The following is a 115,505-nucleotide window of genomic DNA, read 5'->3' as shown; positions in this document are numbered from 1 at the left end:
CAATCATCTCATTATGAACAATAAGCACCTGTTCCTAGAGATGTATAAGACCGAGCACTAGGGGACCACAGAGGACTAGGCTCATGAGTCAGACCCGTCATGGTTTCCAAACAGAACAAGCAAACTAAAAACATAGGCACCATATTATTTTTTTCAGGTCAAAGATCAAGAGCAGGAGAGGGTGGGGTCTGGTTTGAGGACCTGTTGTATGTTTCACGTGGCTCAAGGTTTGCCACTTGTTCACATCTCAAAAGATGTTTTTTTTTTTTTTTCTTCAGGACTAAGTGCCCTGCACTAACCCCAGTGTGAGATGAGGGAACAGGCTCTATCTCGAATTACTGGGTTTAGATGACACCACAACATTCTATGGACCAATGTTTTTTTTAATGCTGGTGGACGGGTGTTTATATTGTTAAAATACAGTTTTTGCTGTAGGCAAATAGCCTTCATTGGGTTCTTGGGTTCTGTACATTATTTATTGAGACACTTTATAATACTGATTTATTTTTATGTACACAGTTTATAATTGTTGAACCTGATTGGGTTCAACATTTATGCTTTTACCTTTGGGACATTTCATCTAGAATTATGTCACCAGCTCATATCTACAATATGAAAACCATCAATAAACCTCCATACAGGTCCCTAATGTCCCCAGAGCCAATTAAAACCCAGAACAATTATTCTCTACCCAGGGGTTTGGACACAAATTTGGGTCCCTAAAAATTTCCAGGGAGTCGCCAGGGTTTTGTTTTAGAAAAGAGGTCCAGACTACATTGCGTTGATTTTAATGAAGGTTCAGCATCTTAATTGCTTAAATTTTATAATCATTACTGTTCCAAAACATCTTTATTAACCAGAATTTTTATTTTATTTTATTTATTTATGTATATTTTTTTTAATAAGACAGTAGCTGGGATGAAGACAGGGATGTTGGGGTCGCCAGCGTATCCAGTAAGGGTAAAAATATGGGTCACTGGGGGAAAAAAATGTTGTTAGCCACTGATCCAGAAAAAGTAGCCTACAGTAGGCTCTCCCTTCTCATATTGTTCCATAACAGGCTTTTCTCATGACGTTTAATATTAAGCCAGTCTGGGTAATTTTATTTTGGTGAATGGTAACAGTTGTCTAAAAATTAAGTTAGTGGTTAATGTTTCATCAGGTAATCTATTCCATGCCATGTTAAGTTCTATGTATTTGAATTTATAAAAACAAACCTTTGCTTTGGTGTTTTCTGTGACTTTAGGATAAATAAATATAGTTGGAACCAGAAGTTTACATACACTAAATAAAAGGACATATGTTTTTTGTTGTGTTTTTTTTTTTTTTTTTTTTTTTTTTTTTTTTTTTTATTGTTTGACATGAAATCAGACTAAACTGTTTCTGTTTTATGTCAATTAGGATTACCAGATTTTTTTTTTTTTTTTGCTAAATTCCAGAAGAATTAGAGAAGATTAAAACAAAAAAAAATTTCATGACTTTCTTCAAAGTTAGAAGTTTACTTGGTACCATTGCCTTCAAACAGTGTGACTTGGGTCAAAAGTTTTGGATATCCTTCACAAACTTCTCGCAATTGGGATTATGGCCCATTCCTCCAGACAGAACTAGTGTTACTGAGCCAAGTTTGTAGGCTGCCTTGCTCGCACATGCTTTTTCAGGTCTGCCCATAAATTTTCAATAGGATCGAGATCAGGGTTTTGTGATGGCCACTCCAAAACACTGACTTTATTATTCTTAAGCCACAGTATGCTTCAGGCCATTGTCCATTTGGAACAATGGACTTAAGCATACTGCATTTACATTTACACCTTTAATGCATTGATGTCTTGAGGCTTCAGTATTTCCTCATGATGCCATCTATTTTCCTCCTGCAACAAAACAACAACCCCACAACATGATGCTGTCACCGTGTATTTCACAGTTGAGATGGTGTTCTTAGGCTTGCGAGCTTCCCCCTTTTTCCTTCAAACGTAGCAAAGCTCATCATGGCCAAACTGACCAATTTTAGTTTTGTCAGACCACAGGACATGTCTCCAAAAATGAAGGTTTTTGTCCCTGTGTGCCTTTAAAAAAAAGTAATCTGGCTTTTTTATGTTTCTTTTGGAGTAATGTCTTCTTCCTGCAGACTGGCCTTTCAGCCCATGTCAGTACATTACTCGTTTCACTGTGGATAAGGACACACTCTTACCAGCTTCAGCAGCATCTTCACAAGGTCTTTTGCTTTTGTTCTTGGGTTGATCTGCACATTTTAGACCAGAGATCATTCATCTCTGGGTCACAGAACTCGGTATGATGGCTGGATATTCCCATGGTGTTTATACTTGTGTATAATTGTTTGAACAGATGAACCTTCAGCCATCTGGAATTTGCATCCAAGGATGACCAGACTTGTGCATGTCCACAATTCTTTACCTGAGATCTTGGCTCATTTCTTTTAACTTTCCCATGACGTTACGCAAAGAAGCAGTGTGTTTCAGTTGTGCCTTTAAATACATCCACAAGCGTGTCTCTAATTAAATCAAATGCTGTCAATAAATGTATCAGAAACTTTCAAAGACATGACATCATCATCATCATCATCTGGGTTCCCCCAAATTGTTTAAATGCATAGTAATCTTACTGTATGTAAACATCTGACTTAGAAGAAAGTAATGAAAACATTCCTTCTCTCATTATTCTGGCATTTAGCAAATAGAAATAATTTTGGTAATCCTAATTAAAGTTTAGTCTGATTTCATGTTAGACTGTGAAGGGGAAAAAAAGTGTATGGATCTTACTATGTAGTGTATGTAAACTTCTAGTTTCAGGTGTAGGCCTACACAAAGTTAAAGTAAGGTTAAGGATAGCCTACTAATTGTTGCATGGGATCCTGAGAGATATTCAGGACTTGTTAGGCACGATTAGTTGAACCTTACCCTTGAACGGCCAGCAGTCCTCAAAATGGCAGCATATAGAAGGAAGTTGAAAGCCATGAATATCTATATGATGTGTGTTAAGTGCACAGTTATAGACATGACCAGATGGTGTGTAAAAGTAGCTCCTATGATATATTGGCCTAATGGAGAGAAATGAAAGCCTGGATAAACAGCCTAACAAACTGATAATTTTAATTAAACATAAAAGAGATGTGTTAGAAGGATGACCTAAACTATATTCACTTTGAGGGCTCGTGGCTCTAAAAGGCAGATGTACCAGTGAGCTTTTATTTTGAAGTACAGTGTACAGCTCGTGCAGTGGTCGTTCCCGGCGACAGCGAGGATTAACAACGGGCTCCATGGGGCGGACTTTTGTATTTAAGAAAGATGAAGCCAGCCCTGCTCCTGACTGAGCCAACAGCAGAGACAGCAGAGACACAAGAGACAGAAGAGACAGCAGCTGGTATCGAAGCAAAGCCCATCCTCAGGTGTGTGTGTCCCTCATGCGCTTCTCTTCAGTCTCTGTGCCATTGTGCGTCTCACTGAAAACAAGCCAGGAAGTGTAAAGGGACAGTGATATCATTCATTTGAGTTCATCTGTCTTTTATTCGACTGTCTTCATAGATAGACTTCATTTTTGCCATGGATGCTGAATTGGGCTCCAGTGAAAAGGATTATGTCCCGGTGCCCACGGATGGCAAAGCTGCGGACGAGCTCCGGATCGATGTGAAGGAGCCGAGAGCCACATGGGGCCGGCGCCTGGAGTTCATCCTGGCCACGGTCGGGTACGCGGTGGGACTCGGAAATGTCTGGAGGTTTCCTTATTTGTGCTACAGCAGTGGAGGAGGTAAGATGTGAGAGGAGCCTTTTACAGGTCACATAGTGTTCATCCTAAAAGAAAACAGCCTCTGTTACATCATATCACATCATATCTTATCTTTTCTTATCATGTTCTATTATATTGTTATTCTAGTCTATAGTCTATAGGCTCATAATCCTATTATAGGCACAAATACTATGGTTTATAGATGATTACATCACATTAAGTCACAGCAACCCCAAATTTCCATTTGCCATTTGCCACTTGTTTGTCCAAAGTTATGACATCAATTGTAAAGTTGACTATTTGCTGTTTAAATAGTAGGACTAAACTGTGGCCAATAGAAAAATGATGACCAACACAAATATGGACAAAAGAAAAACATGAGTACACTCTCTAAAGTAAATAAGCCTATATTCAGAGGGCAGAGGCAGCTGGTATTACACCAGGGGGTTTTAAAGATTCTGCTTCACATTATTAAGCTTTTATAGGTTTATAATAAAATCCCAACCTGAAACGTATGGTAGTCAAGAAAACCCAGCAATGACTCAGCAAATTTACAGCAGCAACATAAAATGTGCTAAGGCTAAGCAAATAAGTGAACCTTTCTACCAACTATTATAATCATCATAATCACAGATTTATTGTTATAATTGTATAAATTTTATGTACATATATACATGTATTTGTGAAGTATAAAGTTCTGTAAACCTAATATTTGCGTGACTGTCTTTGTATGAAAAGTACAGTAGCACAGTAGAAAAAGCGTGTGGCAATGTTAAACTCCCATGAGGGGCTGTACTATTCTTTTTATTTTATTTATTTGTTTCGAATTGCTGCAGGTGCCTTCATGATTCCTTATATAACAATGGTATTCCTGTGTGGCATTCCTCTGCTCTTTATGGAATTCACAATCGGACAATACACCCGCTTAGGACCTGTGCATGCGTTTGCCAAAATATGTCCTCTATTAAAAGGTAAGTGCTATATATGTATGTAATGCTTTTATGTGACACATGGATTATGAATAATATTTGACTATTAAGTTACTCCCGTCCTCTTCCACTTTTTAATAAAAAGCCTTAGCTAAAAGAAGTTGCATTTGAATGAGGAAACAACTTTGACCATATGTCTTGTACAAAGATATACAGTGCTTTATATGTATATTTTCAAACTCCTATTCTATGTCCATCAGCAGCATTAGTATGTAGATAGCTTAGTACGTATTACCAATGTATAATCCCACTCTTTTCCCAATCACATAATGTATATAATTTATTTTCTAAATAAAGTTTACTGAAACAGCAAGGTCATTGTATTCCAAAAAAAAATCAGCCTAGGGAGGTTTTATTTGTATATAATTTAACAATTGAAAATTTGGAAATCAAATTTGGATTTGCTGCGTTGCAAAGCTGTTCCCCCTGTGCTGTGATATGCATTTGAGGAACTCAAACCTATATAAAGCAGACAAAATTTCTTTGTATAGATTACAATGGAAAAGGCCACCTGCCGGACCAGACTAGCCACTTAAAGTTCCACTACACTGTGATTATGTTTTCCTTTGATTGTTTTTTCCCTTAACATGACTTACACAAATAAATAGTAGTACTGATAAACATATTAAGCTATTTCAAAATAACCTCCTCCCCATGCTGATGGTCGGGGACTTGTAAATTACACATTCATATATTTAATTTTGGTTGAGTAACAGTAAGCTTCCTCATAAGAAATATCACACAAGACAATTATCTGCTGATTTTTAAAATTTTGTTGCAGTGTAAACATTTGCTGTCTCAATATACTCATTCACAAATTTTCAAGACCCCAGCCATCAATTGAAAACTATTAATTTTTGGGATGTGCAAATGCTTTCTTTCTTTCCTAATGTAATTATTCTCTCCAAAGTTCTTCTCATCTCTTTAAAGACAGAGACTATCTACCCGGTCAAAACAACCTCCCATTGATTTATCGCTCATTTCTTCCTGGTTTATGCTCTGTGCTAAACAAGGGCCAAAAGCAGGTAGTTTTCCTCTGTTTTTTGACTGATTTTTTGCATAAAGAGCAGCAGCCATATAAATCACCATTAATGTGTCATTAATTAACAGCATGTTGTCATGTTTCAATCAAATGTTATTCTGACACCTTGGAACAAGCACACTGAGTTCCAGTTCTTATCTATTTAAAAGAAATTTAAAAATGTGTTTGTCCTAGAGGTGTTTTTTAATCTTTAAATTTGTTGACCCTCACTCCACTGGACCATGGCATTACAGACCCAGGGCTGGTCCAGACTAAACTAAACTGATGGTGCATATGAGTTTCAAAGGGCTGCAAAAGACAAGACCCAGGCCTGATTACAACTACCAAAAAAATACAAAAAACACTACATTGACAAAGGAGCATTCATAATGGATGTAGTAGATGCTAGCTTGTCTAATCTACATTCTGAACTGAACTAGGATACTTATGCAATATTATTATTTATACTTTGTTACAACGTATGTAGTTCTGAGACCCATTCTCCTACAACAAACAGCTACCAACGCAGACTTATGCACAACTGAAGGCCAGGATGGGTGAAAGAAAAGACATAAGAGAACAAGTCACTAGAGCTGCATTAATGCAAATCATTAACGCCCCACTGTGTAAGACTTAAGCCAACAAATAATCAAAAACATTTATTGTTATGCACGTTTTATTGCACTAATGCCTTAGAGATCCTGTATGGCTTGTTGTTGCTTGTCTCCGTGGTGAGTCAGCCTTTCCACAAACAGGTAACAAACTTTTCCTTCTGGTGCTGTGCTTACCATCAAGAACCTTACGCAGTGCTGCTTTAATGAATGATTAATAATTTAAGAAGCCGTCAAACGTGCTGCTGCACTGGTCTGAAGAATGACACCTGTAAAAGTGGTCACACCTGTGGCTGAAACCTGACTCTTGACTGTGCACAGCTGCCACGCCGTGAAATCATTTATGAAGTTTGTGTGCTCACCTGTGCAGTCCGCGCCTGTCTATCAAGTGACAGGAGGAGGTGGATTAGTCTGTATTCTTGTGTTGTGGCATGAGATCGATAGCTCTCTACAGAAAGGATTTTGTTGTTCACTGTGTGTAAAAATTAATAACTTCCAAACCTGCATGACAGACCCTGATGTATTCCTCTTCAACATTCCAGTATACTCCTTGTCCTATTTTGTGTCTCACATTTTGTGTTTTTGGCAGGTGTTGGTCTGGCCACTGTTGTTATCTCCTTTGTATTTTCTACCTACTACAATGTGCTTATGAGTTGGGCAATATATTACCTATTCAATTCATTTGGATCGACTTTACCATGGCAGTCATGCAATGAAACTTGGAATGTAATCCAAAATTGCTCCAGTGGTTTCACTGGCAATGCAACCTACCTGCAATCTGCAAGTCAGCAGTTTTTTGAGTAAGTTTCTTGTTTTCATTATACTGATCAACCATAACATTATGACCACAGGCAGATGAAGCATGTGATTTTTGATAATAAAACTGCATATGTTTTCATCTATGTTTTTCATCTTAGTAATAAACTTCTTGAAAAAACAGAGACCATAGAAGATTCTGGTGGTCTTCGATGGGAGCTATTTGGCTGTCTATTTGCTGCCTGGGCCATTGTATATTTGTGCATTTTCAAAGGAGTTAAATCCTCTGGGAAGGTCAGATAATATACCATTGTACATAAATGATTATTATAGATTAAAACTACACACACCATTGACTTAATATTTCCTTAAATTTAAATGATGATTTTTTTTTAGGTAGCATTTCTGCATTAAGTCAGTAAATATACTTTTGTAATAGTCTTTGTAATAGTTTGTTTTTATATATTTTTGTCTCTCAGGTTGTGTATTTCACCGCTGTTTTTCCATACTTCATCCTGTTCGCCTTGCTCATCAATAATGTGCAGCTTCCAGGAGCAGTGAATGGCATTATTTTCTTTGTGACCCCAGTGTGGAATAAACTCTTCCAAATTAAGGTGAAGTTAATTAGTGACATGGTGGCTGAGTGGTTAGCTCTTTCTATGGTTCAGGGTTCAATTTCCTGACCAGAGAAGGCATTTCAGTGTGAAGTTTGCATGCTCTCCCTGTGTCTGCATTGGTTTTCCTCCAGGTACTTTTGTACTTTGTCTTACAAAAAGTATTGGTGTGGTTAGCCCATAGGTGCAGTGTGCACAGTCATAGCAGCTCTGAACTAGCCCTTTAGTTGATCCATGAAATTTAACTTGTATGAGAAATAAAGCACTTTACATTTAGGAACAATCTCTAACTACAGAGAACTACTTGTAAAATTAAACAATGAAATTGAATTGTTGCAAGTATCCCATAGCTCATGTCATTTAAACAGCCTCTGTGCTGCAGATTCACATCAAATTACAAGAGCAAACCTTCCTTGTGCACTGGACTCATGCATCTGTTTTTTGGAGAAAAAAACTTAGTGGAGTGGCCATTGGGACACACGGGAGATTTCCCGGTTGGCTGGTAGCCTCTGTGGGCTGGTGTCAGGCTTGTTTGATGCCAGACAAGAGCGATGCGAGAGAGAAGTCGCTCCTTCAGCTGTGCGCCCTTTCGCATCTCTCCCATCTGGCATAGATCGACTCTGCTGCTCTTTGAGGAGCTGTCAGTGACAACCCTTCCCGTGCAGTGCGTTGCAGATTTTTAGATTTTTACTTAACATTACATGTAAAATAATAGAACAGCCCTATTGTTTGATGCATAGTTTTAAGCATAGATAAACTAAAATGCAGTAGAATGTGTGTGTGTGTGTGTGTGTTCATGTGAATTTTAAAATTTTATTTTAGAAAATTTCCTTGGGGGTGCAACCCTCCAAACCCCTCTACGCATTTGGGTGATTTGTGTAAGCTATTTATCTTTTAACATTGTGATTTTTTTCCTCTTTCATAGGTTTGGGTAAATGCTGCTGCCCAAGTGTTTAACTCTATTGGAATTGCATTCGGCTCAATGGTTTCAATGTCCAGTTACAACAAGTTTAACAACAACATTCTCAGGTAACACTAATAATGCCTTTGAACAAATACATGTGTTCTTGTGATATGACTGGAGTTCTACTGTAAAAAAAAAAAAAAAAAAACACACACACACACACACACACACACACACACACACACACACATAGAAAACACAGCAGTTCTTTGTGTGCAGAAGTGGTCCCTTTTGCAATGTTGTTTCTTAACATCTCCATTACCGAATATGTACTTAACCTATGTTTGACTTATTGCTTGTCACTAGTTCTGATATATGCCTTGAAGCGCACTTGTTTTACTAGAGAATGATATGGGAATAGGAGTTAGAAAATACATATTTAGTTTTGGATTGCCACAGTGGTTTACTAAAGGTGCAGGTCAGATTTCAGAGAAATCCTAGTGTCAAGTTTGTCTCTCTCCATACTTATGTCAGTGATCTACAACTGTCAAATGAAAGGACAAACAATGCAACATAAGTGAAAGTGATTAAAAATGTGTTTCCTCAGGGATGCTTTGATTGTGTCAGTGACAAACTCCTTTACAAGTATCCTGGCAGGTTTTGTGATCTTTTCTGCTATTGGTTACATGGCACACATCCACAACCTCCCAGTGGACAACATTGCCACAGACGGTGAGTTCAGGTGTGAAAAATGCTGAGGGTAGTATTAACAGTATTAACATACACTTAACATTACCAATAAAATATTAGCTCGTGGTTCCCTTTTTATTGTCAATAACCTTAATAGATATGACTAATGCTCAAAACCCTTTTTCACTGAATCACATTGTAAGCAAGTTAGGTCATAGCACAACGTAAACTGCCAGTAAATAGGTAAATAAACCTTTACCCAGATCCATGAGGCTTTGCCAGCCTTTGTCTCCCTTTGCCATACATGAAGTAGGATCTCACTGACTCACGTGACCATTGTCATGGGAATGATATGATCATTTGTGTAACATTAATATTTTTTTTTTAATATTTAGGTCCTGGATTAGTTTTTGTGGTATATCCTGAAGTCATCTCCACCATGCCAGTGTTTCAGCTCTGGGCCCCGCTCTTCTTCTTTATGCTTCTGTGTCTGGGTCTTGACAGCCAGGTATATTTCCTGCCTTAACAACATTAGTAAATTAAAGTTAATTTGTTCCATAATCTAATGTTTATACTGTTTATGAGCATGGCTTCATATCCTCTAATAGATTTTTTATCTTGACTTTTTCCTGTATTTATTACTAGTTTGCCACCATTGAAGTTGCCATAACCTTCTTGAAGGATGAATTTGGCACCAAAATCCTCCAGTTTGTGAAGCGAGAAGAGCTGTTGGCTTTAGCTGTGTGTCTGCTCTGCTTTTTGATGGGGCTTCCTCATATTACCAAGGTTGGGTGTATTAGTACAAAGCCATCTTTAATCCTGTCCTTAATAACTGCCTTAAATGTGTATACATAGTAAGTCCTTATGTGCTCCTTAAACACAGCCCCACGTTGGAACAGCACGCTCACACATTGACACTCTAACATATGCAAAACCAGGTCCAGACCAGCCACTTTTTCCTCCACATATGTGTAATACCGTTATTTTTATCCCACTAATGCTGTCACTTCATAAACAGATGGGCTCTTCTTCAGCTGCTGTCACTCCACTACTTCTCCATTTCACACAAACTAGCCCTGAAACTACCTCACTGTTTTGATTAAATGACTAAATTACTAACTAATACAACTATACTTTTGAGATGCGATGATTTTAGATTATATTGGACAAGCACTGCTTGCCTTGATTGCCCTGACTGCACGCCCTGGTATATGAAAAGGCCATGCTTCGTGTGAAACCCTCTGAACCTCTAGAATTTAGGTTAAACTAGCACTGATGAATGATTGGCTGCTGGACTTTAGGTAGTGAGCATTCAGCTTAAGGAGAGGCATTTTAGGTTTAAACCAACTAAATATCAGCATTGAAGCTGGCAACCTAAATGGGAGACTGATGTGAGGGTCTTGCTTTCTCTAAGATAAGATTTTAGTGATTCTCAGATTAAACCATAGGATACCCCTGGAGTATTATTACGTAATAAATATTTGTTGATTTCATTTTAAATACATTTGACAAACCCCATCAGAAAGCAATAAAGTATTAAATCTCCATGGTTGGTATCTAAGTTTGCATATTTAGGCTCATTAACAATGGTGTATAATCTGAAATAACTATTGCTTTCACACTTATTAACTAAAGGAAGTAACTTGCTGTCAAGAAAAAAATAATCAATCCGTGAGAATGTTTTAAGCATTGGCGAATAGAAGGAGTCTTCTGGAATCTCTAGACATCACTCATCCCATTGGTGTTAAGAAGCTGGTTAACCACTTGTGTTGACTGAGTTGGCTGGATAGTCTTAGGTGAACTTCGATCCAATGAAGGAGATAACACACAGAACGAGATGATGCCTGTCTATGTTTTGTATTCGAGAGAAAATTCCAGCAAAGAAGGCACCATCATCCCAGTCAGGAGCGTATTTGTTTGCCAGGACAACAGTATTATTTATTCTATACTACTATTATATATCGCCCGGCTGAATCAGCTTCTATTTTGTCATGGTAAAGGAAATTGACTTTTTGATGAGAATGATTGTACCTCTAGATTTAGAATGAAAATTTGAATGAAATAATTGTCCCACCCATCCCCCTCTAAGTTTTTCGGTGGTTAAATGTGTTTAAATGGGATTCTTGGAGAAAGACAATGTCCACATCCAATTGCTTCAGATGTGTAAACACCTTTCTACGTTTTACTGGGTGATTTAGGGACTTAAGATTCCAGCTAACAAGATTGACTTGACAAACATCAATTTGGGTATTCAATAAGGGACTAGCCATATGCTTTGAGATAAAACATTATTAGAGCATTCATTCTGATAATATAATACAATTTACAAAAAGAAAATCCCATCACTATCACAAAAATATGCAAAACGAATAATAGCAATTTCACATTAGGTGTAACAGGTGCCCCACCCAGCTGTCACCAACAGGAACATGATGAGAATAAACTAATCCTTTACAACAAAATCCACACATTACATGTGTGGACATGTACTCACAGTTTGCTCTGCAGGAAGTGTAAATAATATCTGAGACAAAAATGTATATGAAAAAAGTCATTTCAGAAATACTAGTTGAATATTTCACTGGTGTTTAGTTAAGATTTGCCTTTATGTATAATATGCATATTACCTAAAAGTGTAGATACGAGAAAGTATAACCAGAAGGGATATATTGACAGAAGTCCCAGTCCCAGTCGGGCCTTTCTTCATGTTTTCTGCTATAATCACAGAAAAAAATGAACAGAGGCTATAGTCGCTCTGGGCTTACCATTTACTCAATTTGACTGTGTGGTGGAATCTGTCAATCAGAACATCTTTAATCATTTTCAGTATTAGTATCTTGCGCAGATTATTCACCATTTACACCCGTGGATGAAAGCTCAAATTATGTATCAAAATTTTTTATAGTACACATGTGTTAAAGTTACAGTGAAACACCAAATAAAGCATATTTTTTTGCTAATTTGTGCAGAGCACACTAATCTTCCAACCTATGGAATTACCTGCTCGCTAGCTGTCAAGAGTCTTGCTTTCTGATTGGATGAGCATCTTGAGAAACAAAACACCAAATTCTAACATAAATAAATGGGAGGTCAGGTCTAATGTTTTTGTAATTAAAGGCGCTTTATGTAACTTTTTTTTAGTTGCAGTGGTCTTCACTTACCTTATGCATTTCAAACATCCTAATTACTCACCACAATGAGTTTACAAGCACTTTTCACAACTCTCAGAGACCAGTGTGGAGTTCTTCTGTGACAGCTAACAACTAGCATGCTTACCATGGGTATATATGTTATATACTCTTCATAATTAGATACAGACAACATGCAGCGGACTTCTTTTGACCTCAAGAGCCGCTTATAGCTGTTCTGGGGCAAGACATATTTTGCTTAAATGCATGATTTATTCTTTTAAGAATAAATCAGCTTTACATTTGTTATCAGCAAAAGTTATATATATATATATATATATATATATATATATATATATATATATATATATATATATATATATATATATATATATATATATATATATATATATATAAAATATGTTTATCTTGTATCTGTTATGAAATATAAAAATCTAAATATTACATACAGCTCCTTTATTTATTCTTGTCATATCCTCTTTTGCAGGGAGGTATCTACGTATTTCAGCTAATGGACCATTACACTGCTGTGGTTTCGCTCATGTTTCTGGCATTTTTTGAAGTTGTGGCTGTCTGCTGGATTTTTGGTAAAAAAAACATTTTATTATATAACAGATGTTTGTTTAGTTCCAATATACAATATATATTTTTATCTGACACTTTACGTAATATTAGGAGCCCCGCGTCTCTCTGTTATGGTCAAGAGAATGTTGGGGAGGACTCCAAACATTTACTTCCGCCTATGTTGGCTTGTTCTTTGTCCAGTTTTGGTCCTGGTAAGATAACAGACAGATACTACCAATGTTCATGTGTTTTATTATTGTGTGTATAACACCACATGTCTGTACTTCCTCAGTGTATTTTGGTGTCCAGTATTGTCCAATACACTCCAGTGCGTTATGGAAAATACAAATATCCACACTGGGCTGACAGTGTGGGCTGGGCAGTCTCTCTGGTATCTATCATCTGGATACCTCTGGGGGCTATTCATGAGATTTACATCAACAAGGGATCCCTGTATGATGTAAGCATCAGAATACAGCATTCAAATGGTTCACTGTTTTTGGGTTGTTTTCCTGTTAGAGGTTGTTTTCCTGTTAGAGGAAAGGATTTTTCACCATTCAAAAGAAAAATGAAAAAATATTGATAAATGTAACAAACAGACAGACAGGATGCCCTACCAGATTTGAGACTGATATTAACACCATATTAATAGCTTGTAGGCAAAATATAAAAATGTTTAGGATACACACAGTGTGACATAAGAAAACTGGTCAGGTTTAACAAGCAGAAAATATATTTCTGACAAGTGTCTGAATCTTTATAATAAATGTTGGTTCTGATATAATGTGATGTTGTGCAAAGACCCATATTATACCAACGATATGGGCAGGTCATCATTTTATATTTATGTAGAAGTGGCCGTATATTCTTACCTATTTTTATTTATTTTTTTCCCAATAGCGGTTCAAAGCAGCTATAAAACCTACAGTTGATCTGGATGTAGACAACTCTCCAGGTAAACAAAATCAACAGATGGCTATGCTAACAGAACCTCGACAAAGCTTCTGCCACTGAAGAAATGCTGTTTAGTTTGACTGTGTATGATACATGTAAGCCTTTAGTCATGATTTTTACATTATTGCTATGTATGTTACTAATGATTATAACGTTTGAAAAAATTCACATACTGCCTTTGATAGCAACCTTTTTATGGTAATTGTAAAGATGCACTAGGTAACTTTTCTGGTGGATGCTCTGCCACCTGCTTGTATCCATGGAGATGTTTTTTTTTTTTACCATGCAGGCAGTGACATTTTAGGGGCAACTGTAGTGAACCACCCACCAGAAAAGTTCCAATGTACCTTTAAATATTTTAACTATAATTAAATTTTTGTCCTTCTATGGCAAATCATTTATGACGACATTGTTTCTTTTTTGTCAACGCTGAAGCAAAAAACAAACAAAAAACAACTACATTTAGACTGGTGCTGAAATTGTCTTTTACATTTAAAAATATCAAATGACTCATGAAGTTAGTTTTTAGGATTAACATTTAAAATATATATACATATTTATTTTTATATTTTATATATTTGAATGTTTTTGTGTAAATTGATCTAACAGATCTCGAGTGTCTGATGCACATTTTAAATCTTGTTAGTGTGATATAGCCACAGTGTTTAGTCTGGCCCTCAGGCTAAACACTTTGTTCGCTATTTTGGAAGATTTTTTTTTTATGTCTAATGGGGAGTTATGGTGCCTTTGATACTGCCATCAAAACCAAAATGAAATTGACGTCACTTTAGTCCTGTTCAAATTGTTTAAAGTTTAAATAGTAAGTACAGTTAAGTGGAGCAAGCAAACCTAGTCGAGCAAAACTAGGCGGAATATTGATTGTAGTGCTGTGCAAATTATTCACTTTTGTCCCATTTTGTTCCTACACTCCAAAAGGTGTACTGTTTTAGGCATTATATTCAGTAGCCAGGTTGCAAATATTTAAACGTTACTCTACTCTTGTTTAAAGAAAAAGAAAAAAACGGGATCAGCAAGGCCCATTTAAGTTTCTGCAGTGCGACCATAGACTGTATATATAAATGGACATAGCTAAATTGCTTGTCACTATGGTCTAAATAGGAAGTGGTCATGGGGGCACTTCTGGCACCATCGACTTTGGCTCCAATTCACTTTACATTAGAAAACTCTGGCCCCTCTCTCTGTAACTGTCATTTTGGTCTTAAACTGTTCATATTAACCTGCCCTACACGATCATGGTGTTTTTTTAATTTCGCTATTGTGTCTGTAACTCAAGATATGAACATTAATAAGAGACAAATCAGCTGCCTTCTTTCCCCGAGGTTGTTCCCGCTAGCGTTAGCAACAGGTTTGATTGACAACGTTGCTAAGCGCTCGTCCCAGCCGAACGCTATGGGTGACGTCACACTGCCTTAGTCCACTTCTTTATGCAGTCTATGGGTGGCACTCAAACATTAATAAAACGTAAGTTGTCTGAGCAATAATATGAAATGAAGCAAAGATAAATTTAAAATGTAACTGAAGGCACATTGCACTATCTTTAGCCCTTGGTGTCCCTTATTTTCTTGTGTTATAAATACAACACTAGACTCACAGGTACCATTCAAATGTGGAGAATGAGCCATGAACACTTTCTTGCTTGTTTATTTTGTTATTGGGTTCACATGTGTTCTCCATCCACTGTGAGTTTCACCAGAAAATATTTTTGGGTCAACTACATAACAAAATGTAGTGTGTTTACCCTGGTGTATAATTAATATGCAATAATTGTGGGCTTAGAGTATAGCCTCATTCTTAGACTACAAAAAATGTTGTTTTTTTTAATGTATAAAACGAAGGTAATGTGTTTGTAGACACTGTGATTACATAACTAAAAAAGTTCTGGAAAAGCACTGGAACATCATCTCAAGCAAAAGTGTGGGAACCCTGTTGTTAGGACCAAACTACTTCTGATATTTCTTTCTAAATAATTTGTTTTTTACCTTCTGTTTGGACACAACACAGCCTCGATTTGACTCAATGCAGCTGATCTCCTAACATGAAAATGTCTTTTATATCAAGAAAGGCATACTGTATTTAAAACTGCCATTAAACTGATTGTTCATGCTTATGTGTTTTCTTTGATGACCTACTGTTAAATAGAACACTGTTGCTATTCTTCTTAATCTCTACAGATCTGTAAACTCGTGAGTTGCATCTGATTTGCATTGAGCTCATGTGGGCTTTTGTTTGCATAGGCAAATGGACATAGCCTATGAGGAGGACCTTCCATTTAACTTTTCTGTCAACATAATCATCATGAATTTGAGTTTACTAGTTTACTAGAGATAAGAACCGTAAATAATTTAGCTTAGCTTTATGTAGTCCAGATAAATCGCTCAGAAACTGACACTGCTGCTACACTACATTTGAGTATGTACACTGTATGTTGCTCAGCAGTGAGAGTGAGAAAGCCAGATATGACAATAGTTAGCAGATATGACAGTCACCTAAAAACAGGCACATTTTGTGATGCTGAAATATAATACCAGTTTCAACTTATGATAAATGCAATATAGGTCTACTTGAGTTTGTTCTATATTGAGCACATGTGTTGAATACTTATTGGCATCACCTCGTCATGAAAACAATAGGCCTTTCTATTTTCCAGTATCTAATAACTACATTTCTGTAGGCCTGTGGGAAGCCAATAATCTCTGTCAAAGTCTAAACCCTGTGAGTCTAAGGTTAAATGACATATTCATTATTAATGCATATTATTAAAAAGAGCAGTTGCTTGAGGATTAGAATAAGTGGCGGGGAATTGACATTTACACACCACCAATCACCACCAAAGAAACACATAAGCATTCACAATCAGTTTAATGAGTATCAGTATCAGCATAGTCCTTTCTTGATATAAAAGTTGTATGAGTCAACTCAGGGCAGAGCTGCGTCTAAACTCCAGCTTCACCTTCAAATGTTCCTCCTTTTGACTAAAAACGTATATTTGTATCAAAACACTTTTTACATGCATTTCGCCTGGACCTTTTTTACTTTTATAACATTAACAATGGGCTTTTTACCACTCAACAGATGCTCAGTTTGTGGTCTGTCAGTCGACATCTTTAGCTGTAGCTTTACTCCTTATTTTTTACCATTTGTTTGGACTCTAAAAAACTGCGCTTTTAATTGCAGTCATTTTGGTCTGGCTTTTAGAGAAAATCAGCCTTGTAAGAGGTTTTTAAGCAATGTTCACGGTCTTGTTGCATCTCATATGTCCACTGGGTGGCAGCAGTGCTACACAGTTTCATTCAGTTTTTTAAGCGTCTGTCATGGTTTGTAACTACTTTATTTTCTGGGACTGTGTGTATGTATTTTACATAATATACTCATATGAAATACTCTAATGAAATATTTCTGTTTAAATGAATGAATGAATAAATGAATAAATAAATAGTAGAATAGAAGTATTCCTCATTACAGTGATGCTGCAGTCACAACACTATGATACACATTAAAAAAAACAACAACAACATTTAAGCATCTTGAGGCAACATCAAGGAAATCTAATGTAAGGCTCCCATTTTAATTTGAGGGATTGCTGTCTGTGTGAGAATCAATAGCCTCTTTCTGCTTTCCTCATGTCCCACACATTGCTGGCACAAAATTAACATGAGCCAAGTGATTTGATCGACAGTAATAGACAGGGCAGCTTCAGAAACCGTAACACAAGATAACTCTTCTTTCTGCTCCTTTAGTTTCATTTCTTGCATATTTAAACCTTATGATATATACTATATACTGCTGATATATATACTATATACTGTTGATGTTTTTGCATATTTTATTAAATAAATAGATTTATAAAAAAAGAAAAAAAAGACACTAAATTAAAGGTTGTACACAAAGCAATTCAAAGTGCTTTACAGAATAAGAAATACATTAAAATCACAATACAACACATTAAATCATAAATAATCATCATAAAATTAACATTAAAGGAGAAAAGTGCAAAATTAAACCCTTTCAGTCATATGCAGCTAAACAGAACCATTTTGAGCCTGGATTTAATCACTGTCAAAGTAGAGGCCTGTCTCACATCTTCAGAAAGACTGTTCCAGGTTTTAGCTGCATAAAACTGAAACACTGATTCTCCATGTTTAGTCCTGACTCTGGGCACCATCAGGAGGCCGGTCCCTGAAGTCCTCAGAGTGTGAGATGGTTCATATGGCTCTAACATGTCAGAGATGTACTTTGGTGTTAGGCCATGGAAAGACTTGTACACAAGCAGAATATGCTTTGTGTCAAAATGCCAGCTCACAGGCCTATGTCTTTACTCTGTTAATCTGTCTTTAATTAGGCCTACAACAAGTCAAACTCAGACAGCCTAATTATATTTTGCATTTTAAAATACCTTTCCTTGATATTGTTTTTCTTCTTCTTAAATTGGGTGTTGCAGTAACAAGGAAACATCTGTTGTAGTTTGACTTGACATGTTTATGTGCAGAGGCGCTTAAGTAAGGAAAAACAGATTAGATATGATTGCATGACTGCTGTCATTGGGAGAATGGGAGAGCAATGTCAGGGTCACCCTTAAAACAAATCTATACTGACTGAAAGTACTGAAAACCATGTGGATGAAATCTATGGACACGTTTGCTACATGGTGTGGTTTTTTTAAATTCTTCTTGACTTCAGTGCACAAATTTGGTACTGTTCCAATTTCATTTAGCTGTTTGCTATATTATCTTTTGTATCTTGCATAAACAAGAGAAGACAAAGTCTGCATATTTACCTTTAATTTGTTACTTTTTGAACATTACCTCTTTGTAAGGTTTCTTTACCTCACCAAAATATACATGTTTGGTGCCATTTCTATTAATATAAGTGGGTGGCAGCTCATTGGTATTGTGCATATGGTACACTCCATTTTAGAAGTAATTTCATTGAAAGTTTCATGTGAAGTTTTCATGTTATTTTGTTGCACACATTATCTTGCTAAATAGATTTAACACACTGATAGTGTCCATAAGACACTATCAGTGTACATAAGAGAGCATGAGAGCTTTAGCAGAATATGCCTGTCTATTGTGGAACTGATTTTGTTTAATATGACATTTTTGGCTCGTGTTTAAACTGCAAAATGTACATAATAATAATATGTACATAAGTGTGTCTCTACTGAGCTGTAATGCAGTGCAGTGGAATATAAGCTCATAGTAAATGCACATCTTTTGTACCTGCAGTATTCATGCTGTGTTCTGAGGTTTGTCATTTAGAAAAAGAAAATGTATATAAAAATATACTTAATCCTCTTATTGGGCCCTCAAAGGAAGAAACACACAAACATACATTCAGAACATATATATGCAGTATGCAGAGTACATAAACTGTATGTGGAGGCACAGAGGGTGATTCTGTCATGAAGTTACAGTGGCAGTTTGCTTTACCACTTGAAATGGACAACCAACTTTCAGGTTAGGGAGAAATGTAAGTGCATATTATAAGTTAGTCTTTTCTTTGCCAGTAACCAAGTGACTTTTATTTATTTTTTGGATTGGCAAATATAATATTACTACTTTTACTACTACTACTACTACTACTACTACTACTACTACTACTACTACTACTACTACTACTACTACTACTACTACTACTACTACTACTACTACTACTAATAATAATAATAATAATAATAATAATAATAATAATAATAAGCAGTATGCTTGCCCTTTATCCACAGTTTTTGTATGTGCTAGTCATTCATTTCTAAGACTGGTTTGTTCTGGTCCTGACTTTCTCCCTGTTGTGCGCTCCTCAAAGAAAACAATCACACAAAGACAGCTGCTATGATGATGTGAATTTTAAACAGCAAGACGACCTTTGAACCTTGCACTGAAAAGTTTAACAGCATGTTGTTCCCTGGATGTCAGCATCCAGTATGGCTGTTTCACATCTCTAAAAATAAAAGCTCATACTGCACAGCATCGCTCTGTATGAACAGCTCAGGAAAATAACAGCCGTTCTGTATGAGATCATGTGAAATTATATGAGTAGTGAATGACATTGAAGACAGAAGTGGGACACCTCTCCAAGGCACTCTGGAAATGGAGAACATATCCTCAGTTTGAGTCATAGAATATAAAACTCTCTTCTTTAAAGATAGTTATACCATCCACAAGATGAAACATTATAACCATGTGCATTTTACTGGTGGCCATATTTGTCACACCAACACAACTGTCATGTCCTCATTGTTGAAAGATGCAACCTACTCATTTAACTGTATAAATATTTACAACCATCAAGTCCATGTGCTTTCCTATTTGAATAGTATGACATTTATTAATTTCATTATTTATTCTTTTTTGGGCTAACAAATCATCTACAATTGAGGCACTATGGCACTGATTGAGAAGGACTGCAGGTCAGAATTTGCTTTGTCAAATTCTCAATATTGATGTTTTTACAGCCACATGAAAAATAATCACAAAGTTGAACATCTTAGTCACAAATGAACAAATGAAAGTGAAATCATTTCTCATATTATTCCTTCAAAAAGTGATATTATTCAGTCACAACAGTCTGATTGTTGTCAATTAAAATTACTCAAGACTATAAGACTAAGATGAATTAATGGACTAAATCCCTTTCAAGAAGTTGAAAATGTATCAATTCAGTTCAAAGATTTCTTTTAAATATGACTATCACTAGATGACTGCCCTACTCAGATTATGATATTATCACATTATGGAACCAAACACAACCTCAACCACCACACTGTGTTTTTCACTGCCTGCCCCTTGTTCACATTGGTAATATCTGACCAATAAACCACATGGTAAAAATAATAGTTTTACTAGCCCAAGTGAATGACTGTGATTATGGACCTGAGATCATTGTAGGTGTGTGCAATATAATCATGGTGACTGTGGCTGTGGCACCTTTGCAGTTTGACACTATTCCTCCAACAAGCATCAATTATCAAATTTTATGCATTTGAGCACAGGAAAAACTCTTTTCACAATAGCCATGAATTGAGAATCACCAGATAAAGGTCTGATTTCTGTGAATGGGAACTCAATGTGATTACAATGTGAATAGCAGATGTCTAAACCTTGACATGGGATGTTTTTTATTTTAGTTTATTGTCCCCCAAAGGCAACAAGCAAAAGCATTTAGACCAACTATAAGCAAAAATCTCAACTTGTTTCAGAAATACATATTTATCCACATTTAGCAATTAAGTTATATATATTTTTTTAAACACAGGTATAACATAAAACAGGATTTTGTATGGTTTAAAAGATGTAATGTTTTCATCTCTTGATCTTGCACTCATAACAAACCAATATGCATGCCATATAATGTCAAAGGTTACTCTAATCCTACTGATAGCATCTGTCCCTACATTATCCCCAAATGTGTCATTTCATGTCTTGATACTTGTTGCTTTTAGTTTTATAAAATGCCACATAGCAAATCACATTAGGTCATAAAGTGACTGTGACATCTATACGGGAAGCTCATTGACAATAACATAGTGACTGATGAAAAGAAAGATAAATGCTCTCCTTTACCCTCACACAACATAATTAATGCATACATTTTATTAATTTAGTGTGGCCTGTAAGATTATGCAATGTACTGTTTTTCAGCCATGTATAATGAATAATTAATGTGACTGCATGTGGCACCATAGTAAATCATTGCTTCAGGCCTTGGATTCTTTCTTATGTTTCTTGGGTTCCTCACATATCTTAAGACCTTTCAGCACCATATGCCATACAAGCTCGTCTCTGTCTAAAAGATATCCACAGAACATGAAGTGACTGATAGCGGTGTCCTTCATATGCAAAACAGGCAGAGAAAGACAATATATTTTTAATATCTGAAACTTCAGCATTGCTTTCAAACAGGAAGTCAGTAGGGTGCAGCCACATAGCCTCAGAGCCAGTTTTGAAATGAGTTACATAAGATATCGCTTGGCAACTAAAGTATTTTGTCATGAAAGGAAAAGCAATTGTAGAAATTCTAGCTTTCAAGAATTTCAATTAGAGTACAATAAGCAAAGCCTTTGCTACCAGTTCTAATTTTGGACCACAAATAATAAAAAATCCTTCACGCTCTTACAGTTGTAATCACAGGCAAAGTTCATGCCCAAGGACAAGGAAGCAATAGTTTATTTTCAAAGGTCAGTACTTTATTGATTGTGTTATTTCATTGTGTAAAATCAATATGCACTTTTCCACATGCTGTTAGTGTAACTGTACTAACTGTACTGAACACATCGTACAAGTGATGTTGATACGTGACCAAATGAAAGAGCACCACCACTCAAAGAATCAGGGCGCTCTGATTGGTCCCCTGGGTCTTTGGCTGGAGGGCGCATAATAAAACACTGAGGATCAATAAACATGACACGTGATTATCAGCTGATTTATGTCAGAAAGTGGCACAACTTCACTGCCATAGAAATGAACATCAGAGTTTTTTGTTGTAGCTTATTATTGTTTATTTCAGTCTTCACTCAAATGGTAACACTTCTGAACATGCTTAAAATGTGAACTTTGAACAGAACTCTACTGTTAAAAGATAAATCAAAATCTAATCACAATTGGAATGTTTATTGTTCAGCCCTACAGGCAATATAAGCTTATTGACTAATGTGCATTGTATAAAAACATGTTCTCTCTTCACAAATATTGCTCTGGATGAGGAAAAAAGTGGTACCTGCATAGTAGCTGCATATGTTTACAGTAACATTAGAAGTGTTCTTGTGTTGTTTCTGATTAGACAAGCTTCATTCTACTCTTCTCTGTTACAACTGGGATGAAGTTCTATCCACCACCGGATGTGAACAGCAGGACGCATGTAAGCCTGGTCTTAGAATGAGGAGCTATAGAGTTACAGTAATACTTGGTTTACAGCTCACACGAGGCTGTGTTACACTACCTGTCAAAAGAAAAAACTAAATATCAAAAAGCAGAAACAATCACCTCAGATCTATTAACATATAACACCTACGAACATTCTTCTTTTCACAACCTGATGGAACAAAAACATCAGGTGAGTTGCATAGTGGCAAAGTGCTTATCTCTCTTGTTTCTAAGCAAATGTGATTGTAAGTAGTTGTCTTTGCTTCGGCTCTACAGTCTTTGTACAGAATACCCAGAGGTCTGATATATAGTAAAAGCCAAAAGTAAAATCTGTCAACTGGATAAAAAGTTGCAGGAGTGAAGACGTTTCGCTGCTTTTTGTCCATTTGACAGATTTTACTTTTGCTTTTTACTATGAATCAGACCAGGACAACTGAGGGATTACACAGACATAAATCTGATAAACAAATTGTATGTATGTAACCTGCTGCTGCCCCAAACTCAAGTAAAAACAGTGGTGATTATTTCAAAGAGCTTATCATTTGAATGTGTTGTGTGTAAGTAACCCACACACCAACAAGCAATGCACTCTTACAATACCATTACAAATAAATGACTCAAAAAAATTGAAAGTGTCTCTCTCACCCTGCAGAACAGTGAACACATTTGTTTAGCTCCGGGTCCTGATGATAACAGCAGTAATCTGTGCACTGCTCCTCAAGCCTGGAGTGCACAGCTGAGTCATCAGAGGGGAGTAATTTGGGGTGACAGTGTTCTTGGTGATGGTGCAGACAATCAACTGATTCACGAATTTATAATGCTCAAACCTGCAGTGTCATTCCTGTGTAAGCACATGATCTCTTGATGATAGAGTAGAGGAATAAGGACTTGAGCTTGTAATGAGGACTGGTTTAATCAAACTGCAAGTTATGGAGCAGAAGTGTAGTGGAAATAATCAGGTTTGAGTCTATCATTTGACCTTCCATGCCTCAGGTAGTAAGCCTATGTTTGCTGAAGTCAACATTTATGGGGAGGATTGTGGTTCATATGCTATAATGGACAAACAGGGAACCCAAGGGGAGCCAAAATATGTATCAAAATATAATAAATATTTTGATTCATATTTTGACATAAACACTTCTGCTTTGCCTCTCAAGGCCTGATGGGAAACTGAACATTGAATGAACTTCTTTGTTTTGTGTTGTGTCTGTGGGATTTAAAAAATGTGCAGCTGCAAAACTGAATGACCTTCTGTCTTATTCTGTCCTAATATTCTACTTATTATTACCATTGAAGCTACTTAGGCTATTGTATGTGAGTTGAGAAAAAACATGTTGACTTCCCGAGTTGCCCTTAACTCATTTTTGTGTCACGTGTCTCCTGGAGACAGTGGTTGCGCCTCAGCTGGGTTCGTGCGTGTCTCTTTAAGTACAGCAGGCAGCGCTGTTGGTCCTCTCGTGTCAGAGCCTCTCTGCAGACAGCCTCTCCTCTCACTCCGAGCGGACAGGCGACAGCGAGGACAAGTCAATCCGCCGCATCATGCCGCGGTGACCGTTCACTTCTCCAGAGGACCTGGGCTGTGCCAAGAGCGCGCTGCTATATCACACTGCGCGGTACACCACGCTGTCGGAGAGCTCAGTGAATTGTTGCTAGCCTGCGGAAGACGCATAACTAAATAATACTCGACATGTTGAGAGTTATGTGAGAGTGAATCATCGCGGATGTGAATATCACGCCAGCTCCAAGCCTCAGATATGACCATCTCCAGAGGCGTCCCGGGAACGGCACCAGCGTCCATCGTGACTTAGGTAAGATGACTACATCAGCTCTACATGCACCAGTCCAGGGCTCGATGCGCTACACTGATATGAGCTTTATGCTTGCAAAGATTCACAGAGCCTTCTGCAGCTGCAGTCTGAATAAAGTGCTTACCTCATGGAGGTAGGTAGGCACACTCTCAGAGGAGGGTAGTTTAATGATTATCTATGTAATAATATGATATATTACCCTATAAAAATGATAGGCTGTCACATATGGACCAGTGAGTAGGCTGTAATCTCTGTGTGAACCGTGGGCTGTTGCATTATTACATATATGGTCTGTCCTCTCATTAAAACCCCCTTTTTCTTCCACTGGCTGGAGGCCACTTTCCTCCAAAGTGTAATGTTGTTTGACTTTCATTAAAGCCTTCTTGCTAATTTTTAACCTGAGCTGCTAATTCACAGAGTCTGAACAGTTTCTCCCTCTGTTCTAACTTCACCCCCACAGCACAGGATCATTACAGCCCCTGGGTACAATGCACACTCAGCATGATTTGATGCGTCTTTTTGATTTCCCCAGTATTGACTTAAATGTTGAGTTTATTGTGGTGAATTACAACATTCAGATTTATGATGAGTTTCTAATTAAGACAGTCAAATTGAAATAATTGCTGTTGGGATCTGCATTGATGTGATGGGAGGGTCTTTTGTTATTGTTGTTGTTGAACATTGGTTACATAGTTATCAATGTTGCAGCCCTTCTGTTCAGTTTTGTTTTTACAAAGTGTTTTTTTTCTGCCCCATTGGTCACTAAAGTTGATCACATTGGACATCTAAAGAAAAGCCACATATTCACATAGATTTGAATGTGGCTTTACTCAACCTCCCTAAGGCACAAAGGAGAGGCGCCAGAGAAATATGCCAAGTGCTTCTAATCATATTTGTACACTGGGCAAACTGCAGCGCTTCCCGTACTGTTGGATATTTACACCTACAGCTACTGTGCAACTGTTCCTCAACCTTAATCTATAAATCAATACATCTAAATAAAATAAATTTAATCCAAAATCTTGATATTTCAGCAGCTTTTGCATATAATTTACACCAAGCTCCATTATCATCCTATCAATTATCCAAAAAAAAAGTTAGTGTTTTGTCCATTTGTTCTGTTAGTTTAGCAAAGTTTCACATTAGGGATGCAGAACGCTTTAGACTTTGTGACATGTGAGGGGGGGGGGCTGAGCTGGGGTGGTCATCCGCGGAGCTTCGAGGCTTTGAATTCTTCCAGAGCTTATCTCTTCATCCTCTTGGTGACCTCTCACAGACTGGCCTTGGATAAGATGTGAGGACGCTCTTGAAAAGCAAGAATTAAAGACACCTGCTTTTTTTACCCTTAGTCTGGTATGCAGAGATGTAGTCACAGGTGGGTTAAATGTGTACTTCTATGAATACCTTTACCATAACACGCTTCTAATTCTACTTCGTATTACTCTAAAGAATATTGTTCTTACCATGCACTAGACTATTTAATGCCTGAAGCCTATTCGTATGATATTGTCAGGAGTGAAAAGAAGTTTGTATTTCAATCATAAAATCTGATTTAAAATGTTTTATATTTTGTGGATTACTTTTTGCTTCCAGTAAGTAATTTTATTTAGAACATTTCACCATGTCTTTTTGCAACCTTACTTTATAGCAATGAGGTGTGTGCTTATCTTGGTAAACTAGCATCAATCAAAGGTGCAAAAAATGGCTTGACATCAAATAGTGCCAAAGAAGTGTATTTGCCATAAGTTTCTAGTTTGTTGGATGAAGCCACCTACTTTATTTTCTTTCATAAGAAATATTGGGATTATATGTCACCACTATGTCCAAGAGACACAGATTTGCATGGACAGATTTTTATTATGCAAAATCAAGTTTTCAAACCTTTCAATTATGCTCTAGTTGTCTCCCCTTCCCATTTACCCTCTTCAGGTTGTATTTGAAGTGATGTGTGCATGTTTGAGTAATCTTAAATCGCTTATTCACAATCAATCCCCGTTGACAGCGGCACCGGTATATGTCCACTGCACTGTGCACTGGGCCGGCATCTACACTACTCCTTGTTGTGATGGCGTTTACAGTGACATCAGCTCCCACTGCAGTTTTTTAATGTAAAATTCAGAGGAGTTGTTTTTTTTTTATTATTTTAGATTAATATTGGGATTTAAAATCTGGAAATAGTAAAGTATAATGATCTATATATTTCATAGGTTACAGCTATAGAGCAGACACAATATGACACACCCAATATGTCTTCTTTAACAAGGCCAGACATTTTCCACCAAGACAGATCTAGTAAATCATGACATAGACCGCTGTTGTTGGTGCAATAGTTTTCTTGAGACAAACTTTAAAAAGCAAAAGTTGTGTCACTGTATAATTTAGCTACAGTTTAGTGAATAGTGAATGGTAAGCTGTGTTAGAAATGTGTTTTTGGGCTGTTTGAATATGTTGAAGCTTGGTCTGGCCCAGGATCCAGACAGTCACACAAACACCCCACTGAGGGATTGGATTATTGCTGAGCTAATTTGAGCCGTTGTGGGGGTTACATGTCTTGTTATACTTGACCATCTGTGTATTTGTACGCGTCAAAAAGGCGACCTTCACCTAATTTTTACACTATTCTGCTACTACACCCTATGGCCTATACATACAATCAAATACAATCTGACTGAGATCCAGATTCAGTCGTGTCTGATCATCATTGTCATCTTGGGTCTTTTTAATTAAAAGGTCTACAGCCAATTAGTAAAAGCATGTGATTTGGAGTAGAGTTCAGACTTTGGAGGAAGAAATTAGACCATTGTTTCTGTTAAACCACTGCACTGATTGTACTGATTAAAAGTTTGTATTGCTTATGTTCATGAAATCAATACCAAAAGCCAATTATGTTTTTAAAAAGAAATTCTTATTCTTAACACTAAACCCCACTGTGTAGGTCACCCTTGTTGTTATAGGAGTGCTGTCTACATTGTCCTGGTGACCTATAGACCCATCTCACTGTAATTGCTCACCTTGTGCAGTAAACCCTGGTGTTCCGTCTCCAACCTAATTTGCGCTGCACAAAAAGTCCTTTGTCCAAGTTGAACTGCGGCTTCCTTGTACCTGCTGTACCACACCGCCCCAGACTGGCACTGCACCATGATATAAGCACACAGTTTAGTACATCAAGTGCACTTAAACCTTAAGCTACTGTGTAAATATATAGCAAAATCCACTTCTGCTAAAGAGCCGTAATGTGCATGGATATTTTAATACAGACAAGACTATTTTGTGTAAATATTTTCAGAGATATGATAAGGATTACAACTGAATCAAATTGCAAAGGGTGCAATTATTTAGATAGATAGAATATCCTCATTAAAGAATATCAAATTATATGTATTTTTAATAGGCCTAGCAAAGATGTTACTGCACCTGTTGTTGTAGCATTGGTCCATTCATGGATTACAGCTTCCTGTTTATAGACAACAAAGTGTAGTGATCAAACACTTTTATGAATCACTGTTATTAGTTTTAGGACTATCTGTAGCTGTAGTGCAATAACAACTTTTTTTCTTTTGAACAGGGAAAGATTTTATCACCATGTCTTGGAGCTGAGAAGCCACTTATGTCTTTGGTCTCAATTAAGTTGTCACACTTGCTTGACAAATTTTACATGTTGTTTGAAAAATCCCTTGTCAGATTTTTTTTATGATTATTGTATGTTAATTAAGTCTTTCAAAGAGTGTTCAACATACAAGCAACACTGACATTCTTACAGTGCTAGCAAAATACTATGCTTCTGTTTATGTCCTTTGGGATATTTGTTATTAAAGGCTAAATGTAGCTCATTCTCATACATATGCTGTGCTTGGTAATTGCATCTTCTGGGATTCCCTCTGACAGATGTGTTAAATTACCCAGGTCTAATATGTATATTCTCGAAGTGAGCTGTATTATTCCTATTAATTTACTGCAAAATTTATAGCAATCAAATCTATAAAGGTTTCAGTTTTTTGAAGTACCATTATTTCCTGCATAAACAAAAAGCCCGCCGCACACTGCAGAATTTTTCACCTTTCACATTTGGTCACCACAGACATGAGGAGAATTGTATGAGATTTTAAATCTCAGAGCACAAAGACTGCAGAGACGTGACCACACACTACAGGCTAAAAAACGAGCCAACAAAGGTAGCGCACACGCATCAGCCGCTTCCTGTCGAGAGTAAAACGACTCATTTTGAGACTCTCATCTATTCAAAAGAGTACAGCATTGCACTTCTAGTTTAGATGAAGTGTGTTGTCATTATTATTTGTGAAATGTGGTGCAATAGTTCAGATAAATGCTTTTAATGCACAAAAGGCTGGCGATAAACTACACAGAAAATAGAGTCATGTTTACTGTAACAGCACCTTCACCCCGGTCTGCGCTGTGTCTCACCATTTTACTTTTTAAAGAATGCTTCAAACTGGATGATTTTGAGTAATAAAGTCATCTAATTATTTTTGCTGTTTCCTGCGTTTGTATATTGCACTTCTGTGTCCGTCACTTCATCTGCCCTGTGGTTTAATTGTCTGATGCAGTGGTGATGTTTTGTGGTTATGAGTCGCACTGGCGCAACACACATGAGGAGCGCAGAGGATTAAAAATCACATGGATCCAAAGTTGGGTCACGCCTCCCAGAAGTCGGGGAGAAGCAAATTGGGTCCTAAATCGGGTCCTAAATCTGGCAAATTATCCTGCAGTGTGTGGCCAACTTTATTCTCCTTAAAAAAAAACACTGCTAACCCTGTAGTTTAGATCTGTTCAAACATCTTCAGAAATGTAATTACTTTGTATTACTTTGCAAATCAAGTCACAATCATAATGCTTGTCACCACAATGAGATATTTTTCAAAATTGTTCAGCCCTAATTTACAGAGATAGCAGCAACAAGGAGCCATAGCAGTGTCAGCCTCCATTCGAGTCTCTTATTGGCAGTGAACAGGGGTTTTGCACTTGAGCTCCTCAGCACTGTTAATATGCTCCATCTGTCTGCAGAGTGGTAGGTCCAGGTTGGCTGTGAGAGTGGGAGTTATCAGGGTTAAGGGAAGCATGGTTGGCTGGTCTATGAAGCCTCTCTCCTTTAGGTCGAGAGCTGGGTGACTCAGCAAAGCCATTCACGTCTAACACCATCTATGTCAAAACAAAAGTGCTGTTTTATTGGATTTATGAAGGTTTTTCACTGTATGTGCTTTACAGAGGGTGAGGGTTGTTTTGGAAATAGTAAAGGTTTATCTTTAAGAGCACACGTGGTGATTTGATTACATTTTGATTTGGACGCAACAATCTGGATGTGCCATTTTACAGTCTTTAATTATGGATTTTACACTAGTGTTAGTCTCTTCAATCTATAAGTTCTATAAATATGTCCTAACCTTGTTGTAACCCAAGTGATTTTTATCATTTCTCCACCCCTCTCTAACTTATATATATATATATATAATTTGTTTACATACACTATATAAAAGACATACTTTTTTGTTGCTGTTTGACATGACTAAACTTTTTCTGTTTTAGGTCAATTAGGATTACTAAAATTAATTATTTATTTGCAAAATGCCAGAATAATTAGAAAAGGATTAGAAAATGGATTTTTTAGACAATTTTAAAAGACAAAGTCAGAAGTTTACATACATTTCATTAGTATTTGGTACAACATAATGCTGTCACCCAAATATTTCACAGGGATGGTGTTCTCAGGCTTTCGAGCTTCCCCATCTTTCTTCCAAACATTAACATTGCTCATTATGGCCAAACAGTTGAATTTTGGTCAGACCACAGCACATGTCTCCAGAAATTAAGGTCTTTGTCCCTTTGTCCACTTGCAAACTGTAATCTGTCTTTTTTATGTTTCTTTTGGAGTAATGCCTTCTTCCTGGCAGAATAGCCTTTCAGCCCATGTCGGTACAGTACTTGTTTCACTGTGGATAATGACACACTCTTACCAACGTCAGCAGCATTTTCACAAGGTTTTTGCTTTTGTTCTTGGGTTGATATACACATTTCAGATTGAAGCATGTTCATCTCTGGGATACAGAACCCTGCTCCTTCCTGAGTGGTATGATGGCTGGACATTCCCATGGTGTTTATAGTTGCATATAATTGTTTAAACAGATGAATGTGGCACCTTCAGGTATTTGGAAATTGCACCCAAGGATGAACCAGACTTGTGCAAGTCCACAATTCTCTTGCTGATATCTTAGCTGATTTCTTTTGACTTTCCCATGATGTTACATAAAGAAGCAGCGTGTTTCAGGTGTGCCTTTTAAATACATTCACAGGTGTGTCTCTTAACTCAAATGTTGTTAATAAACCTATTAGAAGCTTCCAAAGATATGACATCACCATCTGGGTTTCCCCAAATTGTTGAAATACATAGCAATCTTACTGTATGTAAACTTTTGATTTTGAAGAAATAAATGAAACAAAATTCTGAAAAAGCCTCATGATTCTGGCATTTAGCCAATAGAAATTAATTTTGGTAATCCTAATTTCTTGTCAGAGAGGAAAAAAGCATATGCATTTTTATATAATGCATGTAAACTAAACCTCTGGATTCAACTGTATAAAAAACGCTCAGGTCCTCTGCCAGATGCCTGGGAGCTTGAGGGTTCTGCGCAGTATCTTTGCTGTTCCTAGTACTGCACTTTTCTGGACTGAGATGTCTGATAACCATGGGCACCACTGATGCCTTCACCTTCCAGGCCTTCTCCAACTCTCCTTACAGCTCACGTACAGTCTCAGGGTGTTGGATTTGGGATGGAACCTGCCTTGCATGGCCAGGAGCTTTCGGGTCTTAACATCTGTAGTCTGTATCTCCTCCTTTGGCCAGCTCATGATTCCTGCTGGGTATCGGATTACTGGCAGGGAATAGCTGTTTATTGCCTGGGTCTTGTTCTTGCCATTGAGCCGAATTCTTAGGACTTGCCTTACTCGTCTGAGGTATTTGGCCATGGCTGCTTTCCTTGTTTCCTCTTCAAGGTTGCGATTTGCTTGTGGGATACCGAGGTACTTGTAACTGTCCTCAATGTCTGCTATTTTTCCTTCTGGGAGTGAGACCCCTTCTGTGTGGACTACCTTCCCTCTCTTTGTCACCATCCAACTACATTTCTCACTGTGCTCATGTATTGATCCATATGTCTTGATTTTAGCCTCTTACCGTTATTTCCATGGTGGGTATTGTTTCTCATGGCTCCCATGTTTGCTCTTATAGCCAAGCATCTCTAGGATCACTGCTGCTAAAGTGTATATCAGCTCATTGCTTTCTGTGATGGTTGAGGTAGGGATCGCTCTCAATGCTGCATTCACATCTTCTAGGGGACTTTCAGATGGTACTTCACTTAGTCTCTGTAACTGGCATTGGGGTTTCCTTGTTTTCATTCGAGCCATGATCTTATTTTTCAGGTCAGTCATTGCCTCGCTCAGTGTGATACTTATTGGGGCTTCATATCCAATCTCCGGTTGAGGAGTTGATGTTAACTCCCCTCTGACCTGGCATCCTAGCATCTGTGTTGTACCTCGTCAATCTCAAGTTGTGATAGCAGTTGTTGTTTGCGGATGTTGGAACACTGAGCTACTGGTTGCTTAGCCGTAAGCTTGGACTGCGGGTAACCATTTTTTCCACATCCTGTTCACTGGAGTAGTAGCATTCCAACAGAGCCTTGTTCTTGGATCTCTCCCATTTCTGCTGTCTTGTTCCAGTAGCCCATTTCACATCAAGGTGCTCTGGTTCCCCAACACCTGACACAGACCTTGTTTGGACGGGCGGCATCTGAGCCGGCATCTGTTAAGTTTCATTCGCACTCATCATTGTATGATTTGGCTGACTTTGTCTGTCAGCCCTTCAAGACACGTCACATCCTGCACCATATTACTGTCTCCTGTTGTGTTTTAAACGTTGTGCCACTTCCCTCCTCAAGTTGAACCAATAGGTTTTCTGATACTTGCCAATACCCCATTTCTATTGTAGTGTGCCTACCACTCATAAATGCTTCATTGTGTCTTTATTGAACTTGACAGTTGGCCTATCACTATGCTGAGGCACTCAAAGTACCTTGTATGTGTACTGCAGTCTAACTCTTAGGCATCCTACAGCACCACATTCAAGTTTTACAAGTGGCAGAAATAGCAGAATTTAAATATGAACAAGACAGGGAACATAGGGGAATCCTTTGTTGAAGGATAGAGTTGGAGTCACTGTGGATACATTGATACAATATTCGAGACAGACTACACTGACAAGTTTATGTGTGTTTTACTAGTGCAGGCCAATGGATATGTTCTTTCAAAGCTTCCTTGTATTTACATATTTTACACTGATTGATTGTTCAAAAGTAAATAACTATATGATGGGGCGACTGTACTATAGTGCCAGGTTTGCCAACACATGGGAAATGAAAAGTTGTCTTGTTTGTTATTATTCTGTGCTGTTTGTAGCTGTGAAAGGAGATCTCTGCTATGTATCTCTGTTCATGGATGTACACAGCGATAAACACAAGCCCCTGCCTCCAGCCTTTTCACATCCTTTTGCTCCAGAGATGTTGTTCTGTGTTGCATCAGTGGGGGGCACTCGATTGTATGTAATCGCGATGGCCATATTTTATACATCTTGGAGCTAGAGCTGGGGTTTTGCTACTCAAGTCCAGAGCAGGCTGCTGTCAGTAAACCTACAACACTTCCCCTGTTTCTTCACATTCCATCTAATTGTATACAGGCTCTCCTGTCTGTAACGTAGCCAGTGCAATTGCAGTGAACTCAATTGACCAATCTATTGATGTAGTGGATATTGCCACTTGGTGACACTACAATATATATACATTTAGTATTGTTGTGATCAAAGGCACTATATTTAAATTTTATTTAAATCTAATTGAAATTGATGTACACTATGCTTTCAGTATCAACAAATTTGGAGGAAATCTTACCGAGAGTAATTGTTTAGGCACAAGTGATCTCAGTAACACGACATTTAGTTCCTCTTTTTTCATTTTTGGCTGTTCACAATTCATCAGTGCTACACAGACATTTCCATGTTGATTTGACTATGGACAAGTTTTTACACAAAGTATACACTAGTATGGTGCTTTGAAGAATATTTTAATTTATAAAACTATACAGTACACATACAAAAATACAAAAAGACAACGCAAAAGAATTGCGTGGTATTTTTTCTCTTTTTGAACTGACCCAGAATTGACCTGCAAAAATCATTTGACTTCTTCACTTTATTGGTTTACTGATCCCCTGGAGAGTTGAGTATACAGTATCAAACCATATGAATATTCGTATCCTTATACTAACTCACAATAACGTCAGTAAGAGCAGTCAGTATCAGTGCTCTATAAATATCGTATCAACTCCATGATGAGGGGATAGGGATGGGTTGACTGACAGGAAGCCTTCTAGTGCTTCTCGACCTTTAAGCACTGGTATGTGTGGCCATGATAAGGCTTGCAGTTCACTAAACATTTTCCTGGTCATGCTTGCATGCACCAAGCTTATCCTTGCAGCGAGCTCTATAAGCGCTATGTTTAGGCGTCATATACAGGGATGTGGCTGTCATTGTTGTGAATGAGAAAAAAAAGCTAAATGCACTGAGATCTGGGTTTACTGTGTGTAGGTGGACAGAGCGAGATGGATGGATAGCTCTGTTAAAGTGTATTGTGGCTGCATAATAAAATGTATACATAATTAATCAGTTATTTTATTCCATGCACCATACATTCAATTTCACACTATTTTTATACAGTTAAGCATAAAAAAACAACAAAGCCTGTCTCAAGGTGTTTTGATCAGAATTAATTTGCATAGCCTGCCATCAATACCTGACAACAAATACATGAGGAGGGGCTGTTTACCAGTCAGATGTAAGGAATATTCAGGTATGGTTAAACTGACATAATTTTGCCTGAAAGCTTAAATTTCACAAAATATTATTTTAGTATATTTTATGTTATAGGATTTATCTGTATGTTCTGAAATATTTTCCCACAACAACTATGACCTATTGACAACTTGGCTAAAGTACATATTTTTTATTTTATTTTTTATTTTTTACTTTATTTCTAAATACAAACACAACTCTTTGATTGTGCTAACACTTAAACTTTGAATAGTTTCTACCAGAAAGACCTGAGGTACCATTTAATCAATAACTTTAAACCACCCCTAAGGGAAATCATTAAATTTGTCAGTCAGTGTTTGATGCTGTAATCTTGCATGTCTGAGTGAGTACTGCCATGAATACCACCAGAATAAGCAACATGCTGCAACAGAAGTGAACAATTATCTTCCTCTTTCAGAATGACTTTTTATCTGTTTGTCAACATGTGCAGTTCCTAAATGGTTTTATGTAGAGACCAATGTTGTTTGAATTTGTAAGGTCAACATACCACTAAAAGATCATATTACTCAAGTGACAATGAATATATAAAATTAACATATTCAAGTAATCTACACCTACCTTCTTTCCGTCTGTGTCAATGGAAAAAAAACAAAAACATTGTCTTGTTAATGTCTCACTAGTCATGCGGACTGTATGCTCCAACAGTTTGTCCTATTGCCTGGAGTTATGCACAGCAACATTTCCTTCTTCCTCTGCCACCTCACTGGTCACTGACATGAGCTCCAAATGCAGCCCCTCTGCTACCCCTTTAGTCTTCCTGAGGATCCATATATTAAAATGTTGAAACAGTTTTGCTTTCTCAACAAAACAAGTCCACAATGGCTTGTATTGAATTAACGTGGCAGAAGCCATATCGATGTGTGTAGCACTTTTAAGTCTATACAAAATCAATCCATGGCAGCTCCCATTGAAAACAATCAGGAAAAGACATTATGTATGAACAGATGAATACTTCATACTGCTAGGGCTGTGCTCATCCTGCCCTGTGATTGGTCAATTGCTTCGACCTACAAGTCTCTTGAGTCCAAACAGAGATGATGAGAACAAGTTGAAGTGAGTTTGTGAACTATAGCAAGGTAAATGTTGAGTAGACTACCTTTTGACGGTAAGGATTTCATTCCTTGTTTACGATATAGAAGGTTGGTTCAAGCTTTGGTCTGGGATCATAGAGCTTGAATGTGCATCAGAATGGTTAACGGTTTTCTTTCAACTCTGTTCATCAAAAGAAACAATTGATGATCCTATTTGTTACACAGAGATGATAGGGGCCATATATGACTCTTTCCAGTTACTCATCACCACTTTGCTCAAAAATAAATAATACAAAAAATAACTCAGTTACAGTATTGTAGCTTATTGCGATTGCCCCCGCAAAGAAGATTACATTATTTTTAGGCCCGTTTTAATTTACCCCTTCCTGTTCAGAATAAAGGTCAGTATTGAGTTTTAATGGGATGGTGAGTATTATCAGGATTACAAAGGGCTTTTTCCCGTTCATCCTGAACTCTGTTTTTAAGCTTCGGTGCCTTAAACTCTTCCTGTGATTGGTTGATCGCGTTGCCTTATACAAAATGAAGCAGTGTAATTACCACAGTCATAGAGATGTCCAGGATGACATAAGAACAGCAATTGTTTCATGACACTACCCATGATCTCTTTAACATTAATCTGCACAGACCCTGTGTACACTAAGTAGGGCTTACTGATCTCAGGTCTGCTCGTTCAGGAAAAAGGGTTGTGTGTTTAGAGCGGCAGTGAAACACAACCTGCTCATGAATATTACACAGGGCATAATTCAGACTTTTCATACAAAGGACAACGATAACAGTATCAAAGTCTATCATAGAAGCATTGTACTATCGTTTAGGTAGTTTTTCAAATACAGTGACAGATTTACTGTCTTTATTATCTTAAATATGTACTATGCAACTTTAATGGTTGTCCGCTTGTCTCCATTGAGAGAGGTCTTGAATGATTGACAGCATTACATTAAACATATGTATCTTTAATTTGTTCAATTTAAATTTTTATTACTAAACAATACATGCATTCTTACCGAGTGGGTCACCTCTCCACAATCTGACCTGTAACTTAACCTGGTAGCATCATCTCCTTTTTTCATGGAGATAAGTTTAATGCCATACTGTGCAACATTTCAGGCAAACATACCTATAATATCTCTATGGAGACAAGCAGGTGGTAGACCCTTCACAAGCAAAGTTGCATAGTGCATCTTTATCAGATGTTTTGATGTTAAGTATTGACATACGTTAAAACATTGCTTAGTGGGTGGATCGTGAGCAAGCTTGATATATTAACCCACATCCCTTTTTTTCATATAAACAAAATAAAATTAACAATAACCTAACTATGTAGCAGAACAAAAAATAATGAATAATGAAATTTAGATACAATCAGAATCTTTTTGGTTTTACAAAATCCAGCCAGTCTTTCCATATATTCTCAAATTTCTCTGTTTGTGATCTTAAAGTAAAAGTCAATTTCTTGATAACATAAATATCGTGTATCACATCAACCCATTTTCCATTTTTGGTGCCTCTGCCCTTGACCATTTCTTAGTAATAAAGCTTGTGAGTCTTGATAGCTCAACAGATACAGATGTAGATTATATGGAGCTGCAACTTATTATTGCATTGTGTTGTTAGTCCCATGGGGCATTTATAAGGGCAGGAACATGTGATAGTTTGTCTGTAGCAAAGGGTGAAGCCATGGAGCTGTGAGGAATACCCATGGTGCAACACTGCTTCTGGCCTACTTTCAGTGCACGTTTCATTCTCCCAAGACAGCATTTTTCATAACACCACTAATTCTTTACAGAACTTTGAATCAAACTATATTTTTCTTCTTTTATCCCAAACATCCTGTGAGCGTCCCATGGCTGCTGTTTTTGGGCACAACTCCAGTGACTCATACAGAGACAGATAGACCCCACTGTGGTTGAACTGACAAGACTGATGTAACAGAAACTTCAGGCATGACTCCAGCACATACGTTAGAGTTTGTTTTATTTTGAAGACAGAAGGATGAAGAAAACTGCTCTGGCACAATGAGACACTGTTTTTATTGCCCATTCACCAGCCCACAAAGACCACACACTTGTACGGCTGCTCATGTGTGTCAAGTGAGAGGGGTTTGGCATTCAGTGGCTTTATTTGAGCTGCCTCTTTTGTACAAGCAAACTGCAGTTAACAAAAAACACTTCCCATGCTTACATTATGACAAATCACATCACACATTTATTTAGACAATGTCTTCTCTGGTGGAGATTTTGTATTGATTCTGTTGCTCTAGTGTTGAGAATATGTGGGAAAATGAACTGCTAAAGTGGTGGTTCTCAAGCATTTCACAGTCTTTGAAATATCTGGCCCCAAGTTGCATCTCCAATGGACTAAAACAAACCTAAATCGGTGCTGTAAGTTGCATAACATATCTTAGTTTGATTTAATGAAACTGATATGACAGCTATGCACCGAGGTAATTTCTGAAAGGCTATAAAGACCTGTTGTTAAGCACTGTATGTTCTGTATTTCTTTTACACGCCTTTTTGTTGTCTCTTTGTCTAATAGTAACTACTGAGAAAAAACAAACAAATGTCATGTGAAACAGTGGAGGGCATCAGAGTGATTTACTTGAGCTGCAGGGATTTGGGCTGGAGATTTTGAGGTTTGGTTGATATAAATGCCCTCACCCTTGTTCAAAGCAAAAACAACTCACTTTGGCTCCAAATGTTTAGGGGAATGAAAATAGACAACATATGCCCTTTTCATATTGTATTTCAAACTCTTGTACTGTTGGTAGTGGGGTCATGACTTTGAAGGACTGACCACAGCTGTGTCCTGGTATTCACTAAGTAACTATTGTTTATTCTGTAGAAAAAAAGGATAGAAATAACATCAAACTTTTTAAAAGTAAATGTGTACTGAACGTACAATGCATTTAAAACCAAATCTATAATGCTAAATGTAAGTAACACATGTCTAAAAACATAAATTACATGTGATGCAGAGACACATGAAAGGCCTGCCAAAATCCAGTCATTTCACAATCCTCCTCATCTCCTGTGCTGTCTCACTTGGGTGGTTCAACCAAACATGTGGCATTACATGCACTTGCAAGCAAAATTTTATGTTGCTCAACAACACACTCTTTCTGAGATGTAGTTTGTAAATATAAATTATATTATTATAATAAGCTGCAGCTAGTAAGCTAAATCCTCTATAGAACTTGGAGTAATGCCTGGAGAGAGATTCTCAGGCATTGCTCTGTGGTCACACATTTCCCCTTTGCAGTGAAAGATGGGACAAATTTCCCTATGGGGCCTTTGGAATGTTTTTTACAGTTACAAATGTTTTCAATTATAAATCGGTGTACGTGTCTGAGGGAGAGAGTCATATATTATCCTGACCCCAGAAAATGTTTTGGAATGTGCTGATTTGTGTCTGTGTTGCAGCAATAAGAGGCAGTTGCATTCCTCCTCTTTCTCAACATTTATTGGTGGATTACTTGATACTTGATACTTGATGCCCTTCATTTTGAAAGAGCTTCTACTTTACCACTGTTATAAAACATGTGGTGCAGTGATTTGACTTAACTTGCAGTACCTGAGTCCAACCTGCAGTGTCATTAATTTCAAAAGTGCTTTTGTGGATCAGTTGTGGACTGAGTTGCAGAGGGTGTATTTAGAAAGTGAGACCTGATGAAGAGTGTCTTTGTGTGTGGATGTGGAGGTAGGAGTGTTCAGGACTCTTCCCAGTCTATGGGAGGGACACATGGGCTCAGGTGACGCTCGTATAGTCCTCCTGATCTGTCCCGGACCAAATACGAGCGAGTGCCCCATCAAACACTCTAGAAGTTTCCCTGACCCCCAAGAGTGTAGCGTTACACCTTTTGATTGGGGCACACATTCAAACAGAGCACCCATTGAGACAGGGATTCTGTCTGTCCTGAAATTCACACAATTGTCCACACATAGTAGTTACTTAAGAGAAATATTAGAGGCAAAAGATAGCAATTAACTTTAGCAGTGCTTTTGAATTTGAAGAAGAAATGCTTAATTAATGCACCTTCTTGCAGTGCCTGTGGTTTTACAGTACTGTGGAAATGTCATGCACAAGTTACAGTGATGTGAATGGGCACAATTAACCCCAAAAAGAGCCCTGAGAGATCTAGATAGGCTAAAATCAATACAATTGTTTTATTACTCACTTAACAGCCACAGGTATTATTCTTATTAATCAACTAATTAAAGTCACCATTAACCATTCTGATGTCCTTTCATTCACAGTAGTAGGTTTGCATGCATCTAAATCATTATACTGTATAGCACTTGTATTGTGCAATGTATTGTTTTACCAAACCTGCTTTGTCTATGCCTCCTGCTGGCGAGCTCCTTTGTTCCCCCTGAACCCCAGCTTACTCAGGTGTGCACTCAGTATTGTCTGTTCTCCACAGATGGTGAATCCTGCCCCCCTCTGTCCCGGGCTGTGCTGTGGGATAGGTACAACGGCCAGAGTGCATCGTGTGGAGACAGACACGCACTTGAGGCTGGGCGGCAAAAGTGCTGCCGTATCACTGCTGTGTCCTGAAGACCGAAGTGAAAGCTGCAGTGATCTTGTTTCACCCAAAGCTGCTCCACTTACATGCCACAGACCCATAGGTACTTCTCAGGGCTACATTGGGACACTATCTACAATGGATAAGAACACAGGAGGTCCAGTCATGTAATGGGTCTACCTCATGAGAACGGGGCAGAGCCATGCTTGGATGACCCTCGCTCTCCCCCTCTTGCAGATCGTGATTGTGTTCACCATTGGGATAGTGTGGTCCAGTGGCTGCAGGGGAGCCACAATGGTCAAACCTCTTCTCAGAATACACCGTTACTTTTGTCGAAAACCTGTGCGCTTCTTCTCACTCATCCTGCTGTATCTGACGGCAGGGAGCCTGGTCTTCCTCCACTCAGGCATTATGTGGGACAGTCCTAGCTCCAGCAGAGGAGAAGCCCGGGGGGACTCTGTGGTTGCTGCAGAGATGGCAAGCAGGACCGCGGTTTTGCACGTCCGTGGGCTGGGGCTGATGAGCAGGGTGTTTAATAAAGACAACCGGAAGGTGGGGGGCCGCCGCTTTGGTCCTCCCTGGAAGAAGAACAGACAAACCGAGGTGGAAGGCAAGGACTATACCAGCAACTGGAACAGGGCCCTCAAAGGACGCAACTCCAAAGACATGGAGGATGGAAGAGGTAAGTTTGACAATGTTGCATTTTCTTAAAGTGCTATAATTTTTGCATGTATTACTTTACTTGATAGAGTAACATATACTGTATATAATTATTATTATATAACTATTACTAGGTTATTGCCTCATTGTTATAGTCATAGAGTAAAAATGTAATTCTATTTCAGAGATGCAAAGTCAAGCTACAGATAATCTATGTAAAATTTAGAGGCATAGCTCCATTGTATACTTGCGTGAATACTAGAACTAACTACTAATCAGTCTTATTAATTATATTGTATTTCCCTGTATATTCTGCAGAAACTATTGTCTGCAAATATATTACTGGTATATTCATACATAAATGCATGCCCCACATCATGCTTGTGTTTTGAGGCTTGATCTCCTGTTAATATTAAATGCACATTCATTATAAATAGGCTTTCACTGGTCTATCTAGCAGATTATAATATGGGGCTATTAGTGTAATTGCTATCAAACACACAAACACTTAATTATGTATATTAATAACTGCACAGGATTATTTTCTGGATGGGATAAACATGCATAATTTGTGACATTTAACATCTCTTAAGTGTAAATGAGTTGATTGAGTGTGATTTAAGTCCTCGCATTTGCTTCATGTTCTCTAACACTACGCGTCATTCGTGCCACATGTTCACCCACATCACAGCTTGTCCATAACAGGATTTAGGCGGCCGGGTGTAATCCCTTCACAAATGTTTACATGTAAACTTCTCGTGACATGTGACTGACAACATTTTCAAAACATTGACAGAGAGATCGGATACAGCAACGAATGTGCTGACTTATGCCCCTCCACGAGAAACCTGAGTGAGGCTGTCGTATCATTTACTCGTGTGGGCTCCGGAGCGCTTCCATGTCCCCGGCCTACACTGATCAAGTATAAATAATTGAGATTAAGAGCAACTTTTCTAGATTACTCTCTGGCCCACTGGATTAGTAGACTGATCCCAGGAAAGTCTTGGTTTACACGTGAAAATAAAGCTAGATTTTCACAATACAACTAGACAATTAGAACATGGCATAGAGATTTTTTTTTTTTTTTTTGATAAATTAGATCATATAGGACACAGTTAAATGGAATAAAAACCAAGAATAACATTTGGGACATAGACTGAAGTATATTATCACTTGTTTGTCACGTGGTACGATATAGAGTGAAAAGTAGCACTGTTGAGAAATCAGTTTGAAGATGTATGTTGTAACTACCCCTTGAATTAGATGCTTACATTTTTTATACAACTTTACACTAAATTTCTACAAATCAAGAATAATCTTATAAGTGCTTTTACCTCACAACCATAAGGTCATGAATATTAAGAGCACAAACTAGCCTACATATGTAAGAAAAGTGTCACTAACAATGAGTATTATTTACTAAAAACTGCGCTAGTTTAATGTCATCCGCAATTAGACCTGTCACGAAAACACATTTTGAAGCACGATATATCACTACAGAGATGTATAATGCTAAAAGATAATTCTCATACAATTTTTTGCCACTTACACAAAAACAATAATGCAAGATAATTCCAGTAAACAGTTTTTAATAGACAATGTCATTAGGCTTGAGCTGCAACACATAAATAACAGAATGAAACAGTAAATAGCCATAGTCACTTATTCTACCCTGTATAGCTCCCATCTTTTTGTATTACAACTAAAATAACAAACGTTTCACCGCTTTTGCAAAGAAATTGTACACACGATTGAGTGCCAAAAAATACTGTTTCAGCTTTAATATACGAAACGATAAGTCGATATAGTAATTATCGTAACAGGCCTAACCATAATGGTCAGTATATACTTGAACAGACATCTGAGTTTAGTACAGATTTGGTTACATCAATATTACGACTCTATGCTTAAACAGCTCAAAATAAAGTCATATCCTATTCATAAAGTGCAGTTATTAGAGTAACAAAATGCCTCCCTGCACTGATTTTGAGACCCTGAGCTATTATCCCAGTTCACGGTCAGTGAAACGGTCATGTGTACATAGCAGAATGAAACTCAGGATTATCTGATGTAGCCAAGGTCTCAGGGTACATCTCCTCTCATCGCTCTTTTTCCTAACTCTTTAACCTCTCCAGACTGCGGTGGGACGTGGTCATAGAGTAATTAATAGCTTCAAAGAGCTCATTTGCCTCAGTACACTGCAGACCATCTTATGACTGGGCTGTAAGAGATGCTATCCCCCTTTTGGTTTCCATTTTTTCACAAGCAGTCTTAAATCTCATTAGATGGCAACAATCCAGAAAAGATAAGAGTTAAACTGTGGGAAGAAAGCAACATGAAATGCTCAGGATCAGGTTTGCACACATCACAGTGGCACAATATTAGATATTCTGTAATGGGTACGTTAATATAGCATTACTTTTAACAATAGCATTATTTTTCTTTATATGAGAAAAATGTGAAAATGCAAATCTTGGAACTAGTGACATATTAAATATATTAAAGGTGCTCTATAAAACTATGTAATGCTGCATTGCTTTGCTCATGAATATTCCCCAGTATTAAATTATCCATCTTATCTCCATGGAAATAAGAAATTGACCCCCACCAGGCCCATTATCAGGTCAGATCTGTGAAGAGGCAAGCCATTTAATATTAAGAATGCAGGATTTTGTATTTTAAACACAGGAATGAACTAATACAAGAAGTACTCAGGAGTTTAAAGCCATACTGTGGAATATGTCAGGCAAATCGGTAAAATCTCCATGGATGCAAGAGGGCAGCTTACCCACCCACCAGAAAAATTACTTATTTACCTTTGTACACACAATTTAGCTCCAATTCCATTCTGAATACTGGTGATTTTGTATTTCTGGTTTAGACCTGGTTTAAGCCATATTTCTGCTTATATCATGTAGCCTTCTTATACACATCAAATATTAAAAACCAGTATTTCCCTGCATCATAAAGCAGATTATTTTCCAGTGCAGCAGTAGTTAGGAGGATTAGCGCAGCTCCAAATGCGCCTTTAGACAATGACAATTAAAGTGATGCGGGGCAGTGGAACTCAATGCACATGAAGCTCTTAACAGCAGCTTTCGGGGATAATGGCTGTGTGCAGATGGCCAGAGGTTTGTCTGGCAAAGGCTGAAAGATAGACAGTGTTTTTAATGAGAGATTGGAGAGCTGCTACTGAATGTATTTGTATGTATTATAGTCACCGTCCAATCCCCCCTCCCTCTTCTGAAAAATGCAGAAAGACGCCTGCCACTACAGAGATACACCACTAGAAGGGGATGTGTGTCCTTATAAATAAATAAGAGCCTCGTGCCCCAGTTTGGACTTGGGCTTGCTGCAATACATTCACTTTATATTATGCATACAGGAAAAGCTTTCTATTATAGATTTTGTAACAGCCAAGTCTGTGAGTGATATTATGAACAAAAATGATATGTGTAGTTATTCTATCAACCTTTTAGGATATCACAGTAATGAAATGAAGATAAAATATGTATAATAATGTGGATCCAGATCTCAGTTTTGACTCTGAAATATTAGGGCATTTGCTCCATGTTGGAAAAAGAAATTATTGTTCTGGAGATTCTGTATCATTGACATATACAGGGGATTTCTGAATGGTTGTGTAAATATAACAATTATTATCTCATTATTGTTGTTTGGTTTTTTTTGTAACATTTGACTAAAACGTATAGACTGTATGAATGTATGACAGTTTTTCTTCCTTCTGTTATGAATACATCAATTTTTATTCCCAATTTTGTTTTGACAGCACAAAGTATTGACATATACATCAACCTTGTTTTGTTTTCAGCAAAGTACATCGGCTGCTATGTGGACGACACTCAGAGGCGAGCGCTACGAGGAGTTTCCTTTTTCGACTACAAAAAAATGACTTTGTTCCGTTGCCAGGACAACTGTGCAGAAAGGTAAAATTGAAAATATTGTTTTGCTCCCATGCCTCCTCTGTCTTCTCCTGTCATAAATCTTTTAAGCACTTTAAGATGGGTTTTACAATCCAAATTATAGCTCATACATCTGCTGGTAATTAAAGTTAAACATGTGAACTCAAGGGGTCTTTGTAGAGGTTGAGATAACAATTACAATTATATTCACAAATCAACATCATTGCAGCTGTGATGTTCTTTATTGTCGGCACAAGATAAGAAAATGACCCAATATACTTGTTCCTGAAGTATTAGGCTTTATCTCTGTGAATATGTCATATACGGAGAAGCATAATGGTGCTTCTGATAACGTTATTGTCATTTAGAGACATAAATCTGTATTTTTTTATAAGGTTGGAGTGTGAAGAACAGTCTCTGCTCTCACTGATGGCAGTTTATTTTCTTTAGGTGCGAAATTCATGTGAGCACTATTTAAGTCATTCAGTCCAGCCTCTGGTGTACTCAAAGGAAATAATGGAGAAATATTTCTTCAGTTTAATTTAATGTGTGCAACAAGAATCTAGTCCAGCAATTTACACAAAGCACCTTATCACATTCATTCATCATTTAAATAAATGTAATATGTTCCATTTAATGTCAAATGCTTAGAATTATACTATATAATAATATATAATACTTAGAAGAATTATGCAGGAGAAGATTACATAATATATGTAATTATAGTCAACGTTTATATTTGTCTTTGAGTGCTGATACCAACTCATTTAATGATGATTGCTGAGCCACAAAAGATTACTGGATGAATGGAGATGCTTGCTAATTAAATTAATGATGTATCATCCTCGTGTATTTAAAGGATCGGTTTTGTTTTGGTGAGAACAGACAGAATTCAGTATCGTCCATGTTTTCATATTGATATTCTGGTATATAGTTCTTGCCAAACTCAAATAAACAACATGTAATTCATAAGCATTTCTTGTGCTTGTGGCCTTTTTAATCATTTTGTTCACGTCTCTCATCCATGCCTCCCACTCTCTGCTCACCTTTACTCCCTGTAGAATAACGCTCTATACTCCCTTTTAAATTACACACATCAGTGATTTGCCAGACCAGAGAAGGAGCTATGAGATCTTGCATTTTTCTCATTTGCGGCTTCTATAGCGTGTTTCGTCTCTCCTGTCACCTATACCCCACCTTCAATGGCAGGTTAATAAAAGCTGACAAACAAAATAGGAAGCAGTGACACGTTGCACCAAACAGAGCGTTGAGTTTGATTGACAACCTGATGGAGTTGCTCTGTGTAAAAGTAGTTTTACCTTTGCAATGGTGTGCGAAAAGTTACCACCAGGGCATGTGATAGGCTAATAATATGACCAGTGTTAGTCAGATTACTTTGTGATTGCTGACTACTAATTACTCCTACTAAAAGTAATCTAATAACTACTGTAACTACTAATAACTTTATTCCAAAAGTAATTTGATTACTGATTACTATAAGTTACTCTGAAAATAGGAAACATACAGCTCAGGAACCAAAACATGAATTCTTCACACCAATGACACTTTCTGTTTTGGTTCACAGCTGAACCACACCGGACACCGGATGATAACTTCCCGTGCTACCTTTTTATCTGCTTACTGTTTTTTTAATGCTGCTGTTAGGTTAGTTAATACGCAGCAATAATGTCCTACCACAACTATGCAGACGACACTCACATCTATGTCTCACTGGAAGCAGGTGAATATGGAATGGACCAGTGGATTCACTCTGCCGCTGCATCCAACAGATCAGTATGTGGATGCAAAACAACTTTTTCCAGTTAAACTCAGACAAGACTGAAGTCATATAGTCTTTGGCCCGCAGAAACCAAACCATCTGCAGCTGTTTACCCTCTAAAAACATTGTAAAATCAAAGGAATACTGTCAAAGCCAGACTTGGAGAGACTTATCCATGCATTTGTCTCCAGTAGGTTAGACTACTGTAATATCCTGCTCACTGGCCTCTCCAAACGAGCGTTAAGACACTGCAGTACATCCAGAACACTGCTGCTCGGGTCCTGACTAGAACCACAAAGTGCTTCACACATAAGTCCTGTGCTCAGGTCTCTGGCTCCTGTGGCTCTGAGAATAGACTTTAAAGCAGCTCTGCTTGTGAACAAGTCTCTCCATGGACCAGCACCAAAGAACATCTCTGACATATTAGTGCCACATGAACCATCTTGCACTGTAAGGGCTTCAGTGACCGGCCTTCTGCTGGTGCCCAGAGTCAGGACTGAACATGGGGAGTTAGCATTTCAGTTTTATGCAACTAAAAACCTGAAGATGTGAGTCAGGCCTCTACTTTGACAATGTTTAAATCCAGACTCAAAATGCTTCTGTTAGTTTTTTTTTTAAAATTCTGCACTCTTCTATTTTGAATGTTCATTTTATGATGATTATTTATGTTTTGATTTATATTATTTAGGTTTTTAATTTGTTTGTATTGTTATTTTAATGTATTTTTTATTCTGTAAAGCACTTTGAATTATTGTATGAATTTTGTCATACAAATAAACCAGCCTTGCCTTGTCTTTCAGTCAGAATAGAATTGTAACTTCTGTAATTACTACACAGGAGTTACACCAGTTAGATCCCAATTTTAGTTGATTTTAATGGACTACTGAGCGAGCCCAGAGAAGCTTTCAATAATACCATAATAACAGAGTTAGATAAATTTTTAACTAAAAGACACTTTTGTCTTGCCTAATATATCCTTCCTTTTTATATCTGTCTTATCTGTAATGTTATGACCAATTAGTTTGCAATTATTCACATAATTATGATTCTTGTCCTTTGCATTGAGATCCTTTTTGACAAAATTGCATCATTATCTGTTTTGCAGAGGCTACATGTTTGCAGGCCTGGAGTTTGGTGCAGAGTGTTACTGTGGCCACAAGATACAAGCAGCCAATACCTCTGAGTCTGAGTGCAACATGCAGTGCAAGGGCGAGAAGAACAACCTGTGTGGAGGGGCCAACCGCCTGTCCATCTACCGACTAGAGCTGAGCCAGGAGTCAGCGCGGCGATGTGAGTTTCACTCCCACACATGCCCAGACACAGCAGGCTAAGAGCAGCACTAAAATATGTAACTGCATAATACAAAGTCACATTTATTTAACAGTTACCTTTAAACACATTATACATGCACAAATATCATAAATTTACTGACAAAATACTTGACTGAGGATGAACTTTGATACAAACCATTCCTCCAAACAGAACTGGTGTTACTGAGCCAAGTTTGTAGGCCGCCTTGCTCGCACATGCCTTTTCAGATCTGCCCATAAGTTTTCAATAAGATTGAGATCAGGGCTTTGTGATGGCCACTCCAAAACAATGACTTTGTTATCCTTAAGCAGTATTATTTGGCAGTATGCTTCAGGTCATTGTCCATTTCAAAGACCCATTTGCTCCCAAGCTTTAACTTCCTGGCTGATATCTTGAGATGTTGCTTCAGTTGTTTAAACATAATTTTCTTTCCTCGTGATGCCATCTATTTTGTGAAGTGCACCAGTCCCTCCTGCAGCAAAACAAACCCACAACATGATGCTGCTACCCCTGTTTTTCACAGTTGGGATGGTGTTTTCAGACTTGCAAGCTTTCCCCTTTTTCCTCCAAACATAATGATGCTAATTATGACCAAACTGTTAAATTTTTGTTTTGTTATACCTCAGGACCAGGATATTTCTCCAAGACATTAAGGTCTTTGTCCCTGTGTGCATTTGCAAACTGTAATCTGGCTTTTATGTTTCTTTTGGAGTAATATCTTCTTCCTGGCAGAGTGATCTTTCAGCCCATGTAGGTACAGTACTCATCTCACTGTGGATAGTGACAGACTCGGAGTTTTCCCAAGTTATTTGAATGCATAATAATCTTACTGTATGTAAACTTCTGACTTTGAAGAAAGTAATGAAAGACTGTCTACTTGTCTTAGTTTGGCATTTAGCAAATAGAAATAATTTTGGTAATCCTAATTGACCTAAAACAGGAAAAGTTTAGACTGAAAAAAAGTGTATGTAAACTTAAGATTTCTACTGTACATTAATTTCCTGGAGACTGATGCCATGACTTAAACATAATTACTTCTGTAACATTAACCTAATCCTTAACTCAATTTATCCCATATCTTAATTTTAAACTATGTTGCTCTAATGCCGACCTACCTTTTGATCCCTATAAGAGAGGCATGTCAGTAAATTTACTGTCTAGTGCTTGAATTGGAAGTAATTCGTTATTATTTTAAATTCTGCTTTTTGTTTTGTTTTTTTCCATTATCAGCTGACTTTACCCTTGACATTTTTCTTCAGCACGTGGAGACTTGAATCACCAAAGAGGAACCGAGTATTGTGTTGAGTAGACAAATGTGGTTCTGCTGTTTATTGTTTAGTTCAGAGATTAACCTTCATGAGTGAATAGAGTAGTGTTAAGGAATCTCATGGGAGCAGGGAAATATCAAAGATGCAGGTTTAATCCAAGCATAAGGTCACAGATAAATAAAAGATAAGTTAGCTGCAATGCACACACTTTTCACTTGGGCATTAAAGGATTGCTGAAAACACAGAAAGGGCCCCATATAGACCATTTGCATTTATTATTTAGTTAAAGCTGACACCCTCAAAAGCATTAAGTGATTTTTCATTCAACATTAAAAAGTATGGGCTCACCAATAGCTCTTTCACCACGTAAATTTGAATGAATGTTTCAAATATTTTCCACATTTAGTATCTTATGATTCTAAAGCCTATGTAAAAAGTATCACAAATATGCACACAATTAATTGTATTGTCCAACGTAATTTAAATGTGCACTTTGATAATGAGAAAACATGCACATCTCAACTAACTATAATCAATCATGTGATGCTAACCTCTTGTTCAGTAATATACCCACTGTTTTGATTTATGCTCCATTCATCAAAGGGTCAAAGTTCATCATAACAGAGAGTCCAGTAGAAGGTCAGGCCTATAGAATGGGACCTCTTTACTCGGGGTCAATGGAAACGGGCCAAAGCCGCCAAACTCAGTAACCACACAAACAGAATGTATGATGTTTTCCTTTCTGAGTAGCTCCTGTGTCCTCTGTGTGTTTTTTCAGACGGTAGTGCCATTTTCAAGGGCTGTTTCCATAGGCCAGACAATGTCTCCATGGCCCTTCCTTTCAGCGCTGTCATCCAAAACATGTCCGTAGACAAGTGTGTGGACATGTGCACAGAGAGAGTAAGCACTGTGATTTTATTATTTTACAGCTGTTCATATTTTTGAATTTCTCCTTTTATTGCTTTACAGTATAGTATTAAACTTCCATCTTGCTGTGTGTTTTTAGTGTAAAGAAATATATAAAAAAAATCTTACTGTGAGTAAGGTCAGCCCTCCACAGATCTGACATATAACTTTGCCTGATGCAGAGAAGTTAAGTTAAGCTAAGTTAATGCCATACTGTGGAACAAAGGCAAAGCAATACTATACTACCCTTTTTATTGTTATCATCACTATATTAATCAAATACTGTTTTTTAGGAGAAGACCCTGGCCGTGTTGGCTGGAGATCGCTGTCTCTGCGGGTTCCCCACTCCGCTCTTCCCCCTTCATGACATGGAGGAGGAGGACCTGTGCCTTTACCGCTGCCAGGGCGAGGAGTTTGAGAGCTGTGGGAATGACGAGTACTTTGTGGTGTATCAGACACAGGTGCAAGGTAAAGTAAAAATAAATAAATCCAAAAAGTGTATTTATGTGTGTGTTTACAGTTTAACTTCTTACAGTGACTTAAAGATTAACTTTTTATATACTGTATTTTCCAGACTATAAGTCGCTCCGGAGTATAAGTCGCACCAGCAGAAAAATGTATAATGATGAAGAAAAAAAAAAAAGATGGCCTTTAAGTTGCATTTTTTGGGGGAAATTTATTTTAAAAATTTGAGACCAAGAACAGGCATGTTAAAATAATAAAAATAAAATAGAGAACAACAGGCTGAATAGCAGTACAATATGCTTATATTTTATATTTATTCAGCCACATGGAGCATAGACAACGAACTATTTCAATTCAATTTCAATTTAATATTTTATTTCATTCATTAAAACAAAACAATCCGCATAACTGCATACAGTATTACGGCTTTTGTACAATTTTGTTAAGTGAATGAAAGGGCACAGAAGGAAGCAAAAGCTTATAATATCTGCCCCTCATCAACTCTGACTCTTATTCACTACATTATACAAAGTCAAACATAAATGCACAGCTACTTTACGAAAAAAAAACAACAACAAAAGACAAACAAAAAAAACACAAAATCATCCTGTCACATATCAGTTATATATTTTCTTAATAATGATAATTTCAAACTTTTCTTAAACATATAAATGGATTTGGATTCTTTAATATTACTTTCTAGGCTGTTCCAAAGACTGACTCCCTTGATTGAAATACATCTTTCCTTTGGTTTTGTTCTGAACACTGGTTTAGAAAATACATCAGTTCCTCTTAATTGATATCTATTTTCTCTCTTTCGAAATCTATTTTGCAACTTCTCTGGTAACACTTTTTGATGAGCTTTGTACATGGTTTTAAGAATGCCATATTCCACGAATTCGTTAAATTTCAACGTTTCTAACTGAATAAAAAAAAACTAAAACTAAAACTAAATACATGTCTGGTGTGTTAACATAAGATATTAACAGTTAATCAGACAACTAAAGCATAAAAAACAAGCTAACAAGTTTACTCTTTCACCCCAAATCACTAAATCCATTGAATTCTTCATCCTCGGCTTCGCTTCTGAACAACTCCCCAGCTCTGGAAGTAGATGAAGCGCCGCTTCTGCTTCCACGTGTCTGTCACACTCACAACCGCGCGAGTGTACCAGGGACCAGGGAAAATTATATATTTTAATAATTTCACATATAAGTCGCACTGTCAGCCAAACTATGAAAAAAGTACAACTTATAGTCTGGAAAATACGGTAACTGTTGTTCTTTTTCCAACCATTGCACTTTTTCGTTGTGATTTAGCCCTTTGACACAGCCGTTACTTGATTACATACTTTGAATAAATGATTTCAGCTTCTGTAGCCACATAGACTTTTAGCTGTCGAGGTTTGCTGAGCTGTGAAATTAGTGCAAACAACACAACTTGTCACTTCCTTTTGCCATAGATTAGAGTGTGACTGCATTTGTAAGCAACAAAATATACTGGAAAATGTTTATGTCTTTGAAAGAATTACACTTAAGATGAGAAAATCTATACAGGATCATTTTATCTACAGTATGAGTTTTTGATGTTGTTTTTTGTTTTATATCTATAGTTTGCAAATGATTGATAAATGGATGTATTTTCAGATAATCGCTGCATGGACCGCCACTTTCTGCCCACTCGCTCCAAGCAGCTGTTTGCTTTGAGCAGTTTTCCTGGAGCAGGAAACACTTGGGCACGTCATCTGATTGAGCTCGCTACCGGCTTCTACACCGGCAGCTACTACTTTGATGGATCTCTCTATAACAAAGGTAGTGCTGCATTCAAGGTGTATTTTAACTTGACTGCTCAGTATTAATATTGAAAAGTTAACCTAAAGTCGGAATTAAAAAGGAAACTTACCCATTCACACTGAATAATATTTCCAATTGTATGTTTTTTTATAACCGGAGCCGTTGGTGTGAGATGATAATATGCTGGTTGTAAACGATTTAGACATGTAGTATTTTAACGTAATTTTAAAGACAATATTTTGGTTTACAATTGCTTAGTAAAAAGTTAAATAGTAAAATATTTCCATATTAAAACCAGCTCAGAATATTAACTTAATATAACATCCAGTCAGTTCTTAGTTTACAATGTGCAGCTAATCGTGGGCTGTTTGCAGGGTTCAAAGGTGAACGCGACCATTGGAGAAGCGGACGGACAATCTGCATCAAGACTCATGAGAGTGGCAGGAAGGAGATCGAAGCCTTTGACGCTGGCATCCTTATGATCCGCAACCCCTACAAGGCCCTCATGGCAGAGTTCAACCGCAAGTACGGAGGCCATATTGGGTTTGCCTCTCAGGCCCACTGGAAAGGGAAAGGTGAGAGTCAAAGGACATTGTAGCACACTCAGTCAATGCCACTTTAAAATCTGATCATCTGATTTGGTGTTTTAAGGTTATTTAAATGTCCTATAAATGGTTAAATCTGGTGTGAGTGTGTCTGCGATTTTTACTGCCCATGTAAATGTAAAGGTGAAGGATGAGAAACGGGAACAGTTGAAATATGAGTAATCTAAAATGAAGACCAACAATTTTGTGCCATTTGATGATTTTATAATTATTCATCAATTCTTTTGATATGGAAAACCTATGAATGGCCACCCGAGGTGATGTAGCACATTTGTGGTTAAGCACTTCTGTTGTTGTGGCTCAAATACATTTTTGAATGAAAATCAAGGAGAAATGAAACCCAGACTCAACCGCACACTGCGTCACTATGGTTGGTCTGATCATGAGTCATGTTGATCCACAAAGCTGAAATTTGTTCCTCAGATTTCATGGTTTATGAAATAAATAGCAATGCAGTTATAAATGGGTGATAGTGAGTCATTTGCCATTTCATGAGAATTTAACTAAAACACTTTTTTTAAAAGATTTTAAATCAAAGGCTTATACAATATCCTCTGTCAGTCTTTTCTTCATTTCTTCTGGACACATTTTAAATCTAAACCTTGAACAGAATCATATTATTAAATAAATAGCAAGTTAATATTTCCTTTCCTTTTTTATTCCTTTAATGTATTTCATTCATAATTAAACTCACAGCATGGTTTGCCCTATATTCATAATTTTGTTGTCAATCTCAAATATATATTCTTGGCTTAAAGCAGTTGTTCATAATCATTCAAAACAAATTAATCTGGCCTTCAGCACAATAATTTATTTTATTAATTCACTTGGATGAGTTGTCTCTCGGTTGTCGTGGTAACAGCTGTGATTTGTTTTTTGTGAAGTGTCTTAATCGATTTTGTGGAGCTGCAGAGTTGCCAAGCCAGCAGTCTCCTCTTTGTGAAAACATTAGCACATTTTGACCTGACGTTCCCAGTGAACATTGATGTTTTGGACGTGCTTTGACAACTGAAGCCTGTTCGACTGGAACCACATGAACATATATACGAGTAGTCATTATACTGTGGAGCACACTCTTATCTTAACGCACAGATGATTTATTCTGTTTACTTACATATCATATTATATTACTTAAAATCAGAAAATATGTGTGAAAACATTAATAACCGCAAACATAATATTAATATTATAAATGTACATATTCATAACAATCAGTACAATATTATCTATCGATTAATTATACACGATTCACATGCTATAATGTTTATTTTTACATTGCCTGGGTTGGTTTTGATTTTGTTTTGTCATTTTTTTTTTTCTTCCTCGGTTTTCTCTTGTGTTTTTTCTTGTTACGTAATTGTGCAAACTTAGCATGTTTCTCTAAACCTTAAAGAGCCTCTGTGAATAGTGCAGGTGGTGTTAAGAAAGCAGCTGGTTTCTCAGACTCAATCAATAACGCACACAAAAGGCCAAAATAACTCTTTTAACAAGTAATTAAAGTACCTTTAATGGCAAGAATAGAGATGACAGCTTGTTCATGTTTGGCTAGCTACACTAACTCACTATGAAGGATATGCACACATTTCATATTAGTTTCATTTTTGGGCAAATGAACATGGTTTCCTCCATCTTCCACATAGTCGCCAGTTCAAATTTTGTCACCCTGTTCTTGTGTCTGTGCAAAGGCACTTCTCCCACTTTGCTTTTGTATGAGTGTGTCAGTGTGTTTGTGTGACTGTGGTAGTTGGAGGAGCGAAACCGTGTTGCCATCAGTCCCACCAAGGACATGTATGACTGTAGTAGTAACTTAAAATCTCTGTGACACTTTTTTTTTTACCCTACACCAACAAAGATAACAACAATTGACAAATATTTCTGTTATGCACCACAACTATTTCCTACCATTTAAAGATACAATTGTTGAGTATTGGTTAATAATCCTGCACCTATTTTTTTTCCCCCAGAGTGGCCAGAGTTTGTAAAAAACTACGCCCCTTGGTGGGCATCGCACACATTGGACTGGCTGCAGTATGGACGGCGTGTTCATGTTGTTCATTTTGAGGAGCTGAAGAGGGACCTGTTTGATCAGCTCAAAGGCATGGTACAGTTTTTGGGCCTGGAGGTGTCTGAGGAGCGGCTTCTATGTGTGGAGGGACAGAAGGACGGAAACTTTAAGCGCTCTGGTCTTCGCAAACTGGAGTACGACCCCTACACAGTGGAGATGAGAGCGCACATCGATGAACTCATAAGAACTGTTGACGCAGCGTTAAAGAAAAAGCACATGTCGGGGGTTCCAGAGGAGTACAGGCCCAGATGATACATGTAGTAAATGTGTTTGATGCTTTAAATATAGATATGCTTTGTAGACAATATGTTTTATAGCAAGACACTATCCATAAATTGGCTGTATTTAATATTTGAAAATAATACAAAAAAGTATTTAAAAAAATCTAAAATGTGAAATTATTATCTAGTTTAGTTAAAGATCTGAAAAAGTCACGTAAAAGAACAAATTACTGTATAGATGCCAAAGATTGATGGAACAAATAGATTGGGCAGTTTATTACATTTAGTAAGAAATAGGGTAATGGTCCCAAAATATTGAAAAGGGAAAAATTAGGCCACCTTGTATGTGTAATGTCTTGCCTTATTTTGTCATATTCCTAATCTCTTTTTATTCTGATTTTGTAGGAGTTTCTTTTCATTTTTTTCATGAAAAGCACTTCTATGCACATGTGCAATGTGGCCATGTGCCTTAACTTGAAGCTACAGCTGTGAATACAGACTCATCAGTACAGTTAACTAGTCTGCAAATTGTACCAAACCGTTCAGTATGGCATTATATTAGAATGGCACATTCACATTTAAAATAAAGGCTTGACATATTTTCACACTCAAATTCAAATTTATATAAATATATAAAATAATGCAACTTCCACAATTTTCTAGATAAATGGCATGAGCCTGTATGTCTAGATGCCTGACAGTGCTCACATATGACATGTAGAATTTCAACCAACTTTTAGCTGCTAGTGATGTTATAAAAGCCCTTTGAGTTTGTTTTCTGTTTGTTTTTGTTTTTTTAACAAATATCAGCAATATGGGCTGCAACACCTGTGAGTATATTACTATATTATTTATATGAACTCTCAAATCAAAGATGTACTTTTCTTCTCAAAACTACTGATTCAAGAACCTTTGTCTCAATGTTATAATACTCAATATCTTGAGCATTATTTTCACAAATTGAACTGATGTAGGAACCCTAAAAATTTGAGTAAGTCAAGACAATGGCTGTTTTATGTAATGGGTTTAATTTATAATAGCAAACTTAATGAAAGCTTTTATGTTTTTGCCATAAGTCATCAAATTGCTTACATTTGTGAATATTATGAAACACTGACTTCCATTTTCAGTAAAAAGCTATACTTAATATAATTCTATTTTTATAGAATTGAAAATTCTTTATATTGCAAAATGCAGACAGAGTATATTTTTCGGATATGCTTTAAGGCTTTTGGCTCTTAGCTAAATACTATAACAACACACTGGCATGTTTTAACACCAAGTGCCACTGAATGTATTTTATATGGAATGAAGAATGTACTGTGAAGACCTAATAAAAGATCAAATATATAGTGTTTTTTTCTGTTGCAAGTTTGATGCCATGACCGTGTTAAACCCATTTGGCCTTTGTAGTTATGGCCATCCCCTGATGTAATCCTGTATTTCAAAACAACAAAAGCACCAGGCTTTTGTTCCTTGTTGTTTTGTTCCTCTTTTAATTTCATAGTGACACAATCAACCAAAACCTGGGACCTTTAAACCTGCCTTAGGGGTCAGTTTTATTACACCAAAATTACAATATATGCTGTCACAAAACAATATCACAGATATAACAAAGGACAGAAAAATAATATAATATTGCACAAAAATTATAAGAACATTTTAATGTATTTAGTTGATTGATCTTGATGACCATGTAAGTAATAGATGGTTACATAATGCATAAAATGCACATATTGCACACATTGCTACACTAACGCATTATCAACATACTTGCTTTCTTTATTGTAAAGGTTTTTTTTAGGACATAATGTTTAAACTTGTTTACAAGTAGGGCTGCAACACAATCATAACTAGTCGATCTAATGATCGACTAGTTAATAATAATAATCATTAAATTTGATGATCGTTAGTTTAGATTAAATAAAAAATGCTATGAAAAGAATAAACAATTTGTGATTTTAATCAACATTACACTTTGGTTTCCAATATTCTATATTCTCTATTTAGAAGCCTCTACTTGGCAAGGGCCCATATATTTTTTTAAATCAGTTTCTGGTTATACACATGAAGAAAAAAAAAATTTTGGGGACTAGTCAACTGCTAAAATACTTGTAAGTTGCAGCCCTAATTAAAAAAACAATGTACATGTAGCCTACTGTCCAGTGTTCCTCTGCCTAGATGTGCGTGGAGGCCCGGGTGTCTATGGAGCTGGAGCGGGAGAGATATCGGCTGGTAGTGCGTCCCTCTTCGCCCATCGCATTTTCCATCTTTCTCAGCATTGAGCTCTTGAACGTCTGCCTGAAGTCGTTCCCCATGAACACGTACAGCACTGGGTTAAGAAAACTGTTTGCTGTTGCTACTGACGTGCCAACTTGGAGCCCAGTTACTACCACATCGTGGATATATGTATGATGGTTCAACTCCAAGAGGATAAAGACATGATAGGGCAACCAGCAGATGAAGAATGCAAGAACTAAAGCTGTCATGACTTTAAATGGTTTGGACGATTTGGTCATCCTGTTATGCCTCAGTTTGAGGATAATGACAGAATAACAGCCTAAGATGATGACCAAAGGCCCTACAAAACCAACAAAGAAGCGTGTGAGGGCCACTATCCGATGGCCATGAGGGGGGTACGAGCTAAAGCAAACGGTCTGACCAAAATGAGTTAACACTTGGCGGTACATAGCTGAAGGGACGCTGAGAGCTATAGCCAAAACCCAAGCCACCCCAACAACAATAGAGGCCATTTTCACTGAGCGGTGATTCTGTGCCCAAACAGGGAACATTACAGACACACAACGATCTGCACTGATGATGACCAGTAAGAAAATGCTGCCAAACATATTAACAAACATTATAAAAGATGTCATTTTGCACATAAATAGTCCAAAAATCCATTTATCCATGACCATGCTGGCAATGGTTATGGGCAGGCAAGCGCAGAAGATGAAGTCAGAGATGGCCAGGCTGAGGTACCATGTGGTGTTCACTGTCTTTTTCATCCTAAAGCCAGCAATCCAAATCACCAGGGCATTCCCAAAGAGGCCCAGAAAAAAGATGAGCAGGTTTACTATCACCAAAGACACACACATGACTTCGCTGAAACAGGTTGACTGGTGCTTGAAGACCGCTTCTTCATCAGTAAAATTGTAATCATCTGTGTATGTGTAGTTGTAGATGTAGTCCTCCATGTCCATGCTCTATAGAAGAACATATACAGAGGTGAGTAGAATTGTCAAAATATTCAACATTGGTTCTTATTAGTGCAGTAAAAATATTTGGTGGAAATAAAGAGCAGCGGTGAAGGAAATCTGAGTTATCACCATATGTTCTCCAGACCAGTCACTTTGGCCAATAATACAGGTGGATGCCCACACAAAGACAGTATGACTCCTTCAAAAATATCACTAGAAAAAAATTGAGAAGTAGATTTTTATGTAACTATGTCAATAATTTTGTCTTTTTCACAGAATAAAGCGTTTTACAACATCTTTTGTGTCATTATAAGTGAAGTCTATAGGAATGTAATAAGTAAAGAAGCAAGCTCACCTTCAGTGCTGGTGCAGTCAAGTTGAATGTTGGCAGAAGGTTCAGTTCCTCAACCAAATCATCCTTCTATAACAGCTGACCAGCTTTCTCAACTACTCTCACTTCTGCCTTTATTTTCAGAAATAAAAAAAAAGAAAAGATTTTCCAACAAATCTTAGTTATACGGAATTCTGAACGTACTTTTATACACATTTTGTTTTTACCAACTGAATTAGGAGCTGTGCAAAAGCAAGGTAATAGAAATCGTATAAGTTCAATATGGTTGAAACATATAAAACAGCAAAAGCCCAAGTAGTAATGAGCAGGTCAACAAACTCAGATTGTGAAATACCCAACATTAAAACATGCTGCTTAGTCTGAGCTTTTGAGGTGACAAAAATAAATATAAGATTTGCTGCAGATGTTTCCAGCGATGCAGAGAAAGTGACATCTGGCCAACTGCCATCATTACTATGGGTGATTGTTAATTGGGGTATAAATTCTTGTACAACCTTTAGTCTTTTAATTCTTACTGAGCCAGAACAGCTGCAAATACAAGCACAACATGTGAAATATAAAAAATATGATAACTCATATTCCATATTACTTTTGCTCCCCTGAGCTGTTCTATCAACTATCTTTATATTGCCTTTTTTAGGCCTGAGCCCCTACAGGGCATAGGGCCTATTGCTTCTGCTTCTGCAGACTGTCTTCATGAAGTTGCGCGCTTTGCGCGCAACTTCGTGGCAGCACCGCACCTTGCACAGACTCCTGTGTCCTAGCAACCCATGCCGTAGGCATGGGTTGCATATTTGTTGTTGCATATTTGTTGTTGCTAGCATGTCAGCGTCAACATCGAGTCAATGGGCGAAGCCCATTGACTGTTATCCTAATGGGAAAATTTCAACATTTTCATACATTTCAAAGTCTTATAACGACTTATTTTCGTCAACGACGAACATAAAATTTGGCACAGTGATTCTTCAGGTCGTCCCCGTCAAAAAAGTCCGGGGGCCAATTTTGTATTTTGCACGGTGTTGCCATGGCGATGCCTGGAAAAAACAAATTTTGCCATTTTGTGCATCAGCACTTCCAATGTGTTTTGACTTGTTTGGTGACAAGTGCAGCCCAAACCCCCAATAAAGAAGGGACAAGTGGCGCGTTAGCACCACCCACAGGGAGTGCTGGGTCGGCCGAGTGCGAAGCACGGCCCGCGAGGGCCGTTCGATGCCGCTTGCGGCTTTAATTTCTTTTTCTTTTTCAATAGCAATATTTGAACGTTTTTCAGCTAAATAACCTTCAACATCAGGATGCGACTGCAGCTGGCATTAGATTTCTGAAGCCCAAGCAGGTTTATAAATAATCAAATGCAACACACATTAGGACAATAGGAGTAATCTTTCTGGGAAAAGAGCACAAAATCCTCTATGGAAATGCATGTATCCTATAATCTCTCCATAAATGTTTGTGGGTTTTCAGACATGATATGATTATTCTGAACTTGATGCAACAAGACCATTAACTCCAACTGAACAAAGAACAGCAAATCCACAAAAACTAAATCCACAAATAAATATGAAAATGGATATATTTAAAGACAACTTCAAACTAATAATTTCATGCAATGACTTGATCTCCATTATGCTGATTACAGAGCAGCAGAAATGTTTTTGTAATGACAAAAATTTCATTTGCACATTCAGAACAGGTTGATGACCTTTATAACATAGTAACATAGTCTATTACAAAACCCCTCTGTTATAGCAGGGAGAATCAACTGGATTTTAATAAAATAGTTAGAATTTTCCTTTATAAAAGGCAGTGTTTTTTGTAGACTATATAATGAACAATGTGTTAACCATAATCACGGAGGTTGAATGCTCGTACATAATTTCTGGGTTGGTGAATAAAAAAGACCATCCATTACTGAGTTATTGCCATGTTAAGTATACAATTTTGTTAGTATTGGAATCATTTGAATTATCTTGTGTTCCCACTCTATTGGATACAGAGACTGGTGAGATAGAGCAATAATAAGTGAGAGGAGCCCCAGGACGCCTCTAACGGTCTTCTCTCATTGGAAACAGAATTATCTTCTAGTCTCCTGTCCATTTCCCCACCTGAGGTCTGCGGCAACAGAACCTATCGCATGCTTGAGTTCATATATTTTACCATGTCTTACTTTATTTAACCCATTGCTTTATACTGCCTTTGTTGGATCCTAGGCTATTCTAGTAATTTTATATTCATATGGGGTTTTAACTTGGGAAGATATGTAAACTTCCTTTAGTCAACCCCAGGGCAGCTGTGGCCCTTTTATGTGGAATCTAAAGCATTGTGTGAATGAGCTATGAGCTAAAAGAGTCAGTCAGGCCCATCTGGTGGGAAAAAAAACTGTTGGCTTTGGCAGGCTGCCTTGGCTTGTATGACCTCACTTCATTTTAGATAGTCTTTCGAGTTGTGCAAATTTAATTGTGTACCTCAACTCAAATACGGATATTCAGCAAAACCATGGGCCTACTGCCTGGACAGTTTTATAAAATGCATATTCAATGTCAATGTCGTGAGTCCATTCAAACAAAAACACAAATCCACAAGGTAGACTGCACACAAAAGCAAATGGATTGGAATGAAAATTGTTTTTTCTGGGTTGTTTTAACACAATGGCGCCACCTTGTGTTTTAGAATAAAATAAGCGCAAACTAGACCACTAGACAGACGACACCACAGAATACAAAATAAAACAGCTCAATGTATGCATTAAAAGAAATAAATATGCTACATTCATTGAGCGTTTGAGTGAGCCGTATTCACCGCGCGCCTCGACTGCCTGACAGACAATAAACAGGGCAAAGTGCTGTCATTATTATCCAATCAAAGACCGCTCCGTGGATCCTGGCAGCCAATAGAAACGAATCTTCATTTTGGCTCGGACCAATCATTTTGCATCATGTTTATATGTTCTGACCGGGGAAAGTTGGTGGGGTTTTTTTTTTAGCTTCCCACAGATACCGCGGAGAGAGAAACGCAACACTTGATTATTTCTGTTTTTTTCGACCTTCTTCCAAAAAGTTTAGAAACAGTGTAAACTAAAAGCTGAATTGTCATTAAAATTCAGTACTACAAAGCCAGCGCTGTTGTGGCATCTGTCCTCCGGCAGTGCCAGCAGGTGAGATGAGAGCGTGTTAGCCGAGGATGGAGGCTTTAACCGGGGACCACCATGGCAGCTCTGACCGTGTGGCGTTACACCAGCGGCCGTGTCCTGGGTGGCTGGGGGCCGTTGTTGTGCGTTTTGATTGGTTCTCTTGTGGGCCTCCTGATGCCTCTGGTGGGAGTAGACGACAAGTGCTGCGCTGCACTAAAAGGCATTGCTCACCTGCGCTGTCAGCTTTGGGGTAGACCTCCACCGCCTGCTACTGTCCAGTCCACGAGCCTGACGATCCCTTTCACTGCGCTGGACCTGCTGCCTCAGAAGAGCAAGCCCAGCAAAGGTGACGTGTCCACCTGTATATTTGTTTTTTCTCCTTAGTGCATGACCAGTATAGAAGTAGGGCGCTGTTTGGATAGAATTTCATGATAGCATTTTCATTTTGTTTTCGCAGATATGGTGCTTGAAGCCAAAGCAGCTCTTCAGCAGGCCCAGGAGATGAAAAAGGCTGGGAAAAGGGAAAAGGCTCATAAGCTCCTTGTGCATGCTTTAAGCATGAATCCAGATTTTGTGGAAGCCCTGACAGAGCTGGGAACTATACTGGAAGAGGAAAAGGATGTCATCCAAGCAGACCACCTCTACACTAAAGCTCTGGCGATTTCTCCATGTAATGAGCGAGCTCTGATCAGTCGCGACCGAACTCTTCCCTTGGTGGAGGAGATTGACCAGCGTCACTTCAGCATTATTGATAGTAAAGTGCGGAGGCTTATGTCCATTCCTAAAGGTAACTCTGCTCTGAGGCGAGTAATGGAGGAGACCTACTACCATCATATTTATCACACTGTAGCCATAGAAGGCAGCACTCTCACTTTGTCTGAAATCCGTCACATCATTGAAACCCGATACGCTGTGCCAGGGAAGAGCCTTCAGGAGCAGAATGAGGCGATTGGTGTAGATGTGGCTATGAAGTACATCAACACAACACTTTTATCCAGGACTGGACCCATCACAGTACATGATATTCTTGAGATTCACCGGCGTGTGCTGGGCTTTGTGGACCCTGTAGAAGGAGGTAGGCTACGGACCAGTCAGGTGTTTGTTGGACATCATATTCCGCCCCATCCACAGGACCTTCAGAGGCACATGCAGGAGCTGGTGCAGTGGCTCAACTCTGAGGAGGCGCTGCAACTCCACCCGGTGGAGTATGCAGCCCTTGCCCACTACAAACTAGTGTATGTACACCCATTTGTAGATGGCAATGGACGCACATCTCGACTACTAATGAACTTGGTTCTCATGAAAGCCAGGTACCCACCTATTACCATTCGCAAAGAGCAAAGAGCTGAATACTATGCAGCTTTGGATACTGCAAATGAAGGGGATGTCCGGCCTTTTATTCGCTTCATCGCCAAATGCACAGAGATAACATTGGACACACTGTTGATTTCTACAACAGAACATGCAGTAGGGCTGCCAGGGACCAGCCAGCACCCAGTTTGTTTAGACTGCAAGCAAACCATTCCTGTCCACTGAATCTTTGACAACTTTTCTGCACATTATAATGGCATGCACATTTGTTTTTAAAGAAAAACCTAATATATTTTTTTAATTTATATTTTGTCCATTTTGTCATTTGCAGCACCTTGGGAACTGGGGCCAAGCCAATATTCGCCGTTTAGATTTATTTATCAGCCAAACCATTGCTGATATACCTCATTTGAAAGCTTGGTCTTTTGTGCAATCGTTTATTAGGGTGTATGTGTTTTTTGCTTTTTGTTTGATATTGATGAAAACAAAACATAATCATGCAAAAAATGCCTGAGTACTTTACATTTAGGGGTGTTCTGTCCTGCAGTGACACGCCTTTGTAGCAAAATATAAAAAATATTTTCAAAAACAAGTCAGTCCTACGAGGGTAAGGAAGCCTTTTCACAAATCTAACATAATTTTTTGTGCAACTCTTAATTTTAGATATTTGAATTTGCCTGTGGTGTGACCTCTCTACTTACCCTGCTGGACATTAACAAAAAATTTGCCATGTTAAACAATTTTGATAAATCATTTAATATGTTTGAGTTTCTAGCTGAAGAGTAATTTAACTGTCCCACCCTCCATATCAGATGAGCTGCTCCTTGTTTTTGTCACAGTCTTTTTAAATATGCGATTTTCCATGTCACACCACTGGACCCCCTTTTGGATTACAGCATTAAACTTTGTATCTTTTTAAGATTAAAAGTATAGATAAAGGTATCATTTTATTAAATGATACATGTATACATGCTTACTTTTATGCCAACAACTTTATTAGCAATCTGACACGAGATTTATTTCAGAATTTTTTGAAGAAAGGTGTTAGTCACACCGCAGGATGTTTTAGTGTTTTTTTTGTTAAAATACAAAGAATTTAAACATAACTTCATGTATAGAATACATATTTGTGCATAGTTGACTCCAATTTTGGAGGAAGAAAAATATTATTTGGAGTCTTTTAATATTTTACTGCCTGGAAAAGAGATGAATTAACGTAGACTAAATTAACCAAACTTCAAAAGTGTGAGTTAAGTTCACAATAATTGTTAAAATATAATACATTATTTAGTCCCAAAACATGCAGGAAAATCTATATATATTGGCATTTCCATTACCGTTATTATCAACTGGATCAGCTTCCAAAAATCAGTATTGGTCTGGCCCCAATTTTAATCAGCTGAATTAATTAAAATGGGAATGCTTGACATTACTGTCCTTGATTTAGTTTGTTTTATTAAAGATTTCAGCTTTTCTCTTTCTGGCTACTTGAGTTGTTTAACAAGTGTTTTCAAGCAGCATTGTCCGTACAGTCTGAATTAACAATGCTCGGAAATTTTAGGGATCACAGTCATCACACGGACAGATAACTCCTGTAGATGCAGTACATTTTATTGAACAATTGATTCACTGCAGATTATAAATAAGTGAAACGAGAACATTGATATTTACCAAAACTTAAGCCTAAATTGACTATAATTGATAGTCTGTAGAGAACATCTGTAAAATATTTTTGAGGCCATTACGGTGGAATACCAAAATGTAATTCGTTAAGTTATCCATATAACAGCTTCTTTCCTTTTGAAAATGTGAGTTAACCTAGTCAAAGCCTAATCATAGGCAAAACCGGTGCATATAATCAGTTTTAATTCTCTATCTGGGCTATTATTGGATTCACTGCGTGAACTAAGATAGAACCATATTGTTCTTGCATAGGTGATAATTGAACGATTGTGGAAAGACAGGTCCGTTTTAATTCATCCAAATAAAAATGTCACCATTACCATATTTTAATGTAGACACATGAATTAAGTGTATTTAGACAACAGAACCTCAGCATTTCATGGAAACTGCATAAAATAGTTGGGGATTTGATGTAGTACTAGTCAATAATGGTGTACTAAAAATAATCTAGAAAAGAAAACATACTTTGTCACTATAGTACACAGTGTTACACAATAATTGCATATATCACTTCAAGAATCAATCACACGGTTGAAGGTTTAAAAATATACTTAACAGTTTCTGACAACTCTTTCACACCACAAAAGGACAGCATTTTAGTTACAATATTATTTACACTTGAAATATAATACAGTTAAAATTTTCACAGCAATACACAAACTTAACACAGAGTTGTAATTTAGAGGATGCTCTCAGCAATTAAGGCAATTTGCAGTAGAATATAATCTACTATTGTATTAAAGGGAAGGTGGGCGCCAATTACAGAACTATTTAGGTACTAATCTAAGGACACAGGATGGCTTTCAAGATGATTTATGTCATTTATTGAGAAGCATTCTAGCAAAATCTGCATTGGACAAAGGTTTTGTATCGTTGGCCGTGTTTGTTGCTGCAACAGACTGTGTTGAAGTCCCATTCTCCACTTTGCTCTCAGACCCACTTTGACGATTTAAGGAACGGGGAAGTAACGAAAGCTGAGTCCGTCCTTTACCTCTCCTTTGAGAAAAGTATTTTGATTAGAGCACTGAAAAGCAACACAATACAATTTTACAACTGAACTTACGATCCATGAAACTGACGAGGCATCATGTCTGTGGACTGACGACTGGAACTAGGCTTGTCCACAGTGTTTCTGCGAGGAGGGTTACTAATAGCAACAGAAATTCTGTTGCCTTCTACTTCCATGCCATCCAATTTTAGAACTGCTTGGGAAGCCTGACTTTCATTTGCAAACTCAACATACGCCAATCCCTGTGAGAAAATAGTAAAAACTTAAATTTTCATTTTAAGCATACAAATTTGCATTTGTAACTATACATTACATGATCACAGCCATACCTTTGGTTTTCCTGAGCGATATGTTACTAGGCGGACTTCTTTGATACTCCCGTGACTTTGGCAGATTTCCTCCAGTTGCTCTTTAGTACAAGAAAATGGCAGCCCAGAAATAAATATTTTATGTTTTTCCATGGATGTGTTATATTTGAAGACCTGTCAAACAAAAAATTAATGGCATGCATGACCCAGTACAAATGAAACAGAGCTATGTGCACTACCATTTACCTTAAAGTCAGGATTTTTACTTTTGTCAACACAGGGGGATACGAACATAGGTCGGCCTTCAACTTCCCTCCTATCCAGTTTAAGTGCTTCAGGTACAGATACTTGGGATTCAAACTGTACATATCCATATCCTTTGAAGCCCCCCTTAATGTTGAAGACTGGACGTATTTGTTTAATGGGACCACAAGAGTCAAACAGTGTCCTGAGTTTAGTCTCTGGCTCCTCCAGTGTGTATACCAAGTTACTGATGAAGATACTGCAGTTGTCATTACGCAATTCAGGTTGGTTCTCTCTTTGAGCCATAGACACTGTGCTGTCCAAGTTGGTCCCCCGTGGAACAGGCTTAAAACCAGGAGGAGCAGTCTTCCCAAAGAGTCCTGTCTCAGTTTCCATGAATTCTTCACTCATTTGGTCACCATTTCCCTTGTGCCTTTTGGGACCTTGTTCTAAAACAGTACTAATTAAATGCAATGTTCAACAGAATCTTCTTGCAAACTACACAGTATATAGTGCATACCCAAGTCTTCCTTCCATTCAATAGCATAATCATCCTGCTCAGCCTTCCTCTTCTCTCCGACACAAATTCCCTTTTGGATTTTTTTCTGTGCCTTCTTGTCAGCTTTTGTTTTCCGTCGCTGCTGTGTTCTCTCTTCTTCCTGTCGAGCAATATTAGCTTCTTTTTCGGCCACCTAGAAGTAGGTCACAACACCATGTAGTGAGACAACCCCATGTACACCTACAAATAATGGCCAAATTATACACTTTAGGGAACACAGTGCTTTTACCTTTGCACGTTGCTCATTTATCCTATTGAGCTTGGTCTCTGTCTTTTGTACAGCTACATCCCAGTCCTCCAAAGACCCTGTAAACCGCAACATAGTATTATCATAGACTGTATAGTATTATAGAGAAATTTACTACCACAAATACCAGTTGTACCCTTACCTTCAACTCGTTCAAATGTGAGTAGTACTTCACATACATGCTCAGGGTAGTCTGAAGTGCACTGGACAGCTCTGTGAAGAGCCTTGCGGCAATGGACAGTATCACCATAAGATCTAAGAAAAGATAGTTTTGGCTTTTAAACATAGAAAACCAGTAATAATTCTATCTGATTAAATCAATACAGACCTTTCAAGATTGTAGTACTCCAGCCACATGTTGGCATATTTAGCATTTCCTTTTGTCATAATGTTATCCCAAAGCTCTCTGGCTTTTTGCATATTTTTGCAATGAAGGGCCTGAGAAAGAAATGCTGACCATGCATTTTTGTTTTCATAATTACATTATCATAATTAAACATGACACTTACCTCTATCCTGGCCCAGATTTGCATTATAATGCATGAGGGATCTCCACTTTCACCAAACCCTTCAAAGTTAAAAACTTGAATAAATAAATTGCTCATTAACAGGAAATTTCTTTGAAACAAATGCAATTTTGCCTACTTTCTTCAACATCTTGTTTCATGTAGTCGAGTGATCTTGTAAAAGTTGACCGTAACTCTTCCAACTCTTTACTAGATTCTGAAACAGCAAATACAGAGATGTCAAAACAGAAGTTTTACAAAGACCTTTGTAAACAGGAAAAAGCTACCTTTACTGAAATCAACACGTCTTCTCAAATAGTCAAGATATGCCTGCCAAATCTCCACATAATCAGTAGCTTGTATGAATCCTGCATTCAGTGCCTTCTCAAAAACATCTGAAAAGAACAGAAATAGTGTAACTATTGACATTGGTAGCTTTCAAAACTATTAAAAGTCACTGTATGCAAGCAGAAAGAGCACCACCAAGAGAAATCGTGCATTTACAAAAACAGATTTTTGCAACATTATTCAGCACAGTAAGTTTACCTAACACAGTTTGGTGATCAGCACAATGCCTCTCCAGAGCCAATATATAACCTTTCCATAAACCCATTGTCCAAGGGCAGTTTCGAACAGCACGCTCATGGGTGGAGAGAACTAAATCTTTGATCTTCAACTGGCGGTCCTGATAACAGAAACATTACTCATTGACACCAGGACCAAACAAAGCTCCACAGTCTTGTACTCACCAAGTATGTGGTGCATTTTGCCCACATGTCTGGAACCAGGCAGTTCTCTGCCAAAGCACGCTCAAAAATCATTTGAATGCGTGCTGGGTCACCCTCCTTCAGTTCATAGTCTATGTAGGCTTGATACTCTGCCAGCTTAGGTGGTTCTGCTACCATCTGCGGTACATCATATGCACTATGCTTAACTCAGTAAAAAAGAAATCAAAATTGTTACCATACATTAAGACTTGATGGTTACCAGTGCCTCTTCAAAGGTTTTACACTTTTCCATCAGCTGCAGAGCCTTTTTGTATTGAAGCTGAACTGTTTCAGGGACACCATCAGCCCATTCTTCATATTCAGCATAGGTGGCTTCCATGTCTAAATAGAATGGCAAAATAACGACCATACTGTTCAAACTGTTTGTATGTAATGTGCATCCTATTGTTAATGTGAAAGGACAAATCTCTAACAAACATTATGAACTATTTAAAAGTGTGCATTAATTACCAATAAGGCCTCACCCATTAAAGGCACAGCCAGCTGCCGACGAAATAGTGTGTGGATGCGCTCTAGCTGAGCATTTAGTAACTCCTGCTCCTGATGGCTGGGTATTTTTCCAGGGGGAGGCTGGTGGCAACAGGAAAAGAGAAAATATTATGAAACACATAGTTGCGTTTCTAAAAGCTGATAAGAGAATAAGACACAAACCTGTACTGTTGTCAGAATGACATTCTCAAACTCCCTATATGCCTCCCACACCATCTGTCCTTTTGTCACGTGGAGCCCAACCGCTGTCAAACCTCTTTCAAAAACTGCCCTCACCTTGTCAATCCCACCAGGTAATGCCATACCACCAATAGAGTACTGAGCATATTCAAGCCAAATATCTGGACCTAGGATTGAGAACATAACACACATCTTTGATTAACAATGCCAGTTTGTTTAGATGTCATTGTTAGAGAAGTAACATTTTCTAATAAATATGCACATACATATATAATCTTTAACAGCCCTCTCGAAGATCTCATATACTTTTTCTCGGTTTGATTCCTCTTCTGTTAAACGGATCTCATCCTTAAGCCAATCAAGCCAGATCTCTGCAAGGATTATTAAGAAATAAGTTTAAGTTAGCCAATAACACTGTAGCTCTTTGCATTGAAATTATTGTCCTTAACATATTAACACAAACCTTCAGTAAGCGGAAAAAGTTCACTCATCTTCTGCCTTGCCTTTCGCAAACGCAGAAGCTCACCTTCTTGCTTCAATAGCTTGATTAGATCCACATGGCAGTTGTAGTCAAATGCATTGATTGATAGCTAGATACAAGAAAGAAAATGTAATAATGTCATTACAATGTTATATTATCTTATTTTAGGTAGATATTAAGGCTTTTACTATTAGTAAGGGAAATAAAACTGTTAAACAGTCTTGTATAGTTACAGGATTTACATACTGAAAGAAAATGTAACCACTACAACACTTGGTGTTAATATTTTTGGTATACAAGCCTTCTTAAGTAACAGTGGCCATATTTCACAAAGCAGGTTGATCGAACTCAGAATTTAATTCCGGACTCAGACTTATCATACTCAGACAGGGCCAACTTAGAGTTTTCAGTTTCAGAAAACCAGTCTAGAGCAAAGTTAGACCACTCTGCTTTTGCTCACTTTGAGTTTAGCTGAGGAGAAAAGCCACAATCAGTGGAACCCAGAAAAGGATTCACTATGGCAACGGTGAATCAGAAAAGGCACCTTAGATGGAGAGGAAGTCATGTGACTGTGCACAGGTTAAATTCAGGTTTGATGTTAAAATGAGATGTTAAGTAACACTTATTTTTACACTTTAAGTATTTGGAGTAGTAACATGTCATTTAAAACATTCATTAATTAATATTGAGGCAGCAGTTAACTAAATGAATAGATCTAGTTGCTTGATATCAAGCCGATTAACTTGACCAAATTAATTTAGGAAGTTATCATAAACAGTGAGTTTTTGTTATATTATAAATTACAAATAGAAACAAACTATAAAAGTGGAAAATAAAATTCACTATAAGTTAAATCCTCCTCATTCACTGTTTTAACTGTAAGTTATGTGAATGGGGAAGTGAACTGTTAAACTCTGGTTTAGAGAAATAAAACCCCTGGACCAGATCAGGTTCACAGTTGCCACGGTGACTGACTCAGGGGTTAGATTGATGCTCTCTGTGAAAACTCTCAGCATTTTTCAGCGTTGACCAAACCTGAGTTTGTACTAAACTTGCTTCTTGAAATAGGGCCATTATCCTTGCATCACAGCGTCAACCATAGAAATGACTCAGTTGAGGACAAATGGCCGGGCTGCGCAGCCGAGAAGTGAGCGAGCATCATGAGCTGCACAGGAGCGCTATTCATTACGTGGCTCGTATCAAGGATGTATTTCATACTACGCAAAACAAGAATAGTCGCTATTGTCGCCACGTCTCATCAAGTGTTGCAACTACTGTAGAAATATAAACTAAGCAGAATAAGAGTGCTGGACACCGTTTAAGATTCACTCATTCCGGTTAGCCTTTGAGCTAACATGGATAACATTAACGAGGCTTTCTGATTGCAGCTAATTACCTGTTCCTCCAAACGCTGAATTTCGGCCTCGTTTTCTTTCTCGTCCTCAGATGAATCAGCCTCGTCGTCTGAATTTTCCTCTCCCATAGCCTCTTCTCCGTCCTCTTCTGAATCCATTTCTCTCTCATCAGTCCCCACATCGTCTCCCTCCATATCTTGTGTTAAGTGCGTTTGCCCTGCGCTTCTTGACGCCATGTTGGAAAGTCTGCTCCGTAGTGTAAGGTCTGCCTGGTAACAAGCAGCGCCCCTAGAGGCCGAGCCTGGCAATGAGCCTGGCGCGTTCACTGTCCGTCACACCGCTAGAGGGCGTCACTAAACAGCAAAACCTCTCATTCGACTTTGTCAACAAACATCACCAAAGCTTCCTACCCTCTTCTCGCTGAATTTAGCTTGTTTTTTTGTGATATAAACACGTGGATTAATAAGATCCAACATCACATTCACAATTGCAGAATGTCGGGGGCTTCGTTGCGAAAGTGTATATCGTTGCTGGTTTATAGAGGAAAATTGTTCAGTCCCGAGCACAGTACTTCATGTTCATATCACAAGAAGGTAAGCACGTGCACCTTATTTAGACAATTTATATATATATATATATATATATATATATATATATATATATATATATATATATATATATATATATATATATATATATATATATTACGTAATATCTGTTTCTTAAGTTACTGTCATGGTGTTCATGTGTCCATAGGTGGTTGATCACTATGAAAATCCAAGAAATGTGGGCTCTTTAGATAAGAATGCCCAGAATGTGGGCACTGGGTTGGTGGGTGCACCAGCCTGTGGTGATGTGATGAAACTACAGGTATGGAAAGTACTATCACCAAAGATGTAAATATTTATCCATTCTTTTTAAATGATATGTTGTGTAGATACAAGTGGATGATAATGGCAAGATAGTAGATGCAAAATTCAAGACTTTTGGTTGTGGGTCAGCCATTGCGTCCAGTTCTTTAGCTACCGAGTTGGTGAAGGGGAAATCTGTAAGTCATTATATATATTTATTTCACTGTGAACAAAAAATGTACATTTTACCTAAATGTCACATTTTATTGTCATTTAATATCTATTTCCAAAGGTTGATGAAGCCCTCACTATTAAGAATACAGACATTGCCAAGGAACTTTGCCTGCCTCCAGTCAAACTTCATTGTTCTAGTAAGTAAAGCTTTTTCGAGATACTTTTAAATATTCATATTATATTCTTATGTTTACATTGGCTATTGTTGTGTGTAGGCCTAATTTGACTTTATTTTGCTTTCTTTCAGTGCTCGCAGAAGATGCCATTAAAGCAGCATTGTCAGACTATAGACTAAAACAAGACAAGAAGGAGTAAAGCAAATACATGAAATGTAACACACAGTTACAATAGAATACAATTCAAAACAATAATACAAGGCACTGTGTGTGTCCAGTAATTAATATGTTTTTGTACAGCCTTTGGAAGAGAACATTAAAGAGATGCATTCCTGTATTTCAGTCATAACTAATGTGATTGTAATGTAATTAAGGCTTTATTTGTGAGACTTAACAATAATTTATGCTAAAATAGGATTGCTTATTTGAAGAAATTTAATAGTTTAAAGTACACATTAAAGCTGTAAAATTTGTATGTATCATATATACACAGATAAATATATTTGGATTATTATATATTTGGCCTTCCAGAGTGTGAGTTTCTCTGTTCAAAGTAACTGCAAAATCAAATCAACAGATTCAACACGTTGCAATTTTAAAATGTTGTTTTAATCTTTTTGTGACAATAACCATCTTATCTACTCATGTCAGTTTCAAGTGGTGCCACTCTCTGGCGACGATTGAGTACTTTTTTCAGAACTACAAGCACTGCTAGCATTAGCATAGCCACAAGAATACACAACAAAGTGAGGAGGGCGATGATCACTGTTGAATCCTTTAGTGTGGTGGGTGACTTTGGCTCAGCTGTGGGCCAGAGAGACTCTCTGTTTGTAGACTGAAGAGCCCGAGTCTCTTCAGTAGAAGTTTGATTAGTTTCTGAGGGTTGGCCGGTCATGTTGTCTCGACACAACTGCCCCCTTTCAGTTTGAACAGTAGTAGTAGTTTCTGAATAGAATGGTCTCACTGTTGGAGTTGTATTTAGCAACATGCAGTCCTCATAGCTCAGCATCTCTAAAGTGAAATGTCCAGGGTGTATTCTAGTCTTGGTCAGAGAAGGAACAGAATCATCTACCACAAGTCTTGTAGCAACCTTGTCATTAACATTTTGGGAGGTTTTTAAAACAGACTCAGACACTGTGGGAGGTTTTAAGGTTTGTGGACTTGCATCATTGTGCACACTTGTTTTTGGAAGTAGGACATGAGGACAGATAGCCATAACTGAGAGGTCTAAAAGCAGACGGTGAGCAAGATGATCAGGCTCAGTGCAAAACAGGTCTGTGGCCATTTTCATGCGTCCACTCAGCAGCCATCGATAAAGATACAGAATGTCACACTCACACACCCACAGGTTGTTTGTCAGATTCACAGATCTCAGTCGCGGCAAGGTGTCAAATGCGCTGTCCGGAACTGAGCGAAGGCAGTTACTGTTGATCTTCAAAACCTGCAGATTGACTAGACTGGAGAGGGACACCAGGTCAAGAGCAGAAATGCAGTTGGCAGACACGTCCAGGTGCATCAGAGAAGCTGGGAGATTTTGAGGTAAGTTTGTTAGTTTATTTCCTTTTAAAGTCAAGACTTCCAGTTTATTAAGACCCTGAAAAGCTCCTGGTTGGATGGCACGGATTTGGTTGTACTCAAGATCTAAGCGTGTGAGGTTTCCTAAGTATCTGAGGGCCCCTGTTGTGATGTATGTGATGCGGTTTTCTTGTAGTAATAGAGACTCCAGGCTGGAAGGTAGTCCACGAGGGAAACGAGACAACTGATTGTGACTAAGGCTGAGCTCATGCAGGTCCAAGAATGGCAGGAGCAAGTCATCTATGTTACAGAGCTGGTTCCTAGCCACTGAAAGAGCTGAGGTGCTCAGGGGGACTGATCGAGGGAGGGAGCGAAGACCAAGAGACTCACACAAAACTAATAATCCTGAACGAGGACAGCAGCATCCAGAAGGACAGGAGGATACCATAAGGCAAGCTAAAGGACTGACACAGAGAACTAATAAAACGCCACATCTACACCAATGCATGGCTCACTGTGAATAAGAAAAATAAACTTTAAGAAACACCAATACTAGAAAAAAATATATTAAAGGTGCACTATGTAACTTTTCTGGTTTGGGGACTGCTACCTGCTTGTCTCCACGAAATGTTATCATACTGGAGTATTCCACAATATGACATATCTATCTACATGAAGGCAAGCAAATGACTGAATAAATGCAAGACAGTTAACTTGAATGCTATACTATACCATGAAGATAGATGGCAAAACTCCTTTCAGAAAAGTTACATAGATTAAGAAACACCAAAAGGCTGCAAAAACATTCTTACCATTTTCTGTTCTTGTCTCCTCTGCTCCTCCATAGACATGCTTATTTCCACGTGGCTCCAGTTGTATGAGAGTGTCCTTATAAGAAAACCACCCAAAGTTGAGAATTCCAAGCAGGTCATCAGAGTTTAATGATATTCTTGAGGTACCGTCTTACCTTGGTCAGTCCTGGGTTTTCTTCAGCTATCAAAAGAACAAAATCTACACAAGTGCTAATTTAAATAATTGATTAAGAAGACAAGCCATTAATGGCTTATTGTTATTTTTTTTTACACTACCTGAAAACAACTGTCCACTCAGTCCGTTGTCATTCTGTCACCGACCAGGAAGAGTGCAAGTGAAGGGGTAGTATTTTCTCGAATTATTCAGCACCTCTGTGACAGAGAGCAGGGAATCTGACCCCAGCACCATGCTCCTCAAGGCTCATGTTTCAGACGTCACAGGCTTTCACTGGCTTCACATTATTATGGCATCCTTCATGACTTTTGATTTCTGAATGCTCTGATTCAGATTAACTATTTGTAGAGTGGTGGTGGTTACTTTCTAAGTTATTTTAAGTTAAATGTGTTCTAAATTTATTGATAGAGTTATAGCAACAATACAATACTTACAACACTGCATTTGTGCAATGACTTTTCTATAATCTATAATGAACTACATAGCAGTAATATGTGATATAAGACATTATGCATTATCTATAAGCAAGACAAGGAGAACATTATTTATTTTTGAAATTAAGGCTCCAAGGCAGCATGGAGGAATGACATACCTAGTCATATGGGTAGGATAAAAGTGAGCTTGTTTAGGAGCAGAAGTTCACTTTGTGAATTTAGATGTATATTTAAAGTCGTTAACCAATTAATTTTAATTATTTTTGTGTTGCCTCTTAGCAACAACAATAAACCAGATTTTTAAATAGATTAATACTTTATTAAACAAAACCAAAAGTCAAAGGTGTTTTGAGAATACAAAGTGGTCATTTACAGTGGTGGCATTTGTGAGGATACTTGCCTGAGGTTTGTCACTCAAATAAAACTTATTAAACATTTATGACATGATTTACATGTAAAATCTTATTTGATACATCAAACATTTTACATAAAGCAACCAATAACAGACAAAATATGTAAAAGTTAAGTTTCTAAAAATTGACTAAATCATCTAAGCATAAATTATTGAAAAAAAAAAGGCTTTTTCCAAGCAAAATTAATACTGGCTTTATGAAATAAGTAAAACAGCAGGTCAGTACAATTATTTCACTCTGCTTTATTTGCAGTTGTTTAGTTTTGAGCTCTCTGCTCATGAGCCTTTAACAGGCTTTTTCAGTGTGTTATAATACACTGATTTTTAAGTGCAGGAAGATGGGTTTCTCTCTCATCTACAGCTGAAACATGATTTACTACTGCACTATTCTGTTTGGGTCTTCCAAAATTTAGCATCTTCATCAAACTACTCACTAGGTCTCAGAAAGGATCGCCGTACCTTCTTTTATTTGCATTCACTTGATATCTGTTATACCTTACTATAGTGACCCACGTGATGGTGGTTGGGAGCTCGTGGTTTTTCTCTAGTGGTAGGTCTTCCTAAGGTGGCAGGTGCAGACAGGTTGACTGGAGATGGAGCTGGGACTGGCTCTGTCATAGGGCAGGTCTTGCCTGTATTTCCTCTCCTCTCTGGGCTGCTCTCTGGGGTGCTCTCTAGGCTGCTCTCTGGGCTGCTCTCTGGCCCGGGGCTCCTCTCGGCGTCTCTCCATCTCTTCTGTGTTTCTGGCCTTTCTCTCTTCCTGTCTGGGAGAAGATGGGACATCCCTGCCCTTCTCGCCCACCAGAGCCTTGGAAGGCACACGCAGGGTTTTGGGGGAGGCTAGGGCCTGAGAGTGAACCCTTTTGACATGATCAACAGCAAAAGACCTCTCGTGAAGATCACTTGAATTCTTTCTCACTCCCTTTTTATCTGCTGTGTACTTTTTTGGGGGGCTGGGAAGAGGCTTGTAGGACTCGAGCTTCCTTTTGTGGCTCATGGCAGAGGCACAACAGATAATGAAAACCATCACGATGAGCACAGAGGTGACGACAATGATGATGAGCAGGTTCTCCTGTAGGAAGTCGACCACTCGACTGAGGACAAAGTCTTTGAGGCGGACCATGGTGGTGGTGAGAGTGTTGGTGATGGTTTCAGTGAAGGATGGCGCCTTTGTGCTGGCACTCACTTCAACAGGAGCTCGAGTGGAAAAGGACGTGGGGAAAATGAGCTCCAATGCATCGTCACCACTGCCATCCATGGAAATGTTGTAGAACATTGGGGTGGCATGGCTCTTGCTCAGTGACAACAGAGCCACAAAAAGTATGTTGAAAGCCATGTTGGTCATTTTCAGCTATGCTGCATCAGAAAAAAATTATTAATTAAAAATAAATTCCAATATAGCTCCCAAAATCACCCCTCATATCTACTACGGTCCACAACCCCTTGTGTTATATTGGTTTTGGTTTTCTGTTTCTTCATTTTGTTTGAGAGCTATTTTGGCCGCAGTATTTAGTGTAGCCATTACTTATTCGGGGTGGAGACAGTGAATCTGGTACTGAGGGACATATAATTTGTGAACCCGTACCAGGCCACCCATCCACCACACCAAAGGCCAAAGAGGGAGTATACAGCAGAGGCGTGGGAGAGTGACTTCTATATTTACACTAGGCACAAGCAGAACACAGCCCACAGCAACACAGGTCTACAGACAGACAGTTCTATCTGCTGTTCTGCAAATGTATAGTACAAATGAATGGATAACCTTTCAGCTATCATTCTTACAGTATCCAAGCACCATTTGTAATACGCATTTCTTTAAAATGCTTGTGTTGTACATACAATGTGAGATTACCAGTTTTGGTAGTTTGCAAAACTAATCTGATTACTGACTACTGATTACTCCTTCTAAAAGTATTCTAAATACTAGTCTGACTACTGATTACTATAACATTACTATAACACAGCTCAGGGACCAACTTGAATTCTTCACACTAATCACCCTTTCTGTTGTAGAACTGCTGTTTCAAGCAGAAGCGACACAGACAGTCCTCCATCAACCAATATTTATATTGTTTTGGTTCCCAGCTGATCTGTGTCTGATACCAGAAGATGACATCTGATGCTAGCTTTTTTCCCCCTATGGATTACATACATTTTTGGTTGGGGAAAAAAACAAGTTAAGTTACTAGGGCAAGAAACTACTCTAACTACTCAATTTTCAATTGCACCTAGTTACTTTACTACTTACAAAGTAATGTGTGTGTATATATATATATATATATATATACACACACATACATATGCATATATCCATGCATATACACATGATTATTGACAGTGACTATGACACAACACTGCTGTAAATATTGCTGATTAATAAATTCATTGTCAAATATGCCAAAATCAAATTATCAATACATTGCTTTTTAAACAAATCTTCCCATGCTCTCACATTCTGTTTTACAATAAAAATGCTCAGTAAAGACCGTGTACTGTTTAGAGGTTATATTACTTTATATGCACAGAGATTGAACTGATGAAAATCTAATACTTACTTAAGTCTTCAGTGTGAAGTACAGAGCCGAAAATGGTGATGAGACGAGTGTTCCAACTAAACGTGAGGACAGTTTTGGAGCATGTCCTGCCCAAGGAGTTTCAGGTCTCACTGCAAAGTTATGGCCACCCCTCAATTTGCCTCCTCTCCTCCTCTTTACATTTCATCTCATCCTCCTTTTTCTACAGCCATTCATTTGGGTTGGTTAACCCTTTCACAGTATAACTACTTGAACTCCCAGAGAAACATTGTCAATTTTAATGAACATATTGCATACAAAGATACTGGTGCTCATTTGACATTGTCTGATCAAAATTGTGAGTTTTTTTTTAAATGACAAAATTTAAAACAACATTCTTTTAAATATTATGTTAAAGAGAAAATGTATTTCTGTACTTGGAAGGGCGAGTCCCAAGATTTCTTTGCCTCCCACTTAGTCCTCTGTAATTACATGACCTTGATTATAATGTGTCTACAAAACACAAGACCAATGAGGGAATAGACCTTTCATCCAAAAACACATGTACAAAATTTAAGAACACATCTCTATGTTAGACCCTAAATATGTAGGGTGTCTATTTAAAGAGGCGTATACCTTTCCTATTTTATACTGCTATTATGACAGCTGGTTGGGTCTTTTTTACCCTTAGACCTAGTGATGGAAGTGATCATTTACATTTGGAAGGTATACCTTCAATGCAAATTGCATTTAAAATACAACAAAAATTCTTCATCAATTTATTGTTTTTGAAGCAACAATATAAAAATAACCCAGCTCCCAAACAGACAAACACAGAACAAAAATACAGATATTTGTTTACACAGCATTTGCTCCATTTCCGAGACCCTTAGTACATACATGGCAAATTCACTCCTCACAACCTACAAAGTCCCTTTGTATTTCTCCTCCTCAAACTGGGCCATCAGTGCAACAGACTCCTGAGAGCATCAGTCTGATGGACATAACAGGTACAAAACTGAGGCTCTCTGCATATCTCATTCATTGAAGTAAAACGCCGACTTTGAGAATTGCAGCAATGATGGCTCAAGAAACTGTCAACAGCTTCCTGATTTTCCCTGCATTACCCGTACAACTTCACAAATGTATATAAAAAGAGGGAAACTCTAGCACACTTGTTAGAATTGCCCTGGAGAAAATTTCCCCTCAAAAAGCTACATCTGGGTAGCAGGCCACCTTCACTCTAACAAACACATTTGTTCACACAGCCATCAAAAACACTTCCATGGCCATCAGAATGGCACTCTTTGGTCTTTACAGCAGTTTCATGAAGTAAAGGCAAATATAACAGAACCATGCCAGTCCCCCCAGAAACTAGTCTAAAAAAACGGAGTTATTATGTGCCAACTCAATACAGGAACTCAGACTGAAGACCACCACTTGGAGGGAGTGGTTTAAGCTAAGTAAATGGTATTAAAATAAAGTCAAGAGGGACAACCCAACAATTCATTGAAGCAGTCAACAGTTAATATAAAACCCCAATACAATATAATTAGATAAGACATGAGGCACACGATTAGACAATTGAGGTCTTCATGTCAAGTCATATTAGACTTTTACCTGATACTGTAACTTTAAGATATCCACGTCATTATGGAATAAAACTAGAGAAGCTTTACAGAATTTAAACTAATGATTTGGAATGTGACAGTTTTCAAGAAGAAAAAAGGAAAAATGTCGAGCCAACATATACAGTATATCTTCTTTAAAAATAACAGGTTAGCTTCAAGCATAACTGTAGTATTCAGGTGTTTAAAATTAATGGGAACATTTGACACTGAAATTGTTTTGGTCATATGACTCAGTAAGAAAGATGCAAGACATGGCTGTACAAAAATATGTTTTACAAAAAATTGTCTTGGCAAAGGAAAGCATGAGCACAAAAACTGCATGGTTTATTTTGTGATTTCAGCTATTTTTTCTTCGAGCTGGCTGATTCGCTTCTCCTGGCTGCTGACCAGATCTGTGAGAGACTGGATTTCCTTCAGGATCTCCTGAAACTTGATTTCAGAAATCTGTATGGGAAAATATAATTAAATTAACAATAGAAATGTATGTACAAACTTGTTTACAGTTTTTGTCTACAAAAAGGTTTACAATTTTATCTTTATCGACCTGACAAAAACACTTTCATGCAGCATTAGCTTTGGATCAACACAAGGGGGCACTGCACTATGCTACAAGACTTCTGTAAGAGAGGTTATTTGGGAGCTCTTTATGTCCCATATTACTTTATTTCATAGCCACATACTTGACTAAGGTGAATGAAAGTTTGTTCATGATTGACACCATAAACAAACACAACCAAGATGGTTCTTACAGTAATTGTATTTTATATAATTTTGTGTTCTGAGTAAGGCAATCTCATTTACTCAAGTAGATAGTTTGATAGGCTGATTTACATCCAAAAGCTTTATACCCTTATATGACACACCAACAATATGTTCTGAACAGACACTACACCTCTTTTTTTCCTGTTGTGGTAAGATTAATTTGAGGGGGTATAGAGAACTTACACCTGACGATGCTGAAGCATCACTCCGGTTGGCACTGCTTGATTTCTCAGTTTTCTTGGCCACTTTGTTGGCCAAAATGGTCTTCTTCAACCCTTTCCCTTCCTGGTTCTTTGTTGGGACATGTTCAGGCTTAAGAGAGATGAAGATGGGATTTGCATTTTTGCCCTCAAACCATTCAGCCGCTTCCAGGGCAGGTTCCGGTCCAGCTGTGTCTGGATACAAGTCTTCCTGGAAAAGGTCGGACTAAAAAGAAGACAAAAGTTACTCCACACAGCTCATTTATAGCATTGTAAAAAAAAAAAAAAAGACCATGGAGACTTGCCTTTCTTGGAACAGTCATTACAATAGGTTCACACTTTCTGTCACTGAGTTTATAAAACCTGAAAAAAAAAAAATAATAAAAATCTGTTAATAAGATATCATTTACATTTTGCCCTCTAGTGGCAATGGTATTTATTACAGAACACTTACCGGGCTATTTCACATTTACTGACATTGAGCCCTCTTTTTGGCATAAACCCCATGCCTCTCTGGGTGGAACTTGATGAGAAAGTGCTGATATAATGAACATATGGTTCCTCATTGGTATATTCATAGTAGCGAATCATGGTATCGCCCTGTCAAGTTAATACAAATTATATATATTATATATAGACAATTGAAATTGTATTTCTATGAATCACCACTACAACTTACCTTTCCATAAAGGTAAATTATGTTACTGTCTGGGTCATAAAAAGGCAAGAGCACTCCACTTGCCACATCCAGTTCCAGCGTTGCCAAGGGCTCTTCCATGTTATCCTGAAAAGAAATGTCTCGTTATTTTTTCCCCTTTATGATCGCAGAGTTAATTTACTGATAGTTTGTTAATATTACATTTATTGTACAATAAATAAATGTAATATTTTTTAACAGGCATTTTTCTGGTGGAGATTTCTACTAAGTAAAAAAAAAATAATAATGAGGCAAGCTGGTTACAGGCATACAAATCTGCCCTGAGACCTCTCCAATCATATAAAAGTTTTTCCAAGAGTTCCAAGAACAGTCCTCCATTTTAACAGTCACATTCTTATAGAACATAAAAATGTAAAGATTTGAAAACCTGATAATGTATGCAAATATTTGTCTGCTGATCACCCATGATATTGTGGCTATTCAAAATGCTAATATATTGTCACTGTCTCATTAAATAAATCATAAAAGAAAAATTCTATTCTGTCAACTTCAGGTCTGGGAAACGGAAGAAGATGAACAGTGAAAAATCTTCACTCAAAAACGTTTTGTCCAGTAGACCAAATTGAGTTTTTCTTTTACTATTGGTCATATCTGGATGACTGAGGGATTACACAGGCTTAAATAAGCAAAATAAACAAAATCACCAGCTGTCTACATGACCCATGTAAATTAGAAGGTTAGACAAATATGTCTGAGCTCTTAATACAAGTGTAATATGTTATTTTAGTGGCAGTCCTGGCTGCAGTCTGATACAAAGGTGGTGAAATAGTTACCTTGTCCCATAGAGCCACATGTCTTTCACTCATGCGACTAAAGCCTGTGGTGAGCACCTTATCATCTTTCAGAAAAATGGCTCGCATTGGCCGAACGCCTTCGTGGGCCTTCTCTTTTTCCTGAGAGGGGTTAATATAGGTCAATAGGAGCACACTTTCAGTTAACAGTTAATTGTTATCAGCATGTTACAAACATTTTCAAAATTCAGTGCACTTACAGCAATAATCTTGTTTTCACGAGGGTCAATAACACGCACTGTCTTATCTTTGCAGGCAGTGCAAATAAGGCTACCATTGAAGTTCCAGCAAACATTGTAAATAAGATCAGGGTGCATGTCCAACTCAATCTGCGCCTCCTGTGTGTCCAAGTTCCAGATAACAATGAGGTTGTCGCAACCTGTGGAAATAGCACTTCCATTTTAACGCAGTATATAAGTTTGTCCTTAATGTTCTGTAAGCTTGAATTTGCTCAAGTCATTTTATTAATGCTGTACAAAAAGGGACTCCTACCTGCACTCAGAAGGATGTTGCTTGCTACTGGGTGCCATGAGATGATGCCCACTTTCTTGGAATGGTAATCCAGTTCCAGAAGAGGTTCTTCAAGATGTGAGTGCAACCCATTTTCTGGAATCTCCCATATCTAAAATAAACAAAAATATAAATATAAAACTTGTTGGAAAATAAGATAAGAGAACCTTTATTTGTTGCACAAAGGGAATTTTTTATGTTGCAATGCAAACTAAAAGAACAGAAGAGTAAAAAATATGCAGGTAAAAGCAAAAATTTGTGACTATTTTAAAATATATGCAGTTAAATTGGATGAAAATATTTATCTTGTGTCCCCTTTCCAATTGTTTAAGCAGAACAGTGGCTTTAACACCAAGTACCACCCAAGAAAGCATGGTTTCTTAGTAAAACCTGAAAAAAACAGGTCTACAAGAAGACCAGGTTTAAACTAGGGCTTAAATATGACTTCAACATGACTACAGTAGTTTGGAAAGAGGAATAAAATTGAATGAAACAAACAGGACTTCACCTACCACCAGGGGCTACCACAGAGAACCAATGACTAGTATCAGCCTGTAGCCATACTTTCAAGTGGGTCAATAGTATTTGGAATATTTTGCTCATTGTATAATAAATGTAGTAATAACAATCTTAATATGAAGGTCACAATTTATGAAATTCGGTTTATTTAAACTTCCATCTGAAGATGATACACATCAATGTTAAATAACCGTATTTATCAAACCAGTAGATGGCAGCATTATCCAGAAAATTATATGAAGTCAGGGCAGGAACCACAACATAGGAGTGTTTGAGTGTCAATACCAGTGTTACGATCACTCCACCTGTTAATATCTAGAAAACGCAAGTGATGCCTTATCTTATCCCAAGCACTTGCAGACCACTTGTTTTACATAAGCGTCAACTGTGCTACTGCTTTATTTCAATTATTTCAACATTCATATATTTTTGGAGAACATACCTTGATGCTGCAGTCATCGGAGCTACTTGCAATAATGTTATCATTGTGGGGACACCATGCAATGTCTAACACTGGGCCTTTGTGTCCACACACGGTGGGGTGTGAACTGTCAATTCTTCCAGTCTGGAATTTAACAGAATATAAAACAGAATTAAAAATATATAAATTCTCCCAGAAATACATCGTTTAACATGTTGCATGTTAAACACACATTGTGTGTGCATTCATTCTCGAACGTGCGCGTGCACACGCACACACGGCTATGATTGGCGCCACTTAGCAGGGGGATTGGGGGAGATACCTCTTTATAAACACCCACTGTGATATAAAAAGTACTTCACCCCCCTGTGAAGTACTCATTTTATGTGCTCTAGGCTTTGCTCATTTACCATTATACCGGTAATGTTCTATTTGTGCACTAATTATTTGTGTGCACAGGACATGCATGATTTGTGTCTTGGGTGAGTGTTTGTAGGATTCGTGTGCAATTATGCAGTCATGGTTTGCAAGATTTATGGTACAAGAAGGCCTTTTGCTAGCTTTAAGGTTTTGTGCGATACTTAAATCTCATTATGACATTTACAGGCACATTTTAATACATTTTTGATGTACTGCTATAATATTGTCAGAACTTCGTCTGGATGATCCCAAAAATATTTAAATAAACTCATCCACCCCTAATTTTCATAATATCATATGGGATTTATCTGTCTCTCTGTGTCCCTTGGAAAACAAAATGAACAGATCAAGATAAAGGATTTCACAATTCACATTTCAGTAATGCATGGACAGAATAATGAAAATTATAATGGATGACAATGGAATCAAGCAGTTTAAATAGAGAGAATGATTTGTTGCAATATTTAGGCAAGTTCTGTCATGATACAAAAATTCCAAGCTTGATTTTTTTATACTAAAGATAGGCGTCATATACTCTATAAAGATTTTGATACCAGAATTATAATATGTAAAAATGCTCTTTTGTTAGTGTCATATGAATCATTTCACACTCTGAGGACCTCAGGGACCGGCCTCCTGCTGGTGCCCAGAGTCAGGACTAAACATGGGCAATCAGCATTTCAGTCCTACGCAGCTAAAACCTGGAACAGTCTTCCTGAAGATGTGAGACAGGCCTCTACTTTGACCATCTTTAAATCTAGGGTCAAAATGCCTCTGTTTAGCTATGCATATGACTGAAAGGTTTTTATTCTGCACCCTTCCCTTTTAATGTTCATGTGTGTTTTTATTTGCTTTCTTATGCTGTAAAGTACTTTGAATTACTTTGTGTACAAATAAATTGTGCCATAGTAATAAACTTGCCTTGCTTTTTCTAGTAGTAATAGAACACAAAATATTAGCAAGTAATATTATATATTATTATATAATAATATGCTTTGTTACCATGTGACCTTATACCAATTCTGATAAACCTCTAGATCATTCTAAAACTATTCAAGAAAATTTGAAATTTTGTCCTTTAGTATTGATATTAACTAAAATGAGTAAATAAGTTTCTATACCAGTTTTAGTATCGATTTTTGTATTACTAGCATAGTTGTCAAAAGTATTGACAACTATGCAAAAATGTAAACCTCTTAACCAAATATTACCACTCTAGCACTAAAAATAAACAAAATAGTGCAGCCTAAAAGCAGTTTAGCTCTGCATGTTCAAAAAAATGATTTTGGACAAGGTTTATATCCATTTGTATTCACTCTGATACAGATATGTAGTCAGACAGTCACATGAGCTTTATATTTGCAATGTTTCCATCTTCTACGTCCTTTGCTTAAGCTACACATAAAAAGCACACATATCAACAATTTAAGAACAAAACCAGTACTTATATTTATGTACAGCGCCTTTCTTAAGAAAAAAAATATAGATGGTCAAAACAACAACAGTTGCTAAGCAACAAGAGAAAATGCATAGATGAGTGAATCACAGTATTGGAGACTCATCACAAACACTAAAACACTTGTGTGCTCCCTGCATGAGAAATGCTTTTCAGCTACACACTTTTTCTTTGCAGCCAAACATGTGATCCACACATGCCACACCACTAAAATGTCTGAGAATGCTGTACCACCCAAAACAACAAACAAGAAATGTCTTACAGCAGACAAAACTTTGTATTACTGTGAGCAATGGAAAGTTCTAAAATATCCAACTGTGTTAAGTTAGACAGCTAGATAACATAGAAACACATCAATATTCAATATTATTTCTGACAAATATTGCAAATATAATGATTGAGAGCAGAACTGTGATATATATCAGTCCTTGTAGTTCTCTGTAGAGCACCGCTTTACCTGAATCATTGTAAATTAAATAGAAATTAAGTTTGTGATTGCAATTCAGTTACAGTTCAGTTAATCTTTCAGCTCAAGAGGTGAATATTGCTGTTGCATAATTCTCTTGTCTATGCTGCTCTCAGGATCCAGGCCTATGCTAGAATTCAGACAAGTACTGACTCGGCATAGAGCAGCCAATGGCAAAGCAGGAAAGAAATGGTCTTGGAAGCCTGTCAGACAGGGAGCTCTACATGACCATATAAGGTAAAATCTGCAGTCAGCAGGACTGAGAGGCAGAAGCGACAATACAGCGTTAACCAGGCAGAGAAAAGATCCTCAGCCCAAAGTGACCAAAGTTTGGGAGAGATGTCCAACTTGCACACCTTTAAAACTGAGTATCACTACAGCAGCAAAATGAGTAATTGAATGAACAGCAGTTTGGAATATTGCCAAATGTTTTACTTTTTACATTTTGAAATGGTCACGTATTATGCTCTATGGAGTGAGTTTTTAAGCATACATAAAGCGGTAATATATTAGAATAAAAATTCCTCAAATTTATTAATTCAAGCCTGTTTGAGTAACCTTACACAAAGCGGGCATCTCCCTCTGAACTGGACCAGTTGCCATGTGACAGGTCTGACAGATTGAAGCGTTCAAGCTGCATGCCAACAGCATCTCAAATGACACCACAGGGCACTTGTTTACACTAATTACAGGCTCAGGTTAGAGCTGTCAACAGTTAAACTGTATTTCAACTCATCAAGTGTGACTGTAAGTATACTATAAGCATATACAAACATCAGCAATAGATCCATTACCATGCAGAATGATTTCAGACAGTGCAGTGCAGTAGAAATATCATTTATACACAACGCTATACTTCAAATGCTCTGTTACTTAAAAACTTGTAGTTGTAGTTTCTAAAACAATTTCTGTTACAGGTCTAAATAGAATACATAGGCCTAGTTAATATTTGGGCTTACCCTGTGCAGAGGAATAACAAGAAAGGCTCCACCACCACTAGCCTCAACAATTATAGCAACAAATTTAGGGTTGACCGCACAGAAATGACTGTCCCATGTGACCTTGGACACTCGGATATCATCATAGCATTGGTCATTCTTCACCGTCTGGCCAAAGACGTGACGATATTTGCTCACTCTCACAAAACTCATATCTGAAAAACAACATGCAGATACAAAAATCAGAAAACATGTACACAGATGATAAGAATTAATAACTTCATAATAGTAATAGTAATAATATTAATGTCTAATATATATATATATATATATATATATATATATATATATATATATATATTAATCCCAATTAGTTTGAAAATTTTGTGAATTTTCAAAGACAAAGTTTACAGATTTTTGGCAAAATGTCAGTCACTGACCTTTTATACAACCATTTATCACTTAACTGAACAATTAAATTGTGTTTTGGTCAGTAATATAACCCCACGTCAGTCATACAATTAATACAATAAGTGTCCCCTTCACCAGAATTAACTATGTGAACTTACACAAAACAGTATCCCTGAAATGTTTGCCAGTGTCTGCCAGTGTCTGTTTGTCAGTCTGAACTCCTCAGTGTTTTCAGTCCTAAGTAACCATTCTACTCCTATTTAGGGTCACTGTTTACTATATTGTGTTAGACAAGTCACTAAACTGTTATTTGTTTTGAGTGTGAGCCCAAATAAATTATCTTATGTAGCCAGATATTACTGATTTTCATCAGCTTAATGATGTTTCAGACAAAAGCACCTGAACCACAAATATAGCATGTGATATAACTTTCACTTTAAATGCCTATATACCTAAAACGTTTTCCCAATCAAACCCTATTGGTAACATGGAAATGACAACGTTTTTATGCAGGTAAGTACAGAAGTATATATGTATACATGAAAGTTGTTATGACAGCAAGGCAAGCGTGTCAAAAAAACAAATCACGAATCTGTCCTGTGTTGATCAGAACATGTAATAGATAACTCCAGCAGGAAGTTCTTCCTGTGGCCTGTGCAGTATCCCCAACAGACCACAGGAACAATAAACCTCATGCAGTGTGCTCCTGCTCTGACGCTGTTCAATCTTATAGGGCTGTAGTCGACTAAAGGCAAGCATCAATTAGTCGAGTAAAAGGGGCTCTTAAAACTATTACCACGTAAGTAAGTATCTCTGTGATCAGACTAAACATCAAAACTCTGACCCACGCACTAAACATCACAGGATTTCACAAAAAGAACTATTTCAATCAGAAAAATTATAGTTATTTACAGTAAAAAGATTGAATAAACTCACAATTCCCTCCTAAATCATTAGAACCCCAGGTAAGTCGACTAGTAAAAAATGTTGTCTACTACTAATATACAATCAGATGATTAATCGACCAGACCTACAGCCTACTGTTCTATTAATAAAACCCACAGGGCTGAAGAAAATGTAACATTAAAATTTTTATAGACTTTGGAAATTAAGCGTCTTTATATTTCTGGTCATCACATCACACTTTATGTAAACTTTATATAAACTGTTAAATATTAAATCCCATGTCATTCCTACAGCTCTCAACTCATCATCACCAAATTTAGTACTCAAAAAATACAGGCACCACTGGTATATGAGAGGGCAATGAGAGGGCAATAATAGAGCAATAATATATAATATCCCATAAATGGGAAATGTTATGACTCAACCTGGAAGAGGAAGTGTGTCCAACCAATCTTAATGCTTTGTCAGAAGAATGGTCTGTGATCAACAATGTGGTGAAGGTCTGGGCGATACTGACAAAAATCTCAATAATGAATATGTAAATATTTTTAGATTATCCAATAATCAGATAATACTTTTACAATCCATTAGAAAATTAGAAATGTACTAAATATGCCTGTAAATTCTTGGTTCAGGTTCAAGTATACAAAATTGAAAACAAAAAACACAAAATATGCAGGAATATGTACCTTGTTGGGAAGTTATTGCAGCTTTTGACAACTTTTACAGACAATACTAGGGCTGAATGATTTTGGAAAAATATCTTTGTGATTTTCCTGACAAGTATTGCATTTGTGATTAGACCTGCAATTTATGTTTTAATAGTATTGGATTCTGTTCAAAGTTCACATTTTGAACACACCCAGGATAAGTATCATTAGAGAGGAGAGACGATACATTATTCCATTCTGTATACTTAAAACAAGACTTTTGATATTATCTTGTAGAAAAGATATTGCCCATGTCTGGCTGGTTGGTTCTTAGGTCCAGAAAGTCTCTGAAACTAAACACTCCTGCACAAACAGCAGGGTTTGTTACAAAGAAGGCAAATCTAAAATGCCACTGTATGCAGTTAGATGATAAAAAAAAAAATGTTTGGCATCACAAGAACATAATATAGTACTTTTGAAACAGGACTAGTGTTTATCTTTTATAGTGAGCAGAGTAGGGCCATTTGTTACCGCCTCATTCTTTTCTCATATCAATATATAAATATTTCTTGAGGGCATTACCTTTTACCTTTGCCCCCTTTTCTCTCCCTTTTCCCCACATCAAGCACACTGCCAGTGCTGGCACTTTGCCCACATAATCCCGTCCTAAAAGTGTCCTGTTGTCGTGTCATGTCGCTGCTGTTCGTGTCTATTGTGTATGAGGCACATTACAGGTATAAAACAAACTCAGGTGTGTCACTGTCCGATTTCCTGTATTACACCGCGTGAGTGGAAGTTAAAATTACTCCCTGTGTTAGCTGACGGTGTCATAGAGCACCACGTAGACAACTTAACATGTAACAGTAAATTAAACATGTTTTTACACGTAGCCGTTTCACTTAAATTAAACTTTTTGTTCCGGGTGTTTCGATGCTAACAGTGGAGTTAGCGCAGTCTGAGCCCCCACCCCACAGAGCTACACCACACACTGACAAGACAACCATGTCCTCGTCCCTCATTCATAAAACCTAAAGGATAACATAAAAACTGTTGGAGCAAGCTGTGGTGGAGTGAATCTGGAAGGCGTAGTTGTTGAAAAGTAGTTAGACAAGTATGGTGTGTCCCGATAGATCTTTGGCTAACCCAGCGCATACACTTTCCTTCCTGATCACTCCAAAAATGTAGTTGGGAAAAAAAATAACACGCCTGGACTAGGATTTCAAGAGAATGCCGGAATTTATTTTGAACCTACCTCCTGAAAGAGAAATAAATCGTTTTCGTCGGTAGTGTTAGGACACAGCTTGGAAAGTATCCGGTTAGATTCCTCCAGGAGAAGCCGCCCGCCGCTGTGCTGAGGGAGTGCTGACACAACTATGTGCACTAGGTCCGCCCCTGGCCTGGCTGTGTGGTACCATTGCCATTGATTGCTCTGCGAGCGCACAGCAGCTCAGTATGGTGAAATTAAGAATGTTGATCTGTGAGGACGTATCTGATTGAGTAAAAAAGACCCCTTTCAGTAGCTGAAAGAAAGCTGAAAGCTGAAAGAGAGGTGGTCACAGGCCCGGACTAGAGTTCTTTGTGGATCACATTTTCTACTTCTCAACCATTAAGCATAACAAATAGTGTAGACCTACATGTATGTGCCCTCATTTGGCATAGAAACCATATTTTTTTAAAGCTACCGTCCGTAATTAGATTGGCCGACCCGGCCATGTTGCATTCTCACATATCACCACTAGATGCTTTCTATGTTGCTGCAGTCTGATAGTGGTCCAGCTTTGGCCTGACAGAAGAAGACCATTAATATATTAATGCTATATTAAAGCTATATTAAAGCTGTCTTGAGTTGGACTAGTGGCCACTCATTGGTACTACAACAAAAAGAAATTCAGCCCGGAAAGGATTATTCTTATCGAGCGTAATGTAATCAAACTGCTCATGTTCGACTGACAGGGCACCTACAACTTTCACAAAGGTCCAGTTTTGTGGCGATTTTTTCCTATTTTCAGATCATAAACTTTTTCTCAACACAAAATCGCTCTATGTCCACTGTGGCTAAGCTCAAGCGCTGATTGTTAGAGTGGTCATGTGGTACAACACGAATGATCATGTGAGCGATGTGAACAAGCCACACTGTCATGAACGAGCCGCAAACAATTTCAGAAGCGTCCTGGAAGGACTGAGTGAATCATGACTGAGATTTACCTAAACATGGGCCGATAATGAGCCAACAATGAGTATGAGTTTGATTGACACACAGGGAAAAAAGGGAGGGGTTCAGGAGTAGACCCTGCAGCAGAGGACAAAAGTGCATGGAACTTTAGAGACAAGTGAATTCTGCTTCTCTAAAAGAACACACACACTGTTTTATCCTGTAATTTAAACATTTAAAAAGAAGTGCTTCATAGAAATGACCATGATGTTTTGGAGAGGCTGCAAAGAGCATGCAAAAAAAAAAAAAACTTGGGGTTGTTGATTTAACAGAGTTTTTTATGCGTAGTCTAACATGCAGTGGGCTTTCCTAATTCATTTGACCATATTAGGCTATTTTGAAAACTATATGACTATTATTTATTTGACAATAGTTCATTTCTATGTAATTTTATTGACCTACCTCTTCTCATAGATGGCTTCCTCTCAATGGCTTTCTCCGGAGATTTCTGTGCAGAGTCAAACGCTGCCTTCATCTGTGCCACTCTGACCGACTGTCCGTGCTCACTGGCCTTGATCTCGGCTGGGTTGGACCTCTCCTGTTGCACCAGTTTTTCATGGATTTGGATGCTCTCTCTTATGAGTTCAGAGACAGGCCGGGGTCTAAGGGCACATTGGGGTTTGTCTCTGACAATCACAGAGTCATCTTTTGCCTTGGGGGATTGACATGGTTGTACTTTCACTCTTTTTACTGTTGTGGCTTCTTTTTTGGTCAACATATCTGCACCAACAGTTGGAGAGCTGCTTTCAAACACAGCATCTGTAACAAAATTCATATTGCTTCCTTTTTTCCCTTGAGACTTGGGTGTTGTTTGGGCATTATCTGAAGAACATGGTGACATAGTGTCGAGCCTTGGAGTAAAATCACTGTGATGTGATTTCAAGCTGTCAGGTGTGTTTTGATTCACTGCTGGCTGAACATAATGTCCTCCTGGAGAACTGTAGTCACCTGTATGCATCTGGTTTATGTTCAGATGTTGCTTTGTTGTTGTAGAAGCAGGATTTGTTTTGCTGGGTTTGTCACATGAGTGGTGAGTTACTTCTGCGGACAATGGAGCAACACTGGAGTATTCCATATTGTCCAATGAATGGTTCTTGTCTGTAGCAACCTCTTTAATTTTGGAAAGGGATGATGTTGCCTCTGTCTTGTTTCTTTTCAAAAGTTTCTCCAGAATCAAGCCAGGTTCCTCTGTTTCATCTGGACATGGGGACACTCTTTGCTTTGTAGGCAAATCTAATATTGGCATATTAGATTTCAGTGACCCAGTATGAGAGCCATTTCCAATGTTTCTTTTGAAAGAGCAGTTCATTTCCTCACCTAAATCACTGCCTTCATCAAATGGGACTGTTTTGCCCTTTGTAGTGGATGCTGCAGCCTTCTTTGGGCTGTTGGATAGAGGCTCTTTCTGTGCTGAGTTTTTCACAGGATGTTGGGGTTTAGCTTGAGCTGGTTCTTTCCTGTCTCTGAAGTGGCGTACTGTTCCTCTAGAATTTTTTATTTCGCCCTTCTCCATGATGTTTATCTGATCTGGATGTTTGGAGAGAGATAGTTCAGCCGTTGCTACTGATGGCCCTGTTCTCTTTATCGTCATCACACTAGAATCTTCTTCAGAGTCCCCATCGAGAGGAATAACGCCAATGCCATAAGACGCTCTTGCCCCAGATGAATTGGCCTCATTGGGGACTTTTCCCTTAGTCTGCTGCTCCATGTCCACTGATGGATGACCCTCTCTGGTCTTATTGATCTGATTCAAAGTTTTGACGTTCTCACCCCTCATACAGCCTTTTTGGCTCTGGTTTGTCTCATGGACATGCAGTACTCTGCGTCTTCCTCGCTCTGCTTTAGACCCTCCAACTCTCATCTCTTCAAAATGGGAAGAACTCTCCCGCAAGTTTAAGGAATTCTCAGTTATAGGTGTTGTCTGGTGTTGTCTAAAATCCTGAGCATCTGTCTCACCTATCTTTTCCTCTGTATTAGCAGTCTCCTCATCAGTGAAGCTTCCTTCCATGACACCACCTGTGTGGTGACCTTCTTGAAACTCTACACCTGATCCCACCAGCTCTTCACCTGGCACATGCTCTCCATCTTCAAGTTTGTCTTGGTTTTGTCCCATTTTGTTCTGTAAAGTAAAACATGTTAGTGTCACAAACCAAATCTTGCCATATAGCTTTAACACAGTTCTGGCACATGCACACTTCAACATTATATTATATGTCATAATAAGTAATAAAGTAATAAATAAGCAATAAACTTAAGGGTTTCTGGAATACTCCATTATAGTTAATGACTATTGTGTAAGAGATGTGTAACACGTTTTCACTAAACTGCACATGTGCAGAAAAACAATTAGACACAATGCACAATAACAGTGACTCTGTGTCTGGGTTCTGTGTAACAACATATGACTGTTGTTTTCATATCATCTGACACACAGCCCTGCTGGACACACTGGACTATGTTTCATGCTGGGATAGTGAGTGACAATTATAAAATACTCAAATACCAAATAGTTGGTGATCAGGAAAACATGTTCATAATATATCTTTAAATACTACCCCAGTCAATAAATGTGGGAAGATTTTTCCTTAAGGCAGAGCATGCTTGTTAACAATAAAGTCTACTATCCTTTCTCACACATGAATGCCTACTGCTGATCACTTGATCGGCATGTGTTTGGCAGCCTCAACATACTTTAAATCTAATAGGAATTCTGGTCATCAAAATCCTACCACATCTGCTATTACTTATTTATCTCAAAACAGCTTAACTCAAAGGTCTGATAACTACAGAAGGATAGTTTCTGTCTCCTAACAATCTCCCTCATTTTTACTTATGGATATTTTTTGTCAGATGTACTCACCGGGCAGAGGTAGTGTCCAAGCTGCTGGTCTTCTCCCTGGAGGATTGACAGAGCTCTCTTTGTTGGTTGTTTGGTAATGTTCAGTCCTCCTTCAAATGCACAAGCAATGGGAGCCTTATATTACATCCATGTGATGTCACAGCGCATTTGACTAATACAATTAGGAGACACTCAGACATGCTTCAATACTAATATTGTGTTTTAGTGCACATTGTGTTGTGGGCTATATTAGCATGTGTATTTTATAAAATGAAAGTTAAGGACAGACATGGATTGTTTTTAAAGTTTACAATTTATTATTTTTATTTGTAAAAAATATTGAAAGAGGGTACTCAGTGGTAAGTTCAGAGCTGCAATGCATGCCTTCATTAATTCTAGCCTCTATATCTTTTTTTTTTCCTGTTTATAATTCTGCTTCACTGCTGCAAAATATGTGGAATAGGTATAGGTTCATTCATAGGTATAGGTTCATCACATTAATGAAGCTAACCAGAGGGAAATCCAGGAATGTGGGACATTATCTAACCAACAGAAACTACAGACATTGTCCATTTGTTTCTCCTGGTCTCTATGGCAACTTTCAAAACAGGATACATAGGCTGATAATAAGAGTAAAGTCATTGCTAGAAAGAGTAGAGAGCCCATAATTAAACTGCACTTTTGTTTCTTCTTCATCTTCTGTCCTTACTCAGGACTAAGAATATATATATAATGTATATATTATATATAATGCGAGTCACATTTTTTAAGTATATAAATGATCTGGTGCTTTATTTGTGTGGACTCTTGCCTCATTATGTTCTGAACCACGAGGTCATCAGTATCAGCTGCTTCTTGGACAACACCTAAGAACAGAGGGCCATGCCTTCTGTAGCAGGACTCTGGAACAGTCTGCCCCCATGTGTCACATGTGCAACTAAATCACACTCCTTTTTCTCTGCTTTCTGTCATGAGCTAAACAGGATTAATTTCACCTGCTTCTTGTGTATGACCACACCACGTGTAGAAGTGTTGACAGTTATTTAAATGGTGCTGTGTTTTTGCACTTTTTGATTCTACATCTATTTTATACAAACTACTGCAATTATCTTCCATGTAAAAAAATACATTTATTCTTATCTTCACTTGCAGTCAATCATTAATCAGTGCAAGAGTGAATTCTAGAGGTTCTGAGTTTTCAAATGAAACATGGTCTGTGCATATTTTATGACTTTTTTTTAGGTGTTCTCTAAAAGCACTGACAACCCAGGCTGAGTTGTGATGTTATACCTTTTTTAAAACTGTAAAAGAGCAGGCTACAATTACAATTCCTTGAAGTTAACTTAACTTGATCTCGCAATTAAGAAAGAATGTCATGTAGTTTTTACTCTTTACTCATTTAACCAGGCATTATGTTCTTTATGTGTTATAGCAAACTGTACATGTTTTGTAACTTGTACAACAAATGCTGTTTCTTGTACAAAAGTGCTATAAATACATTTGACAATGACATAAAATATATTTCTGTCTGGACCTTTCCGGTCTCATGCTGAAACGTCATATGCTGTACATCTATCAGACCAGAACCAATTCAAACATCACTGGACACAGCAGGCTTTAATATCTTATTATGCTTGCATGCAACACAAGCTGTCGCCTTACCCACAGCCATCCTGGCTAGGGCAAAAGTGTGTGTAACGTATTAAGAAACAATGATGTTATAAAACAAAGGCAAGGTACATTGCAGGTAAAAGATTGTTTATTTTCAAAATTAATGCATACCATACCTTTTGCTCAACTTAAAAAGTGCATTATGCATTTGAGTACAGCAATATAGTACAGTACAAAAGTTACTGCAAATGTAAAAAAATGATGTAACCTCATGTGGTCATTGTCAACATTTCATTGATATTTGAGCGTCAAGCCCAACAGTAATGAGCACAATAACAATTCAAGTCTTTTCTTCTTTTCAGTGGCATGATCATAATCGATCACAGTGGCATGATCACCATTTTTACTGCTTACAATTATGTTTCTGGTTTAGAGTTGGCAAAATAACTTTGGTTCTTTAAAATAACATACAACACAAGTGACTGCGAGGTACAGAGGATGTTTTTTATTATTCATATTTTAAAATTTGAATGCATGGGAAATAAATCATGCATATTTGTTTTAGTTTAATTACAAAACTATAGGAATGTATTTAAATTATATTCATGTACCATAAAAAAACTAAACCTAAAAACCTAAACGTTACCTAAAAAAAACAGTGCCAAGTATAAAGAAAGTATAAACAAACTTACTTTGTAAGAATGAGCAAGTTTGCCCGAAGCAAAGTCAAATTTTCCAATTTAAGTTTACTAGATCTGAACACAGTCCTAGTGTTCCCACTGTAGGAAAGAGCACATGAGGTAACATTTAACTGTACAACTTTTTTATCTGGTTTTTTTTTATATATATATATATATATATTGTAAACAACACTTGACTTGCAATAGTGTTCACAGTTCATTAGGTAAAAGTAGGCAACCAAGTAAGAAGGTAATATGATGTTCCAATTAATGTATACAGCAACATACATAACAGCTGTGTAATAAATCTGTAGATCCTTTAATTCTCCCATTTATGGTGTGTGCCTCTGGCATCTGGGGCAAGGCACTTGTTTGTCTATGAATCAGTACTGATGGCATTACACATTTGTCAGATAACAGCAATATGACCACTCAAGCACTCAGTATGACCACCATTTGATAAATAACAGGGTGGTATACAGTTTAGCTTGAAAGGTTTTATTTATGACTTATTTTAATGTTCTTGTCCTACAAAGTCTATCAAAACAAGAATGAGTGTGTCCATTGGCTTCCCTGTCAGCTGTGTGGCTCCCAGGCTAGTCTTTTCTCTGGACTTTGATACTCCTTGCATAGCTCAGAGAAGGTTGAGGCAGGGTTGGAGTGCCACTTTAGACCAGACTCTTGTTCATGAGACAGAGAGAGTAGCAACAGTGTCCCTGCATCAGATGAACAACCTGAACATAGGTCTTCAGAGGAGAAGTTAAGGCCATCTAATTTGGCCAGCGAGTTGGAGCGTTTCAGCTTTGAGGGCAGTGTTAGGCCGGCAAGGCGCATGCGGGTCTCTATTTCCTGTGCTCTCTGACGCACCAGACCGGGCCTGCCTTTGACACTGCTCAGACTCTCACTGCTGGAGCTGCGCGTCAATGTGGAGCCACGAGGAGAGGAGGCTGGTGTGAGCAAACCAGAATCCACTAACCCCATCAAGGCCTCGTTGTTCAATGGCAACAGCAATGGCTCTAAATGCACTTGGCGATGGCATGGCGTTGAGGAGAAATCTCCTGTGACACAAGAAAACTCCTCTTCACCAGAATGAAAGGAGATCTTTTTGGACATTTGACATGTGTGCAAAGGCTTCAGGGGTGACAAATGTTCTTGAGTTAACCCAGAAAGTCTTTCTAGTCTTTCAGCACGGCGGCGAACCAAGCCAGACTTTCTAAGTTGCACAAGAGTCTCCTGTTGTTGTCCCGGATAGGCTAGCGCAAGCTTCTCCTCTTGATAATCCAGCTTCATAAGTTTGGGCAAAGTCTCAGAAAAATCTTCAGCTGTATGCCTCATCTTACTCTCAGACTTTTGAGATTTAACTTTTTTGTCATCATGAGTTCCATTAGGCGAGAGGGCACAGTTGGCACATTTACACCAGGGACCAACCTCACCGGCTGGGGACGCAAAGCCCTCAGAGGTAGACTGGACAGAACAGACTGAAGCACTAAAGACCCTGCTAGGACTCCAGTTAAGGCAAAGTGTAGTCAGGGAGGGAGAGTCCATGGATTCACAGCAATCAACAGATGGAACCAGTCTTTCTGAAATACAGTCCTGTATGAATACAACAGAAAAAGTCTTAAATGTGTTATTTCAAAACAGCTGATGATAAAATGGCTTACTCACAGTGGGGTTGGGTGGTAAGCTCAAAAAGTTGTTGTTGTTTGAGTTGTCATTCATTGCTGCTAGGTCCATCCCATTTCCATCACTGTCTCCTTCCGTTCTCTCACTTTCTTTTTCTGGTTGCATAAGCACCTCCATTTCTGCTTCTTCCTTTTGTGCTTCTTCCTCATCCTCCTCTTCCACTGTACTACACTCTAGCCTCTTGCGTAGTTCTTCCAGAGGCTCAGCCCCACGGCTGCCTGTTTGAGCAGAGGTGCACTCAGCTGAGGGCCCAAAGTGTGACAGGGGCAGGCCTTCTTGTCCAACAAAAGACTCATCGTCCAGTAATGCGTCCCGCTCCACATCTTCAATCTCTATGAACACCCTTTCCATACCCAAAAGGGGAGGTCCACGCACTGGGGTTGAGGGTTCACTATCTAGTGCCGAGTCTGATAGTCGGCGAAAATAATAATTGTTATAGGCTGGGTCAATTTGTAGAGAAACAGTAGGGCGTGGCAGACAAGCAGCCCCTTTATCTGACAGCGCTTCTTCACAGCAAGGAGACATGGACGGCTCCGGCATCACGTGCTCGTCTGCTTCACACTGACCTGTGACCAGCATCCCTTCAGACATCTCACAGTCCAAGCCTGGCTGCCACAGCTTATTGTGCCGTTGTTTACTGAACAAAAGTTATCAATGTGAGTTGGACATTTTCAAACATATTAGAATTTAAAATGGCAGACTTTACCTGGCATCCAAAATGCCTTCATATTCCGCTAGTTGTTTCATAAAACCAGCATTTGGACGTGTAATACTTCGTTTCTGCTTAACAAAATTGTAAGATTTCTCTAGCGACCAACCATATTCCTTCATTGCGTATGCAATGACAGTGGATGCTGATCGGCTGACACCCATCTTACAGTGGACAAGACATTTTGAGTGATTCTTTCTGTGAATAAGAAATAATAATTAAGAATGATTCACCTTTCTACATGATTTGAGATCAGTTCTTTTCCAGTTGGGAAAGCTTACTCACTTTGCTTTGACAATGAAGTTGTATGTGTCATTCCAATGGGCCAAGAGGTCAGTGGAGTCTTCATCATAGACTCTTACATTGTGATAATTAAATGTACCAGGAAAAAAGTTATCAATCTCCCTAGTAACATTGAGAATATAGCCCACCCTGAATGCAAAAAATAATTGAGATTGATTGTTATTTAATTAGAACTTTACGGAACAAAAATAAACTGCCCAAACAATCAAAGCACCAACCCTGTTTCTTTAAGCTCCTCCAAATTAGATGCATTCCATTCAGATCCCTATAAACAAAGGCCAGTGATGTTATATCTATTACACTGACTAGGCAATTTACTTTAATATCGATTATCTGAAGTCATTAGTCCAGTTCCTACCAGGTAAACATGATCAAAGATGAGAGTGGCTTTGTCCATCTGACCCAATATCAGCAGCATTTCATTGTCAATAAACTCTTTATACTCTTTGAGGTTACAGTTCATGTGCTGCTCCAACTCTGTGCGGATCTATTGGAAAGACACATTTAACATAACATTATTAGATTACAAACACACTGGACACTACAATTTGTCAGTGTCCAGATGCTTATGATCACCTGTTTACAAGTCACGTTCTCCAGATCTTGGCATGTCATAATGCTTCTGAGTGTAGATTTAATGAGACATTCTGTTCTTTCCCTCTGTGTAGGCCTAAAACCAAAAAGAAACAGTCTCATATCAAATAGGACATTGTGTTGGTGTCTCAGCTGACAGCATATGAAGTGCAGTGCTGCATTTACTTGTCATCAAACATGATTGGAGAATCCGGTCTTGTTGTCTCCAAGTCCTTCATGGCATTCCACTCATTGATGCAGCTCTGTTCCGATGAAATACAACTGTCATAGTAGCCTGTCCAGGTGAGGGACATTCCTCCCGGGAAGTAGTTGAATCGGCGTGACACCTCGCACGCTTTGTGCAACACCTGGAGTGCCGACCTACATTTGGAGATATTTGGGAAAGCAAACAATGTAAAATATTAGTTTAACAGTTATTTGTTATTTGACCAATAAAGGTGTATGCCAAACTTTGCACAGGCTACATTATACCAGCAGGTGGCAGAATTACTCATTGTTGCATGTCTCCACAAATATTACTCACCACATGGCTTGCACGGACACAGGTTTAAAAACATGAGTCCTATTTGCTGTGCTCACTGTGAAACCCCTGTAGAGAATGGTAAATAATGGTAATTTTCATTTAATACAGAAGCTGTATTTAAAAAATGTATATTGAGAAACATACCCATCTCCATCCAGATGAATCTTTGCATCACTCCACAAAGGTAGAACCATGCCTACTGAACAGCTTTTACTGTCAGACATAGAAAAATAAATAATAAAAATAATCAAACTGTCTGGTTTTCAACATTCACAGAAATAACATAATTTCAATACCAATCTTTGTTGGTAAAGTCAATTCCCAGTAAAATGTTTTCCTCCGTGTCCTGTCGACCACTGGTGTACACAACAACCATGTACCTCACTCGATCAGACCATGCGCTCTCCAGCCGCACTGCCTGCACACATACAGTTGTAAACCTTTGTCTGGTTAAGATCAGTAGTAATATTCACACACTTCATAAGTACTGTATTAAAAGTGGGGCCTGCACTCTTACTAGTTTAAAAAAATTTACTACAATCCCAACTGAACTCCACTGAGCTGCAGAGGGTGCACAAGCTCTAATTAATGACTTGCTGCAAGGGCTGAGGTTTAGGTAGTGAGTACTCTGATAAGAGACCATTAAAGTTTGTCATGTCATGACATGAAACAGTGGTTCTCACATATTGTGTTTGGGCCCAGAAACTTAAGATTATATAATTAAGAGAAAGAGAGAGAGAGAAAGAGAGAAAGAGAGAGAGACTGTTCGTTTGACCCCCCTAACATGCCCAGACTCTACTATGACCCTTTCTCACCAGTTTGATTCTGTCCTCTGAGCGGAGAATATTTATCATCACCTGCAGGTGCTGAGGAAGATCACCTGTTGAAAAACAAAACACAGTAACAAAAAGAAAAGCTTCTAAAATCAACCTGACCTGTTGGCATTTAAAGTAGTTTTGGCATTATGCATTAAGTAAAAGAACAACTATAAAAAAAACAAAAAAACTTGTATCCATGTGGGTTTAGTTGTTTTACAAACTTTAACAGTAACGTTTGGCATAAATTTCAGTATTACCAATACCAAGGTTGTTACTGTGTACTGGATCAAGGCCTTAATCTGCCTAATCCACGTATATGTCTGGAACATGCTTACCAATGACACAGCCTTCATCTGCTTCACCTCAGCTAGAAACATCTGCCGTAATGTTAAGATTGTTCCACTTTTTCCCTTTTATTTTCAAGATAAAACATTTTGAGTAAAGAGTAAATCACCTGCATGTTTGTATTGAGGATGACTTTTCTGGTTTGGATGACTGCTGCCCTGCTGCAAGAAAAGGGCAGCCCCCTTCACCATGAAGAAGCTCTCACTTAGACTGCCAAACAAAACAAGTGGGACAAAATATGTACATGTGATTAGTTACCTGAATCATAACTATTTCCTTATGCTCTTTCAAAAATGTCAGACCTGAAATTATAATGTAGGGTAAGAGGCCCATCTGTCCCTATCGACTTGGCTGGCCATTGCTGACTTAGTGTAATGCAAAACATCCTGAATCCTAAACAGTCTTCAGTAATTAACCTGAAATGTTTGTTCCACACCTATAAAATGTCAACAAAAAATAATAAAAGTAAAAAATAAAATCTGAATGGTGACTTAACGTGGTGTAACATAACATGGGCAAAGCACCAACAAAACTGTAGATGTGTTATATATTCAACACTGACATTTGTGAATTTTAATCACTCTAAAATTTTACATTTCACCTTCTCATTGCCATCCAAATAAGAATGTAGTTACAATGGATGCCATTTTTGGTGCACCCAACTTATCCCCACAGAAAAGTTACACAGTGAATGAAAGGAGCTTGGGGAGAAGGGGGTATAATGCTTGATAATACTCAACAAGAGCTTTTGTAATTTGAGTTAACAGGAATGTTAGAAGGGTCCACTGCCAGACCCTCAATAATAGGACTGCAGTGGAAACTCTAGGAGCTCAAATGCTGAAAGAAGAAATATTCATAATTTTATACCATCCCATATTATCAAACAACAACAACCTCTAGTAACTCTAGTATAGTAAATTGTTTCCAAGATAAAAGTGGCATAACAAACACAATCTCCACATGGTAAGAAGTTTCTAATAAGATTTTACTAGATGAAGGAACATAGGCACATAGACTTTAATCCACTGGTTGAATATAATGTTTTTTTAGTGGATTAAAAACTGGACTTACATGTGATGAATCTCACGCTGGGTGAGTACAGCATTTTCTACAAAATACGGTAACATCTTCATTATGGATGGGTTCAATAACCAAATGCATCCTGTTAAACCAAGGTGTTCCTTCTCAGCCAAAACAGTAACTCCTCTCCTCTGCATCATCCGGTCACAAAAAGAACAGCGGAGACTGGAGATAAATCTGTGTGTTGGACTTCAGACTGACAAGCTGCTCGTTTATTAGTACTGCTCAGTGGATCAGAGCTGTCAGATGACACTCCCTCTTCTCTCTCCTATTTTTCAAATATAATTTTGCAACTACAAAGTAATTATAAACTATATATTGATTTGTGAATTTATATTGTTGCCTTTACATAATAATTTGCCTATAATAACACTTGGGTCTCAAAGTCCGCACTCACCACAATAGATCAATAAAGCGATCCTAAAACAGATGCTGCTCCGATACATCTGTCAATAACAACCTGAGTCCTTACCTAACTCCAAACCAGAAGAGTGCAAGTCACTCCATCCTGGTGTAGAACCATGGACTTAGGTTTGGAGGTGCTGCCTCTCAACACAATCACTTCAGCTTGGCTGCTGACCATACATAAGGTAAGGTCATAGCCTAATAACACTATGGGCAAAAAATCAGAGATATGATTCTGGTCATCACAAACTGCACTCAACTTTCACAGGAAATTCAAACACAGCTCCTCAGATTGCCTTTAGCAGAAGGCCTTGCACCTCCCATTGGATACATGCAGATTCTACAAAGCATTTGTGGACATGTTGGACAAACTCTCCTCTCCCTTAAAGAAGCACTACAGGCTTTATAGTAAGCTTACCTCTGGTTGGCTCGTCTTTCATCATCACTACCAAAGTCCTGGAAAAGAGAATAAGGATAATTGCTTTGACTGGTTATTACAGAGTGCAGCCTAATTCTGCACATCTGCAGATTGTTAGTGTGTATCTGAACATACACAATAAAATGCACTTCATTTAAAATGTCTACTTTTTGTAAAAACATACAAAACATGCCATTATATCTTTGTTCGTGCAATACATGCCAACCTAGATAATAATGCTTGTCGCATGTCTTTCATATACATGCCTGTTAGTACAGTCTCAAAAATAGGCACAGTCAGTTAGCTCACGTCCTTATTAATAATCAAGTTTGTTTTAATTTTTACTATAAATACCATGAGATTTATTTGAAGTATTATGAGCAAGATGAGGACATCCTCTTTGTATAGAGTTGGTAGATAGCGCCCCCACCTGGTAATAAGAACTAGGCATCACAAAACTAAAAGATATGTGAACAATATCGTCTAATCTGATTATAAAATAAACATTTGGAGTATGTAAACATTATTTTGACATTATGCCAAAGTGACATCTAATTATATCAAACCTCACATATAAACCAGCTATTCCATTCCTTGTCTGTATGGTACCTTCCCTGATGAAATTGCACTGAAGTTGCATTAACAGCAAAATAATGACAATAAACGTAAAAATCTGGCAAAAGGTAGCAATAATAGTCTGATTCTTGTTGCACAGTTGTGAGAACGCTATCAACCTAGCATAACTCGGTAGCTAAGAGTGCTAACGGTCGTTTAGCTTCTGTCAGCGGGCCCTCTACAGCAGCATCACCCACTGCGCCTACCTCCCCGGCTAAGCCAAGGTACTTCTCGGTGTACCGGCAGATAGACTGACCTCCCCCGCGGCCGTAGTAGCAGTGCTGGCCGAAGACGCGGCACTGGGAGTCGGGGACCGCTGAAGAGTAACCAGAGCCATGGCGGAAGCTGAAGATGCGCCGCCAAACACCGGTGCACAGCGCCCAGGAGCGAGCTGCTAGCAAAGAGCTAAACCAATAAACCACAACTACGGTCACTATGGCTCAAGGGGTGAGCTCATACCCCAGCAGCTCATTCTAGCGGAACAGGGACCGCATAGAGCATGGCAAAAGGGAGGGAGAGGAGTGAACGAACGGCTCCTGATGCACGGTCACCGACGGCACCTGGCAAATCAAGACCCATGAATATTTTTTTTACATGAAAGTCTGTACTAAAATGAATGAATAAAATAAAAAAGACTGTCTATTTTTTCAGCGAGAGACAAAATACGTTATTAGCTGTTGCCCAGATTTGGTACAATACAGTAGGGCTAATTGTGAATATGGTTAATACATTTAAATATAATTTGGAATAAATAATTAAAATCGATAGACTGTCTTTGAACTCACAATCAAAGAATGCTGATCACGTGGTAGAACAGGCTCAGCCCCCCAGTCCCACTGAACTCCAGAAGGACTTTGCACTGACATAAGTTCTGCAGAAAGTCTGGTAAGTGCAGTATAGTTGTGTATTCAATTTAACTAAACTCAAATGTTTGTAAATGCAACGTGTGTCTGAGCTGGGTGTTCTGTCAAGTTGTCATAGAGGAAGCTTTGGTGTTTGGGCTGCTTGTGTATCTGTTTTCCATGCTAAATACGCAATCATAGAAATATTGAAGGCGTTTTTGGAAGCAGGATTTTTCTGTTTGAGAGGCAAAGTATATATTATTTTGTGTTTTATAGAAACTCAGCATGCGAGTGGCCATAATTGGAGCAGGAGTCATCGGGCTGTCCACGGCTCAGAGCATATATGAACACTATCACTCCGCCATTCACCCTCTGACCATTGAGGTGTATGCTGACCGTTTCACTCCACTGACCACTAGTGATGGAGCTGCTGGCTTCTGGCAGCCATACCTTTATGATGATGGGAAAGTTGAAGAAACGTGAGTTGGCCTGAATTACACGTCCTTCTTTTGTTGCGGTTTCATTGTATTAGGAAGTTAGTGGAAAAGTTATTTTGTAGAGGATAGATAGTGTATCAGAAACACAATTTGCTTACATTTCTTATTTTATTTACCAGTAAGTGGAATAAAGAGACATTCGACTATTTGCTGAATTTCATCAAGTCCCCTGAAAGTGTAAAGATGGGCATATTTCTTCAATCTGGTTACAATGTGTGCAGTGAGCCAGTACCTGTGAGTACCCTTATGTTTACTATAAAGAGAGATTACTTTATCTTTCACTACAATGAACAAAGGTGCAATATAAAAATAAAATGATTACTCAAGTTTGATAGCAGTTAAATTTTATTTAACAGCTGCACCATCTTTCTTAACTATTTTAATCTTGGTACTAAGGTCTTCCACAAATAATATTTTGTGTGTTATTAATTGCAGGATCCATCTTTCAAAGATATTGTGTTGGGTTTTAGAGAGCTCACAGAGCGTGAGATGCAGATGTTTCCTGGATACAAGTATGTACACGAATAAACTTGAGAATATGTGTATGCTGGGGCAGCAGACTCCAGTCTAGTGCATACTGTTGTTGTGTTCTTAGGCAAGACACTTCACTTACCTTGTCTTGTTTGAAAGAGAGTGAGTGATGGGTAGTGGTCTATGGCACAGATGAGCACCCTCGCTTTTATCAATCCACCTTTGAAAAGTTGTAGCTACAAGTATGAAATGAGTGAATAATGCACTGTAAAGTACTAAATAAATCAGATGCATCAAATTATTATTAACTAAAGGTTGGTGGTATCTTAAGTGGACATTGCATGTTTTATTACATTTTAGACATGGATGGTTTAACACTGCGTTGATGGTTGAGGGCAAAAGCTATCTACCTTGGCTCATGGATTGGTGAGTACATTTTTATTATATTGTCGACCGATTTTGGGACCAATATTATTATATGTCCATAATATACATGTTGTTTGTTTTTTCAGGCTGGAAGAGAGAGGTGTGAAGTTTCATCACAGAAAAATTGAATCATTTAAAGACGTTAGTATTATTATTAATAGCATTTCGACTGTCTAGTTATTTTTACATGGTGATGTAACTGGAGAAAAGCATGTGATCATGAGGACTAAAACCTTTTTACAACTACGTATACTTATACCTGGCGGGTCAGGGTCCAGTCTCAGAAATATTTGACTTCCTTTGTGTTAATTCAAGAACTACCTGGTTTAGCCGCTATAGACCTACTTTTAATATAGAATTTCTCGCAAGTTTTATATCTTCTCAGATGGTTTGTATGAAAAGTTTGAGAGCCATGACCTTGAGAGATATTTGTGTTTTATTATCTTTAATGGTGTTAATACATATAGTAGTATTTTGCTTCACTCTGTTTACTTGTGGACTAAATCATTTGCTGGTTATCTTAGTTGTTGATACAGTGTCTTGGCTGCTTTATTTTGAAAGAAACAAATATTTTTCTATAAATTTCATGTTGTACAAAAGGTACAGCTGAGTATAATTTTAAAAAAGTAATTCAGACAGAACTATGTATTAATTTGGTCAGTTAAATTGTCCCCAAAAATGCTTAATTTGTAAACACCAATGCAACCAAATGTCTGTCTCACTCATTTATATTTCAAGGTATGACCTCTTATTAAACAGGTGTTAACTTTGCAAATGTTAATAAAAATGCATATTTTATTCAATTAACTATTGTATTATGCTCTTGCCAATAGCTATCAGAAGCTGGAGCTGATGTTATTATCAATTGCACTGGAGTGAGATCTGGTGAACTCCAGCCTGACCCTGAGCTTAAACCTGGCCGTGGGCAGATAATAAAGGTAAGTACAAAATGCTGTATTATGAGGTTTATAGACAAGAGAATAGTTTGTATGACTGAAGGTTGATGAGTGCGTCTTGCAGGTCGACGCTCCGTGGCTTAAGCACTGGATTATCACACATAACATTGACATAGGGGTATACAACTCACCCTACATCATTCCAGGGTAAGTACTGGTTTACTCAACACAACAATATGGTACAAAACTATTAAACATAAACACAATATGCTGCAAGAGTTTTTTGCAGTTTTGCAATTATATATTTTTTTTTCCACAGAAGTCGACTTGTCACTGTGGGTGGTGTGTTTCAGTTGGGAAACTGGAGTGAGAAGAATAACTCCAGTGATCACAAAAACATTTGGGAAGCAGCATGCCGGCTTGAACCTAGTCTTAAAGTATGACTAATTACAGGAGAACTGGAACTATATAAATACAGCTTTCCTCATTTACAATCAACCTTCTTGCAGCATGCAAAAATAGTTGATGATTGGTCTGGCCTTAGACCGTACCGCAGCAAGGTGAGGCTGGAGAGAGAATCTGTGCAGTGTGGTCCGTCTAAAGTAGAGGTAATAAAATGCTGTATATAATAATTTTAGCTACATTTTTGCAACACTTTAAATTTTATTTATTATGTAGGTAATACACAATTACGGGCATGGAGGATTTGGATTGACCATTCATCGGGGTTGTGCCGAGGAGGCTGCCAGATTGTTTGGACAGATTGTTGAAGAAAAAAAGACCCTGAAAGCTCGTCTATAAATTTGCATATGTTTCAGAATGCAACATTCAATAATTAATCATTAATTAACCCTTAGGAAATAAACATCATGATAAAAACTTAAAGTCATCATTGAGAATGAAGATTGAGCAATTGTAGCAATTTTAATGTATTGTTTAGTGTCATTGTCAAAAATGTGTCCACACTCCAATACACACTCCTTTTAGGCAACACTATTATCTTTTAAACAGTTAATGATTGACTTGGCATGGTTCACTTTACAATCAAATGACAAAGCTAGGTTGTGTTAACATTGTTGCTCTGTATTTGTATGTGTGTTTTATAATACTTTCTCATTGAGTGATGAGACATTAAGGAAATGTTGAAAAAAGCAAATTAAATATTAATGAGTTACATGAACATGTAGTTATCAATTTGACTAAAATCTAATATTACAGCATTATCATTTAAATAAATAATGACTAAAATAGAAAAATGGAATGTGCTTATGTGCTTTAACATTTCATATATGGATAATATTTCTTATTCATACATTTTTCACTACAACAATTAATCATAAAGATAAAGACAAACTATGTATTAAGGCCCATTCAAATAATTTGCCAGAAACATATATCCCATTTCTATTTTACCTCTATTTCTACCTCAGAGTAAAAGCCATAGATACTTCAAGTACTCAGAGATTGGAAAGTGCTAGAGGTTACAGCCAACACAGCTGCTCACCCAATGTGCATTAAAATAGGATAGATGAAAGCCACAAGTGCAGAACGGTAAGGAGAGTGAAATCTGTCAATCCTTTCAAGTTTTACCTCCTCAGTCGTTATTTTTGCTGTATCGTCTTTGCCATGATCCACTCAACACATAGTATAGGGAGCTCTATTCTTGACAGTCAGAGCTGGGTTGAGGTACTGCTCCTGGACTGTGGGTGGCAGCACAACCTGTCATCTCTTGACCCCACTCACGTTGGCTGGACTCTTGAAGGCCCCTACCAGTCGTCTCAATTGGCAAAGCACAGGAGGCTACTGCAGCAAAAAGGCAGCAGCAGCAGTATACTGATAGAGCTAGGTACACAGAAGACTCTAACATCACCTGGAAGATAGATGGGTTTTAGATATTATTCTATAGGGCAGTAACACAAAAAAATGGAGCAGCTGTTACCTGAGCAACAAAGGGTGTAATGAGAGCACCGACTCTGGCCATTCCACTACTTGTTCCAAGTCCCAAGGCCCTGGTTGCTGTGGGGTACACCTGCCGATTAAATGTTATTATTGTTATTTTTTTGTTAGTAAAAATGCATGATCAGCAATGCATAGACTTAAATAGACATTCCACCTCTGGAGTATACACATAAGCAGCCTGGAACCCCCCGGAGATAAATGCTCTGGCAATGAAGATCAACACAGTCATGGCGGTCCTATAACAAAAGGCAAAGTCAAGTCTCTACTTTGAGCTGTGTATTTGTAAAGTTTGTCTTTACCTCCCCACACATCCATAAAGAGGAATAATACAAAGAGAGAATATGAAGAAGCATAGTGCCATAGTTTTTCTTCTCCCCAGTCGATCAATAGCCCACAGTGTGACCAGCAGTCCTGCCCAGCAAATAGTCAAAATATGTATAGAGATTGATAGAGATAGAGATTTAAAGATTGAATCTAAGAAGTAAATGATCACTTAATAAAAATTCACCATGTAATGCATAATATTTACCTGGAAATTCAGACAGTGTTGTCCACAAAAGGTCTTTATAGTCATCTGAATTCAGATATTTACATTCCAGGCTGCACGTTAGCTCCATTTTATTACTTTTAGACACTAGAGGGAGACACACGACAACAAGAGAATTTCAGAGCCATACCTCATGCAATTTACAGGTGTAGTTTTCTGGTCATTACACTTCAAATATGTCCTACTACTGTTATCACAGACAACCACTGCATGTACTGGCAATAAAAACAGAAAGTGCAAATTACTTCCACATGCACCGCCCTCCTGAAACAGCTCTGTGGTGAGCAGCACCAGTCCATAGTAGGAGAAGGCATTGGCAAACCTTAATGATTTGAAACACAAAGAACTTGATCAAAAATAGGAAAAAGAGTATGTTATGTTAAAGTCAGACTGAGTTTTTCATACCAAATAAACCAGAGCAGAATTGTGGTCCAACGAAAGTGTGTTGAAAATAGATCAAGAAACTTCCCTCGATGCTCCTATATTAGGGGGGTGGGGGGGGGGGGGGGGGGGGGGTGGGGGGGGGGGGGGGTGGGGGGGGGGGGGGGAGTTGAATAATAATGAATATCACCACTTAGCACTGATAACTAACTGACTGGCTTAGTAGCAGTACCTGTCTGGCAGCTATTAGTTTTCCCAATGGCATTGGTACCCCATTCTCTGTAGCAATACGTTTTAGAGTGGCCAGGGCTTTTTCTTGATTTCCTGTCAGGACATCATATCGAGCACTCTCGGGTAACCACTGTCAGTCCAAAATAAGAAAAAAACAACAACATAAATTTATACTATATGCTGAATCTGCAAACCATTTACTAAACTACAGATATTTTCCATACTCACAAAACAAAATAAAGCAAAAATAAAGAGGGGAATGGTGGAAAATCCAAGGAGCCAGCGCCAGCCCAGAGTAGGCATTACCAAGATGGCCAAAAGCACTTCAAATACAGTTCCTAATGCCCAAAATATCTATAAAAATATTTGAAGAAGGTAATGAAAAGCAATAGTTATATGGGCCATATACTCATATCAACAAAAAAAATGTTATACCTCAATTAATAGGATGCATGTGGCTCGTGACTTCATGGGCAGAAATTCAGCATAAAGAGTTACTCTGTTAGGAAAAATGATGCAAAGTTTAATGCAACCAAACTGAGCTCTTGAAAAGGTCAGTGAAAAATAACTTACGACTGTGGGGCACCTCCAATGCCAAAGCCAACCAAGGCCCGAAGGAATAAAATCCAGGCATAAATTGGCGCAAATGCACTCATCAGACCATAAAACAATGTCCACAGAACACTCATTGTAAGACCCTGTATAAGCACAGTTCAATTAGAGTTAACATGAATTTACAATAAACTTTTATCTTAAAGAAAAGTCATTTGCACTTACTGTCTTTCTGCCATATTTATCAGATATGTTTCCCCAAAGCGAAGAACTTGTCATCATTCCAATGAAGACAGCCTGTTTTAATAAAAATTGTACTGACATTTTAATATTTTAAGAATATGAATAACCCATAGAAGGAACCCTCAAGTGTCATAAGGCATTACCGATGTGAGTAATGCCACTTCAAGGCTTGGGAGCCTCCATTCACAGTGAAGTTGTGGGGCCAAGATGCTAAGGATCATCATCTCCATAGCATCAGCCATCTGAAAGACAAGAGAATGTTCAATGGAGTTACATTGGTAATGCATTCGTGTGCATCATCTATGAAATGTGCCTTACCCATGATAGTCCTGTCAAAATAGAAAGTTTCCATTGAAATGTCCCAAACCCAATGGCCTCTACTGCATCTTCCACCATGAATGTATCTGTAAAAAATAACATGTGCCTATTTGATTCCAAAAAAATACAGTAATATGTTAATACTGTACCATCAGTTGGGTTAGCAAATTCCCGTGGAACCGGAGGTCCATCTGCACATGCCACAGACTCTGAAATGGTTTGCTCAGCAATCTGAACAACCTGTTCCTGCTTCTCAGCTTCATCTTCAGAGTGCGTGCTGTCCCCCGTGTGATGAAATCGAACAACTCTACAGGAAAATAAAATTATTATGATGTATGATTATTTCTATGATAGATTTGGACAAAACTGGCTATTGTTATATACCAGGATAGGACCCTTGATAACAATCGTTAGCTTTGCACATGTGGTAATCTGTGATGAATAAACATTGTTTCTCACTTGTGGGTGCTTAGGAAGATAAGCATCTAGTTATGTTGTGAAGCCTATAATTTCTTGTGGTTAGATTACACAGTGTGAGAAGTCTTGACATTCTAGTTAATTATAGTTGTAGCGACCCTGATTCTTTGTTGCTTAGAGAGGAGATCGGGTCCAGTACCTTGGTCTGACGCCCTGCCGTGTAGAGTCGCATAATGCATTTTCTGGTGAATTAATGAACAGGCTTAAGCAGGTTACACACACAGATGGTAAAAATGTAGGCCTACACAAATAGTATGGTAAAAAGCAAAACGAAGCGGTCAACGAAAAATACAACTACCCAGCGCCTCCCCTCTCCACTCCCAGACAGCAGGAAACCCGGTACCTTTGAATCTACCGGCACGTCACCTGTGCCCACGTGAACCCCGCCCCTCACGCATTGCCACGGCAACCAAATCACCCATGTGGCTCCTACAATAGTAATTAAGTGCAAGGAAGCATCAGAAATTCAAAGTCAATATGTTGGCGATACAAAGACAATTGGTCACGAAAAAAAATCACACTTTGAGCAATGTCTTTGGATTGTGTTTGTGATTGTGTTTAAGTTTTCAGTCACGACGATCATGTCCACTTGATTACAGCTTAGACTAAATCAATCAAGAGAATAAGAATAGGGCTCATTCAAATGCCTCACTTTACTCAAACAATCACTTCAGAATACTATAAACTTCTCAAACGTATAGAGGCACAATACTATACTGATGTAAAATACTAGTCAATATTCTGAGAGCTAATCAAAGACGCACACTGCTAAGTAGCTGTGTGGAGGCTTTCGTCTCAATCACTATTAAACATTACAAACATAGCCATGAACACAATTTGCTTACGGTAGCTGACGAAGTTGGAAAAGATCATCATCCATTTTACCGTTTATTGACAGTCAATTTGGGCAGCATCGTTGTTTGTTACGTGAAGAGATTTTAGCTTTCAGCACCGAGGAGAGCTCCGCGTGCGCAGTGACAGCCAATCACAAACAAGCGTCCGCGAGCCACTGGACTCACTGGAAAAATACACTAATTATAACATTAGATGAGAACGATGCATCATAGTGGACGTTATTGTCACTCTTTCATTAAAATAATATTTTTTTAATATATTATGTCTCTGACGACTTATTTTACTATAAGCTACTGAATATATTTAAACAAACCAATGTACTAATCATCTACGTGTACGTTGGGATGGAACACATAGGCTGTGTTTTTGTTTAAAAATCGTACAACAAAGTATGGGCAGGTTGCACGCTGGTAGTAGGTGGTGTTTTATGACGTTTTATTTACAAATAAACTGTGAGTCCGTTTCTTAACTGTTCCGCCTGGAAACATATTGCTGTAAAAGAGTTCCGCTGTGAAAGTAGGATGGCGTGGTGTAGACCCAAGAGCTCAGATAAGCTTATTGGGCAGTTTCTTGGCACTGGATACGTGGTCAGGTAAATACTGTCCTTGGCAGAAACACTTAAAAGCTGATTTGAAGTTCTTTTGGGTGAAGAGGTCACGGGGCCGAAGTGCTGTGCTACAGTCTGGCCATCCAAACGCACAGTCTTGATTTGCGTCTACCTTTAAACTACTTATTCTTAATGATTCGTGTTTATCAGAGATTCTAATATACTTGGTGAATAATACTTTTTTTGTTTTGATTGAAGCTATATATTTTAAAGAATGATCGATTGTGTGGGTAAGTTCATCCAATCTGCGAGCTAACAATGGCTTCTGCTAGCATGTTTGTGTTACATTTTTGTTGTTTAGAAGATGTTAGTTGGGTTAGCAGTTTGGTAATCATTAAAGACTATTATTTATTGTTAATCCAGAACCTTTGGTTGATTTATAGTATAGCACATCAGATTCTGTTCATAGGACAGATGACACAATGCAGCATGATACCGACATAGATATTGTCTGATTGTAATTATTATTAGTGTATTTGTATGTTCTTTACACCTTGGAGAGCTAGGACCTAGACCTAGGAGAACACTCGTAAACGCACACATTATGTAATGTCTGCTTTATTTTTGGAATGGATTTTTAATAGTTGCAATACCAAATAAACAACCGAGTCTTTAGGACTAATTTACACTTTTGATTTTCTCCAGAAACAAGATGATCAAACATTGGGGCGTAATTGGAGGGATAGCTGCTGCAATTGCAGCTGGAGTTTATGTGCTTTGGGGTCCAATAACAGAGAAAAAGAAGCGAAAGAAAGGTAAGCTAAACATTTTAAACGCACTATATACAAGCACTAATCTATTTTGATATATGCCAATGGCTTGTTTCTTTTGTTTCCTCTTAGGAATGGTTCCAGGTCTCTTGAACTTAGGGAACACATGCTTTTTGAACTCTTTGCTTCAAGGTTTAGCAGCATGTCCCTCCTTCGTCATATGGCTTGAGAGGTTTTCCCAGTCAACTCTGACATCCAGGGAAACCCCACTATCCAAAACTCTTCTTAAACTTCTCAAAGGTAAACATTTCATTTATATTAAAGGTACACTATATAACTCTTCTGGTGGGGCCACCACCTAGTTGTTTCCATGGAGATTGCTGTGCCTGAAATGCTCCACAGTATGGCATTAAATGTATTGAGGTCAAGGTTAAATAATACCGGTACTTTATTAATCAACCATGGGGGTAATTTGTTCTCATTCACAAATGATACTGTGGCACGAGATGTGGGTTCCATAGCGTAGCGCCCAGGGACCAATCTCCAGATCTTGACTTGGTCACGACTACTATAGTTTGAGCATTTTTCCTTTTGTACATTTATTGGGTTTAGTATTAGTACATTTTTCTGTAGGCAGGCTTGTATCTCCACAGATCTGACCAGAAAAGGTACATAATGCATCTCTAAGTGCATATACAGAGTTTATATATAAGTCCATTACCATTTCTGTTGTATATGCACTGCAGCTCTGTCCAGTGATGAGCCCTCCGAGGAAGACATACTTGATGCTGGGTGTGTCCTGGATGTGCTTAGATTATATCGCTGGCACATCAGTTCATTTGAAGAGCAAGTGAGCTAATATTGTCTGTGTATTTATCAAATTGTGACTTCAAAAACTCATGTTGCTATTTGTTTTATGGTTTTAGGATGCCCATGAACTTTTTCATGTTCTAACATCATCTCTGGAGGAGGAGCGGGATCGTGAACCCAAAGTCACTCACTTGTTTGATATGCAGTCTCTAGAGGCAAGCTGTCTTTCAACTGTTTGTTCCTTGATGTTTTAGACATAAAACATAAGGAGGCATTCTCAGAAATTGGTTGATGACATGAAATTGGTTGATGACATGAAGACACTACCATATGACTTTCTTTTTAGTTTTTGCCTCAAGAGGAAGAAAAAAATATGGCATGTAGGAGTGGAGGTAAAAAGGCTATTTAGAGTGCCATTTTTAATCACAATAAACTACTATAAATACTTATGCTGGTTTATTTTCCTTCCCACAGCTCCTCTACATCCAATACCCAGTACTTGGAAATTTCAGCATCCTTTTCATGGACGTTTAACAAGCAACATGTCATGCAAGCGATGCGAACACTTGGTATGTTTGAGTGAAAAATCATATTTGTTTGTTTGGTGCTTTGTGTTAAGCCTGTTGTTTTTTTAGAGCCCTGTGCGATATGACTCATTTGACAGTCTTTCTTTATCTATACCTTTACCTCAGTGGGTAAGTATCTATAACCATCTGTACCTGTCTGGAACAGTGTATGTTCATTCATGGAGTGTGTTTTATCCTTAGGGGCGTCCACTTTCTTTAGACCAGTGTCTCCAACACTTTATATCATCAGAAACCATCAAAGAGGTGGAATGTGAAAACTGCACAAAGGTGGACTCTTGTATTCTCAGTATAATTTATTGTAATTGCTCAAAACGTATCACAAACTGTTATTTTTACAGCTTCAACAAGGACCATTAGAGGTTTTACATAGTCAAAGAACAACA

At 37.9% G+C, this 115,505-nt stretch overlaps 12 protein-coding genes across 14 annotated transcripts in view; 6 read left to right on the top strand and 6 right to left on the bottom strand.

Moving 5' to 3' along the window:
- The first annotated feature begins 3,395 nt into the window (after nt 1–3,395).
- si:ch211-225b11.1 (uncharacterized protein LOC561694 homolog) lies at nt 3,396–14,053 on the top strand. Its single transcript, XM_033973353.2, has 13 exons — nt 3,396–3,762; nt 4,578–4,712; nt 6,952–7,162; nt 7,280–7,412; nt 7,598–7,732; nt 8,658–8,761; nt 9,244–9,368; nt 9,722–9,834; nt 9,972–10,112; nt 12,963–13,062; nt 13,151–13,251; nt 13,332–13,499; nt 13,940–14,053. The coding sequence occupies exons 1-13, from the start codon at nt 3,558–3,560 to the stop codon at nt 14,051–14,053; spliced, it is 1,785 nt and encodes a 594-aa protein (XP_033829244.1). The 5' UTR covers nt 3,396–3,557.
- Nucleotides 14,054–24,298: 10,245 nt separating this feature from the next.
- wscd2 (WSC domain containing 2) lies at nt 24,299–56,526 on the top strand. The gene is made up of 9 exons (XM_033973220.2): nt 24,299–24,680; nt 40,081–40,864; nt 44,675–44,789; nt 47,651–47,835; nt 49,903–50,024; nt 50,324–50,498; nt 52,142–52,306; nt 52,663–52,863; nt 54,858–56,526. The coding sequence occupies exons 2-9, from the start codon at nt 40,366–40,368 to the stop codon at nt 55,208–55,210; spliced, it is 1,815 nt and encodes a 604-aa protein (XP_033829111.1). The 5' UTR covers nt 24,299–24,680; nt 40,081–40,365; the 3' UTR covers nt 55,211–56,526.
- A 477-nt stretch (nt 56,527–57,003) lies between these two features.
- On the bottom strand, nt 57,004–58,385 carry cmklr1 (chemokine-like receptor 1). Its single transcript, XM_033972735.2, has one exon. The coding sequence runs from the start codon at nt 58,380–58,382 to the stop codon at nt 57,357–57,359; it is 1,026 nt and encodes a 341-aa protein (XP_033828626.1). The 5' UTR covers nt 58,383–58,385; the 3' UTR covers nt 57,004–57,356.
- A 3,310-nt stretch (nt 58,386–61,695) lies between these two features.
- On the top strand, nt 61,696–63,474 carry ficd (FIC domain protein adenylyltransferase). The gene is made up of 2 exons (XM_033973086.2): nt 61,696–62,204; nt 62,316–63,474. Exons 1-2 carry the CDS (start codon nt 61,934–61,936, stop codon nt 63,392–63,394), a joined length of 1,350 nt encoding a protein of 449 aa, XP_033828977.1. The 5' UTR covers nt 61,696–61,933; the 3' UTR covers nt 63,395–63,474.
- Nucleotides 63,475–65,383: 1,909 nt separating this feature from the next.
- sart3 (spliceosome associated factor 3, U4/U6 recycling protein) lies at nt 65,384–71,293 on the bottom strand. The gene is made up of 19 exons (XM_033972313.2): nt 71,059–71,293; nt 69,645–69,771; nt 69,448–69,552; nt 69,164–69,348; nt 68,977–69,082; nt 68,712–68,833; nt 68,474–68,629; nt 68,271–68,409; nt 68,012–68,119; nt 67,864–67,941; nt 67,728–67,786; nt 67,547–67,656; nt 67,361–67,473; nt 67,201–67,277; nt 66,933–67,104; nt 66,416–66,861; nt 66,191–66,343; nt 65,916–66,103; nt 65,384–65,848 (listed from the first exon to the last, which is right to left on the bottom strand). Exons 1-19 carry the CDS (start codon nt 71,251–71,253, stop codon nt 65,671–65,673), a joined length of 2,817 nt encoding a protein of 938 aa, XP_033828204.1. The 5' UTR covers nt 71,254–71,293; the 3' UTR covers nt 65,384–65,670.
- A 112-nt stretch (nt 71,294–71,405) lies between these two features.
- Nucleotides 71,406–72,647, top strand: iscu (iron-sulfur cluster assembly enzyme). Its single transcript, XM_033972314.2, has 5 exons — nt 71,406–71,610; nt 71,774–71,887; nt 71,955–72,065; nt 72,161–72,239; nt 72,350–72,647. The coding sequence occupies exons 1-5, from the start codon at nt 71,512–71,514 to the stop codon at nt 72,415–72,417; spliced, it is 471 nt and encodes a 156-aa protein (XP_033828205.1). The 5' UTR covers nt 71,406–71,511; the 3' UTR covers nt 72,418–72,647.
- Nucleotides 72,648–75,926: 3,279 nt separating this feature from the next.
- Nucleotides 75,927–78,237, bottom strand: tmem119a (transmembrane protein 119a). Its single transcript, XM_033972502.2, has 2 exons — nt 78,122–78,237; nt 75,927–76,922 (listed from the first exon to the last, which is right to left on the bottom strand). The coding sequence occupies exon 2, from the start codon at nt 76,909–76,911 to the stop codon at nt 76,111–76,113; it is 801 nt and encodes a 266-aa protein (XP_033828393.1). The 5' UTR covers nt 76,912–76,922; nt 78,122–78,237; the 3' UTR covers nt 75,927–76,110.
- Nucleotides 78,238–78,844: 607 nt separating this feature from the next.
- On the bottom strand, nt 78,845–90,271 carry coro1ca (coronin, actin binding protein, 1Ca). The gene is made up of 11 exons (XM_055224134.1): nt 90,131–90,271; nt 86,933–87,126; nt 83,653–83,775; nt 82,674–82,803; nt 82,382–82,560; nt 82,164–82,283; nt 81,352–81,456; nt 81,127–81,272; nt 80,978–81,035; nt 80,656–80,898; nt 78,845–80,154 (listed from the first exon to the last, which is right to left on the bottom strand). Exons 2-11 carry the CDS (start codon nt 87,122–87,124, stop codon nt 80,035–80,037), a joined length of 1,416 nt encoding a protein of 471 aa, XP_055080109.1. The 5' UTR covers nt 87,125–87,126; nt 90,131–90,271; the 3' UTR covers nt 78,845–80,034.
- Nucleotides 90,272–96,268: 5,997 nt separating this feature from the next.
- Nucleotides 96,269–104,245, bottom strand: ssh1a (slingshot protein phosphatase 1a). Of its 2 annotated transcripts, none has more exons than XM_033972140.2 (15): nt 103,970–104,245; nt 103,099–103,136; nt 101,305–101,405; nt 100,848–100,912; nt 100,329–100,450; nt 100,177–100,245; nt 100,033–100,098; nt 99,675–99,869; nt 99,492–99,585; nt 99,274–99,402; nt 99,134–99,180; nt 98,898–99,044; nt 98,610–98,810; nt 97,886–98,540; nt 96,269–97,813 (listed from the first exon to the last, which is right to left on the bottom strand). In XM_033972140.2, exons 1-15 carry the CDS (start codon nt 104,048–104,050, stop codon nt 96,797–96,799), a joined length of 3,027 nt encoding a protein of 1,008 aa, XP_033828031.1. In that variant the 5' UTR covers nt 104,051–104,245; the 3' UTR covers nt 96,269–96,796. The 2 variants fall into 2 exon arrangements, with proteins under 2 accessions (XP_033828031.1, XP_055080161.1); XM_055224186.1 differs by lacking the exon at nt 103,970–104,245 and adding an exon at nt 103,453–103,547 and having other exon boundaries at nt 96,269–97,815; nt 97,888–98,540.
- Nucleotides 104,246–104,545: 300 nt separating this feature from the next.
- On the top strand, nt 104,546–107,646 carry LOC117375819 (D-amino-acid oxidase-like). Its single transcript, XM_033972146.2, has 11 exons — nt 104,546–104,598; nt 104,832–105,034; nt 105,172–105,286; nt 105,488–105,564; nt 105,884–105,949; nt 106,036–106,090; nt 106,783–106,887; nt 106,970–107,052; nt 107,165–107,282; nt 107,355–107,453; nt 107,524–107,646. Exons 2-11 carry the CDS (start codon nt 104,841–104,843, stop codon nt 107,644–107,646), a joined length of 1,035 nt encoding a protein of 344 aa, XP_033828037.1. The 5' UTR covers nt 104,546–104,598; nt 104,832–104,840.
- A 372-nt stretch (nt 107,647–108,018) lies between these two features.
- On the bottom strand, nt 108,019–112,528 carry svopa (SV2 related protein a). Of its 2 annotated transcripts, XM_033972142.2 has the most exons (16): nt 112,399–112,528; nt 111,226–111,383; nt 111,077–111,162; nt 110,902–111,000; nt 110,741–110,812; nt 110,537–110,661; nt 110,399–110,462; nt 110,192–110,317; nt 109,965–110,093; nt 109,757–109,830; nt 109,597–109,673; nt 109,334–109,438; nt 109,104–109,215; nt 108,959–109,040; nt 108,785–108,874; nt 108,019–108,715 (listed from the first exon to the last, which is right to left on the bottom strand). In XM_033972142.2, exons 1-16 carry the CDS (start codon nt 112,431–112,433, stop codon nt 108,503–108,505), a joined length of 1,647 nt encoding a protein of 548 aa, XP_033828033.1. In that variant the 5' UTR covers nt 112,434–112,528; the 3' UTR covers nt 108,019–108,502. The 2 variants fall into 2 exon arrangements, with proteins under 2 accessions (XP_033828033.1, XP_033828032.1); XM_033972141.2 differs by having other exon boundaries at nt 108,477–108,715; nt 111,077–111,383.
- Nucleotides 112,529–112,870: 342 nt separating this feature from the next.
- usp30 (ubiquitin specific peptidase 30) overlaps nt 112,871–115,505 on the top strand; it is a 3,487-nt gene continuing 852 nt past the window's right edge. The window contains exons 1-10 of the mRNA XM_033972143.2: nt 112,871–113,000; nt 113,661–113,770; nt 113,858–114,025; nt 114,472–114,575; nt 114,652–114,750; nt 114,882–114,927; nt 115,010–115,104; nt 115,171–115,230; nt 115,303–115,389; nt 115,461–115,505. The exon at nt 115,461–115,505 is cut by the window's right edge and continues 27 nt beyond it. Coding sequence (XP_033828034.1) covers nt 112,930–113,000; nt 113,661–113,770; nt 113,858–114,025; nt 114,472–114,575; nt 114,652–114,750; nt 114,882–114,927; nt 115,010–115,104; nt 115,171–115,230; nt 115,303–115,389; nt 115,461–115,505 — 885 coding nt within the window. The 5' untranslated portion in view covers nt 112,871–112,929. The remainder of the gene's footprint in view (nt 113,001–113,660; nt 113,771–113,857; nt 114,026–114,471; nt 114,576–114,651; nt 114,751–114,881; nt 114,928–115,009; nt 115,105–115,170; nt 115,231–115,302; nt 115,390–115,460) is intronic.

This window comes from Periophthalmus magnuspinnatus, chromosome 9, assembly GCF_009829125.3.
Source record: "Periophthalmus magnuspinnatus isolate fPerMag1 chromosome 9, fPerMag1.2.pri, whole genome shotgun sequence".
NCBI lineage: Eukaryota > Metazoa > Chordata > Actinopteri > Gobiiformes > Gobiidae > Periophthalmus > Periophthalmus magnuspinnatus.
This window is presented reverse-complemented; position numbering and strand designations above follow the sequence as displayed.

Excerpts from the sequence above, each read along its gene's own strand:
- si:ch211-225b11.1 (XM_033973353.2), top strand. The coding sequence starts at position 3,558 with ATGGATGCTGAATTGGGCTCCAGTGAAAAGGATTATGTCCCGGTGCCC. Across the intron at positions 4,713-6,951 it reads AATATGTCCTCTATTAAAAG|GTGTTGGTCTGGCCACTGTT; the intron begins GTAAGTGCTATA and ends TGTTTTTGGCAG. Across the intron at positions 13,500-13,939 it reads ACAAGGGATCCCTGTATGAT|CGGTTCAAAGCAGCTATAAA; the intron begins GTAAGCATCAGA and ends TTTTCCCAATAG.
- wscd2 (XM_033973220.2), top strand. The coding sequence starts at position 40,366 with ATGAGAACGGGGCAGAGCCATGCTTGGATGACCCTCGCTCTCCCCCTC. Across the intron at positions 40,865-44,674 it reads AGACATGGAGGATGGAAGAG|CAAAGTACATCGGCTGCTAT; the intron begins GTAAGTTTGACA and ends TTTTGTTTTCAG. Across the intron at positions 44,790-47,650 it reads CAGGACAACTGTGCAGAAAG|AGGCTACATGTTTGCAGGCC; the intron begins GTAAAATTGAAA and ends TCTGTTTTGCAG.
- cmklr1 (XM_033972735.2), bottom strand. The coding sequence starts at position 58,382 with ATGGACATGGAGGACTACATCTACAACTACACATACACAGATGATTAC.
- ficd (XM_033973086.2), top strand. The coding sequence starts at position 61,934 with ATGGCAGCTCTGACCGTGTGGCGTTACACCAGCGGCCGTGTCCTGGGT. Across the intron at positions 62,205-62,315 it reads GAAGAGCAAGCCCAGCAAAG|ATATGGTGCTTGAAGCCAAA; the intron begins GTGACGTGTCCA and ends TTGTTTTCGCAG.
- sart3 (XM_033972313.2), bottom strand. The coding sequence starts at position 71,253 with ATGGCGTCAAGAAGCGCAGGGCAAACGCACTTAACACAAGATATGGAG. Across the intron at positions 67,787-67,863 it reads GAAACAAGATGTTGAAGAAA|GGTTTGGTGAAAGTGGAGAT; the intron begins GTAGGCAAAATT and ends TTAACTTTGAAG. Across the intron at positions 66,344-66,415 it reads GTAAAAATCCTGACTTTAAG|GTCTTCAAATATAACACATC; the intron begins GTAAATGGTAGT and ends TTTGTTTGACAG.
- iscu (XM_033972314.2), top strand. The coding sequence starts at position 71,512 with ATGTCGGGGGCTTCGTTGCGAAAGTGTATATCGTTGCTGGTTTATAGA. Across the intron at positions 71,611-71,773 it reads CATGTTCATATCACAAGAAG|GTGGTTGATCACTATGAAAA; the intron begins GTAAGCACGTGC and ends ATGTGTCCATAG. Across the intron at positions 71,888-71,954 it reads GTGATGTGATGAAACTACAG|ATACAAGTGGATGATAATGG; the intron begins GTATGGAAAGTA and ends TATGTTGTGTAG.
- tmem119a (XM_033972502.2), bottom strand. The coding sequence starts at position 76,911 with ATGACCAACATGGCTTTCAACATACTTTTTGTGGCTCTGTTGTCACTG.
- coro1ca (XM_055224134.1), bottom strand. The coding sequence starts at position 87,124 with ATGAGTTTTGTGAGAGTGAGCAAATATCGTCACGTCTTTGGCCAGACG. Across the intron at positions 82,561-82,673 it reads CAACATCCTTCTGAGTGCAG|GTTGCGACAACCTCATTGTT; the intron begins GTAGGAGTCCCT and ends CTATTTCCACAG. Across the intron at positions 82,284-82,381 it reads GTGAAAACAAGATTATTGCT|GAAAAAGAGAAGGCCCACGA; the intron begins GTAAGTGCACTG and ends AACCCCTCTCAG.
- ssh1a (XM_033972140.2), bottom strand. The coding sequence starts at position 104,050 with ATGGCTCTGGTTACTCTTCAGCGGTCCCCGACTCCCAGTGCCGCGTCT. Across the intron at positions 100,246-100,328 it reads GACTTTACCAACAAAGATTG|TAAAAGCTGTTCAGTAGGCA; the intron begins GTATTGAAATTA and ends TATGTCTGACAG. Across the intron at positions 100,099-100,176 it reads ATTCATCTGGATGGAGATGG|GGGTTTCACAGTGAGCACAG; the intron begins GTATGTTTCTCA and ends CATTCTCTACAG.
- LOC117375819 (XM_033972146.2), top strand. The coding sequence starts at position 104,841 with ATGCGAGTGGCCATAATTGGAGCAGGAGTCATCGGGCTGTCCACGGCT. Across the intron at positions 105,287-105,487 it reads TGTGCAGTGAGCCAGTACCT|GATCCATCTTTCAAAGATAT; the intron begins GTGAGTACCCTT and ends TATTAATTGCAG. Across the intron at positions 105,950-106,035 it reads CTACCTTGGCTCATGGATTG|GCTGGAAGAGAGAGGTGTGA; the intron begins GTGAGTACATTT and ends TTGTTTTTTCAG.
- svopa (XM_033972141.2), bottom strand. The coding sequence starts at position 112,433 with ATGGATGATGATCTTTTCCAACTTCGTCAGCTACC. Across the intron at positions 109,674-109,756 it reads ATTCTGCTCTGGTTTATTTG|GTTTGCCAATGCCTTCTCCT; the intron begins GTATGAAAAACT and ends CAAATCATTAAG. Across the intron at positions 109,041-109,103 it reads CTTTATGGATGTGTGGGGAG|GACCGCCATGACTGTGTTGA; the intron begins GTAAAGACAAAC and ends CTTTTGTTATAG.